This window comes from Lissotriton vulgaris, chromosome 7, assembly GCF_964263255.1.
Source record: "Lissotriton vulgaris chromosome 7, aLisVul1.2, whole genome shotgun sequence".
Lineage (NCBI taxonomy): Eukaryota > Metazoa > Chordata > Amphibia > Caudata > Salamandridae > Lissotriton > Lissotriton vulgaris.
In genome coordinates, this window is record NC_141695.1 from 12825685 (window position 1) to 12969863 (window position 144179).

The 144179-nt window shown below is 47.1% G+C and overlaps 1 protein-coding gene across 1 annotated transcript; it reads right to left on the reverse strand.

Annotated features, from left to right (window-relative positions):
- Positions 1-5298: 5298 nt before the first annotated feature.
- Positions 5299-115799, reverse strand: LOC147700512 (zinc-binding protein A33-like). Its single transcript, XM_086928433.1, has 5 exons — positions 115790-115799; positions 110733-110828; positions 27908-28039; positions 25065-25208; positions 5299-5774 (listed from the first exon to the last, which is right to left on the reverse strand). The coding sequence occupies exons 1-5, from the start codon at positions 115797-115799 to the stop codon at positions 5299-5301; spliced, it is 858 nt and encodes a 285-aa protein (XP_086784559.1).
- Between the last annotated feature and the right edge of the window lie 28380 nt (positions 115800-144179).

Here is a 144179-nt window from a genome sequence, read left to right on the forward strand (position 1 = left end):
AAGAAGGTGAGGTGCAGCAACACAGCGCTATGAAGGTGAGGCGCAGCAACAAAGCGCTAAGAAGGTGAGGCGCAGCAACACAGCGCTATGAAGGTGAGGTGCAGCAACACAGCGCTAAGAAGGTGAGGCGCAGCAAAACAGCGCTAAGAAGGTGAGGTACAGCGACACAGCGCTTAGAAGGTAAGGCGCAGCAATACAGCGCTGAGAAGGTGAGGCACAGCAAAACAGCGCTAAGAATTGAGGCGCAGCATCACAGCGCTATGAAGGTGAGGCGCTGCAACACAGCCCTATGAAGGTGAGGTGCTGCAACACAGCGCTATGAAGGAGAGGCTCTGCAACACAGCACTATGAAGGTGAGGTGCAGCAACACAGCGCTAAGAAGGCGAGGCGCAGCAACACAGCGCTAAGAAGGTGAGGCTCAGCAACACAGTGCTAAGAAGGTGAAGCGCAGCAACACAGCTATATGAAGGTGAGGTGCAGCAACACAGCGCTATGAAGGTGAGGCGCTGCAACACAGCGCTAAGAAAGTGAGGCACAGCAACACTGTGCTAAGAAGGTGAAGCGCAGCAGCACAGTGCTAAGAAGGTGAAGCGCAGCAACACAGCGATATGAAGGTGAGGTGCAGCAACACAGCGCTATGAAGGTGAGGCGCTGCAACACAGCGCTAAGAAAGTGAGGCACAGCAACACTGTGCTAAGAAGGTGAAGCGCAGCAGCACAGCTCTAAGAAGGTGAGGCGCTGCAACACAGCACTATGAAGGTGAGGTGCAGCAACAACGCTCTAAGAAGATAAGGGGCAGCAACACAGCTCTATGAAAGTAAGGCATAGCAACACAGTGCTAAGAAGGTGAGGCGCAGCAACATAGCGCTAAGAAGGTGAGGCGCAGCAACACAGTGCTAAGAAGGTGAGGTACAGTGACACAGCGCTTAGAAGGTGAGGGGCAGCAACACAGCACTAAGAAGGTGAGGCGCAGCAACACAGCGCTATGAAGGTGAGGCACTGCAACACAGCGCTAAGAAGGTGAGGCGCAACAACACATCGCTATGAAGGTGAGCAGCAGCAACACAGCGCTATGAAGGTGAGGTGCAGCAACACAGCGCAAAGAAGGGGAGGCGCAGCAACACAGCACTTAGAAGGTGAGGCACAGCAACACAGCGCTATGAAGGTGAGGCACTACAACACAGCGCTATAAAGGTGAGGCACAGCAACACAGCACTAAGAAGGCGAGGCGGAACAACACAGTGCTATGAAGGTGAGGAGCAGCAACACAGCGCTATGAAGGTGAGGCGCAGCAAAACAGCGCTAAGAAGGGGAGGCGCAGCAACACAGCGCTAAGAAGGTGAGGCACAGCAACACAGCGCTATGAAGGTGAGGCACAGCAACACAGTGCTAAGAAGGTGCGGCACAGCAACACAGCGCTATGAAGGTGAGGCGCAGCAACACAGCGCTATGAAGGTGAGGCGCTGCAACACAGCACTATGAAGGTGAGGCGCAGCAACACAGCGCTTAGAAGGTGAGGCACTGCAACACAGCGCTATGAAGGAGGTGAGGTGCAGCAACACAGCACTAAGAAGGTGAGGCGCAGCAACACAGCGCTAAGAAGGTGAGGCGCAAGAACACAGCGGTATGAAGGTGAGGCTCTATGAAGGAGGTGAGGCGCAGCAACACAGCGCTATCTAGAGGGGACATCACATTTATTTGTGTTCTGGCCTCTGCTGGGTTTCCCACAGCCCCACCCCCATTCACCCCCCCATGTCATCCCTTCACAACTCCTTGCAGAAAAGAAAGGGTTAAGTTTACAAGCCCCAGATCACGTGATGCAGCCAAGCTGAGCCCCAACCCATCCAGCATGCCACCCTGCCCAAGTAAACCCACTCGGCCGATCAACCCCCATCATTTATTTATTTATTTTATTTATAAAGTTTTATATAGCGCGGACTAGATCCCTAAGGATATCAGAGCGCTTTACAATTATAGAGAAAGGTAACAATCAGATCATGAATCAAACATGGGTCGTAAAATAATCATAAGATCAAATAGTTCAGACATAACAATGCAATTATAAGTCCAGAGTGGGCAAGGAGGGGCTATGTGATGTAGCGTGGTAATATAAGGGTAGTAAGTGAATAATCATATACAGGAATAATAGTCAATTCTCTAGTGAGCGCGGGACGGGCAAGACAAAGCCACATCACGATTAAAGGGGAGAAATCACAATAATCATGTACAGGAAAAAAATCACTACCAAATAATAATCATATACAAGAATGAATCAGACGATACAATGTCCGATGCATTTCGGGCGGAAGATAAAGTACAAGAAAGGTATATATAATGTCCCTCCTATTAAGGTAAGAACTTCTTCGTGAGGAGTTTTTTTGCTTCCAATTTGACAGCGGCCTTGGAAGAGATCCTCCGAATGTCGGGTGGAAGAGAGTTCCAGATTTTAGGAGCAGATCCAGAGAAAGCTCGGTGGCAAGTTCTTTTTTTGCTGAAGATCCATGGTTTCCGGAGGAGGGGATTGGCGCTCCTTGCGGCTCCACCTCCTCCAGATAGTCCTGGTTCTAGTGCGAGGTCGGTGGGGGTTGAAGTGGAGGCTTTGTGTGGAAGGCGGGCAATCTTCAGATGAATTCTAGCTTCGTACGGGGGACAATTTAGAGATTTTAAAACCGGAGAGATGTGTGCATTCCGCTTGGTGCTCCAAGCCAACCATCCCCCCTCCATGCCAAGAACAGCTCGGGGTCTCCCTGATGCTGCAGTAAGGGGGTGCAGCCTGGTATGGGGGGCTGGGGCTGCAGCTTCCACCTGGAGAATGCACGTGAGGTGGCAATGAAGAGACGACACAGAGAATCAATGCATAATTCAGCTTCATAGACTGATGCCCCGGGGACATCTCCCTCCTGCCTCTCTCAGGGACATCTCCCACGCCCCCCTCCCTCAGAGACATCTCCCTCTCTCCCTTCCTAGAGACATCTCCCATTCCCACCACCTCGGGGAGCTCTCCCTCTCCTCCCGTCCCTCAGAGACATCTCCCACTCCCCTTCCCTCAGAGACATCTCTCGCTCCCCCCTTCCTCAGAGAGATCTCCGGCTCCCCCTCCCTTGAGGAGATTTCTCACTCCCCCCTCCCTCAGAGACATCTCCTTTTCCCCCTACACAGAGACATCTCCTGCTCCCCCCTCCCTCAGAGACATCTCCTGCTCCTCCCTCCCTCAGAGACATCTCCCGCTCCTCCCTCCCTCAGAGACATCTCCCGCTCCCCCTCCCTCAGAGATATCTCCTGCTACCCCCTCCCTCAGAGATATCTCTGCTCCCCCTCCCTCAGAGATATCTCTGCTCCCCCTCCCTCAGAGACATCTCCTGCTCCCCCTCCCTTGAGGACATCTTTCGCTCCCCCCTCCCTCAGAGACATCTCCCGCTTCCCCCCTCAGAGACATCTCCCACTCCCCCTCCCTTGAGGAGATCTCTCGCTCCCCCTTCACAGACATCTCCCGCTCTGCTCCTTCAAAGACATCTCCCGCTCCCCCTCCCTCAGAGACAACTCCTGCTCCCCCCTCCCTCAGAGACATCTCAGCTCCCCCTCCCTCAGAGACATCTCCCACTCCCCCCTCAGAGACATCTTCCATTCCTCCTCCCTCAGAGACATCTCCTGCTCCTCCTCCCTCAGAGACATCTCCCGCTCCCCCTCCCTTGAGGACATCTCCCGCTCCCCCTCCCACTGTGACGTCTCCCGCTCCCCCTCCCTAGAGGACATCTCCCGCTCCCCCTCCCTCGGTGACGTCTCCCGCTCCCCTTCCGTCAGAGACATCTCCCGCTCCCCCTTCCCTCTGAGACATCTCCCGCTCCTCCTCCCTCAGACACATCTCCGGCTCCCCCTCCCTTGAGGAGATTTCTCGCTCCTCCCTCCCTCAGAGACATCTCCTGTTCCCCCTACCCAGAGACATCTCCCATTCCCACTCCCTCGGGGAGCTCTCCCTCTCCTCCCCTCCCTCAGAGACATCTCTGGCCCTTCCTCCCTTGAGGAGATCTCGCGCTACCCACTCCTCCAGAGACATCTACCATTCCCCCTCCCTCAGAGACATCTCCCATTCCCACGTCCTTGGGGACATCGCCTGCTCCTCCCTCCCTCAGAGACATCTCCCGCTCCTCCCTCCCTCAGAGACATCTCCCGCTCACCCTCCCTCAGACTCCCATTCCCCCTCCCTTGAGGAGATCTCTCGCTCTCCCTTCAGAGACATCTCCTGCTCCCCCTCCTTCAGAGACCTCTCCCGCTCCCCCTCCCTCAGAGATATCTCCTGCTACCCCCTCCCTCAGAGATATCTCTGCTCCCCCTCCCTCAGACACATCTCCTGCTTCCCCCTCAGAGTCATCTCCCTCTCCTCCTCCCTCAGAGACATCTCCCACTCCCCCTACCTTGAGGAGATCTCTTGCTTCCCCTTCACAGACATCTCCCGCTCCCCTTCCTTCAGAGACATCTCCCGCTCCCCCTCCCTCAGAGACATCTCCAGCTCCCCCCTCCCTCAGAGACATTTCCACTCCCCCTCCCTCAGAGACATCTCCCACTCCCCCCTCAGAGACATCTCCCGCTCCCCCCTCCCTCAGAGACATCTCCCGCTCCCCCCTCCCTCAGAGACATCTCCCGCTCCCCCTGCCTTGAGGACATCTCTCGCTCCCCCCTCCCTCAGAGACATCTCCCGCTCCCCCTGCCTTGAGGACATCTCCCGCTCCCCCCTCCCTCAGAGACATCTCCCGCTCCTCCTCCCTCAGAGACATCTCCTGCTCCCCCCTCCCTCTGAGACATCTCCCGCTCCTTCTCCGTCTGAGACATCTCCTGCTCCCCCTCCCTTGAGGACATCTCCCACTCCCCCTCCCTCGGTGACATCTCCCGCTCCCCCTCCCTTGTGGACATTTCCCGCTCCCCCTCCCTCGGTGACGTCGCCTGCTCCCCTTCCGTCAGAGACATCGCCCGCTCCCCTTCCGTCAGAGACATCTCCCGCTCCCCCTTCCCTCAGAGACATCTCCCGCTCCCCCCTCCCTCAGAGACATCTCCCTCTCCCCCCTCCCTCAGTGACATCTTCTGCTCCCCCCCAAGATGGAGTCTATCAGTGGATGAAAGGAAGTCTATCAGTGGATGAAATGAGGTCTATCAGTGGATGAAAGGAGGTGTGAAGCCCCCTGGGGGCGAGGGGGGTTAATAGATACAGGAAATCAGAGCGGGTTTGAAAGGGGTTGGGGGGCTCCTGTTTGCCCCTCTCTGCCCTGTTATTGACCTAGTGGGGGTCGGGGGGGGGGGGCTCTGTTACACCAGGTGGAGGCCTTCTACTAGCCTGGCCCAGAAGAAAGGGTGTACCCCCTCGGTGATGGTGCCATTCAAGGTGCAGAGGTGCTCCCAGGTGTCTGCGTTGTAAATGGAGAGCCGCCCACCCTCATAGTCCAGGTAGAGCCCCAGCTTCAGGGGTGGACGTGGGGGCACGAGGGGGGGAGACAAGGCAAAAGCCTCGTAGTGCTCTTTATCCATCTGCCTCACATCCATGGTCACGCCCCCATGGCACTCCAGTGTCTTCCTTCTCAGACCCCTCTCCGTGACCTCCAGTTGCCCATACCCCCCCTCCTCTTGCACTTCCCAGTAATGCCTCCCCGAGGTGAACCCCTTGGGCCTGCCAGTGAATCTCTTGGGATTGTCCGGCCGGGGCTGCGGTCTGTCTGATCGAGTCCACCCGTCCTCAGACAGGATCAGGTCTTCATGAGCCGTGTCTGGATCCAGAGTCACCAGCGCTGCAGAGAGAGGAGAGAGAGTTAATGACACACTGTGTGACCTCAGACAAATCACTGTCTCACCCAGAGACCCCAGCAATGCAGAGAGAGGAAAGAGTTAATGACACACTGTGTGACCTCAGACAAGTCACTGTCTCGCCCAGAGACCCCAGCACTACTGGGGAGAGAGTTAATGACAAACTGTGTGATCTCAGACAAGTCACTGTCCCACCCAGAGACCCCAGCACTGCAGAGAGAGGAGAGAGAGTTGATGACACACTGTGTGACCTCAGACAAGTCACTGTACCGCCCAGAGACCCCAGCACTGCAGAGAGAGGAGGGAGAGGTAATGACACACTGTGTGACCTCAGAGAAGTCACTGTCCCACCCAGAGACTCCAGCGCTGCAGAGAGAGGAGAGAGAGTTAATGACACACTGTGTGACCTCAGACAAGTCACTGTCCCACTCTCAGACCCCACCACTGCAGAGGATGGAGGAGAGAGTTAATGACACACTGTGTGATCTCAGAAAAGTCACTGTCTAGCCCAGGGACCCCAGCACTACTGGGGAGAGAGTTAATGACACACTGTGTGATCTCAGACAAGTCACTGTCCCACCCAGAGACCCCAGCGCTGCAGAGAGAGGAGAGAGAGTTAATGACACACTGTGTGACCTCAGACAAGTCACTGTCCAACCCAGAGACCCCAGCACTGCAGAGAGAGGAGAGAGTTAATGACACACTGTGTGACCTCAGACAAGTCACTGTCCCACCCAGAGACAACAGCACTGCAGAGAGAGGAGAGAGAGTTAATGACACACTGTGTGACCTCAGACAAGTCACTGTCCAACCCAGAGACCCCAGCACTGCAGAGAGAGGAGAGAGTTAATGACACACTGAATGACCTCAGACAAGTCACTGTCCCACCCGGAGACCCCAGCACTGCAGAGAGAGGAGAGAGAGTTAATGACACACTGTATGACCTCAGACAAGTCACTGTCCCACCAGAGACCCCAGTGCTGCGGAGATAGGAGAGAGAGTTAATGACATACTGTGTGACCCCAGACAAGCCACTGTCCCGCCCAGAGACCCCAGCACTGCAGAGAGAGGAGAGAGAGTTAATGACACACTGTGTGACCTCAGACAAGTCACTGTCCCGCACAGAGACCCCAGCACTGCAGAGAGAGGAGAGAGAGTTAATGACATACTGTGTGACCTCAGACACATCACTGTCCCACTCAGAGACCCCAGCACTGCAGAAAGAGGAGAGAGTTAATGACACACTGTGTGACCTCAGACAAGTCACTGTCCCACCCAGAGACTCCAGCACTGCAGAGAGAGGAGATGCTCCATCCATCACAGGTGCTGATGCTCCTTGCACCTGAGGTGCTGATGCTTCCTTCACCTGAGGTGCTGATGCTCCCTCCACCTAAGGTGCTGATGCTCCCTCCACCCCAGGTGCTGATGCTCCCTCCATCCCATGTGCTGATGCTCCCTCCACCCCAGGTGCTGATGCTCCCTTCACCCCAGATGCTGATGCTCAGTCTACCCCAGGTGCTTATGCTCCCTCCACCCCAGGTGCTGATGCTCCCTCCACCCCAGGTGCTGATGCTCCCTCCATCCCATGTGCTGATGCTCCTTCCACCCCTGGTGCTGATGCTTCCTCCACCCCAGGTGCTGATGCTCCCTCCATCCCATGTGCTGATGCTCCTTCCACCCCTGGTGCTGCTGCTTCCTCCACCTGATGTGCTGATGCTCCCTCCAACCCAGGTGCTGATGCTCCTTCCACCCCTGGTGCTGCTGCTTCCTCCACCTGATGTGCTGATGCTCCCTCCATCCCAGGTGCTGATGCTCCCTCCACCTGGGTGCGTATGCACCCTCCACCCCAGGTGCTGATGCTGCCTCCATCCCAGGTGCTGATGCTCCCTCCACCCCTGGTGCTGATGCTCCCTCCACCCCAGGTGCTGATGCTCCCTCCATCCCAGGTGCTGATGCTCCCTCCAGCCCGGTGCTGATGCTCCCTCCACCCAAGGTGCTGATGCTCCCTCCAGCCATGGTGCTGATGCTCCCTCCCCCCAGGTGCTGATATTCCCTCCACCTCTGGTGCTGATGCCCCCTCCATCCCAGTTGCTGATGCTCCCTCCACCTGGGTGCTGATGCACCCGCCACCCCAGGTGCGGATGCTCCCTCCATCCCAGGTGCTGATGTTCCCTCCACCCCTGGTGCTGATGCTCCCTCCACCCCAGGTGCTGATGCTTCCTCCATCCCAGGTGCTGATGCTCCCTCCATCCCGGTGCTGATGCTCCCTCCACCCAAGGTGCTGATGCTCCCTCCACCCAAGGTGCTGATGCTCCCTCCACCCCAGGTGCTGATGCTCCCTCCATCCCAGGTGCTGATGCTCCCTCCACCCCAGGTGCTGATGCTCCCTCCACCCCTGGTGCTGATGCTCCCTCCACCCCAGGTGCTGATGCTCCCTCCATCCCATGTGCTGATGCTCCCTCCATCCCGGTGCTGATGCTCCCACCACCCAAGGTGCTGATGCACCCTCCACCCATGGTGCTGATGCTCCCTCCACCCTAGGTGCTGATGCTCCCTCCACCCCAGGTGCTGATGCTCCCTCCACCTCTGGTGCTGATGCCCCCACCATCCCAGGTGCTGATGCTCCCTCCATCTGGGTGCTGATGCTCCCTCCACCCCAGGTGCTGATGCTCCCTCCATCCCATGTGCTGATGCTCCCTCCACCTGAGGTGCTGATGCTCCCTCCATCCCATGTGCTGATGCTCCCTCCACCTGAGGTGCTGATGCTCCCTCCACCTGAGGTGCTGATGCTCCCTCCACCCACGGTGCTGATGCTCCCTTCGGCATAAAGTCAAAATATTGAGTAAAAAATATAGAATTACATTAATATCGAATAAAAAATATAGAATCGACAGAATATTGAATGGACAGAACATAGACAACAAAAATATCGAATGTAATGGACAAAATATCGAATGGACAGAATATAGACAACAAAAATATCGAATTTGAGGTAAGTAAGTTAATATCGAATTACATAAATGATAGAAAATCAAAATATCGAAGTATTTAATATAGAAGTAAAATATATCAATTTTTTAATAACATCGAATTTATTAAAGTGTTTTTTTTGTTAGTATATGTGTGAAAAGTGTATATTTATTTTACAATTTATTTTAAGTAATGAATGTTATGGTATTTAATTTTTGCGTAATTTAATTCTGTAGCGGGTTGTGGGTTTATAGGGGAATAGGGTGGTAAGTAATTTAATTATACCTGATTAAATTTTTTAATTTATTTATTGGTATTTATCTTGAATTAATTGGTAATTAATTTTTAATTGGTAATTAGTCAAATTTTAATTGGTAATTAATTTTTATTATTTGATTAATTGATAATTATGTTAATTTTATTAATTTATTTTCTGTAGCGGGTTGTGGGTTTATAGGGGAATAGGGTGGGACGTAATTTAATTATAATTGATTAAATGCTTCAATTTATTTATGGGTATTTATCTTGAATTAATTGTTAATTAATTTTTAATTGGTAATTAATTAAATTATAATTTGTAATTCATTTTTATTCATTGATTAATTGATAATTATGATATTTTTATTAGCTTATTTACCTTAGCGGGTTGTGGGTTTATAGGGGAATAGGGTGTGAAGTAATTTAATTGTTATTAATTACATTTTTAAATGTATTTATTGGTATTATTGGGGCGGACTGTTAGAGAAAGGTGGGCAAGGCGGATGCGTCGAGAGCTACGTTTTTTTAAAAAGTAAGAAAGATTGTAATTATCCTAAAGAAGGATCGTAATCATTGTAAATCATTGTAAAGGAAGATCATAATTATTTTAAACCATCACTGCACAGACAGAAGCACATTTTTAAACCGTGAGCACTAACTCGACACTTCGAGGGAGGTGGGCGTTTGAGCGGTCCCGGCCTCCTTGATAAAAACGGATGTTACACAAGACGTGCAGCGGACGTGCGCAGCGGGCGCGCCGCCGGCGGCAAGCCCGTCTGCGCCGGACCGGGCCCAGGGCCCTGGCAAAATGAAAGTTTGGAAGGTCAGAGGAGGATAGCATACTCAAGGGATGACCTAATGAGACTGAACAAACCTATCTTGCAGAACTGTAAAAAGATTGTGAATATTGAGGGGAAGGTTCTAAAATGCCAACACTGCAACTTCAACCCCACTTACAAGAATCATCCTTACAATCCAATCAGAAAATGGACACTAATGCTACTAAATTGCCGGTCTATGTTGAAACATAAATATGAAATCCATGGCATCTTAAAAGAAGGAAATTCAGATACACTATTCCTTACAGAAACCTGGCTAAATGACAGTTCAGACCCTGACATCATAGATTCACTCCCGGAGGGTTATGAGATCCAAAGGCAAGATAGAGAACTTACAGGAGGGGGAATCGCTATAATTCATAAAGCCTCCCTGAAGTGCAGTATAACAGAATCAAAGATAAAGAACTGTGAATCACTGTTATTCAAACTCATTGCTGCCGATGATGTGACAATAGCAGGCGTTTTAATATACCGCCCACCAGGTCCAGCTACACAGTTTATAGAAAGCCTAGGTGAAAAGACGATGCAGCCAGCCCTACGCTATGAAAAGTTTCTTATACTTGGCGATCTAAACTTACATTTTGATAAGAAAGAAAACAAGGAAGTTCAAACATTATGTAGTGATCTAAGGGCAAAGAATCAACTTCAACAGGTGAAGAGCGCAACTCACCAAGGGGGCCACACCCTTGATCCCATTTTTACCAACCAAGAGGATTTAAAAGTAGAGACACCTCGGCCGATACCTTGGACAGACCACTATCTAATCCCTTTTTCAATAGCTGTGCCCAGAGTAAGGGCAGAGGGGTCCAGTATAAAAACGACACATAGAAAATGGTCAAGTTTTGACCCTAACACCTTTGCACAAGCACTGGGGGAAAACAAACCAGTTTTAGGAAAAGATATAAACATGGCCAATGATCAGTTTGAGGAATGGATAACAGATGCTATTGATAAGATAGCACCATGGAACACTAAGAATCCTAAGAGACATGGTATAATGAGAGCAAAGAAAGAGTGCAAGAAGCTAGAGCGAAAGTGGCGTGAAAACTTCTGTAACATGGCCAAAAAAGAGCTAAAAAAGAGCTAGAAAAGTATCATGCACTAATTAAGGAAACGAGGTGCGAATTCTTCACAGTAAAGATAGAAAGCGCGAGAAGCTCCTCAAAGGAAATGTTTTATACTAAAATCGCTGAAAAGCTATGAAAACCATAAGAAGGAGGAAACGTCCTCAGTGGAAAATTACAATAAAATTGCAGAATACTTTGAAGGAAAGGTAGCCAAAACATTCTGAAGTTTCCCAAGTGAAGCGCGAGAGGAGAATAATGTAGGACCCAGGAAGGAGTTTTCAGGAGAAAGACTCAAGGAATTTAAAATGGTTGAACTGAACGAACTTAGAGTAATTGCTAAAGAAATTAAATCAGGATCTCCGTTAGATCCAGCTCGTCCAGACAAATTACTGATGGGAACAGACATTATTATACCATTCATCTCGGATTTAATCACCACCTCCTTTTAGAATGGGGAATTCCCTAACAAATGGAAGCAAGCAATAGTACGTCCACTGAAAAAGAAACCATCTATAGACCCAGCAGTTCTAGAAAACCTAAGACCTATATCGCTGCTGCCGTATATCGCAAAAGATTGTGGAGAAACTAGTAAATAAACAGTTAACAGCCCATATACAAGAAAATGGCCATTTACACCAATCTCAATCCGGCTTCAGAGCTGCCCACTCCACAGAGTCAGCTTTGCTATTGGCTACGGACACAATGAGACAATGGGTGGATGAGGGGCAGACAGCTGCAATAATCCTACTGGACTTAAGTGTGGCTTTCGATACCATCTCACACAAGCTGCTTTTGCACAGACTAGAAGAGTGCGTTGTAGAAGACCGTGCTTTACGATGGCTGACCTCCTTTCTATCGTCACGAAGTTTCCAAGTACTACAACAATCGCAAACATCAAAAAGTGTGGCACTATCCCAGGGAGTCCCAGAGGGGTCAATCCTGAGCCCCACGCTTTTCAACCTATATGTGGCACCTTTGGCAGAACTGGTGGAAACCATCAGGTAAACATCGTATCATTTGCTGATGATATACAGCTGATTGTAACACTTTCCAGAAACAACAATCAGAAAGCGCTCAACTTCTCGAGATGCTTGGAGGATGTGGCTAAATGGATGTCCAATCATTGCCTGAAGCTGAATGGAACAAAAACAGAGGTGATGATAGTGGGGAAAACCCCTAACATATGGTCCTCTGCGTGGTGGCCTGAAGCACTGGGTCCCGTCCCCACACCAAAAACAGAGGTTAAAAATGTGGGTGTCTGGCTAGACACTAAACTATCCTTTGATGCCCAGATACGAAAGGTAGTGGGCAATTGCTTTGGTACACTAAAAACGTTGAGGAATATACTGGACCTACTTCCATCCAGCACTAGGAAAACCATAGTACACACCCTAGTAATCTCCCAATTAGATTATGGGAATGTATTATACCTGGGAGCGACAAAAAAGGGGCTAGCCAGGCTTCAGGTAGTACAGAATGCAGCAGCTCGGTTGGTACTGAGCCTCCCCAAAAGAGCATCTGCAAAAAAAGCTTTGAAGGACTTACACTGGCTACCGGTAGAAAAAAAGAGTACAATTTAAGACACTGTGCTACTGCCAAAATATCCTTGCGAAAAAAGGACCACAATACCTGCACCCTCTAATAGTACACTACATTCCCGGCCGCAAGCTGCGATCTGAAGGAAGGGCGCATGTAAAAATCCCCAGAATACGGACCACTAGAATGGGGTCAAGGTCCATTAGACACATGGCGGCAAAAAAATGGAATAAGCTCCCTGAAACTCTAAGAGTGGAACAATGTGAAACCACATTCAGGAAAAAGCTGAAAACTGTGCTCTTCTCCTCTGTACAATGATACAATCAGTGACAGGCTTACCACCCCCTGAAGTTCTGGTAGGTGCCGCACCAAGCTGCTAGCAATTAGTCCACTTAGCGTGGGGACACGCCGGGTGGCGTAACCATGAGCTTTAGAAACGAATAAATAAATAAATAAATACATTTATTTTTAATTATTTGTTAATTATTTTTCATTTGCTAATTAATTAATTGTCAATTGGTAATTAATTTGTATTAATAGGTAATGATTATTAATAAGTCATTTTTATTTTTATTTTTATTTGATTAATTATTATATTATATTAAATTTGTAATTTCTGTAATTAATTTTTAATTGTTATTAATATTTTTTTTTAAATTAATACTGTTGCACTCACTGGAGTGGGAATAGTAATTTTTTCCCCTACCCTATCCAACGCTTTCCCTACTGTTGCACTCTCTGGAGTTTAAATAGTGATTTTTACCCCTACGCTATCCAATGCTTTCCCTACTGTTGCACTCTCTGGAGTAGGAATAGTAATTTTCACCCCTACGCTATCCAACGCTTTCCCTTTTGTAGCACTCTTTGGAGTGGGAATAGTATTTTCTACCCCTACGCTATCCAACGCTTTCCCTACTGTTGCACTCACTGGAGTGGGAATAGTAACTTGTTACCCTCCCGCTATCCAACGCTTTCCCTACTGTTGCATTCTTTGGAGTGGGAATAGTAATTTTGACCCCTACGCTATCCAACGCTTTACCTACTGTTGCCCTCTCTGGTGTGGGAATAGTAATTTTTACTCTTTCCCCTATCCTACGGTAGCAATATTTTATATTTTTGATTAATATTACATATATATATATATATATATATATATATATATATATATATATATATATATATATATATATATGCATCTATAAATCAATTTGTATGTTTATTTTACTTACTTTAATTATTTATTAATTTTAAATTAATTTTAAGGTTATTTAAGTATTTTCAGTATGTTTAAGTTAATTATATTTCTTATTTAATTAATTTTTAATTACTTTAAAGCATTTTTAAAAATTCGATATTTTGACTGTATTTTTTACAACGAGATTTGTGATTCGATATTTTTGTACTCACCTGTTTGGAAAGAGGAAGTCAATATTTTTGTATTCTATATTTTTCACTCGATATTTAGGTAGTTCTATATTTTTGTCATTGATATTGTTTCAGTGATCCGCTCCCTTCATCAGAGGTGCTGGTGCTCCCTCCACCCCAGGAACAGATGCTCCCTCCACCCCAGATGCTGATGCTCCCTCCACTCCGGGTGCTGATGCTCCCTCCACCCCAGGTGCAGATGCTCCCTACACTCCGGGTGCTGATGCTCCCGCCACCCCAATGGCTGATGTTCCCTTGTCCCATGTTTTTTTAAAATGTTTTCCACTCTCCATGCCATCTACTGATGTGCCCTCCACGTAGGAGCCCGGTGACCCTTACTCTTGTGTTTATGCACCCCTCATTCCAGGGGTGGATGTACCCTCCAATCTCCAGTACTGATGTGCCTCTTGAAGCATTGGGTTAAACCCTAAACCTGGCTCTTAATCACTCTCCACTCCATCCACTGATGTGCCCTCCAGTAGAGGGGTGCCTCTTACTCTGTAGCTCATGTGCCCCCCCCAGTCATGTTATTGATGAGTCCTCTAGCCCCAAGGAGTTATGTCCCCTCCATCTCACATGCTGGTGTTCCCTTCTGTCCAGGTGCTGATGTTTCCAAGCCCAGGTGTTGCAGTGCCCCCTTTCTCACTGTCAATCTGCACCCCGCTGTGGGTGCAGATATGCCCCCTTGTTACAGGCAGTAATAGGTCCTCCACCCCAAGAGGGGTTGTGCACCACACATGCAAGCTGATGAGCCCTCCCCCAAGGTGCTGATATATATATATAGGTTTACACATTGTAAATACTCTCTAATACACTTTATTTCATAAATATAGTGAACTACAGTGTATTTAAAAAGGTTGACATATTTAATTATTTAAAAATAAACAACGCAGTACTGCAGTAGGAGCTAAAAATTACTGCTCAACTAAAAAAAATTACCAAAAAAGGGAAACATTTACGCTACTCCGTTATACACCACTCCACTCTATGCAGTTCCACCATATGATATTCTACTCTATGCCGCATCATTGTACAGCACTCCCCTCTATACCAATACACTCAATGCTAATACCCTCTACGCAACTCCACTCTAATCTGCTACACGTTGTACGATAATCCACTGTATGCCACTCCACTGTACGCCACTCCTCTGTACGCCACTCCACTGTCCGCCACTTCTCTATGGCACTCCAATGCATTCAACTCCACTCTAATCTGCTACACTTTGTACTATAATCCACTGTACGCCACTCCACTTTACGCCACTCCACTGGACGCAATTCCTCTGTATGCCACTCCACTGTACGCCACTCCTCTATGGCACTCCAATGCATGCAACTCCACTCTAATCTGCTACACTTTGTACTATAATCCACTGTACGCCACTCCACTGTACACCACTCCACTGTACGCCACTCCATTGTACGCAACTCCTCTGTATGCCACTCCACTGTACGCCTCTCCTCTAAGGCACTCCAATGCATGCAACTCCACTCTATGTTGCTAGATTATACGCTATCCCATTGGACGTCTTTCGACTGTATGTCACTCAATTGTATGGTATTCACTGTGTGCCACTCAAGTCTAGGCCACTCCACTGTACGCCACTCCTCTATGGCACTCCAATGCATGTAACTCCACTCCATTTCGCTAGATTATACTCTGTCTCATTGAACGTCCTTCGACTGTATGTCAATCAGTTGTATGGTAATCCACTCTACCATACTCCACTGTGTGCCACTCCAGTCTACGCCACTCCACTGTACCCCACTTCACTCTATGCTAATACATTCTATACTATTGCACTTTACTCCACTCTACAGTATGCCACAGTATTTTGGTCAAGGATACTCTGACCTGCAGATCAGAACCCCTCACCTCAGCCCTTGATCCCTATCAGGCTTTATATTTTTCTATGAACTTTACTCACACTGAGAGTTTCTCGAGGATTTTGTGTTATAGACCTCCCGGCCCCAGGGCCTCGTTTAGTGATGATTTTAGTAATCACCTTAAATCTTATCTTGAGCGCACACATTTTACGCTTCTTGACGATTTTAATTTCCATTTACAAAATGGTGCAAATAATGATACCCATACTTTGTTAGAATGTATGAAGGGTTATGGCTTCACTCAATTAGTGAACACCTCTACTCATGTTGCGGGCCACACCCTTGACGGGCTCTTTTCGAATGATGATCGAATCCTGGTCGGCGCGCCCTTTCCCCTCTCTTGGTCCGGCCATTTCGCAGTTCCTTTTGCTCTTAGGGCTATTTCCCTAGATAACACTCAGAGCACAGGGCTGAAAACGGTTGAAAAACGAAACCTTACCCGGATTACCAACAAGGCAGTCATGACTGCTTTGGGGGATTTCCATCAACCAGACCCTCACAATGCAGACACGGTGGCAGTAAATCTTTCTAATAAAATTACTGCTGTGATGGACTCTCTCGCCCCCATAAAATTGTGCTACTCGGCCAGAAAAACTCCTTCCGCTCCTTGGTTTCCCGACCGACTTCGAAATATGGGACAAGAGTGTAGAAGGAAAGAAAGATACAGGCGGAAGGACCTGGCACCCTCAGGCAGGGATTCCCATAAGCAATGTCTGAAGGCATACAAAGCAGCCATAATGGAGGAAAAGGAAAAATACTACTCAAAGATCACTGGGGATATTACTACTCCCAAGGAGCTCTTTAAAATCTTTAACTCCCTAGTGGCCCCGATAGTCTCGGATAAAGTTGAACCGTCACAGGAGCTCTGTGATCATTTATCCTCCTTTTTCTGCTCTAAAATCTCAGAAATTTATGATCAGCAGCAACTTCTTAATGCCAATCAGGTATTGGATGCCCTCGCCAAAGTTTGCCTGAAAAGCTCTTTCAACAGTGTGACCTCAGCAAGTTTTTGCACCTTTCCAACGTCATCACCCATATCGGTAAACCTCTTGCTTGAAGGTATTAAGTACAGGTCAACCTTGGATCCCTGTCCTCTCAAAGTTGTAAAAATAGCTAAAGAGGCCTTGACCCGGCATCTCACAATGATTTTGAACTTAGCCATATCATCGGGCCAATATCCTTTGACCTGGAAGGCTGCGGTGGTTAGGCCCATCCTCAAAAAACCCTCCCTAGATTCACTAAATCTAAAACACTTTCATACTATTTCCCTGCTGCCTCTCCCTGCACAGATTCTTGAATCCCATCTGAACTTTCATCTGAGTGCTTACCGGAGGGACTACAATATCCTGGATGGTTCCCAACATGGCTTCAGACGGGGCAAAGCACGGAGATGACTCTTACCATGGTGTTGGACAATATACGAGTTCAGGTGGATGCAGGGCATACCACCCTCCTCATTTTACTCAACCTCACTGCTGCGTTCGACACCCGGTCCCCTCTGAGACTGGTGGAGTGCCTCAGACAGATTGGGGTTGGCGGCCTGGCCCTGGACCTCCTCGCCTCTTTTCTTAGTCAGCGGTCTCAAACCGCTAGATTGGGCGACTTTTACTCTGAGTCCTGCCCCCTTGTCTGCGATGTGCCTCAGGGCTCGTCTCTGAGCCCCATCCTTTTTAATATCTATGTGGCCCCGTTGGCAAGGGTGGTGCAATCTTTTGGACTTGGGGTGCTGTCCTATGCGGATGACATGCAGATCATGGTCTATATCACCCAAAAGTCTAGGGAGGCTGCGCATAACTTTACGAACTGTATGACCGCTGTCTCCACATGGATGGTTCAAAATTACCTCAAACTTAACGGTGAGAAGACGGATGTCTTGATCTTCCGGGACAGATCTGACATCTGGTACAGTAAACGGTGGCCCATCTCCCTGGGTTCCTGTCCCACTCCTATCTCCCAGTGGAATAATCTTGGAGTGGTGCTTGATGACGGCCTTTCCATGTCTCGCCAGGTCTCCAAAACAGTTGCTACTTGTTTTGGACTTATCCAAGTGATAAGAAAGATCTCTCAGGTTTTGTCCACGGAAGCCCGAAAAAAAGGTCGTTGTTTCCCTAATTTTGGCCAGGTTGGACAATTGCAATGCTCTTTATCTGGGAATTGATAAGGGCCAGTTGCGCCGCATACAGTGGGTACAAAACGGCGCTGCTAGGCTGGTACTGGATCTTCCCAAGCGTTATTCGGCCTCTTCTGCTCTCAGTTCATTGCATTGGCTTCCAGTGGAACGTAGAGTCCTGTTTAAGACTCTTTACCTCACCCATAATGCATACTATGGACAGGGCCCTGTGGGCATAAAGAATATTTTCCACAGGTATGCCCCTGCTAGGAATCTCAGGTCAGCCAATAAAAATCTGCTCGAGGTTCCTAGATTTAAAAATACAAGATGGGGAGATTAGCTTTTTCACGTGCTGCGGCTAAGGTGTGGAACGCTCTCCCCGTTTCCCTTTCGGGTCAAAAAGTTCACTCAATCTTTCGCAAGACCCTTAAGACCTGGATGTTTCCTGTCAAACAAAACTGAGTCTTTTAAGAGCGCCTTGATGCCCTTGGGCTTAGTTCACGCTTTACAAATACTCTTTCATTCATTCATTCATTCACTGTACACCAGTACACGCTACACACTCCAGTCTACACTATTAGACTGTATGAAACTCAACTCTACACCACTCTACTGTACAGTATTCCACTCTACCACACTCCACTTTCCACCGACACAGTGGGCCCGATTCACAGAATGAACTTAAGACTAAATCCTAAACTTACTACTATTTGGTATTCACAGAATGCGCTTACTACTTTCGGGATTCACAGAGTGAACTTACTACTTTCGGGATTCACAGAATGAACTTACTACTTTCGGTATTCACAGAATAGATTTAAGACTACTAACTTTACGTCCGCACTCGGGCCGTAAATTCCGGCTCGGAGGCGGATTTTCCGGCCCAGAGGCGGAGTTTCTGGCTTGGGGGCAGAGCTTGCGGCCCGGAGGCGGAGCTTGCGGCCCGGAGACAGAGCATGCGGCCCAGAGGTGGAGATTTCCGCCATGGCTAAATCCCCACCTCTGAGCCAGATGTTCCGCCTCCAAGCCGCAAGCTCCGCCTCCGGGCCGCAAGCTCCACCTCTGGGCCGCAAGCTCTGCCCCCAAGCCGGAAGCTCCGCCTCCGAGACGGAATTCACGGCCCGAGTGCAGACTTAAAGTTAGTAGTCTAAGATCTATTCTGTAAATACCGAAAGTGTTAAGTTCATTCTGTGAATCCCGAAAGTAGTAAGTTCACTCTGGAATCCCGAAAGTAGTAAGTGCATTCTGTGAATGCCAAATAGTAGTAAGTTTAGAATTTAGTCTTAAATTCATTCTGTGAATCAGGCCCAGTCTTCTTATCTCCATTATACACCACTCCACTGTAAGCTACTTCTTTTTACGCTACTCCACTCTACTCCACACCACTGTATACCACAACACTGTATGCTATTCCACTGCATAACACTCCACTGTACCTTACTCCACTCTACACCACTCTAGTGTATGCCACTCCATTCAATGCCACTCCATTATACACTATTGCATTATACACCACTCCACTGTACCATACTCCACTCTACACCACTCTAGTGTATGCCACTCCATTGAATGCCACTCCATTATACACTATTGCGTTATACACCACTCCACTGTATGCTTTTCTACTCTACTCCACTCCACTCCATTCCGCTGTACGCCACCCCTGTCCACGCGCTCCACTGTATGCTTTTCTACTCTACTCCACTCCACTCCACTCCGCTGTATGCCACTTCACTGTATGCTATTCTACTCTACTCCACTCCACTTCGCTGTACGCCACCCCAGTCCACGCCACTGCACTGTACGCCACTTCACTGTATGCTGTTATACTCTACGCTATTCCACTGTACGACACTGAACACTACGCCACTCCACTCTACCCTATTACACTGTATGTAACTCCACTGTACACCACTCCACTGTATGGTTTTCCACTGGACCACACTGCACTATATGACACTCCAGTCTATGGCACTCCACAGTACACTATTCCACTGTACTTCACACCACTCTACACTGTACGCTATGACACTGTATGGTACTATATGGTACTCCACTCTATGCTACGCTATTTCACAAAACTCCACTGTACTCCACTCTGCACTATTACCCTGTACACTACTCCACTGCACACCACACCTCTCTAGCCCATTTCAGTGTGCGCAACACCACAATACACCACTCTACTGGGTGCAGAGTAGGAATATCGACAGAGAAATATCGTCAGACATAAATATCCCCGCAGAAATATCGAAATGAATAAATATCGATAACAAAACTATAGTTTGACCAGAATATCGACAGACAGGTAAGTAATATCGATAACAATAATATAGAAGTAAGAAATATCATTTACAAAAATATAGTTTACAAAAATATATATTTTTTAATAATGTTATGTATTTTAGTGTTTTTAATGAGAATTTTTTGTCATTTTAATATATGTTGTAGAATTGTAATAGTTATTAATGTATATTATGTAGAATTTTGTGTTATTAGTTCCGTAGTGGGTTGTGGGTTTATAGGGGAATAGGGTGGGAAGTAATTTAAATATATAAAATTAATTGATTAATTAATGTGTTAATTTACTAATTAATTGTTAAATAAATTCAATCAGTCAATTATTAATTAATGATGTAAATTAATGAATTATGTTAATTAATTATGTTAATTGTTTAATTAATTTTAGGTGTGTGTAGTGGAGTTTATATGTGTAAATGGTGTGAAGTAATTAAATTGTGATTGATTAATTATTAAATACTTTATAAATTAATTACCATTATTTAATTAGTAATTTTTAATGGTAAATGTGTAATTAATTTTAGGTTTGTGTTGTGGTGTTTATAAGTGTATATAGTGTGAAATCTGACAATTAAATAATTAATTAATAAAAAAAAGATTAGTTTTCATTAATTAATTAGTAAATATTAAATGTCATAGTGTAATTGATTTTAGGTGTGTGGTGGATATTATATTGTTAAATAATGTGTAAATATATTTTTTCTTATTATCTTTGTTAATAATAATATATAAACATGTATATATTAATTATGTTTATATTGGAAATAAAATTTAATAAAAAAAGTGATAGTTTGTTTTTTTATTGTTTTGGGTTCCAGCGCTTTCCCTACTGTTGTACCCTGTGGAGTGGGAATAGTAATTTTTACACCTACGCTATCCAACGCTTCCCCTACTGTTGCACTCACTGGAGTGGGAATAGTAATTTTTACCCCTACGCTATCCAACGCTTCCCCTACTGTTGCACTCACTGGAGTGGGAACAGTAATTTTTACCCCTATGCTATCCAGCGCTTTCCCTACTGTTGCACCCTTTGGAGTGGGAATAGTAATTTTTACCCCTACGCTATCCAGCGCTTTCCCGACTGTTGCACCCTTTGGAGTGGGAATAGTAATTTTTACCCCTACGCTATCCAATGCTTTCCCTACTGTTGCACCCTTTGGAGTGGGAATAGTAATTTTTACCCCTACGCTATCAAACGCTTTCCCTACTGTTGCACTCTCTGGAGTGGGAATAGTAATTTTTACCCCTACGCTATCCAGTGCTTTCCCTACTGTGCACTCACTGGAGTCGGAATAGTAATTTTTACCCCTACGCTATCCAACGCTTTCCCTACTGTTGCACCATCTGGAGTGGGAATAGTACTTTTTACCCCTACGCTATCCTGCGCTTTCCCTACTGTTGCACTCTTTGGAGTGGGAATAGTAATTTTTACCCCTTCGCTATCAAATGTTTTAACTACTAATGTTTTAATTTTGTTATTAAATATATCTATTATTATTTTTAAATACTTTTATGTGTTAATTAAATATAGAAAAATGTATTTTATTAAAAAATGTTTTAGATATGTTTTTATTTTATTTTTATATATTTATTAAAGGTTATAAATTAAATAAAGATAATAATAAAATGTATTTAAGAAAATATATGTATATGTACCCATTTATTCAGTTTATAATGATAAATTAAGTTTATTTGTTATAAATAGTTAAAATATCAATGTAATGTATTTTATTTTATTAATAATATCTATAATATTTAATTATTAAATGTAAGTTATAATATATATTAAAGTCGATATTTTTTACATCTATGTTTTTTACATCTATATTTTAGAGTCGAAATTATTGTACTTACCTGTTTAAGTATAGGGAGTCGATATTTATGTAATCAATATTTTTACATCTATATTTTTGTAAGCTATACTTTTGTAATCGATATTTAAACACCCTACCACTCTACTGTATGGTATTCTGCTCTACCCCATTCTACTGTACGCTCCTCCGGTCTACTCCACTACATGCCATTCCACTGTACGCTATTCGACTATATGCGATTCCAGAGTATACTACTCCACTCTACGCTACTCCACTAAATGCTATTCCACTATATACCACTACACTCTACAATACTCCATTGTACATTATTCCACTTTATACCACTACCCTGAAAGTTACTACACTCTACGCTACTCCAGTTTATGTAACTCCACTCTAAGCCACGCCATTCTGTGCTATTCTATTGTACGCCACTCCCCTGTATGCTACTACTACACTGTATGCCACTGTACTCAACCCAACTTCACTGAATGCCACTAGGCTGTACTCCATTCCTTGTATGCCACTCCACTGTACCGTACTACACTGTAAGCTATTCCACTCTATACCACTTCACTGTACTCCGCTCTACGCTATTCCACTCTATGCCGTTGTACTCTCTACACCCCTCAACTCTACACAATATGCAACTACACTCTACGCCAGTCGACTATATGGTATTCAACTTGACCGCACTCCACGCCTCTCCACTCTATTTCACTACACTGTATGCCACTCTACTGTGGCTACCCTAGTAAACGTTATTCCACTCTATGCCACTCCAGTGTACCCCACTAAACTGAAATGTATTGCACTGTTTGCTACAACAATGTACGACACTCCACAGTATTCTATTGCATTTTTTCCCACTAACCTGTGCGCTACTCCACTCTGAGCCATTTCAATGTACACCACTCTACTCTACAATACTCCATTCTATGCTATTCCATTGGACGCCACAAATACTCTATGTCACTCGACTGTATGCTATTTCACTGTACCCCACTCCAAACTGTGCCACTCTATTGTATGCCACTCCAATGTAGCGTACTGAACTGAATGCCATTTCACTGTATCCCACTCCTTTGTACTCCACTGTCTGCTATTCCAGTCTATGCCACTCCGCTCCACACTACTCAAATCTACTCCACTCTACCACACTTTATGACACTCAACAAAACTAAAGTCTATGCCCCTCCACTGTACCAAACAGTAATCCACTCTATAGCACTCCACTCCACAACACTTTACTCTACTCTATATCACTTTATGCTGCTAAACAACACTTTACTATACTCGACCAGACTCTACACAACTCTCTCTCTGTCACTCCCCCTCACTTTACTACACTCAAATCTACCACACTATTCTACAGTGTTCCACTGCTCCGCTCTACACCACTCCATTCTAGAAAGTTCTATGACAATCCACTCTGTAGCACTCCACTCTACAACACTTTACTCTATGTAAGTGGACATCACTCTAGTTTACTTTATGCTGCCAAACAACACTTTACTATACTCGACCACACTCTAGACAACTCTCTCTGTATCACTCCTCCTCACTTTACTCCACTCAAATCTACCACATACTTCTCCACACTATTCTACAGTATTCCACCGCTCCGCTCTACACCACTCCACTCTAGAAAGCTCTATGACAATCAATACGATCACACTTGATGCCATTCCCCTGTACTGAACTCCAGCACACTTTACTCATCTTCACTCTACAACACTCTAATTCACTCTGTGCCTCTTCACTATACTCCACTGTATGACACTTTCCAACAGAGTAACAAAAGACAGTTCACTCCACCGTATGCCATACCACCCCACTCTCTGAGACTTTACTACATGCTAAGCTACGACAGCCACTTTACTCCACTCCAAGCCACTCTACAACATAACACTACACTCTGACACTTTAATCCAGTCTATGCTACACAACTCCAATTGACTACACTTCACTATAATCTACGTACTCTACACCACTGTTCAACGCTCCTCTCTACATTGCTGAACTCTACCACACTCTCCTACACTCTTTTCATCTGTAATCTACAAAACTCTACTACACTGTATGCCAACCTTCGACACTGTTCTGCAATTCAACCACATAAAGTCCACTTTGCAACTCTATACTCAACTCTATCCAACAACACTCCACTGTACAACACTCTACGAGACTTTCCAACACTTTACGACACACTAGTCCACTGTACTGTATGACAAGCCACTAAAATGTATGACTGTACGCTACGCCACTGAACTGCTATATACGAGCCACTCAACTGTATGAAGCCCCCACTCCACTCTATCATACTTTAAGTCATTGTACTCTATCCCACTCTACTCTACCGTATTACACTTTACAATACTCCACTCTAAAACACTGCATTGTGTGACACAGTCCTTCTCTGTATGATACGACCCTTTACGTAACAACACTCCTCTCGATGAGATTGGACTCTATGATTTGAAACAAATTTTATTAAAAATGTTAAAAAGTAATTGAAATTTAAAGAAAAAAAACCAAACGTTAAAGCTTAGTTATAGTTAGGGAATCTTTATTTTTCCTATAAAAATTAATCAAATTGCACAATTAGAAATTACAAAGTTATAGTTATGCCGTTCAATTAAAAATAATCAAACTCTTTCAAAATATTGTAAGTAGCGCACCTCCAAACACACTCCTTCTAGCTCGCTTGCCAGACAACCCTAACTATAGTGTGATAGTACGGTGTATAGTTTACATAGTGACAGATAATTACCATATTACTTCTGAACCTAATTTTTTTTATCCTGTGTCCATCTAATGGATGTCAGTGTTTACAAAAAGGGCAAGCAATGGTAAACCTGAAGTATATGCAGAGTGTGTGTTCAGGGCTGTCCAAGAGCACAAGTGGTTTTCAATGTATGAAAGGCAGTGACCTGCAAAAAGTACATTCAAAACAAATAGCGTTCTATTCCAGTCTTGTATTTAACATGTAAATATCCAGAACAACATGTATATTTATTCGAAAACAAATGTGTGTGGAAAGTTAAAAGGTACATTTCTCTCACCTCTGTGGAGACACAGAGTCTCTCTCAGATGAGGCTGCAAATCTCTCCATGGAGAGGAATCTTCTGTTCCAGGCTCATTCCTCACCCTGGGGCAGCTCTGTCCAGGGAGACGTCCTTGTCTGTCATGGAGGTTGTCCTGGGAAACTGGTACAGAGGAGGGAGAGAAAGGTACCGCAGAGATGGAGGGAGGGAGAGAAAGAGAGAGAGACAGAGACAGAGACAGAGAGACAGTGAGAGGAGAGGATAGACAATTACAGAGAGATATAGGGAGGGAGAGGCAGGTACAGAGAGATGGAGATAGAGAGAGACAGGTACAGAGAGACAGAGAGAGGGGGAGGGAAAGACAGAGAGAGGGGGAGGGATAGACAGGTACAGAGAGACAGAGAGAGCGGGAGAGAGAGACAGAGAGAGGGAGGGAGAGAGAGAGAGAGAGACAGGGAGAGGAGGAGGGAGGAGGGATAGACAGGTACGGAGAGATGAAGGGAGGAAGGGAGAGAGAGACAGAGAGAGAGAGACAGAGAGAGGAGGAGGGAGGCAGAGACAGGCACAGAGAGATAGAGGAAGGGATAGACAGGTACAAAGAGATAGAGAAGGGAGGAGAGAGGTAGAGACAGGCACAGAGAGATGAGGAAGAGAGGGAGGGAGAGACAGATAAAGAGAAAAGAGAGTGGATAGAGGGAGAGACAGGTACAAAGAGAGGGAGGTTGCGGGGGAGAGACAGGTACAGAGAGAGCGAGAAGGAGACAGGTACAGAGAGATAGAGGGCGGAAGAGACGGGTTCAGAGAGATGGAGGAAGGGATGAGGGAGAGACAGGTGCAAAGAGGTAGAAGAGGGGAGGAGGGAGAGACAGGTACAGAGAGACAGATGACCGGGGGAGGGACAGACAGGTACAGAGAGATAGAGGGAGGGAGTAGGTAGAGTCAGGTACAGCGAGTTAGAAGAAGGGAGGAGGGAGAGGCAGGTACAGAGAGACAGATGACCGGGGGAGGGACAGACAGGTACAGACAGATAGGGGAGGGAGTAGGGAGAGTCAGGTACAGAGAGTTAGAAGAAGGGAGGAGGGAGAGACAGGTATAGAGAGTCAGACGTTTGGAGGAGGGACAGACAGGTATAGAGAGAGAGATGGAAGGAGGGAGGGAAGAGGGAGAGACAGGTACAGAGAGACAGATGACCATGGGAGGGACAGACAGGTACAGAGAGATAGAGGAAGGGAGTAGGGAGAGTCAGGTATAGAGAGTCAGAAGAAGGAAGGGGGAGGAGGGACAGACAGGAAAAGACAGAGAGAGGGAGGGAGGGAGGAGGGAGAGACAGGTACAGAGAGGAGCGGAGGAGGGAGAAACAGGTACAGAGAGACAGAGGACGGAAGGAGGGACAGACAGGTACAGAGAGACAGCTGACCGGGGGAGGGACAGATAGGTACAGAGAGATAGAGGAAGGGAGTAGAGAGAGTCAGGTACAGAGAGTTAGAAGAAGGAAGGAGGGAGGAGGGACAGACAGGAAAAGAGAGAGAGAGGGAGGGAGGGAGGAGGGGTAGACAGGTGCAGTGAGATAGAGGGAGGGAAAAGCAGTGAAAGAAAAAAGAAAGGTAGAGAAACAGTAATAGAGAAAGAGAGAAAGAGAGTGAAATGGATTAATGAATAAAGAAGAGGGATAGAGTGGGCAGAGACAGTGGAAGCGAGAGAGAATGAGTGTTAGAGAGGAAGAGAAAGAGATAACGAGAGGAGTTCAGATCAACTGATGAAGTGGTTCATGCAAAAAAGTGTTGAAATGTTTGTTGTGATCTGAGAGTGACTCCTCTTTGTGGGTCTGGCAGCAGAAAATTGAGGAATAAATATTGTCTGACAAAGATATTGTGGCGTAAGAATCACACATTAGAGTCAGAAAATCTACACTCGAAGAGATTCACCTTTTGTAAATGATATTTTAGACACTATATTAAAGTCAGACATTATTTTAGTCAATGGCACTGACACACAACCCTCTCTGTGTCTTTGCACAGCTGTAGATAGAAGAGCTGTCCACAGTAACACAAGAGCATCAGCAGTGCTGGAGGTACCACAGACCAGGGAGGAAGGACTGTGAGGGGTGTGAGCTTGAACAGACTAGTACATACAACATGAAATGTTAGGAACATATGTACATGTGAGGGTGTGAGGTGGAAGGGCGTGAGGCAGGGGCGTACCTACCAAGCGTGCAGCAGGTGCAGTGGCACCTGGGCCCAGGGCTTTAAGGGATGTGAGGGATGTGAGCTTGAAAAGTCTAGTACATACACCATGAAATGTTAGGAACATATGTACATGTGAGAGTGTGAGGTGGAAGGGTGTGAGGCAGGAACGTACCCACCAAGCGTGCAGCAGGTGCCGTGGCACCGGGCCCAGGGCTGTGAGGGGCCCCAGGACTGTGAGGGGCCCCAGGGCTGTGAGGGGCCCCAGGGCTGTGAGGGGCCCAGGGCTGTGAGGGGCCCCAGGGCTGTGAGGGGCCCCGGGATGTGAGGGGCCCCAGGGCTGTGCGGGGCACCAGGGCTGTGAGGGGCCCCAGGGCTGTGAGGGGCCCCAAGTCTGTGACCCTCTGCACTTCAATTGTAGCTGCTTCAGAGCTCTTGGCATCCTTGCTACACCACTGGTGTGAGGCAGATATGTACATCGAGCTGCCCTCGGTAATAGTAAGAAGCCTACATTTACCACTACTACCCCAGACTGCGTCATCCCTGCATCTACAGCCCCCGCCCTCACTTTCAGCATCTCCTGTCCCAGAGTGACGTCACTAACATGGCTGAACCCTAACACACATGAACATGGCATGCACCACAACATGCAGAAACAAGAGATGAAAGGGTGTTTACCTGGACGGAGGCACAGAGAGGTTTTCAGAATAGAGCGCAGAGGATTCTGGGAAGACCCTGGACACTCCCGAGCCTCGTCTCGCAGACCAGTAGAGCTCTGCACCCTGGGGCTGTAGAAGACTGCTCTCTCCACTGCAGGGGGGGGCAGGAGAGAGAGAGAGAGGAGAGAAAGAGGTAGAGGAGGGAGAGAGAGGGGGGGAGAGAGGGGGAAGGAGAGGGTGAGGGAGAGAGAGGGAGAGAGAGAGAGGGGAGAGGAGAGAGAGGACAGAGTGAGGGAGAGAGAGAGGAGGAGAGGGAGAGAGTAAGAGGGGGAGGGGAGAGAGGAGAGAGGAAAGAGAGGGGGAGAAGGAGAGAGAGAGGGAGAGAGAGAGGGAGAGAGAGAGGGGGAGAGGGAGAGGGAGAGAGGGAGGGGAAGAGGGAGAGAAAGAGGGAGAGGAAGAGAGAGGGAGAGGGAGGGGGAGGGGGAGGGGAGAGAGAAAGAGTCAATAAACACGAGAGATTAATTGAGTAAAAAAGGGGTTTATTTGTTTTCTGGTCCAAACTTCAGGGCCCCAACTCTCTTCACTGACAATAACCAAGAATTACCTCAGCCCTTTCCACCCTCGAGTAGTGCAGTGGTAACAGGCTTTAGATAAGTTTAGCTTCAATGAGCTGTTAATGGTGAGTGTCTTTCTTCCATCACAAGTTGCATAATTCTGCACTTCTGACAGCAGCCCCCTTCTGTGCCTTTACATCAGATGTAGAATGTTTGCTGGTGATGAGCGCAGGAAGTTAAGACCTGGTCGAAAAGATAAACTGGGTCTGGTTGAGAGTTTGAAGGAACCACATGTGGGGTGGTTCTCTCTCCTTCAAACCTCCGGTCCCCCCCTGATTCAGAGATGGGCGGACCGTGAGGTGTCCGTCACTGGAGCCCCAGCGGACTCGGTGATGGAAAGGGTCCTCTGACGGTAGGGGCCATGAGAGGAAGGGCATTACACACCCGCACTATTGAGAGTGGAGAGATGAATGTCCTTTTTCCCTCTCCATCACCACCTGGCGGTGTGGCATAGAGGAGAGAGGCAGGAATGACCCTCACATCTGAGGGAAAACTTCCAAGGAACGGGGGTCATTCGTTTTTGTTTTTTCAAGACAAACTCCCACATTGGGATAATAATATATTAAAAGTTTGGTAGATGGCCATCAAAATGAACGGCGCTGTCCAGCAAAGCTTTTGTAACTCAACAGCAACAGCTGTCGGCGGCTCCTTTGAGGTAAGACATGACCTTTGGCCAGATCTCATTCCTAAATCTGGCAGATGGCAGAGGAAATGTCCTCCGCCACCCGACTGTCATGATGCCCATAAAATGGACAGGAGTGAGTCCATTTCAAGCATAAAATGGGAAGGTAAAATACCTAGGGGCCAGATGTAGGAGAGCAAATACCGGTCGGTAACGGCCGATTTCGGCCGTTACCGACCGGTAGTTGGTGTTTGACATGTAGGGGCCATCATTTTACCGATTCGGTAAATCCACATGTAGGTGACACTCCTAAGAGTGCCGCAGGCCCTTAAGAGTCGGTATTTTACCACCCAATCCTATTGGGTGGTAAAATACCGAATTCAGGTGTGCATGCACATCTGTGCATGCACACCTGTGCCATGTGACACACAGACATGCCCTTAGGGCATGTATGTGTGCCACATGGCACACATGCCTGTATTTGGGGTGCTAGAGGGTGTCAAAGTGACACCCCCTGCACCCTTGCCGGATTTGGTATTTACCGATTCGGTAAATACCGAATCGGTATTGCCCATTGATTCCTATGGGCTTCAAGGCCCGTAGGAATCAATGGGCAATACCGATTCGGTATTTACAGAATCGGTAAATACCGAATGTTACCGATTCGGTAATTCCAAAACAAGAATTACCTACATCTCCCTCCTTCATATTTACCGATTCATAAATACCGAATCGGTAAAAGTCGGTAAATAGAAGTTACCTACATCTGGCCCTCAAACTGGTGTGATGGAAAGCAAGGGGGAAATATCCTGGAAAGGAAAATATGAAAAGGTCAATGTGTTTCCTACCAAGGCATATTTTTATGGGGATTTGTATGCTAAGCACAATTACACCTGCTGAACTGTCTTCTCGTAATCATAAATCAAAATATCCCATGGGTATCATATCAACCTAGTATACCTAACCTACTATAACTAGCAAACCAAACATATCTATCTACTGTATCTACCATATTTAAACTGCTAACCTAACCAGCTAGACCTCTCATACTTACCATACCTATCTAACCTACAAGGGCTAATCTACCACACCTACCCTACCACAACTAGCAGACCTACCATATCTATCTGCTGTATCTACCATACTTAACCTACTAACCTAACCTGCCATACCTCTCATACCTCTCATACCTATCTAACCTACCATAGCTAATCTGCCACACCTATCCTTCCTGCATGTCAGTTCAACCACACTTTACCAGCTGCACTTCTCTTTGTATACATAATTATGCTCATGTTAGGGTGTTACTTCTGTCAGCCATCTTTGATGCAAATAAAACCCTCTCATCTATGTAATTTCTAAAGGAAATGCTCTAGGTATTACAGTTTTGATTACATCAGGTGTGCCACACTTTTGTAATAAATATAGAATGTTAGCAATCTAGTTGTTCATTAGGATACTGTGAGAGGCAGAGGTCAGGGGCACGGACTCTGAACATTGAAGGCAGGCAGGAGGGTGCAGAGGCAACAAGCTGACCACACTGGGCAGGCAGGAAGGGCAGTGGCAGCACAACAGACTATGGAGGTCAGTGGAAAGGGGGCAGGGGCAACAAACTACCAATATAGGACTGGCAAGAGAGGCTGTGGCAATATAATAGACCAATGTGGGCAGAAGGAAGAGGCAGTGGTAGAAAACCATATACCTGCCAGCAGACCCGATTCATCCAGGAAACGCCCAATGTTTTTAAGCTCAAATGGGCTTTATTTGATCTGTCTCCTACCTGCAATCTCCTCTTCTTCAATGTAAGTCAAAGGGGAAAATCAATACCCCAGTTGTTTTCAAAATCTCCCTCTTACCAAGTTCAAAATGTTAGCAAGTATGGTACATTGGATCATGGAAGGCAGGAGGAATTGGGGTAGGGACATGGACTCGGATAACAGAGGACAGGAGGGACATGGAGAGGTGCACCAACCAGACCATACAGGCAGGCATCAGGGTTAGCTGAACTAACTATAAAGGGAAATCTCTATGGTTTTCTACAGGAGAAATGCCCAACTAACTATAGCGTCCCTGAAACCTATTTTTTTTTTACTGAATTTCTAAGGTGTTTTAAATGCTAATTTCTGACTATAACATACCAGTAGCATTTCCAAGATGGTGGAGAAAGGCCTCCGAAATATCTCTTAGCAATCCCACTGTGTGGGATTTACTGGAGGTAACAGGAGGAGTAGTTAGCCCCCAACATCAACCTTGGGCGCCAACTATCCCTTTCAATACCACCAATAAGTCCCACACAGCAGGATTGCGAAGTTCTTATATCAGTCCCCTCCCTACACCACTGTTCAAACGTGCCCCCTAGCATGTTGTAAGTAGAGGGATGAAGTCTACTTGAATCCTAAGGGTCCCTGGGGGTAAACTAGCCCACCAGGTACCTTCAGGAAGCGGCACACAGGTGCGTAGCAGAGAGGTGTTCTGAGGCCATGCCCCTTTTTACACCTCTCTGCAACGCAGCTCATGGGCGCTTACTAGAGGTACCTCGTGGGCTAGTTGGACCCAAGGGACCCTCAGGATTCAAGGGGACTTAATTTCCCAACTTTCAATGTGCCAGAGGGCCTGTTTGCACAGTGTGCAGGGAGGGGGCGGGGACTGATGTGACAAGGATGCAAACACACCCTGTGGCACGTTTTAAGTTGGGGGATTAAAGTCGGCTTGAATCCTGAGGGTCTCTGGGGCCAACTAGCCCCTCAGGACCTCCAGTAAGTGCCACAGAGCTGCATTGCATAGAGGTGGTCTGAGGCCATGTCTCTTCTCACACTTCTCTGTAACACAACTGTGTGGTGCTTACTGGAGGTACCTGATGGGCTTTTTGGCCCCGGGGAACCCTCAAAGTTCATGGGGACTTAATCCCCCAACTTAAAACACACCACAAGACATGTTTGCACACATGTCAAATTAGGTCCCACCCCCTCCCTTCACCACTGTGCAAACACGCCCTCTGGTGCTTTTTAAGTTGGGGGATTAAGTCCCCTTGAATCCTGAGGGTCCCTGGGTTCCAACTAGCCCACCAGGTACCTCCAGTAAGCGCCAACACAGCTATGTTTCAGAGAGGTGTAAAACGGGCCCTGGCCTTGGATCACCTCTCTGCAACACAGCCCTGTGGCGAGTACTGGAGGTACCTGGTGGGCTAGATAGCCCCAGGGACTGTCAGGATTCCAGGGGAACGAATTCCCCAGCTTGAAATGTGCCAGGGGATGCGTTTGCACAGTGGTGCAGGGAGGGGGCGGGGTCTCCGGTGATTTGCCGGTTCCTTTTGTTTGCTTTTTTTTTTTAAGTTGGGAGGGGGATGTGTGGCCCCCCTTCCATGGGCCACTTTTGCCCGTGGGGACCCCATCCCCCGGGGCCTGGCACTCTTGTTATTTTTTTTTATTATGAGGATGGGGACCGCATGGCCCCCTCCAACGGCCAATTTTGGCCCAGGGGCCTGGCCATCTGTTTTTGATTTTTCAGAGGGAGCTGCGTAGCTCCCCTTCTCAGGCCAATTATGGCGCAGAGGACCCAATTCCCCTGCCTGGGCTGTCCTGCCTTTTTTTAATTCTTTTTTTTTAAAGAGGAGGAGGGCCATATGGCCCCCCTCCCAGGTCACTCCTTGCCCCGGGGACCCCATCCCCCTGGCCTGGCCTCTTTGTTGGGGATCTTGGGGGGAGCCCCAATACCCACCCTGTCCCGCCGGCTTCCCACCTCTTGCGGGAGCCAGCATTGTTTTTCCACAAGGGGAGCTGCTGACATGCAGCTCCCCTTGTGGAAAAGCAATCTGCTTTGGATTTTGGAAGCGAGAGCAAGAAACCTGCACGGGTCCCATCCTGCCATAGCAAACAGCAGTATCCCAGGGGTGGGCACCCCGGGATACTGTAATAGCTGGCCCTGGGGGTGGTGGTACCCAGGGCCCTCAAGGGATCCAGTAGGGGGGTACGCGGCTCCCCTCCCTACCTGTGCAAAGCCCTTGGTGGTCCCCGGATCTTGGGAGTCCGTAATGGACCCCCGCATTTGCATATTTTGTGCCCTGAGGAGGTGGTGGTCCCTGGGGCAACTTGATGATATAGCCCAAATAACTATTAATAAAGCAGAAACATTGGCTTTCACGCCTGAAGCCGCAAAAGATATTTATGGACTGATACAGGAGACCAGAGCCTTCACACCACAGATTTCAACAGTAACACAATTACTACGCCAATTTGAATACATATCCAAAAAGGAGATTAACCAAAGGCTCCACGCCACAACATTGATTCATTATCACAAGCACCAAAGAATTCCTCGGGGACTACGAATAGCCCTTAAACCGATGCTATGTAATAAAAATAATAAAAAGTTCATCGAAAGTTGGTATCAAATTCTAAATAAATGCTCCCTAGATCTAATCTTATTAATAATTGAAGAATTATCAAAAGTCCTAAAAGAGCTAGAGGAGGAATTGGAAGGCATAAAAAGAGAACTGAACAAACAGGAAGATTTACAACAACTATTGGAAGATATCAATAAAAAACTTGAAAGATACACCAAAGAGGTTAATGATAGAAAGATTCGAAAATATCGACGTGACACGATCGATTATAAATTAGAAGAGGTGTACACGTGGGCAGAAATTTATAATCAGCGAAAATGGCAGCAACCACAAGCGCAACCAAAATCAAATGTGGGCTCATCCCAAGAAAGCGTAGTGTCAGAATCAGACATCGCAAAAACAAGAGAGCCAATATCAAAAACACCAATCCCATCTACTTCAAAACCAGCAGAATCACAAAAACCTCAAACTCAAGTTCAAAAACCGGCTTTTTTAGATGTAAGCCCAGCAGCAAACGAAACACCACAAGCCACAAAACAAGGAGAGGCAAAAGAAACGGAAGAGGAAAGAATAAAAAGAGTCACAAGGAGCCAAACGAAAGTGACTTAGTCATTAACATCTCTAAGATACAACTCAATGAAACTGAAACTAAAATCCTCAACAAAGGTACGTCATTTGTTCCTACCTACCAATCTAATTCAGCTGAAACAGAAATAGCTCTCTTCAAATTTTTCAGGAATTTAAAATTACGCTACTTCTTCAAAAACCATGAGAATACACCACTTCAAGAGCCTGACAGTCAAATCAAGGAATTTAAGCCAAAAAGTACATTTTGCGCTCCAATCACCCACAAAACCATTGAAGCCTTTGAACGATCAATACTAACTGATCTACAAAAAATCAAATTTGCCAAACCTAAGAGAACAAATCTATCACCTCGTGAATGGAACATCTTAAAAAACTTGAGTCAAAACGAAGAACTGACCTTCCAAAGAGCCGACAAAGGGGGAGCTCTAATAGTAATGGACACCAACTTTTACATCGAAAGCGTAAACACTCATGTGAAAGACATCAACACATACATGCCACTTGATACAGATCCGACTGATGAATACAAGAGCATATTGAAACTGATAACAGACAAAGCACTTGACATGAAAATAATCAGTAAAAAGACTCATCAATTTCTGGAGACAAAATACCCAAGAAGACCTAAACTGTACATGTTACCTAAAATCCACAAGGATAAGAAAAATCCACCATTCAGACCAATAGTCTCTGCTTGTGGCTCAATCTCCGAACCGTTAGGACCATATATCGACTGGTTTCTTCAACCAATTGTTCAAGAAGGTAACACATACATAAAAGACACGACCGATTTCCTGAAAATACTCAACGAAGTGATTCTTCTACCTGGAAAAGAATATTGGCTATGTACAATAGATGTGACCTCGCTCTATACCTCGATCCCCCACAACAAAGGAATGGAAGCCCTGGAATGGAGCCTACTCAAAAGAAATGAGATGGACGAAAGCCAAAAAATTTTCCTTTTGGAATTAATGCAATTCGCCCTATTCCACAGTTATTTTGAATGGCAACAGAGTTTTTACAACCAAAGTAACGGAACATCTATGGGCTTTGGGGGAGCCCCAGCATACGCATGTATCTTCATGTCTAAATTCGAGACAGACTTCATTCTCAACAATCCAGATTGGAGGAACAATCTAGTAGTATTTAGAAGATACATAGATGATATCTTTCTCCTATGGCAAGGCGACAAAATGGCACTTGAAAACAACATCAATACAATCAATACCAGATATGAAAGAATCAAATTCACACATAACATTCATCAGGAATCCATTGTTTTCTTGGATGTAAAAGTTAACATGAGTGACTTCAACTTCTTCACTCAAGTCCACATTAAGCCTACTGACAGGAATTCAAGCCTACATTTCCAAAGCTTTCATCCTATCACTCTGAAAAAACATCTACCTATATCACAACTAATCAGGTTGAAACGTATCACATCAGATTCACAACAGTTGGAAATCTCTATGAAAGATCAAATTAACAAATACCTTGAAAGAGGATATCCCACCACTGTTCTAGATGAATCTATGAAAAGAATCAAAGCTATCCCAAGAGAAAAACTCTTCATACCCAAGTCGAACACAACAGAACAAAAAACAGTATGTGTACTTAAATATTCTACAGAAGCTATGAAAATCAAAAAGATCATTAAAACCCACTGGAATCTAATTAAAATGGAACCAGACTTGAAAGATTTGTACAATGAAAACATCACATTTGCATTTCAAAGATCAAAAAATCTAAAAGAAATTTTAACAACCACATCTAACAAAATGAAAAAATCAAAATTCAAAGGAATGTGTAAATGCTTCAACTGCACCCATTGTAACAACGTTATAGTGGGCAACAAACTGAGACATCCTACTCAAGGCTATGAAATTGACTTAAAACACAACAGTACCTGTGATACTACAAATACCATCTATGCTATCAAATGCCCATGTGGCAAGATATATGTAGGCCAAACGGAAAGGAAAATTAAAGTACGGATAACAGAACACAAATCAAATATCCGACTACATAACCAGAAATCAACTATAGCTAATCACTGGTCTGAAGCAAATCACCAAATCTCTCAACTGAGATTCACGGTACTGGAGACCATACCACAACGCAGCGACATGGACCCCACAAAACAAAGACTAAGAGCCGAATTCTTTTGGATCAAGAAATTGAACAGTCTTCAGCCATCCGGGATGAATGACCGGATAGAATATTCATGTTTCCTATAAATGGCATCATTAAGGACCATTCTAACCCCCGCTCTGGAACTCTTGACATTTAATGACCTATGAGGCAGATGCCTCCCTGGCATTTACAATTGTGATTATATTTATATCACTGTTGATCTTTATTATCGTTTATACTATTATCTTCATGATTACAATGGAGTCTATAGTTATTATGTTTTGAACAGTAATAGGATTTCTTTTCACACTATCATGTTTAGCCACATCTCGAGTACTTTGCTTCTTATTTGTTTGTTTGCCTTTTTTTTTATTTCTATTCCCAATTTAGTCCTTTTTCTGTTTCCATCATGTTCTTCTGTAACTCCACGCCGGGACTATTTCCCATTACCCACGTAATTAATTCTATTTTTTTCGCTTCCACACCGTCTTCCGTTTAATATAATTTGGGATCTATTTTCACATGTCCGATACCTTCCCCCACATGTCCGATACCCAGCACTTAATATTGTTGAGAAGTCTTTCTTCGACTTCCATTGTCAAACATGATCACGTGATCGGAACTATGCTTGCCCTTTAAAACATGACCGCGAGTAACTCTCTTCTACCCGTCCGGTATCCATGAGACCGTTCCTGGTTTACCCGCCCGTTACGAGCGTGATCACCGAGATTCCTCTGACTCGCGTAAGTGCTCCTTAACCCCATGTGCACTATTTCAGCATTTTTGTAATTCCCGCCTTGTTTTTAAGTTTACCCTCGACTCGCGTAAGTGCTCCTTAAACCCATGTGCACTATTTCGGCATCCCGTGTACCTATTTTTGTAATTCCCGCCCTGTTGTTTAGTTTCTCTCAATCACTGCATTCTTCCCTCCTTTAACCATGTCCCGCCATATCATCGCACTCACTGTCTTTTTTAACTATGGACCGCCATATCACTGTCTTATTTAACCATGTTCTGTCTCATTTTTCGGTCATATCATTGTACTCACTACCTAATCAGCATAATATCAGGAATGTCATTGGAATATTCACTTTATTGTATGTATATGTATGAACTGTTTATTTTCACATTATCATGAAGGTTAAGGTCCTGTATTCGTCTTTTCACAGGCCCCTGACGAAGGGTCACATGACCTGACCCGAAATGCATTGGGCAGAGTTATAAAGGATATATTTTGATTATTCAAGGATATTGAATGCTAAATGTTCCACAATGAATTAAGAAAACTATCCAATTAATAAAAATCAAAATTAAGAAAAAATGGAGTCATGAACTTTTGTCAATAACCTATCAAAACAGGAGAAGAAACATTTAAAGTTTCAAGTTGAACTTCAGCGCACAGTTAGTGGAAGTTGATCAACCTCCGCATAATCCGGCCCCCTTCCATGGGCCACTTTTGCCCGTGGGGACCCCATCCCCCGGGGCCTGGCACTCTTGTTATTTTTTTTTATTATGAGGATGGGGACCGCATGGCCCCCTCCAACGGCCAATTTTGGCCCAGGGGCCTGGCCATCTGTTTTTGATTTTTCAGAGGGAGCTGCGTAGCTCCCCTTCTCAGGCCAATTATGGCGCAGAGGACCCAATTCCCCTGCCTGGGCTGTCCTGCCTTTTTTTAATTCTTTTTTTTTAAAGAGGAGGAGGGCCATATGGCCCCCCTCCCAGGTCACTCCTTGCCCCGGGGACCCCATCCCCCTGGCCTGGCCTCTTTGTTGGGGATCTTGGGGGGAGCCCCAATACCCACCCTGTCCCGCCGGCTTCCCACCTCTTGCGGGAGCCAGCATTGTTTTTCCACAAGGGGAGCTGCTGACATGCAGCTCCCCTTGTGGAAAAGCAATCTGCTTTGGATTTTGGAAGCGAGAGCAAGAAACCTGCACGGGTCCCATCCTGCCATAGCAAACAGCAGTATCCCAGGGGTGGGCACCCCGGGATACTGTAATAGCTGGCCCTGGGGGGTGGTGGTACCCAGGGCCCTCAAGGGATCCAGTAGGGGGGTACGCGGCTCCCCTCCCTACCTGTGCAAAGCCCTTGGTGGTCCCCGGATCTTGGGAGTCCGTAATGGACCCCCGCAGTTGCATATTTTGTGCCCTGAGGAGGTGGTGGTCCCTGGGGCGTGTGGGGGGGCTCGAGCCCTCCCACAGGTTATTTTAAATCCAAATAGAGCCCCGGGGAGGTGGCGGTCCCTGGGGCAGCATGGGGAGATTGGGACCTCCCACGAATATTTTTTAACAGCCCCCTGGAGTTGGCAGTTTTTGGGACTGTGGCTGCCCCTGCAGGCCCCCGCTGATGAATTTGCAGAGTCCCCTGGACCTGGCCCACCCAGGGTTTTTCTTAACAAAGAGCGGGAGTCTGCTTCGTTTTTAAAATAATTTGGGCGGGATTCGCGACCCCATCGCCATTTCTGCCAAAATTATTATTATTTTTTTTTATTTATGACATTTATTGAGCGCGCCGCTACCCCCAACGGGGGTGTCCCGGCGCTGAGGACTGCAAACGGGAGGAACCTAGAATTTAGCAACTGGAAAATAGAAATGTCTTCAGTTTGCCCCTAAATTGTGATTCGGTGTCAATGAGACGAAGACTGATAGGTAGGGTTCCAGAGTTTAGATACCACCACCGCAAATGCTCTACCACCCTTTCTTACTAGGCGGAATCTGGGAGGGAGCAGGAGACAGAGGTGGTTTGATCTGAGAGCACGTGACGATTGGACTATCTTCAGCCTGTGTCTGAGGTATCTGGGGCCTTTTCTATTGAGAGCCCTGAAGACAAGTACAAGGGCCTTAAATGTGATGCGCGCGGTGATAGGAAGCCAATGAAGCTTCCTTAAGTAAGGAGAGATGAAATGCTGGTACGGGGCCTTACAAATCAGCCTGGCTGCAGCGCTCTGCACGATCTGCAGTCTGTGGAGGAGGTAGGTTGGAAGTCCTACATACAAACTGTTAGCGTAGTCCAAGTGCGAGGTAACAAGGGCGTGCGTCACTGTCTTCAGTGACTCAGTGGGGAGAAAGGGGGAGATCTTTTTTATCATGTGGAGTTTGACAAAGCATGCCGAGGTAACTTTCAGGATCTGGGTTTTATAGGATAGTTCGTTGTCAAATTGGACACCGAGATTGCGTGCCACTTTAACCGGGGAAGGCGGAGGGTTCAATTCTGCAGGCCACCAGGTGACGGGTACCAAGGGGGTTGCTTGATCAAAGAACAACACCTCCGTTTCATCAGTGTTAAGTTTTAGCGTGTTCAGAGTAATCCAGGCTACAATATTGGATAGGCAGGTTTTAAACTTTTCTAATCCGAGGGGCGAGTGGTCTCTGAAGGAGAAAGGGAGCTGAGTATCGTCAGCGCAAGAGACCACTCTGACCCCAAATGTCTCTATTACCTTTGCCAGGGGCGCGAGATAAACATTAAAAAAAAGGAGGACTAAGGGCAGATACTTGTGGCACGCCACAGCCGAGTTGTTTTTTAACTTTAGACCAGAACGGTCGGAACCAGACTTGTTGTGTGCGGTCCATCAAGAAGGAGGTAATCCAGGCCAGCGGGGTATCACAGATCCCCATCTCTAGGAGCCTGCCCAACAGAATGGCGTGGGAGACCGTGTCGAAAGCTGCGGACAGGTCAAGGAGCACAAGCATGGCTACCTCTCCGAGACCTCCAGTAGTGCTGTCTCAGTGCTATACTCGGTCCTAAATCCGGATTGTGAGTCGTGTAGGAGTTCATTCGACTCTAAATAGTCGGAAAGTTGTTCTTGGACAATTTTTTCCAGGATTTTAGCTGGTTTGGGGAGCAATGATATAGGGCGATAGTTGCTGAACACAGCTGGATCACACTCAGGTTATTTCAAGAGGGGGATGAGAATGGCCTGTTTCCATGTCTCCGGGAACTGACCCGATGAGAGGGAGGAGTTCCATAATGTTGCCAGGGGTTGTACAATCGCTGGTGCTACTGCAGTGAACACCTGGGCGGGCATGGGATCTAGGGGCGAACCCGATTTACATAGCTGTATTTTATTCAACGCCACGTCCAAAGTGATAGGATTGTACGCACGCCGCCTCATGTCCTTAGCCGGAGAAGGAATTGAGGTTCCGTGACAATTATAAGTGGTGTTTTCGACTCGTTCGAATATGGACGAGTTTGGTATCTATGAACCGCAAATGACGAGTTTAGTGGGTGTACGCGTTTTCGCTACGCTAACCTGAACCGTTCATCTTATTCGTGGGTTTCTTCATCTGAACCCATGGGTTCCATTTTAGATACGGCATCCATTTTGTTTCTTGCCCTCAAGTAGCCAGCGAACGGACATTGTCCGCTTCGTGACCCTGGGATTCCCAAACTCTTGCGGAAGACACGTGTTCCCTTGAGGGTGTCTTTATGACGGGGGGATGACACTGCAGAGGCAGATGGCCTCGCTCGAGGCTCATCTTGCCGTGCTGGTCTATTGTTTCAGCCGTGCATTCATTAGGCACGTCTCCTTTGATCCTGCAATCGTGGTTCCGATATCACCCCCCTTACACTCTTTTCAATCTGTTGACTATCTTTGTCTTCCCTTACACCTGTTTCTGTCATCTACTTTAACTCGTTTACAGCCGGAATGGAATGTACTCATGGTGGAATAATGTACTTTTACAGTTGGGAACCGGCGATGCCACTGTAATTATGTTCCGGAATCCTGAATACATGAAAGCGACCCTTTTGACCTTTACTGTGGGAACTGAGTCGTAACCTTTTGTTTGCCATGTTGTTCTATGACGAAAAACTGTATAAAAGGAGCGATCCACAGATGCAATTTGAAGCAGTTTCCTAGAACCTACATTCGTTGTACTTCTTGTGACTTCTGTGTTCCCTGCAGTAAATAAACCTTGATCTTTGACGCCGAAGGAAGTGTCCCGTGTCTCTGTCATTTGTACGCCGGAACAGGTAACCCACGAAGGTTTCAGGTGTTGTCCCCTGGCACCGCTGGGCCTTAGAAAAGCCCAGTCCTTCAGTTGGCGCCCAACGTAGGGCGACATCAGCGGTACCGGTCCAAAGCCCGACGATCGTGGGGAACTTCGTGTGCAATCTCCGAGGGAAGGTGCACCCCGCTTCATCAATCCTGTTATCGAAACAAGTGGCCCGAAGACTTTTCCCGCGTAGATCCCCTGCCTCCTGACGGCTGCGACGGACTGATGCCCTGACTGTCGACCTGTTTTGGCGCCTGGCGTAGACCTTTGTACAGCGAGACGATTGACGGGCCTTCCTGGTGACGCCATTGTCCTTTCAGTTAAGTATTTGTGGGTCGCTCCCAGAGTTCTTGGTTGTTGTTGGTGCTTAGTTGTTGCATGGTTCCATTGCATTTGTGGTTCTTAGTACTTGGTTCTTAGTTGTTTTATTTGACGACTGCAATCGCCAAAGACCAAGGGTTTTGCATTTTTGTGAGGACATCGTAATCGATAACCCTTGAAGTTTGTGAAACTCGGTTAGTGTGCACGATGCCTGGCCGTAGTACTTGGTTTAGTTGCTTTAAAAGTTGTGGTGCGGATTTCCGATTGGAGGACTCATGTCCGATACCTCCAGTTGGAACTCCGGTCTATGAGTTATATAGTCGCCATGGTGTGGGTCCTATTGCATATAATGATTGCTGGGTCCGTTACACTAAAGATGACGGTGTCCTTAGTTGGCCACCTCATGGTAGTTTCGAAACAGCAATTATGGATAATCTAGAAGCGAAATTGTTCAAAAAGAAAGCAAGGCCGGCCATGTTTGATTCCTTTCGGTTATGGCGCAAAGAGTCCAAGCAGAAAGAAATCAAGCAGCTTAAACGTAATAAGAGGGAAGGTATCGTTACGACGATGAGAAATGCAGAGCAGTTTCAGCGAGATAAAGACGAGAAGGAAAAGGAAGTTTTTGATAGATTGCAACGCATGGCGGTGGATAAGTGCTATCCCGTTCTGCCATCGAGTACTGATAAGAAGGGAGAGGAAGCAGTGGAGGACCCTTTGTTATCCTACCTATTGAAGTCGCCACCTCCATATGCACAGGATACTACAGTGCCTGTGGTTCCTCCTGTTCCCCAACCCGTTGTTCCGGCAGCTGCTGGTCAGCCTGTCGCTGGTCCTGTTCTTGCGAATCCTCTTGTTCCTATTCCTTTACCTGCTCTTGTTCCGACTGCTCCACTGCTTATGTCTTCTCAACTTACTGTTCCCGCTACTTCTGCCCTTGTGGCTACCCCTACTGCTCCTGCTGCTCCTGTGTTTAGTCCTCATGTTGTTGCCCCTGTACTTTTCTCCTCTTCTCCGTCTGTTCGAAGACGCATTCCTAATGCTGTTGCTAATCTTTATTCTCCTTTTGGACCGATTCTTGGGTCCGATGTTTCTGATGTTCCCCAACGACGAAGTCAGCTTCCTGGTGGTAGGGAACGTGACACGTTAATTAGGATGGCGCGTAATTGGATTAGGTATCCCCTTAAAAATCCCTCGCGCATAATTTTTGAGACTTTCTCTCAATTCAATGAGCCTACACAGAGATTTGTGTTTGATGAAATGTGCAAATTTTTACGTCAAGCGATATCAAATGATGAAGTAAACGAAGTACCGATCGATGTAACTGAACTACAGCTTCAGTTTTCGAGTGGTATGATTGTGGGTAGCAATGTTCGACGTGCTCTAGAACATCTTTTATCCTTTCGTCCCACTGTAATACCTCGAGCATTGTTTAAAGATGAATCTGTGGAGTGGATGGCAACGCCTGGTCAGTATCCCATGCGAGAAGTTCCCCCAGTGTGGATGCCAGGTGATGCCAATGCCGTTCCTATTATCCCGCCACACTTCCAGAGAGTTTGGATACACCTCCCATGGAAGCGATCAGAAGTTTTGCAGGTTAAGCAATCTTTGCCTGACCCTCGCAAAAATCCTGCAGGATACTATAAAGAGTTGTCCCAATTAGTGGATGCTACGATCATGAATCTTGCCGACATCAACATGTTGTTCGGCAACGTAGTACCTCAACCGGTTTGGGCGAAAATACGTCACGAAGATCACGCAGCTGAGTTAGGCGGTGATTGGGCTGCGCTTACAGCGGCTGACGGATTGCAGGTTGGTGGGGCTAAGCCTGAGCAGTTAATCACGGCTTTGCCTCAAAGAATCATTACACTTATGAAGACACTTATGCCAGCAATGAAAGTTAATTGGGATAAACTGTCTGCGTGTAAGCAAAAGAAGGACGAGAGTGTCTCCGATTTCTTTACAAGATTTGAGGAGGCATTCATCGATCACAGTGGTCAAGATATGAGCACCGAGGGAGGTCAGAGGCTGTTCGTAGATAAATTTGTAGCAAATTTGTTGCCTGACCTTAGCAACAAATTGAAAAATTCTGAGATCTCGTGGGCTGTTTCTACCTCAGCTCAGATATTGGCCACGGCTCAGTATTACGAAAATAGGGAGAAGGAGGAAAATGATCGTGCGGATAAAAAGACGAAAGACCTCAAAACGAAAGTTCTGTTACAACAAGCGTATCCTCCACGCTCAAATCAGAATGACTCTCAGCAGCGGAATAGATCGCAATCACAATCTGCTAGGTCACAGTCGCGGAATGACTCTTCTACGCAGAGATCTATGCTAGGATATAACCAATGCGCATATTGTAGAGGTGAGGGTCATTTGAAGTTTGATTGTCCGGTTTTGCGCGACCAAAATAGTGGTGGTTCATCTAGAGGAGGTCGTAGTGGTCCTCAGCAGGCCTCGCGAGGTAGAGGTCGTGGTGCTACTCAGAATCAAAATGAATGTTCTGATAATTTGTCTGATTCTAATAATTGCTTTGATCAGCGTGGTTCATCGTCAGGTAGATCTGCACAGTATCATGTGGACGAATTTTATACCGAGCGTGATACTGATGACGGTAACTACTAGGACAGCCACAGACAAAGGGAGGGAGTAGTATCAGTTCCGGTTGATCAGAGAGGGCCTTACGTCGCAGTTGCCACATCGGGCGTAGTTGAGCCTTTTCTGTTGGACACTGGTGCAGCGAAAAGTTCCATCATGCATTCGAAACTCCCTGGCGTACCTTTGTCTGGCTTAACGAATGTTTCCGTTGGATTCTCTGGCGCCCCTGTTAGCAATCCGGTTTCTAGCCCTTTGCCCCTTACAATTGGGCCTTGTGAGCTGAAAGCTCCTTTGATTTTGACTACTGGTTGTGGTGAGAATCTTTTGGGCCTGGATTTGCTGAAACGGTTATATGCAACTCTGTATTGTTCTCCTGCGGGAGTGGAGCTTACTTTGGGTCAGAGAGTGATCTCTCCCATGTACTTGTCATCTAATAAGCTCCCACCAGAATTGAGTTCTCTTCCTGCATCTTTGTGGGCAATGGGTCCCAATGACGTGGGCCTGCTTGACATCTCTCCTTATGTTTTTACGAAGAAGCAGCAGCGGACCTTAAGGTGCTGCACCTAAACTCCAGTTCCAATAAATCAATGTTTTAAGTATATTTTTTTCTTTCTTTGTGCTGCCAACCCCGACACCAGCTGCTGTTTGGCATCGCTGTGCTCTCCAGATCAATTAGACAATTTTTTACTGTTCATGGGGGCGCACCAAAAGTAAAAGTCCAAGAAGAAGTAAATAGAAAAATGTTCTTTATTTGTCTTTATCCATTTAAAATACACGTCATCAATAAAATATGTCACGAGTTCAGCCAACGCGTTTCACTCCCTACCAAGGAGTTTCTTCAGGGCGCTGCAAATCTTTTATAGCATGTTGTGTTCCGGGGTTCTTTCTATAATCACGCTCGTTTTTTGGTGCCACTCATTTGTTCACTCTGGAATATTTCTTAAGATTATGCAGTATCTATCTTTCCTGCTCTTATCACGTTTTCGTGGGCTTGAGTACTTTAGTCCACAAATCGGTTCCGGTAATCCACTGTTTTAACCGGTCCCTGGCCGTATTCGTATATGGTAATTGCGATACTGTATTGATCGGTGTTCAGTTTCAGCGTCTCGGCATGGCTGGTTCCATCTCTCCTTATGTTGTTCAACTGAAATCGAATGTGCGATTGCCACGTATTCCCCAGTATCGTATCTCCCTTGATGGTGAAAGAGCGTTGTTAGCGATCATCTATGATTTGATCGAGAAAGATGTTATCGAGGAGACTCTGGGAAACGTGTGTAATAGTCCTGTGTTACCTATCTTGAAACGCACTGATCCATCCAAGCCTCCTGTTTATCGTTTTGTTATTGATTTACGGGAGGTGAACAAAATTGTGATCCCACAATTTCCTGTGGTGCCTGACATTACGGCTTTACTGACTCTGATTCCAGCCTCTGCTTCCTGGTTCTCAGTGATCGATCTGAAAAATGCTTTCTTTAGCATTCCGATTGCTGAGGAAAGCAGAGATCTATTCGGTTTCTCGTTAGGAGGTCGCAGCTTTAGGTTTAAACGCGCCCCTCAAGGCTACTGTGAGAGTCCATCGATATACAGCCAAGCCCTGAAAAGTCAACTCGACGCGTTTGCGTTACCAGCTGGTGCGTCTTTGATCCAATATGTGGATGACTTGCTGGTGGCTGCTGATACAAAAGAAATCTGCAAAATTGCCACGGTGTCGCTGTTACAGCATCTCTGTGACTTACATCACAAGGTATCGCCTTCTAAACTGCAATTTTTTTGTCAAGAAGTAACCTATCTAGGTCACTTATTGTCAAAGGAGGGAAGAAGGTTGACCCCAGAGAGAATTGCAGCGATCGCTCGAATGACTGTGCCAACAACTCAGAGAGATGTGCGTGCCTTTTTAGGTATCACGTCATACTGCAGGCAATGGATTCCGAATTTTTCCTTGTTAGCGAAACCATTGGTAGCCCTCACGTGCAAGGATGTTCCAACTCCTTTGCCATGGACTGAAGAGTGTCAGAAAAGTTTTTCTGAATTGTGTGATGCGTTGTGTTCGGCTCCTGTGTTAGGTACTCCTGACTACAGTAAGCCGTTTACACTATACGTTCACGAGAGAGAGGGTTGTGCGTTAAGTGTTTTGACGCAGCAATTTGGCGGTAAGCAGCGTCCATGTGCATATTTTTCCTCGACCTTGGACCCAGTAGCTAGAGCGTTGCCGAGTTGTCTAAGAGCGACAGCGGCGGCTGCGGTGTCCATTTGACAATCTGCAGGATTGGTCATGGATAATATGCTTACGGTGATGGTTCCGCATGCAGTTGACACTCTCTTAAATCGTACAAAAACTCAACACTTGACGAGCGCAAGGTTGTCCGGTTATGAGTTGACGCTTTTGGCAAGTCATATTCAAATAAAGCGCTGTAATGTCCTAAACCCGTTGACGTTGTTGCCAACTAATATGGAATCAGATGACGTACCACCACATGATTGTTATTTGCGAACTGAGGAAGAAACGAAGGGTTGTGTTGACCTAAAAAACACTCCATTGGCAGACCCCGATGGTACCTTGTATGTTGATGGTTCGTGTTTTAAGTTGCCGAATGGTGATGTGACGACTGCGTATGCTGTGGTAACATTGAGTACGGTTGTGGAAACTGCGAGGTTGAATCAGAATTCTGCGCAGGCGGCAGAGTTGATTGCGTTGACGAGAGCGTGTGTTTTGTCTAAGGGAAAGCGAGTAAATGTGTTTACCGATAGTCAATATGCCTTCGGCGTTGCACATAGCTTTGGTCGCTTGTGGCGAGAGAGAGGCTTTATGACATCGCATGGCACGAAAATCCAGCACGGACAGCTTGTGAATGATCTTTTGGATGCACTTACATTGCCTAAGCAGGTGGCGATTATTAAATGCAGCGCGCATCGAAAGTGACGGATGATGTATGTCGTGGTAATGCGTTTGCGGATGAGATTGCTAAGGAGACAGCCAGAAATCTTGCAACCCGAATGTATGTGATGAGTTCAGTAAGGTGGCCTGCAGAGACTGGTATGTGTGAGGACACTGTTGAGAGTGTGAAAGCGATTCAGAATGAGGCCACCGAAACTGAAAAGACCAAGTGGAAGGAGAGCACAGGAAAGTTAGATGTGAATGGATGTTGGATAGATTTGTCTGAAAGTCAGAGGTGGATGCTGCCGGATGCATATGTGCTGGCTGTTGTGACTATGGCACACGGCTTGTCACATATTAGCGTGAAAGATATATGTAAGTTGCTGTCCCCTGTATGGAAGAATGATGGTATCGCTAAGTGTGCTGAGAGAGTGGTTAAGAATTGCATGGTATGTACGATGTACAATCCCGGCAAAGGCCCCCCTACACCACCTGGTCATTTCGCTCCTCCTACATGTCCCTTTGAGGTTATCCAACTAGACTTCATCCATATGGAGAGATGTAATAACCTGAAGTACGTTTTAGTTGTGGTTTGCGCATTCTCCAGATGGATTGAAGCCTATCCTCTTAAAGATAATACAGCCCTGTCCACAGCGAAAGTCTTACTGAAGGAATACTTTCCTCGGTATGGAATGCCACGGATTGTATGGTCAGATAACGGAAGTGAGTTTGTGGGGAGTGTGATGAAGAGTGTGTGTAAGGGCCTTGGAATTACACAAAAATTCCACAGCGCCAATCATCCCCAGTCAGCGGGTTTAGTTGAAGGGTACAATGGTACTCTAAAATTGAAACTTGCAAAGATTCAGGCTACGATTGGTTTGTCATGGCCTGATGCCTTGCCCCTGGCTCTCTTGTCGACCAGGGCGACTGTACACTCTCGAGTAGGGCTTAGCCCATATGAGATTGTGTTCGGCCGTCCTGCAAACATTTGGGGGGTTTCTAGACCTAAGTCCTTCAACAGTCTTGAGTACCCAATGTTAATTGATTATCTTTATGATCTGACTGCTAAACTGAGGTTAATTCATCAACAGGTCTTTGAAGCATTGCCGGCACAGACAGAGGGTCCTGGACATCGGCTCCAACCAGGTGACTGCGTGGTCACCAGAAATTTTGGCCGCAAGCGGAATTTGGAGCCGAGATTTGTGGGACCCTATCAGGTTCTACTCGCCACGAGAACTGCAGTCCGTCTGGAGGGCCGCAAAAACTGGGTGCACGCCACCCACACAAAGAAGGTGCCAATACCTTTACCAGCGGACTCGTGGGTGAGGACCGGCATCGCCGCATCAGAAACAGAAACTCCGGTGAAATTTGTGCCGTTCAGTGATGCTCAGCCTGTAGGAGACACTTCAGTGCAATCAGATAGCTTTGTTGAACCTTCACCATTGGGAAACTCAAAACTTGAACTATTGTCTGATCGACAGGACTCTGTTCCGCAACCTGAACAATTATTTGAAGAGCAGACTCGTCCTGGAAGAAGCAGATATTTTCTTCGTTCTCATACCAAAGACTAATAAATATCTTTTTGCTTTTTCCCCTTTTTTGAAATTCACGTTACCCCCCTCATTATCATCTTGAAGATTTTTTTCAACAATTGTAGTCTCTATTTGAGTTCTTTTCCACGTGTGTTTTTCCACAGCTAGGAGATTTTGTATTATAATTGAATGTTTTGATTAAAGAACCTTACATCTGGGTTGACCGTAGGGCCGTGCGGGTACTTCCTTCTGTTTAGCAGGTTCCTGACACTAGGTCGGTACTTTTATCGATTCCTAGGAACTCCTGGGGATTGATAATCGCTACTCAGAACGAAGTGCGTCAAGAACGTTGCGGATGGTTTTTAGAGGATGGAATTCTCAAAGTTGTCAGAAGTGGAGAAGACTCTAGCGCAAAGATTAGTACTACACAGGGTTGTAAAGACTAAATGCTTTCTGTTTCAGGTGTTCCTGCTGTTTTTGACTGTTTCCATGCTATTGGTGGGAGGAGTGTATTATGGAATACAATCGTTATTGCCTTCTGCCTCACCTACTTCTTCTTCTAAACCAAAATTTATTCCCACTATTTCTCCACATTCCTTTCACCCTCTACCTCAACACGAACAGGTTAGACGTGCGGAATTCATGAACAATTCCTTTGTCCAGCTCCTACATCAGCATCAGTTGGTGATGAATACTACCAACTGTTGGGTGTGTGGTTTAATGCCACATACCATGGATAGGGGAATTCCGTACTTGGTCCTTCCTTATAGTTCCCAGGGGTCAGCTCGAGCATTCTAAACTATGTTTCGTAGCGCACTAGATTCCTACCCCCATCGAGAGCCGCGCACTGCAGATCATGGTCCTGGCCCGTACCACAAGCCTTTGGCAAGAGCGATTGCCGACTTAGATAGAGATATTTTTGACGCATCGCTTATCCCATAGGAAGAGGTGCGAGCATACAGAAATCTGAGTGAGGCTGAGTATAGCATGTCAGTGGGTGATCTGCAGCTTAAAAGCTCGTCTCCGATCTGGATCGTACCCCATCTTGGTAACTTCTGTTTGAAAGGACTTGGCCGAAGTCCGCGAGCTCAGCTTGGGAGGAGTGCCTGTACTGAAATGTACGTTTTACCTACGGCCTCTTCCCCTGTTCTTTTGACTGCCAAGGGTACGTACTTTGTGTGTTATGACCGCGCATATACATGGTTGCCTCGTGACTTCTCGGGCACCTGTTATATTGCAAATCTGTTGCCGCCGACCTTTACAGTTGGGTCGGATTATCACAAGACCAGAGTTGTGAGAGGCGTGATTAGCGAATAAGACACTGCCGGTCAAGAAGCAGGAGACTTCTTTAAGGGTTTCTTGCCGTTTTGGGGACCTATGATCAATAGTAGGAACCTGAGACAGTTGACTCGAGTGGTGGAATCAACTGCTAATATCACTGCAAGTGCCCTTGGTAATATAACAGCAGAGCTTCAGGCGGACAGGCTTATGACGTTGCAAAATCGTATGGTTTTAGACGTTGTTCTTGCAGATAGAGGTGGTGTATGTAAGGTGATCCATTCGAGTTGCTGCATTTTCATCCCTGATAACGCTCCAACTGTCTATCAAGCCATCTCGAAGTTGCATAAGATCTACGAGTCCATACACGTGGACGTAGGTGATTGGACGCTACTAGGATGGTTTTGGGGCCTGATGTCGACGTGGGGTTGGAAGATTCTGATGATCATTGGGGTTGTTGTAGCATTTCTGTTCACGTGTTGTCTTTGTGTGCAGTGTGGTCCTGCCTTATGTGGCCTCTGTGCTACGACGTGTAAAAGACGGCCATCTGTTACCAAGGAAGCACTGATGGATAGAATAATGTTGCAGCAGCATCTGAGTGACCTGATGAATATCGAGATTGATTCTGATATCGACTAGTGCTTGCCTACATGAGGGCAAAAGGAGCGTCTGAGGTTCTGTGACAATTATAAGTGGTGTTTTCGACTCATTCGAATATGGACGAGTTTGGTATCTATGAACCGCAAATGACGAGTTTAGTGGGTGTACGCGTTTTCGCTACGCTAACCTGAACCGTTCATCTTATTCGTGGGTTTCTTCATCTGAACCCACGGGTTCCATTTTAGATACGGCATCCATTTTGTTTCTTGCCCTCAAGTAGCCAGCGAACGGACATTGTCCGCTTCGTGACCCTGGGATTCCCAAACTCTTGCGGAAGACACGTGTTCCTTTGAGGGTGTCTTCATGACGGGGGGGATGACACTGCAGAGGCAGATGGCCTCGCTCGAGGCTCATCTTGCCGTGCTGGTCTATTGTTTCAGCCGTGCATTCATTAGGCACGTCTCCTTTGATCCTGCAATCATGGTTCCGATATCACCCCCCTTACACTCTTTTCAATCTATTGACTATCTTTGTCTTCCCTTACACCTGTTTCTGTCATCTACTTTAACTCGTTTACAGCCGGAATGGAATGTACTCATGGTGGGATAATGTACTTTTACAGTTGGGAACCGGCGATGCCACTGTAATTATGTTCCGGGATCCTGAATACATGAAAGCGACCCTTTTGACCTTTACTGTGGGAACTGAGTCGTAACCTTTTGTTTGCCATGTTGTTCTATGACGAAAAACTGTATAAAAGGAGCGATCCACAGATGCAATTTGAAGCAGTCTCCTAGAACCTACATTCGTTGTACTTCTTGTGACTTCTGTGTTCCATGCAGTAAATAAACCTTGATCTTTGACGCCGAAGGAAGTGTCCCGTGTCTCTGTCATTTGTACACCGGAAAAGGTAACCCACGAAGGTTTCAGGTGTTGTCCCCTGGCACCGCTGGGCCTTAGAAAAGCCCAGTCCTTCAGAATGGAGGGTGCAGACTCTGTGTCGGACTTATTCGCCGCATCAAATGAGGCAAATATGTCAGTGACTTTCTTGTGAAAGGAATCCGACAGTCCATCGCAGAGCTCTTGGCAGGGCTCTATCAGATGAGTGAGGGCCGCAGGGTTGGTGAAATCTTTAACAATCTGAAAGAGCACCTTTGCTGAGTTGTCTGCGGATTTAATTTTGCTAGCTTTGTTTAGTTTTATGAATTTTTTTTAGCACCACTCTATATGTTGTTTTGGCTGCTGGATCGTAGGTGCGGCGCCAGATGCGTTCTAATCTTTTACATTTACTTTTTTCTTCCCGTAACGACTGGGAGAACCAGGGTGCTGAAGGTTTAGTTCTGGCCGAAGAGAGAGTGGTTAAGGGAGCGATGCTGTCAATGGCCATGGTTAAGTATTGGTTCAGGTTCGCTACATCGATATTTATGTCTTTGGAAGGTTGCCATTTGACCTCGGCTAATGCCGGTTCAAGCGCTTCCCGCGTTACTTTGAACCATTTTCTTCCTACTTTCTCTGTCCTGCACATGGGGGCCGGGGTAGAGACAAATTTAAAGTTAAAAGGGATAATAAAATGGTCCGACCGTGTCAGAAGAAGGGGGGCGAGGGTAGAGAGGCCTGGTAGGTTCGTAAAAATGAGATCTAGGGTATGGCCAGCTGTATGGGTAGGGCCCAAAACTTTCTGGAAGAGATTAATGCCCGCCATAGTTTCTACTAGGGAACACGCTTTTGCACAGTTGTTGTCGTCTATGTGTAGGTTGAAGTCACCAAGATCAGTGAAGTGGGAGTGCTTTAAGGAGAGATCAGCCACGGTCGTAAGTAAATCCGTAATATGGGTAGGGGGGTATTGGGTGGATTATACATCAGCACCCCCGCACAGATAAGAAGATAGGCCTCGGAAATGCTGAAGTACATGGCTTCGATAGATCCAAGTTTAACTAATTTCCCTGAGGATATCTTACAGTGGGCTCTGAGAATTATAGCTATGCCTCCGCCTATTTTTGATCCAGGTCTGTTGAACCCGACAAATTGGTAGTCTGGAGGGTCTGCTAGAGAAATGTCAGGGTTAGAGGCATCTTTAGTCCATGTTTCCATAAGGAACATCATATCCCAGGCGTTAGAAGTCAGGGAGAGCCAGATGTCACTTGCATGTTTAGGCAGGGACCGGCAATTGAGTAGACATGCTTTAAGTTCGTATGGGGGTGTTGGGCAGCATCCATCTCTGATGTCCCAACGTGGACGTGGCGGAGGGGGAACGAGGGAAAAGGGGCAGTCAGTGCAAGTAAACCATTCCTGAAATAGTGCAGGGTTGCACCTGGTGTGATTGCCTTCTATTGTGGGTCTAAGTTCAAGTAGACTCTCTCTGGTCCACCTGCGGCACTCTATTGTATCGATTTGGGCCAGCGGCGCGCCCGCTGCGTGCGTGCTGACACATAGGTTTTATAGTGAGCGAAGCTCGTAATCAACTCCGCCCCCTGTGCTGCCGAGAACGCCCTGCGCGTTCTAGTGCCCGGTCTCCACGCCCTCCACACAAACAGCACACAGCTGCAGGGACCGAGGCGGGAGCCAAGTGAGGTACAATAGTTTGTATGTGCAAATTTAGGCAGTATTAACAGTTTTAAAATCGCTACTCATTTTAAAAATCGCTACTCAGTTTTAAAAGAAGTTCATAAAACGCTGCTAAATTCTAAAATGAAACACCAAGTGTTTTGTCCCAGTGGATGTTGGTGAGGTCAGGCAGCCGCCTACTCACCGCAATTCTCTGAGGGCAGTGTTGAATCCTTGGCTTTAATAGTGAGCGAAGCTCGTAATCAGCTCAGCCCCCTGTGCTGCCGGGAACGCCCTGCATTTTCTAGTGCCCTATCTCCATGCCCTCCACACAAACAGCACACAGCTGCGGGGACCGAGGCGGGAGCCAAGTGAGGTACAATAGTTTGTATGTGCAAATTTAGGCAGTATTAACAGTTTTAAAATCGCTACTCATTTTAAAAATCACTACTCAGTTTTAAAAGAAGTTCATGAAAACAAAATGCTTTTATTGGACCTGGAGGTCCTTGTGGGGCCCCCTGAGCAGGCGTAGGAGGTCACGGTTTTTCTACTCTGCCCCTTTTCTTGTTTTTTCACCTTTTTTATGTTTTTTTGTGACTCTGTTCTACTGAGTCACAAGATGGCTTCCAACACTTCCTGGTTTGGAATGTTGGAAGCCAATTAGAATGAAGCATTTGGACAGAAGGGTTCACGAACCCACCGTGGCCATAGTTATTGAAACATTCATTTTCAAATTTCTCAGTAACTACTGAACGGATTTACACCATTTAACAAGAAGCATTTGTAATGCAATTGGTCTCGCCTTTGTGTTGGAACCAGCAATCTGTTAGCTCCATCCTACTGTTGACAGTGCATTTCTGTATGACCTTTTATGTATGTAACCCTTCTGTTCTGTACTTGTACCGCCTTCTTTTGAGCCCCTGTGTGGATATAAAAGAACCATGTTCTTTCTGTTCAGGGTGCTACTTCATACACTACTGAAGGGTGTTGTGTGAATGTAGTTCCACCTCTTGAGGTTAATAAAGCGCTCTGTTTTATATTGCAGTTTCCGTACCAACTTCTTTCCCATTAGTTTGAGGACTTGTGCAGAGAAGGGCGAACTCCTAGCACTGGTAGGCCTGGCTGAGGCCGACCCCGACATTGGGCCCTTATATGTATTTTGCTATGCAGCACATTAGCCTGGGTGCTGAAACATCTACCTTTCTTTAACATGGAGTAAGCACAAAACTACGTGACACGTCAGGTATGGGAGCACTTGGAGAAAAATATTGCGTTTCAGTGGGAAATGTTATAGTCCAAAGCTTTGTTTTTAATCAGGGTCTTCGGTGGTCATATCACTAAAAAACAATATTTGAAAAAACTATTATTGTCTACAGGTGCTCGTGGAAGACAATTTCAATGGACTGGAATCTAGAGTATGCTAAAGTGATTCTGGTATTTTACTGACCTCTACTGGTCGTTTTCTATCAAGATAGTTAAATAGATGCAGTTGCCTGAAAAATAAAAAAATAAAGTCCCTCAGCAGAAAGCAATTCAGGTATTTTACTGACTTCTACTGGTTGTTTTCTGTCTATTAACCTCATGCGCGCTAGCGGAATTCCGCTCGCACGCTGAGATTTTCTAGAACGCATGTTACGTGGCGAGCTGGGCTCATCATCAGTGTGTGAGGAGGCTACGCCATGACGAGCCCAGCTCGTCATCAGCGTGGAAGGGGTTAAATAACATGCTTTTTGCCTGAAAAGTTAAGGACCTGACTTCAGGGCTGCCTAGGTTTGACCTAAAAAGAATTTTAAAACACTTTTTTTTATTCCTAGATCCTACTGCTCCTCTTCAGCTAGATCAGTCTCTCTTGCAGATACCTGCCAGGGTGCCTCAAATGCAGCAGCTGTGCACTGTATAACTGCAATTTGATTGCTTGGCTCATTGGCAAACTTGAGCAGGCCATGGAAAGTCACCCAAGAGTACTCTCCCTGGTGCTCAGTCACAACTAGAGGGAAGGAAAACCTCATTACATTTACAACCCAGACATTGCTACTCTCAGAGGCGGGCCCGAAAGCTGCAGGCTTTATAGGGGTCCCTTGAAGCAGTAATCAGGCAAAAGGATGATTATATTTAAATATGCTAGCACATCAAGCGGGCACTTTCCTAGGGTGCTGGGCGTGGCCAAATGCGCCTTATAGAAACAAGAGAACCTTAGCATTGTGGTTAACAAACAGTACCGCCGACTTAGGGACTGGGGAACCAGGTTTGAGTGTCAGTGTGGACTGTTAAATAAATGCTGATGGTAAAAAAAAAAAATGTAAACTCATAAGAAATATAATTGAACAATGGTTGAATATGTATAATTACAAGGTCGGTGCATAAACCATGCAGGAGCAAAAGAAAACAAGCGGGATGGAGAAGTGCACGCAACAGGCGCCCTCTGAATTCGCAGGACGAGATGCTAATGTAACAAATGCACTAAATCACATCCCATGAGATGGTTCTGTGATCCATGCTGAAGGCTTCCAAACCAATCAATACAGGCTACATTTTCAAACGTGGTGCTTCTCCGGGACGCCAATGCTCATCTATGCACTGTCCTGATGGGTAGCTGCACAGGTGGTCAAATGCTCCAAACCTAGAGCATTCTAAACAGGAAACATAAGAGATGCAATTGCAGTACCGCCAAGAATACTACAAGGGGTGTCTCTCAACAAACGCATTCAAAGCTCGCCACGTCACAATGAATGCTGACAGTAGATGCCTTCTACCGTGTATAGCCACAGTTCAGTTCAGTTCAACTTTATTCGGATACAAAAGTAGCCATAAAAGTAAAGAAAACACAAATTCATCCCAATAATTAATACAAAAGATTAAAATTCCATATAAATGTAACCAAAGTGCCTTGTGCAAAAATAACCATCATGTTAATATATACAGTTATTAAAACAATTCACAAATTATGACAAACGAGATCAGGGGTCCAACATAGATCTACGCGCCCTTATAGCAGTTTTTAAAAAAGTGCCAGTGCGGAAAATTAATTCAACGTCATCTAAATCTAGTATTGATCAGTACGCTGCCTCCAAAGTAATTGGCCTTCTCTTACTAAAATATGCATAGCCACAAACTGGATTATGGTTAACATTTGCAGAATACCCAACTGAATGGTCGTAAATGTTCTTCCTGAGGAGGATGAAAGCCTATATGACCCTCCACAACTGCACATTTCTGAAAGCTGTTTATACATCCATACTAATATTATAAAGAGAGAGCCCAAACCGTTGAGGCGGGTAATCTCAGTAACCACAGCACCAATCACAACACCCATTACAGCGTTGGAAAGGGCAGTTGCAGCAGAAGGACAAAGGCTATGCAGACGGTCACCATTTTCTTTTTTTTTGCGGAGTTTTATATAGCGCGAACTTAACCCGAACTGAATCAGGTATCAGAGCGCTTTACATAGCACCAGTTACGTTACATGAGGACACACATTAATTTTTGTTAGGCACGGGAATATTAAGTGATTTGCCAAGAATCACACGATGTTTGGCGTCATTGCCAAGACTCGAACCCAGATCCCCAGGTCCGAAGTCGAGCGCCTTAGCCATAAGGCCAACTCCTCTATACATTTAAAAGGTAAAAGAACCATGCCAGCAAAGTAGTCTCTTGTGGGCGTGTCTGCATTGTGCTGTGGGTGTGGGCTGGGGGCGTGACTAATGCTGGGGGCGAGTGGTACGGCCATCACATCATGGGCTGTGAGCGTGTGCTGGGGGCATGACAAACGCTGGGGGCGTGACAAACGCTGGGGGCGTTTGTCCGCCCTTCATGCCATGTGAGTCCCACATACAAGCGCCAATTACATTGCTGCGCAGCATCCAGGGGCACGCTGGGGGCGTGACATGCTGGGGACCTGAGAAACGCTGGGGGCGTGTGTCCGGCCTTCAGGCCATGTGAACGCAATTGCGCCGCATCAAGGGGCACGCTGGGAGCGTGATATGTTCCGCCCTTCATGCCATGTGGGTCGTACATTAATCAGAAGATCGTCTGCGGTGGCCGTGTGCTGGGGGCGTGACAAGCACGTTCACCTGGAGGCCTGGTAAGTAACGTTACTGCAGCCTCTCCGTCGCGCTGTTACTGAACTCTCTCATTCAACGAAATGACACGCGCCTGCTAACATCAACCAGGGCTCTAGCCGGGCTCAGGCGGAGGATCAGTGCACTAATTACACGCGCCTGATAACATCAACCAGGCCTGCATCTGGGCCTCAAGTGGGGGAACACGCAAATGAGCGTGTCTGCGGGGACAATTACTGCAGCCTCTCCTACTCGCTGTCACTCAACTCTCTCATTAAACGGATTTACCCGTGGCTGATAACTCTCTAATTCAACGACATTACACGTGCCTGCTAACATCAACCAGGGCTGCAGCTGGGCCTTCTCCGTCCCTATTCTAATAAAACAAAAAATGTTGTGTACCGCGAGATTTTAAAATAAATTACCCTTGCCAAATACATAAATTACACACATTCTATTTCATACCCAGACAACGTCGGGACGGGCTGCTAGTAAAATATAAAGCAGTAGGTTCAACCCAATAATAATACATACAAGAAGAGGGACAACGAGCACTACACAATGAAGAGACACCAAAGCCTGCACACAAGATGAAACAATAAGACATGAAAAAATACACACTTGCATGCTTGCAAGAATAAAGGTACCACATTATGCACAAATGAAGAAAGACACCAACCCTGCATGAACAGCAGGAGGCACCAATGTAGTAAAATGTGTTTATGTATGATAGAATTTTCCAAAATAATTTCTAATGGATAAAAGTGTCAATAATATTATGGCAAAAACCATTGCCAAAAATGTGAACTGCCAAAGGACTTTAACTTTGATGTAAAAAATGTGTGATCTAATAAACTGTTGATGCCATGTCTATTGTGCCTTTAAAGCAGCACAGACAAATCACCACTGGGTCTGGGCTCCCAACGGCACAGCTTGCCACAAGCTTATAATAAACAAAAAGAGGTGCTCGTGCCGCTACTACGTTAACCTGGAGTACTTTCTCAAAACATCCGAATGAAACGCTATGTTTTGTATTTTTATTTTCAATTATTTTATTAACTTCAATGTTTTATTAAATTCTTTTCTATTTAGTATTTCAATTTTTTAAAATTTGTATTTGTTTGGACCTTATGTACACAACAAAAGCTAATCAAAACATTCCTATTTACAATAACAATAATACATTTCCAAAAATCATCATTCAAGCTTTCAATCATACATCTCTCATACCATTACAAACAACAAAAAATATGAAATTTAAATGAGTGCTGGAATAAAAATATTCACAACAAAGCCATAAACAATTGTTATTTTCAAGAAAAACCTATTTTGTTCCAATTTCTGTAACTTTCTCTATTTGGGCTTTTAAACAGCATTGCTGCTATTTTCATAAGTAAAGTGATAGAAGACAACTACCATAAAGTTCTCAGAACTGAATGAGGATGCCTCTACAGATACAAAGGAAGACTACATGGGCATGTACTATTGTGGACTTAACCAGCGAGATGTACTTGAGTTTCAGGGCAGAACAAGCAAGCAACATATGTAAGCAAATATGAGTGAAAAGATCTTTGTTGTTGCGCAGCTCAATTGTACTCGTTTTATTGACCTTGAAAGGACGAAAGGCTGAGTGAACGCACAGGGATTCCTCGAAAGGATAAAAGGCTGAGTGAACCCACAGGGATTCCTCGAAAAGATGAAAGGCTGAGTGAACCCACAGGGATTCCTCGAAAAGATGAAAGGCTGAGTGAACCCACAGGGATTCCTCGAAAAGATGAAAGGCTGAGTGAACCCACAGGGATTCCTCGAAAAGATGAAAGGCTGAGTGAACCCACAGGGATTCCTCGAAAACATGAAAGGCTGAGTGAACCCACAGGGATTCCTCGAAAAGATGAAAGGCTGAGTGAACCCACAGGGATTCCTCGAAAGGATGAAAGGCTGAGTGAACCCACAGGGATTCCTCGAAAGGATGAAAGGCTGAGTGAACCCACAGGGATTCCTCGAAAAGATGAAAGGCTGAGTAAACAAACAGGGATTCCTCGAAAGGATGAAAGGCTGAGTAAACCCACAGGGATTCCTCGAAAGGATGAAAGGCTGAGTGAACCCACAGGGATTCCTCGAAAGGATAAAAGGCAGAGTAAACCCACAGTAATTCCTCAAAAAGATGAAAGGCTGAGTGAACCCACAGGGATTCCTCAAAAAGATGAAAGGCTGAGTAAACAAACAGGGATTCCTCGAAAGGATGAAAGGCTGAGTAAACCCACAGGGATTCCTCAAAAGGATGAAAGGCTGAGTAAACCCACAGGGATTCCTCGAAAGGATGAAAGGCTGAGTAAACCCACAGGGATGCCTCGAAAGGATAAAAGGCTGAGTGAACCCACAGGGATTCCTGGAAAGGATGAAAGGCTGAGTGAACCCACAGGGATTCCTCGATAGGATGAAAGGCTGAGTGAACCCACAGGGATTCCTCGAAAGGATAAAAGGCTGAGTGAACCCACAGGGATTCCTCGAAAGGATGAAAGGCTGAGTGAACCCACAGGGATTCCTCGAAAGGATGAAAGGCTGAGTGAACCCACAGGGATTCCTCGAAAGGATGAAAGGCTGAGTGAACCCACAGGGATTCCTCGAAAAGATGAAAGGCTGAGTGAACCCACAGGGATTCCTCGAAAGGATGAAAGGCTGAGTGAACCCACAGGGATTCCTCGAAAAGATGAAAGGCTGAGTGAACCCACAGGGATTCATCAAAAAGATGAAAGGCTGAGTGAACCCACAGGGATTCCTTGAAAGGACGAAAGGCTGAGTAAACCCACAGGGATTCTTCAAAAGGATGAAAGGCTGAGTGAACACACAGGGATTCCTCAAAAGAATGAAAGGCTGAGTAAACCCACAGGGATTCCTCAAAAAGATGAAAGGCTGAGTAAACCCACAGGGATTCCTCGAAAGGATGAAAGGCTGAGTGAACCCACAGGGATTCCTAGAAAGGATGAAAGGCTGAGTAAACCCACAGGGATTCCTCGAAAGGATGAAAGGCTGAGTAAACCCACAGGAATTCCTCAAAAGGATGAAAGGCTGAGTAAACCCACAGGGATTCTTCGAAAAGATGAAAGGCTGAGTAAACCCACAGGGATTCCTCGAAAGGATGAAAGGTTGAGTAAATCCACAGGGATTCCTCAAAAAGATGAAAGGCTGAGTAAACCCACAGGGATTCCTCGAAAGGATGAAAGGCTAAGTGAACCCACAGGGATTCCTCGAAAGGATGAAAGGCTGAGTGAACCCACAGGGATTCCTCGAAGGGACGAAAGGCCAACTGAACCCACAGGGATTCCTCAGAAGGATGAAAGGCGGGGGCGTGGCCAAGATGGCAGGCTGAACGGACGTGGTTTCCCTCGGCTCCCCGGCCAAAGACCCAAAACAGCCTTAAAAATAGCGGTGGTGACCCCCTGACTCGTGCGATTTTACTTCCCTGAGGCGTGGGCAAGTGGTCAATAGCGGAGAGACCGTCCTCCTGGCCCAGACGTGCGGGAGCGGACGGAGCGGCCCTCGATCCGGCCCAGGCCAGGCGATAGACACAGGCGAGGCGGACTCCAGAGACTGAGCAGCACTGCGGGGAACGACGGAGCTGCCGGCGATGGGCCCGGGCAGGTTGGAAGCGAGCCCCACGAGAAGCGGGCGGGCTCCGGCATCGTCCTGCGCCGCGCAGTCCCCCTGAGGCGGCGAGGGCGGCAAGAAGCAGCGGCAATCCGACACCCGGCCGGCAGGCCGTTCCAATCGAGGCCCCGGCTTTGGGCCTACGCGGACTGCGGCGGGGCCACGCAGGAGCACGCAGCAACGGCGCTTGGCCTGAAGGCCCCCCGACAGGTGCGTTTGAGCCCCGGCGGTGAGGCGCTTTGACCCAGAGGAAAGGGCGGTCATCTGCACGGAACCCGGGGCCCACACCATGGCAGGGCCGGGACTGGGCCGCGGCCGGAGGTGCATCCACACGCCTCGGGGAGAGGCGCGGCGCTGGTGGCCGGTGACGGCTGACCCGGAGCCGGAAAGCGGCAGCGAGGAGCCAGGTGGTGGGCGGCCAGCCCCCCGGCATGAGCACTGAGCCAGTGGACCAGGCCCGTATGGTGGAAACTCGGTGAGGTGGCCGAGTGGGAGACGCCGCAATCGAGGCCCCGGCTTTGGACCTGGGCGGCCGGCTGCGAGGCCGAAGAGGCATGGGTGGGCATCTGCACCCCACCGGACCGCCGCAGGCAGGTGAGAGGGCGGCCAGGAGTCCATCAAGCGAGAAACGGGCCTGAAAGCAGGAGGCCCCGACACTGGGCGCGACTGCGGAAGGGCCCAGAGCTACGAGTCTGTGAGTGGCCTGGAGCCCGGGCCCACGACGGCGGCAGGCCAGACGGGACGAAGTGATTAAGGCATCTCCAGGAGCACGGGACACAAAGGCCCACTGCCTGCGCGCCACCCAGTTGCCCAAGCAAATTTGGCGGAGTAAGCCTGTGCCCTATCGCTATTACAGAGGATTCAGTGCTACTGGGGGAGTGTGCCGGTGAGGAGTATCAAGGGGCCCCAGGGAAGCCCGAGCTGAGGTGAGGAGTGGGGCGCATACCTCGGGGGGCAAGGTGATCGAGCCCCCGGCGGGAGGAGAGAGGGGCACTAGTCAGAGCCGGGCCTGGACGGCGGAGACAGGTGGGGACAGGTGAAAGCAGGCGCTGCGGGCCGGAGCCGGAGAGGAAGGGGCCCCAGGGGTGGCCCAAAGTCAACAGTGGTACTGCCGGTGGACGTGAGTTCCTCACTGGCAGACGGGAACAGGCGACCTCCTGGGCCCAGGAGAGGAACGGGCCCTGAACTTGGGAGCAGCATGGCCAACTCGAACTGTGGAGCTAACCGCACCATCACAGACATGCTCCACAAGCCTACATCCAAGGGAGGGAAGGGTCAGACACCCCCCTCTACCCTGGCCAACCCTGATGTGCAAAACAAGGAGGAGCACGAAGCGCCCATCACCCGCACCTTCTTAGAATCTCTGTTCAACACCCTCAGGGACGATTTTCAGGCTCTCAAACAGGACATCGGAGGGGAACAACGGGAACTCCGTCGAGAGAAGTGGTGCAGGATACCACTGTTGCTCCATGAATAGCATAATGGGGGTTGATCACCACACTTTGCTTTAATAATGGGGGAGGTGGGGGGCTGAAGGGGAGCCACCACTGCTACGTTTACCACTGAGACACTTCTGCGGACCTGAACTGCCAATCAGGACCGAGACTATGGTTTGTTCTTTTGGGTTTCAAGTTGGGGTATTGATGGGGGGAAGAAGAGGGGTGGGAGGAGGGGGGAGTGCTGGGTGGGAGTTGATGGGATTTCCAGTTGGGGTTCGGGTGGGACAGTCTTTTGGAGGGGGGGAAGGGGGAAAGGGGGGGGAGAGGCCTCCTTGTCCACAGTCGCTGAGATGCATCGCTGTTTTTTTTTCCTTTTCACGCCTCCAGCCTGCTCTAAACATGCGCCTGCCCCTGTTCCACGCTTAGGATGACACGTCCGCTGACTGTACTTTTCCTACATGTTAGAGGGCTTACCAGCCCCAACAAGCGCAGGGCGATCCTCTCCTTCCTAGAACACTCACAGGCCAACATATGCCTTTTGCAGGAGATGCATCTGCTGTCCAAGGACCACCATAGGTTCGGTCCCGCTCCTTCCCGGAGCAGCTTTTTTCGTCCGCTTCCAAGAAGGTAGCCGGGGTGTCAATTCTGGTGGCAAGGTCCTTCAGGGGACGGGTGTTGCAGAAGGAGGCGGAAGTGAAGGGTAGGCTACTGGTCCATCGCTTCCTCGTGGCGGGGCAGACACTAATGATAGGCTCCATGTACGCACCCAATGAAGGACAAGAGAAGTACTTACATTCCGCATTAGAGGCTGCCACAGCCAATACGCATCAGCACCTACTGCTAGGGGGGGACCTGAACCTGGTGTTTCATAACATCGCTGATCGCTCCAACCAGAGGTTCGGCCAGGTGGGGGCATTGTCAGCGGAGGGGCATGCACACCTTGCAGACCTGGGATTAGTCGACCTGTGGAGACACTACCATCCCCATGCCACAGCCTACACTCACTACTCGGCAGCCCATAAGTCTTATGCGCGACTAGATTACCTTCTGTGTTCTGCCCAACTAGCGGCGCGCGCACAAGATATTGAGATCCACCCGGCCTCGCTATCCGATCACTCTCTGATAGAAGCATCCTTTCTGGTACCAGACACACCTAGCCCACAAACGGCACTGGCGCTTGCGAGATGGCTTGCTGCAGAACCCCTCCTCAGTGGAGAAGATCAAGGCGGCCATCAGCCAATTCCTCACACACAACGCTAACGACGACACTACCAAAGCTACCCAATGGGCGACGCTTAAAGCTGTCCTCCGCGGCGAGTTTATCTCACTAGCCGCGGCCAACAATAGGGAACGCGCGCAGAAGAGGGCTGAACTCACACAGCGCGTAACGGAGCTGGAGCAACTGCACCAACGTACTGGGGCTGCCAGGGCTTGGTGCCAGCTCTGCATGGAGCGGAAGATGTTGGCTGCACTAGATCAGGACGTGGCGGAGTTCGCCGCTATACGCCTGAAACATGCCCACTACGCCGGTGGTGACCGATGCGGAAAACTGTTGGCTTGCAAACTGCGGGAACAACAGCAGCAGCGGCACATCCATACCATCCAATCTACTCAAGGGGACACGCTCACCGATGACGCTGCCATCGCGGCAGCATTCGGGGCCTTCTATGCTGACCTGTATGAAGCGGACAGGCTGCACCTACAGCGCGGCAGCGACTACCTGGAAGGGGCAACCCTTCCATCGCTGAGCGAGGCGCAATCACAGTTCCTCGATAGGCCCATAGGCCTGGAGGAAGTCATTTCAGCGATCTCCTGTCTCAAGCTAGGGAAATCCCCGGGCCCAGAGGGCTACTCAGCGGCTTTTTGTAAGAAATTCTGCCAGCAGGTGGCCCCTTTGCTGCAGGATCTCTTCAACACCTTCGATCAGGCCGGGGCTATCCCTCCGGAACTACTGGAGGCGGCAATTTTGGTGATACCCAAAGTAGGCAGGGACCCCACTCGCTGCGGCTCCTACAGGCCGATAGCCCTATTAAACGTAGACCTTAAGCTGTATACAGGTATCATTGCAAGCCGGTTGGCGCCCTATATGCAGCAGCTGGTCGAACCCGACCAGGCCGGCTTCATCCCTCAGTGGCAAACGAGCGATAACACCAGACGCGTCCTCCACCTCATCGAAGCAGGATCTCACACGAGACCAGGCTGTATGCTTCTCACCATAGACGATGAGAAGGCGTTCGACCGGGTGCACTGGCTCTATCTAGAACAGACGCTCCAGCATTTTCCGATAGGCAGAGGGACCAGGCAAGGCTGCCCGCTCTCTCCCCTCCTGTTTGCGCTCTACATGGAGCCACTATCACAACGGGTCAGACAACACCACCGCATCAGAGGCATCCCCTTTGGGGGAGACACACACAAGATCAGCTTATATGCGGACGACGTCCTGCTCTCCCTCATGGACCCAATGCAATCCCTGCGGGCGCTCCTCATCGAGTTGCACTCCTTCGGGTTTTAAAATCAATGTGGAAAAATCAGTGGCATTGAATGTGTCCTTGCCCCCTGACGTGCTGACGGATGCCAAGGCCAAATTTGACCTGCAGCGGTCCAGCTCCACGGTTCCGTATCTGGGGGTCTTACTGGCACCGACGGTGCGAGGCACGGCGGAAGCCAACTACTCCAGGCTAAGCGCACAACTCAGTGAGACACTGAGGAAATGGAATCGTCTCACACTTTCCTGGCTAGGACGTCTAACTGCAATCAAGATGACCCTCATACCACAGGTCCTCTACATCTTCCAGACCCGTTCCCCTGCGCCCACCGACGGGATGGCTCCAGAAGACACAGGCGGATCTGGCGCATTATGTATGGAACAGGCGTCGTCCCCGCTTTAGGCAGCGGATCGCAACTCTCCCCCCGGCTCATGGAGGGGTGGGCCTGCCCGAACTCACCCTGTACTTTCAAGCAGCGCAGCTGCGCACTCTGGTGGAATGGTACCAACTTGAATCCAGCAAGCATTGGCTCTTTCAGGACCAAGCAGTGGCTGGCCGACCCCTCCAGGGTGTGCCCTTCTTACCACGGCGTTACAGGCCGTCTAACCTCTATGCATCATACATTATGAGTACGGTGATGACAGTGTGGGACCACGTGGCTGTCCGGAGAGAACTCACCTCATTTCCCTCCCCACAAACGCCAATATTCGGGAATCCCGACTTTACACCGGGTCTTGACCCACAGCTCTTTAAAACATGGAGGACTACTCCCTGTAGGGAGGCGGGCCATATGTTCAACCTCAAAGGCATCCTCTCCTTTCAGAGGGTGAAGGAGGAGTATGGGATACAAGAGGCTGATCGACTTCCCTATTTGCAGGTCCGGCACTGGGTCCTACACCCCTCCGTTAGGCCAGGAGCGCAGCGTGTCCTCATGCCGAAATGGCTCCTCACACGCACATCCGAGAAGAAATGACTCTCAGATTTATACCAACACTTGCTCCTCTCCAACATATACACCTATAACTCAGGGAAGGCTAGGTGGGAGGAGGACCTGGGGAGGCAACTCACGCGCAAAGAATGGGAAGGGATATACCACAGGGCCAGGCACTCGGCCTATCACACCTGCCTCACGGAGACCCTGACTAAAGTAGCCACATATTGGTACCATACCCCAGCGCGAATCCATCGCTGAGATCCCCAAGCAAGCGATCGCTGTTGGAGGGGGTGCAGGGAGCGGGGAACACTTGAGCACCTGCTATGGAGCTGCGAGCGGCTGCGACAATACTGGTCCATCATCCTAGATCTCATAGACGCGCACTTAGACACCTAGCTCCCTAGATTCCCTGCCTATATACTCCTTGGCTTACCAAATGCGCTGATGTACCCCCTGAAATCCATGAGAGGGAGGTTGATTGCCATCGCACTAGGGGCCGCTGTGCAGAAAATTGTGGCCCGCTGGAGAGACCCGCAGCCCCCCATACAACTTGGCTGGCTACACAGACTTTGGACAATCCTAGGGATGGAGAAACTATCCCTGACAGCAGCGGGGAGAGGTGAGGAGTTCACAGACCTCTGGCGGCCGTTCTTGACTTTGCTCACCGGGAAGTTCAGGGAGCTGAGTTGCCCCCGCTACCTGAGATTGCTGCATCTCGCAGACACTCCACTCACTGAGCCCAAGGCCAAGGCTCGCAAGAGGAGAGTCCAGATATAAAATTGTTTGAAGACTGCCCCTTTATTGCTGCAGGACTGGCTGGGGGTTTTGCTTGGTTTACTCAGCGAACAAGGAGGGGGGTGGCGGGTAGGAAAAGGGGGGGGTTAGTTTGGGGTTTGGTTTTATTGCACACATGACTACAGCATTCGACTAGTTCTTTTGCCTTTAGACGCGGCCGGCCCAACTGGGTTGTAGGCGGCTTGCTGTGTTTAACGCATCTTGTATGGCACTTGCGCCTGCTATGGAGTCACTTTGGCATTGTTATTGTGTGGCCGGTGCCTTCACAAGCATGGGTCGGTATTTCTGCGATGAATAAAAAGATTTAATACTAAAAGGATGAAAGGCTGAGTCAACCCACAGGGATTCCTCGAAAGAATGAGAGGCTGAGTAAACCCACAGGGATTCCTCAGAAGGATGAAAGCCTGAGTAAACCCACAGGGATTCCTCAAAAGGATGAAAGGCTGCGTAAACCCACAGGGATTCCCACAAAAGGATGAAAGGCTGAGTGAACACACAGGGAATCCCGCAAAAGGATGAAAGGCTGAGTAAACCCACAGGGAATCCCACAAAAGGATGAAAGGCTGAGTAAACCCACAGGGATTCCCGCAAAAGGATGAAAGGCTGAGTAAACCCACAGGGATTCCTTGAAAGGACAAAAGGCTGAGTAAACCCACAGGGATTCTTCGAAAGGTCGAAAGGCTGAGTGAACCCACAGGGATTCCTTGAAAGGATGAAAGGCTGAGTAAACCCACAGGGATTCCTCGAAAGGATGAATGGGTAAGTGAATTCTCAGGGATTCCCACAAAAGGACGAAATGTTGAGTGAACCCACAGGGATTCCTTGAAAGGACGAAAGGCTGAGTAAACCCACAGGGATTCTTCAAAAGGACGAAAGGCTGAGTGAACCCACAGGGATTCCTTGAAAGGACGAAAGGCTGAGTAAACCCACAGGGATTCTTCAAAAGGATGAAAGGCTGAGTGAACACACAGGGATTCCTTAAAAGAATGAAAGGCTGAGTAAACCCACAGGGATTGCTCAGAAGGATGAAAGGCTGAGTAAACCCACAGGGATTCTTCAAAAGGATGAAAGGCTGAGGAAACCCACAAGGATTCCCACAAAAGGATGAAAGGCTGAGTGAACACACAGGGATTCCCGCAAAAGGATGAAAGGCTGAGTAAACCCACAGGGATTCCCGCAAAAGGATGAAAGGCTGAGTAAACCCACAGGGATTCCTTGAAAGGACAAAAGGCTGAGTAAACCCACAGGGATTCTTCGAAAGGACGAAAGGCTGAGTGAACCCACAGGGATTCCTTGAAAGGATGAAAGACTGAGTAAACCCACAGGGATTCCTCGAAAGGATGAATGGGTAAGTGAACCCTCAGGGATTCCCGCAAAAGGATGAACGGCTGAGTGAACCCACAGGGATTCCTTGAAAGGACGAAAGGCTGAGTAAACCCACAGGGATTCTTCGAAAGGACGAAAGGCTGAGTGAACCCACAGGGATTCCTTGAAAGGATGAAAGGCTGAGTAAACCCACAGGGATTCCTCGAAAGGATGAATGGGTAAGTGAACCCTCAGGGATTCCCGCAAAAGGATGAACGGCTGAGTGAACCCACAGGGACTCCTTGAAAGGACGAAAGGCTGAGTAAACCCACAGGGATTCTTCGAAAGGACGAAAGGCTGAGTGAACCCACAGGGATTCCTTGAAAGGATGAAAGGCTGAGTAAACCCACAGGGATTCCTCGAAAGGATGAATGGGTAAGTGAACCCACAGGGATTTGAACTTTTGACAATGAGGTCAAACACTGACTGTTGAAGTCCACCGAGTCACCAGACATGGCTCCTGAGTAGCATGGCCTACATTTTTTGCTTTGTGAACACTATCACCACCACTACCTCCTAATGCTGTAGTTTCTGCCGTATTGTGCGGGAGAATGGGACACAGTATTGAAATAACCAGTTTGGATAGCACCCAGGCACGTATCCTTTGAGGAGGGAATGGAATAGAAAATTCTTCTCTAGGTGCTCATTGTGCGGATATGGAGGGTTCCCCCACTGCCATCATCTCTGCTTTTCCATTTTGATCAATTTGCCTCATCCAAGCTTCTTTTGTTAATATCCAGTGGATATTTCTACAAACCGTAAATACCTTTATTTCTTTCCCAGCAACAAAAGGGATGCGTCTGCTTAACGCAGTCAGTCCACGTCTCAAATACAAGACAGAACAATGCTTTTTGACATAGTATGTGAAGATGCGCCTTGCTCACGTGTAACTGACGCATCCAAAACAAAGATTAGATGTATCACTACCCCATTTAAGATAGCCAGTGCAATAATTGTAAGCAAATTGTCAAAACTGTACAGAGAACAGAAATTACAATGCACGTACACAAAAAATATTACAAGACATAATGCAACACAGAATTAACACTATCACTAGGATCTGGATTACCACTGTATGTCAGTGAGCCATGACCCTTGGATAACATACAGAAGCCCAGATATAGAGGGCTAGCACGTATGATGTGCCACTGTATTTCTCTTGGAGTACACTGGTACCTGTACAATATATAACACTAACTGCACAGTCCCCTTTATTATTTTCAAATAATAGACTTTTAAACCAGGCTTCCTCTTGCTGCGCTCCTTATCCCTTGAGTCATGTTACAATTAGGAATTAATATTTAAAAAACCTTAGAAATTCACTGAAAAACACAATAGATTTTAGGGGTGTTATAGTTAGCTGCACATTTCACTCGTACAAAACCTTTGAAATTCCCCAGTTATAGTTGGTTGTACTTATTATAACTTGCGTGCCCGCAATCCACTGCTGATGATGTCACATATTACATAATTCACGACATGGTCAGTGACATCACTGATGACATCACTGATGACATCTCAATGACATCACTGATGACATCATCCAGTGAATGTGGTTTGGTTCAATGTCATGAGTGATGTCACTGACCATGTCATGAGTGATGTAATATGTGATGTCATCAGCAATGCATTACACGCGCAAGTTATAGTGAGTCCAACTAACTATAACGGGGGAATTTCAATGGTTTTATGTCAGTAAAATTTCCAGGTAACTATAACTGGTGTGAAACCTATGGTTTTTTCAGTGAATTTAATAGGTTTTTTAAATGCTAATTCCTAACTATAACTGGTGTGAAACCTATGGTTTTTTCAGTGAATTTCATAGGTTTTTTAAATGCTAATTCCTAACTATATAAAGGGCCTCAAACCTATGTAACTGTGCATAAGAGCCAGTGAATGTGTGAGTGGCTGTATGGATCATTGTGAACTTGTATCAGGGATTGTATAAGAGAGTAAATATATGTTAGTATATGTTTGAATAAGTAAGGTGTGTATAACTGTATAGTTGAGGAAATGGAGGTGAGTGATTCTTTGCATGACTGACTAGGTGTTTGAGTAACTCCATGGATGAGTGACAGTGTGTGAGTGTCTGTATACACTGAGTGTATCTAAGGTTATATTAGAGTCTGAAGAGGTTCATCGTATTAGCACAAGAATGATATCATCAGTGATGTGACCAATGATGTCAAATGAGATGTCATCAGTGATGTCATTTGAGATGTCATCAGTGATGTCATCAGTGATGTCATTTGAGATGTCATCAGTGATGTCATCAGTAATGTCACTGACCATGTCATGAATGATGTAATATGTGACATCATCAGCAGTGGATTGCGGGTGCGCAAAATATATAGTTAGTGCAACTAACTATATATGGGAATTTCAGTGGTTTTGTATGATTAAAATATTCACCTAACTATATATGGTCTCAAACCTATGGTTTTTTCAGTGAATTTCAATGGTTTTTTAATAGCAAATATCAATAGCTGTAAAATAGATACTTCATTAAAATGAATAATGTATTTTATATTTATTTAATACAATTTTTTTATGTTAAAATGTATATTTTTTTTTTAATTTTTGCCCCGGTGCGCTCCCGTTATGCGCGCCGGGCAGTGCACCGGTAAGCGCAACTCTGTTTAGCGCCCCGGTGCGCGTAACGGTGAGCGCCCCGTCAGCGCAATTGCTGCGAATGAAAACAACATTGTGACGCGCCGCGTAAGCGTGACGTATCGCGTAACAGCATGATGCGTTCTTTCGGCACGCTGCATAAACGCACCCGGAAGCGCTCCGTGGCGCGACCCGGAGCGCGAAACGTGAGCGCGCCGGAGCACGGAACGTAAGCGCGTCGGGACATGTGACCTGAAAATAACACTTTTCATTGGTTCTCAACTTTTTTTTTCTCCAAATGATGAAAGCCCCCTCCTTTTTGCCTCATTCTTACTTTCTTCTTTGAGAGAGCAAGAGCTATTTCTGAGCAGAGAAATGGCTTCAGTAGTAGCTGCAGCCGGTGCACCCCCCACCACCCAGAATGGAAGGTCCACCACCCCAGATCCTTCCAGGAGTTGAAGAAGAGGAGGAAGAAGATGATGAGGAGGAACAGCCTAGGAGATTCCTGTGGGAAGAACCTAGGGAAAGGCATGTGAAAGTGCATTTTATATGGGAGTTCTTCTCCATCCCTGCTGGGCAAAAAAAAGTGAATGCCCCACATGTCACCTGTTTGATTTGCAACAAAGTCCTCTCCAGGGGCAACCCAAAGAAAAAGTATTCCTTTGGGAAATATACAATGATCCGCCACATGGAGAGGTGGCATCCTAACAATGTGGCACAGGCTGAGGTACGGGACATGCTTCAGAAGAACAGAGATCCTCAGGCCAGCACCTCCACAGGTGAAATTTCGGTTGCAGCACCAGAAGGGCGCGAAATGATGCCAAACATACAAATTAAATTTGGTGGATTAAAGATGATCTGCATTTATTGTGGAAAGACCATCTGCTATGGGCAACTAAGTATTTCCCTCATTAATGATGCTGTAGACAACCACCACTGCAGCAGGAAAAGAAAGCAGTAGCTTTTTTTTTTATTTTTTGCTCCTGTTGAGCCACTGTTAATTCCCAGTTTTTTGTTTCTTCCCTAAAAAATATAAAATAGTTCATCAAAACCAAAAAAAAACTAAAAATGTTCAGAAAAATAAAACAAATATAAAACAACAAAAATAAAAAAAGTTCTTTTCAGAACTACCTTCCAATAATAAAAATTTGCTATCATTTTTTAAACTCTTACATACTTTTTTTCACTTTTGTGCGCTTCCCGGTGCGCGCACCGGTAAGCGCACCGTCCGCTTACCTATATAGGCCTCCTAAGACCCCCTCAGGAAACCAAGGGGGTCAGGGAGTGTCTACCATGCCCCCTTATACCCATTCCCAACGTTGTTACTTTATCAAATACACTTTTTTATATTTCTACTTCCAGTCTGATACCATACACTGCCCAAAGATAAAATCACTGTTAAAAAATCCAAACTACCTGTCTAAACTTAAACCCAACAGTGCCCTATCTCTAATGATATATTTTTTTTTAATGCAAATTACAGCACGAAAATGGAAGGAGAGCAAAACATTCCCTTCAAAATTGTTCTGGAGAGCAACAATGAAAAAGTTATTGAACCCAATGATAACTTAGAATTCATGGATGAATCACGGGACTATTAACTACTTCAATGTGTACAATCAGTAGATTTCCTGATTCAAAATGAGGACATTTCCGACAATCAAATATTAGAAGTTCTGTTAAATTTAGAAAAAGAATCTGAAAAATGAATTTATATTTAATAATTCTAAAATTGTTTCAGACATTATTCATTTTTATATGTAATTCTTAAACTAGTACCAAATTGATTATAATGTAAAGTCAGACTTATAGTATACTGTTCAACTTTTTTGTGTTACATAGTAAGTTTGCTCATAGTTACTTCCTTTCTCCCACTATATTATCTCCAATGTGTATTTAACATCTCTTTAGCATCTCCTGCCTCCATGTTGTTTCTGCTTTCCTGACACACTATGGTATGAATTCCATATTCCACAATAACTTCGGTAACAACATGCAAGATATCTACAAAGGAGACGGTGTATATTAAATTTTAGACGCTGCATTGGTACCTACATGTTGGTACTTAAATAAATTTCAAAAAAACAACAAAAAGAGCAATTAATAAACATACAATTTTAGAAAAGTCTCTCATTCTTTTTTCCCCATGGTACGCACCCCGGTACGCTCCCCGCCCTTTTATTGCCCCCACATCAAACCTAGGGGGTCATGGGGGGTCTACTCTGCCCCTTTATGGTCATTTCCCCCTTTGTTTTTGCCACCTCTTGTGTCTCGATCCTACCGAGACACAAGATGGCGGCCGCTCCGGACTGTTTCGAATGATTACAGACACTCGTGAGCCAATCAGCTTTACGCACGCAAGTCGCGTGTCACGCCCGGTGCGCTACCCGGTGGGCGTACCGGGTCACACTTACAGATATATATATTTTTTTGAACCTTAATTACTCGAAATCCACTGGAGCACATATCTTGAGACATAGCGAAGGCACATCGGGCTACCAGTCCCTACAATTTTGCCAAGTTTGGTGTAAATCCATTCAGCCGTACGAGCTAAAAGTGAGGTCGACCGCCCTATGGAAATTAACATGGGGAAAACGCGTTTTGGGACCCCCCTTTTATCTAAGCCCTCACTTGACAAATCCCCCCCAAACTTTCAGGGAAGGACCGGGGCGCCGCGAGACCATTTTGAGGACATTTTCAGACAGATTGGTCAACCGGCGCAAACATTATTCCAAATAGAATTTTGAGATTTAACATTGGAAAAAATCCTAACTATAACTACCTACTGGCGACCGCCCTGAAGAATGAGTGGATGTATATGTGTCTGAATGGAGGATTTAGTAGCAGTGTGATTGACTGTCTAAGTGATGAATTTAAAGTGTCTCACTAAATATATGGGATATTGATTAAACTGTGTGAATACATGTATCACTCTATCTCTTGTTGTATAACTACTACATAAGTTGGTTACTAGCTATGTGAAAGTCTCCATTAGTTATTAATTAGTTAATTGAGTATTTGTATGGGATAGTGAATGGATGTGTGTGTGGTTGGTTGGGAGGTGTGTGACTGTCCAAAGATATGTAAATTGTTGATTTAGTAGGTATATGAGGTTAAGACTGTATGTTGAAACAGTTGTTTGGGTGAGTAAATCTCTTTATGGGTGTGGTGATGAGTAAATATATTTCTCAATGATACATGTCCAACAAACTAGAAATACAAAAGACTGTGTATGTGACAGTTGTTGTATATAAATAAGTATACATAAGACTCAGTGATTGTATGAGTGACGTATGGATAACTGTATTCTTATAATAATGATTTTATAACACACTAAGTATGAGATACTATATATATATGAATAAATAAAGTTGTGTTTGGGTAAGTGTGTAGCTTAGTAAATAAAAGTATGATCAATTGTTTGCATAAGTGAGTAGGATCACTGCATAAGTGAATAGGATGTGTGCTGGTGTGTAATGTTGATGTAGGTGTATAAGTATATTTCATAATGTTCTATTGATCTTTTTAGCATGCATGAGTGAATCTATAGGTGAGTGTTTAGATGTGTGCATAGATGTAGGAATCACTGAGTGGGTTTTCAGAAACTTGTATTAGTGTGTCAATGGTTTTCAAATATGGTACTCCATATTTTATAATGAGTGTTGAAAAGTTATACTAGTGTCTGATAAGATGTATCAGATTGTCACGTGGATGAAGTCATCAGTGATGTCATCAGTGATGTCATTTGAGATGTCATCAGTGAGGTCACTGACAATGTCATGAATAATGTAATATGTGACATCATCAGCAGTGGATTGCGTCAGCGCGAGTTATAGTTAGTACAACTAACTATAACAGGGGGATTTCAATGGTTTTGTGCAAGTGAAATGTCCAACCAACTATAACACCCCTAAAACCTACTGTTTTTTCAGTGAATTTCTAAGGTTTTTTAAATGCTAATTCCTAACTATAACATGTCTGAAACCTATGGTTTCTTCAGTGAATTTCAAAGGTTTTGTAAATGACAATTTTTAAATGTATTAATTCTTATATTTGTTTTTTTGATACTGATTTACTAAATTATTTTAAACTATTTATTTTTAGATATTTTATTACAAAATATACTTTCTCAGAATGAATTACTTTAGTTTAAATGCTTTGCAAATAGGTAATAGAGTTTTAAGTACAGTAGTTACAGTTGTTGCAATAAGCAACACAATTTCAAACACAGTGCAACATTGAGCTGAATGGGAAGTTCTAGTTAAATGCAACTAGTTACTTTATGGATTACTTTTCTAACCACAGGACGGGATCCTAGATTCAGTTCTGGCACATCTCCTATAAACAATTGACTAAAAGAGTTTTGGTTACAGTAATGATTTTTAAGGAATATTATTGTATTTTAAAAGTTGACACTTTCACATAGAATCACCAATGTTATCCTATGGGAGGAAATTCACTTAGCAGGTAAGTATTGTTATCATTACTTTTTCTTACTCAGTGGTGGATCCTAGATCCAGCACTGGCGCATCTCCTGTAAACAGTTGAAAGAATGCATTTAAGTCATACAGGCGATTTTTAAGGAATATTTTTAGTTTGTGAAAATCAACACTTTGAAACTTTTTTGGTGAAAACCACACAATGGATTCCTATGGAAGGAAATACAAGTTACTGGTACGTATGGTTAGAATTACTTTTCAGGGTCAGTGATGGGCTAAAAGATGCAGCACTGGGTTCTCTCCTGATAACAGGTGATAACAGGTGGATAAATCAGAATTGGTTGTTCGGATGATTGTAGGTGAATATTTAAAATTTGCAAAACTCCACACTTCCTAGTGAAACCAGTCAATATTAGCCCCAAGAAGGAAATTCAAGTTACTGGTAAGTATGGATAGAATTACTTTTCAGGATCAGTACTGGGCTCAAAGATGCTTCACTGAGGTCTATCTTGATAACAGGTGAGTAAATCGGAATTCGTAGTACATCCAGTAAGCGCCACAGAGCTGCATAGCAGAAAGATGTAAAAAGGGACACGGCCTGCAACACCTCTCTGCAACGCGGTGCAGTGACGCTTCCTGGAAGCACCCGGTGGGCTACTTGGCCCCCATGGACCCTCAGGTTTGAAGTGGAATGTTTTCCCCAACTTAAAATGCACCACAAGGCGTGTTTGCAGACATCACGTCAGGCACCTCCCCTCCCTTCACCACTGTGTAAACGTGCCCTGTCACCGTTCTAAGTTGAGAGATTAAGTCCCCTTAAATCCTACGGGTCCCTAGGTCAAACTAGCCCACTAGGTGTTAAAAGTAAAATGACAATCATGAACATTGCCTGCGCCATCTTGTTTAGCAGGAGCATCTATGTGCGCGTAAGCTGCAGCCATTTTAGACATCACGGCCATTTTGTTTCACCCTGTCCTTGATAGCATCCTTCAAACGCCCTGACCAAACCTGAATAGTGTGCTGGGGGGGCTGTAAAACCTTGTCATCACAACAAAACCCCGGTGCAGCTTGCCGCCCCAAACGTGTTCGTCCTTTCATCTCTGTGTACAGACAAGTCTTTTGATAATCTCCCCCTCACCGCACCTGGCTACTCAATCCGGTCCCAGGCACTAAACTGACCCTTGCGGACATAGTTTATTGCTCTCCTGATAACAGGTGATAACAGGTGGATAAATCAGAATTGGTTGTTCGGATGATTGTAGGTGAATATTTAAAATTTGCAAAACTCCACACTTCCTAGTGAAACCAGTCAATATTAGCCAACGGAAGGAAATTCAAGTTACTGGTAAGTATGGTTAGAATTACTTTTCAGGATCAGTACTGGGCTCAAAGATGCTTCACTGAGGTCTCTCCTGATAACAGGTGAGTAAATCGGAATTCGTAGTACATCCAGTAAGCGCCACAGAGCTGCATAGCAGATAGATGTAAAAAGGGACACGGCCTGCACCACCTCTCTGCAACGCAGCGCAGTGACGCTTCCTGGAAGCACCCGGTGGGCTACTTGTCCCCCCATGGACCCTCAGGTTTGAAGTGGAATGTTTTCCCCAACTTAAAATGCACCACAGGGCGGGTTTGCAGACATCACGTCAGGCCCCTTCCCTCCCTTCACCACTGTGTAAACGTGCCCTGTCACCGTTCTAAGTTGAGAGATTAAGTCCCCTTAAATCCTACGGGTCCCTAGGTCAAACTAGCCCACTAGGTGTTAAAAGTAAAACGACAATCATGAACATTGCCTGCGCCATCTTGTTTAGCGGAAGTGTTGCGTTCTAATCTAGGACCCTGATCGATACTGTGACCTTATGCCCCTATTCGGCTATAAATCCATTTATTCCCTATATTGGCATAACCGTCAGTAGAAAACAACGGAACTGATGCCGCAGCAGATGCGACTCAGCAGGGTCCCGACGGGACTACTGAACCAGGTGCTGTAATCATCCCGGCACATTTAAGAAAATCTATAACTTAAAACTTATAAGAAACGGACTGACACCACAAGGTGGTACAGTAATTTTCGTGATAGAGGCACACGAATGTCGGCAGACAGAGGTATTCTATTCATGGATAAACTTTCCAGCGGCAAATGCTAGAACAAAAGAGTTTCACTATTACAAAATAGAGAAACCTCCGGATGAGTACGCTCCTTTCGAGGAGACTGAAATCCCACTAAAATTCCAAGTGCACCTGCTCTGGTTTAATGGCGCCCTAAAACATAATGATCATATTACCAGGCTCGGTCCACTAGGTAGACCAGGAGCAACGTGGCCGGTTCTAGCCAGCTACACACCACACCCGGACATTGCAAAAATGTCAAAAGAAGAGCTGTTAGTACAGCTAAAAACACTAATTAAAATACATAGGCAATTAGTCCAATATGTAATGCGGACTGCAACAGTCCAACCAACTGTTAATGTACCACAGCTGACCACTCATCAGGGGACACTAATAAAATCACACCACAGAACATACAGTCATGTCTTGGTAAAACACCCGTAAAACGGGAACAAATTCCTTTCTGGTTAGCACAGAAAATCACTCAAATAGAGGCAGTATTTCCGGATACTACCCCCATTGAGAAACACAGAATCTTGACAATCTGCCTTCCTATGGGAATCGCACCACACGTGGAAGACTGTGACACTTGGGGTACAGTCTTTGCTTCCATTTACACAAAAACACATGGTGTTCCGTCTATGACAGTAATACCAGATGTACTAAGACAGATTCAGAATGAATACGGTCCAGAACCTGCTTTAACTCTTGGTATGAAATTATTGAAAGACTTCAAGCAGGTCTCGGCTATATTATTAGCCAACATAAAGGGAGAAGCAGCACCTGTGGCGATCCACCAGAAGTTGAAGGAAACAGATAAAACAGATCAGCCAATTGAGCTTGCCAAAATCAGAGAGAAATGCTATGAACAATTAGGTAGAGACAGCTTGGGTGGAAAACCAGTAAAGCCCCAACTGCTCGAAAATCCTGAAAAATTATTTATTAAAAATAATTCAAACACTCCTAAAAAGAGCTGGGATGGAAATAAACAATCCACTCCCAAGGAAAAAGTTTTCCAGTCCAGAGGAAGGTCTCTTCGACGGAGGAAAAGAACTCCGACTCGAGAACACCAGTCTCCCCAGAGGGAGCCCTCTGAGAAAAGATACAAGCTTAGAAATAGGGATAATTTGAAAAAACCTGATAGATATCAAAGTATTGATACACGTCCCTCTCGATCTTTTTCGCAGAAATCGGAAAGAAGAGGACGGTCAGACCCAGGAGAGCACACCAAGTCCAAAGACAAGGAACCTGCTCAGAGTAAAAAATCTCAATTTCCAAAAAAGAAGGTAGCCAGTATTAGAGTAATCAACCATGCCGAGAATACTGAGGACACAGTTGAAAAACGGGGAGTGGGCACAGACAATGTTAGACAGTGCAGCAGAAATCAGTATAGCCCGCAAGATCTTGCTGAGTCATCTGGAGACAGTGGACACAAATGAATTCATTCAGGTTGAAACTGCCGACACCAGACTTAGCGAGCCCCATAAAATATACGAAATAACATTGCGTATAGAGGGTGATAAGACTAGGAAAATAAAGGGTCTATTTTGGGATAAACTCTCAAAAGGCTATGATATTCTGTTAGCTGAAAAAGATTGGCCCCCAGAGTTTGTCAGGGAGTGCCCTCGTGGCGAAGAAATGATTATGCCTGCCTTCTCGAATCACATTCCGATTCACAAAAAATATACTTATGCACGGAAATGGGCAGTAGCCCAGGCACCGGCATTATATAAAAATCATGTAGGATGGGATGAGGACTCACCTCCTCACAAAATCCAATTAAAAAGTGAACCAACTGCCCAACGGCAGTATCCCATTAAGCAAGAAGCTAAAAAACAAGTCAGGGAGATCTTAGATCAACTTGAGTACCAGGGGGTGATTGAAACATGCACCTCTCAAATGAACAATCCTTTGTTTCCTGTCTCCAAGCCAGACAATTCATATCGTCTAGTTTTGGACTACAGACACCTTAATGCATGTTGCAAAACTTTTGCAGTACAAAACTCGCATAGTGCTGCACTAATGAATAACATAGTTAGGAAAAAATATAAAACCACATTAGACATATCTAATGGTTTCTTTTGTCAAAACATTTCACCAGAAAGCAGGTATTTGACCGCTTTCTCCATAATGGGGTCTCAGAAAATTTCTGTCGACTCCCACAGGGGTTCAAGAACAGCCCAGGACTATTCTCAGCTAGAGTAACAGAGTTACTACAAATATATGATGATGAGGCATTATCTTACGTAGATGATATCTATCTCACAGACGACAACTTGGATACTCACTTGAAAAGAGTGAACACCATTATACTTGGGTTCGCAGCAGAGGGTTACAAATTCAACTTTAAAAAGTCTCGAATTGCCCATCTGACAGTACTATTCTTAGGATACAAATTATCAAGTGAAGGAAAAAGCCGAGCGGACAACTTCTTAGAGAAGTGCGCTGTACTCCAAGCTCCAAAAACGCTGAAGAATTTACAATCCATACTAGGTTTTCAGAATTTCGGAAGAACATACATTTTAAATGACGCAGAGAGGGTTAAACCTCTCTACGAACTAATAAAACCTGATTTTAAACAAATCAATTGGACTCAAAAACACACAGAAATTTAGAGATCACTGCAAACAGACATGTTAGCAAAAACAAAATGAGACACACGTGACAATACACGCGATCTTGTAATCCGAGTCATCCCAGGAAGATGCGGATTCACGTACCTAACCTTTAATGAGGGAGAAAAGGTACCAATTTCAATTAAATCTCACTTGTACACACAAGTAGAAAAAACATTCAGTCACACAGAAAGAACTGTGAAAGCAGTGCAAATTGCATCAGCAAATGAACGAGAATTAGCACATGGTAAAAGGATTAATATCCTCACAGCGGAATCCGCCTTCGAGGCGCTATTCAGCCCAGTAAACCTGCCTACAGTGTCACTGGATCCGAAATGGATACAGTGTATAGATTCTCTAGGAGCGGAAGATGTGAAATACTATTTCGCCCCACAATTCGAAGAACTGAATGATTTAGAATATGAAGAAGAATATCCTCTACCAATCGAACTTCTGCCTCTCCCACAATACGCTTGTATAATCTATACAGATAGATTTGTACAGCATTTCAACGTAGAGAGCAAATCCTACGATGCAGCCTGTGCGATTGTTAAAGGTCATTGGCTGTGCGGTAAATTCAGACCGAAAGTAACAAAAACTGAATCAGTAAGAAACTGTTTGGCTCAGAGAGCTGAAATCAGATCTTTAAAGATGGCGCTTGAAAATGCAGAACGTGAATTCCCGACACTAATCGTGTGTGGTTCTCATTTTTGCGTCAACTCTTACAATAATAAATTGCAGAGCTGGATTGAAAATGATTACAAAGATGACACAGGTGCCACAATAAAGCATAAATTGCTCTGGAGACAGGTAGCTCTTTTACAGAAAGAACTACAAAAGACTCACGTGATACACTCACAGAGTCTTCAACGTGATGGCGTTCACGTTGCAGGGAATTCATTGGCTAACACAGCCACAGCGGAAGCAACTAAACCAGCTTCCGTAGCCACAAAAAAGCGTGCAGAAAAATACATAGACGGGGAAACCATGCTGGCAGTAAAAACGACCGTAAAAGGCGACTGTGCAGCAATGCCCGTGAACTATCCACTCAATTTTGCATACGTAATCGATGCAAACTCCGTTCCTTTTCCTCGAATCCCTGGAGTGGGGATAGGGTAATTCCAAACAGGGACCGGAGGGGCTTCCTATTACAGGAAGCACACATGGGGTTGGGTCTGAGACACCAAACAATCAGGGACTCTCTGAGAGAATTAGAATCAGAGTACTGGTGGTCGGAAATGAGTGAAGGCATTCATGAGTTTGCAAAAAACTGTAAAGACTGCAATAGAGATTTCAGTGGAGAACCGGCCAGTGTAGTGTCAGAAGCCCTAATAGAAAGCATCAGGCAATCTATCCGCGCTATCAAAAAAGAGAAACGCGTCCCATTGTACATCATTAAGGCTAAACACACTTAAAAAATGTGGCCTCCAGCGCACGGCTGACGCCAGAACGGTTATAAGAAAGATCTGCGAGTCTTTATCGGCACATACGCAATTACCACGTTCTATTCTGACCAGGGTCCTGCTTTCAGCTCTCGAGCTTATAAGGAGGCCATGGCCAGCATGGGAATTGGGTTGCGGTATTCTTGTCCGTCGCACCCCGAAGGGAATAGTGTGGTAGAAAGAAAAAAACGGGACATAAAGCGATCTATAACAGCGAAGGTATTAGGTTCAGGCACTGGGTGGGTCAAACATTTAATAAGTGTCCAAACCAGTCTTAACAATTTGCCAAGAAATTCTCTAAAAGGTTTCAGCCCATACGAACTATTGTTCCGAATTAGAATGAGAATTCAGGACTTAGATAGTCAAGTATCAGTGGTACAAGATAATAAAACAGACTTTGACATCAAAGATCATTTGGCTGTTTTACAGGAACTGAATGAAACAAGAAAATCCTTAAGCAACATAAAGTTAAAGCAACAGCCAGATACCACTGACGAGGCACCACAAGCAACAGCCCCAGCAAGGCCTGTCTGGATTCCAAATATTGGGGATCTAGTCAGAGAAAAAATTGCGGTGAAGAAGGAATTTGGGCCTTCTTACAGAAAAGCAGTACCTGTCTTGGCAGTCACCGGAACAAGATCAGTTGTACTACCGCCCCTTGCTGGTAAAAAGGAGAACAGAGTTGTATCAATCGACCTGGTAAAACCACAAGCATGTGGCCTATAATCAACAGTAGGCCCAGTGGACTCCCAAGAAACAACAGAATACCCAAACTTGCAACAATCCAAGAGGTTCAAACTGAAAGACTAATCACATTCGATCAGCCTGCAGTGCACAGAGAAGGACCATGCAATAATGCCATGGAACTCGTGCCTCTTGAGACACAGATTGAAACAGTTCGTCAAGAAACACCAGTCTACAATAATGTGGCATCAGAAAGGGCTACCGAAAGACAGATTGAAAGAACAATCCCAACAATTGACAGAACTGCCTCTAGTTATTTCATCGACTTCGACAACTTTTCCGAGGATCAAAGTAACCCCGAAGTGATGCCAGAAACAAAAAAGACTTCAAAAGAAAAAGCAACTGAACTCTTTCATCAACTAAAGGAAATCTACCTTATTTCCCCTTGGTTAGAGTTCTGGTTCTGTCTAGGTGTATTTTTCCTCCTGCTTTGGCTTATCATGGTACTTTGTTTGGGAAAATTCATTGAGGGAAAATATAGTACAATGGACACAGCAAGTCAGAACATCAACTTAGTCCTCAAACCAGACAGATCATCCCACGTGAAGAAAAGAGAACCGTCAACAGTAAATGTCACAGCCATTCCGATACCTGGTGGGGTAGTGTGGGAGAAAACTGACTATGAGATCTATGGTCCGGTCGAGATCCTGAAGTATCCTCATCAACTAAAGGTTTCCTTAAGTGACTTTGTAAAACCTAGTACATTCTCTGATGATTGGGACTTTAACAGTATTAATGAAATGATGTCTGATTTAGTAATGTCAGCTAGATTCACAGAACATGATTATTTACAAGGTTTGTCTAGTTATGAACAGTTGTTCTGTTTTACACATTATGGCGATCATTATTTGCATAAATCTGCACAGCCTAGAAATGTTTTTAAGTATAATCAATGGGAACATTGTTCTACACCACCTAAAAGCAGTTCTAAAACATTCTTTGAGAAATTCAAGTACTTCTCAGGGTTTAACACCAGTGATGCAGAAACGTTTTATTATAAACTGTTAGATAAAACAGGAATGAAAACAATGCTGACAAACACTAAATTAATATATTCAGAAGCATTTTATGAAAAAATGATGACATTTGGTTTTGATTATTGGAAAAATAACATTGAAACAAAAACCATTTGGGGTACGAAAGATTGGCAGGTACAAGGCCTTGAAGCACTATTCAGAACCTGCATGATACCAGAACAAATGATGTTTCAAAATGACACAATTCACCAAACATCCTGTCTTGGCCTAGCTAAGATCAAAGACCTAAACAAACCGTCTATTCCGAAGCCAATACCTGAGAATGCAACAACAGATATTGAGATAGACGTAACTAAAATTTTACATTTTAACAGAACACATCCTGATTGGAAAAAGTGGTAAATCTGGCCTACAGACACAAATAGCTGTCAAGATAGATTCCTGAACAAAACACAGGGGTTAGAAATGACCAGACAAGACCCTAGATACTCCCAGAGACAACATCCAGGGATAGTAACAACATACAGTGTAGGGAAACTCTGCCTCGAATGGCTAGGATCATCCACACTGGCTGAATTTAAGCAACACTTGTCTTTACTAAAAGATGGTGCTGATTTGCGCGATTTCATTCTTGGACCACGCAAACAGCGTCAAAAGCGTTTCATAGCGGCCAGCATCTATGCTGCGTACAACGAGGCTTGGAAAGTCACACAAATTGAAACAGCAGAAAAATACAAGAAATTGATCGTATTAATTTGGAAAAATCACTTTCTGTAGTGGACAATGGGTTAATGACTCTGACCTCCAGAATATATTCGTTGGACAATATTGTATCTTCTGCCTTTGACATAATAGACAGAGACTTGCTAATGTTACAGCATGGCCAGTCACAATTACGTTCAATTGTACAATTAGGCTGGACGCTGCAAAATCTTTGTTCAGGCTATGTGCCTTGGCGTTTAATCAACACAACGTCATTGTTTTCCATTTTTAACCTTACTGATAAACAAATCAGCTTGGCACAGAAAGGAGCAGACTATACAATCCTGAGCATCGAAAAACTTGAGAGATTACCATTGACAATGTCAGAAAGTCCTGTCATTGAATGGATAATACACGGAATTATCACTATTCCGATAACAACTTTCCGATTTAAAAAGTGCCTTGAATACATACCTACTGGCCAGTATGAACGATTGGGTAAAGGATATGTTAAGTCAGCATGGAAATTACCATACACACATTCATGCTATAGTGACAGCGACAAAAATGTATTTCTTAGTGGTGAAAACTGTAAACGTTCACTAAGCGGTATACTTTTGTGCCAGGGTATTAATTTACACGGAGCCTGTGAAGGTAATTCTAACAACCTTTCATGCCACCAGCTTGCCACACCTGCAACGCAGAGAGAGCCCTTCTTTATGCATCTCGCGAATGGGAGTTACATTCTAAGAACGGATCACAGATGTTGTGGCCTTGTTCCAGGGAAAAGTTATCTCGTAAGCTTAACTTCCATGGTCAAATGCTGTATGCAAGCATTGTTCCCGAGCGGGCCTGGAGACATAGAGACTCCCATCTGGCCTCGTCTGAATTTCTCTTCTATACGAATTGATACTTTAAGCAAAATGAAGTCTGTGCTTTTGCAGACAACAGTACCCATAACGTCATCAAAAGAGACGTATGATCTCCTGGTTGCAAGGACAGCTACGGAGGTTCATGACCTTTTATCAACAAATTGCCCCGTGTATTTCGTAGAAATGTTGAGCCAACTCCTTAACATGTCTAGTGCCACAGGCATCCCAGGCATATTTAAGACAATTTTTACGGGACTGCTAACACCATTTCAAGCAATTCTGGGAATCGTTCCAAATTTTGTCCACTCTGTTTTTGGCGGCATACCCCTATTTTTGGGACTTGTAGCAGGGATTTTATTTTTGACCCTCCTGCTTTGTTATGGCAAGCCGCAGCTCAGACATGACTCCTATGGGAATGGAAGAAACAATCCTAGCAATTCGCTACCGGGACAGAATAACTAGAGTCCTTGGATTGGCCAGGCTGAGAGATCTAAACATGACCTGGTTCCTTTCATTCAGACCGATATGGCAAAATTGCATCTTACCTGTACTACGATGTATGCTATGCGGAGATGAGTGCGTGTTGGACATCTGTCTTTCACTTCCATCAGCAGTACCAATGGATATCAATACTTTGCTAAGTCCGATAACGGCTCACGCATTGTGTTGTCCCCAGCGGCTACCAATCCTGATGACGGCATTCGTTGAGACTCCTGTGCTACGACTAGGTGGTAACAGTGGAGCGAGTGACAAAAGCAACATCACCCAGGTACGACCTTCTGTGAGCATTGCTGATCCCGACTTTGATGACAGCAATCATTCTCACACCTGCCAAGTTACAGCACTATCGAATTTGGTCGAACTGTCACCTAATTTTGTAGACCAATTCTTTGAGAGCCTGTCTGATATGATGTTCTCACCCGAACAGAAACAATAACTTTAGAGAAGCATTCCGACACACAGCGTTCCCATGAACTCTGAATTCAGCCTTCAGTTTTGAACAACAAAAACTGCTAAAAGCGTTGGTACTCTATTTTTCCCGTTCAAGCATTAATTCTTTTGAATTGAACACTTTTTAATATTCACCTTCTTTTTGGCACGAAAAATTCTTTGCTTAAAGTAAAACTATTCATAGAGAACAGAAGCTTCAACTTCTATTTCTTTTTTTTTCTTTTTATTTTTTTTATTGTGTTTATCATGAAAAAAGCACATTACAGAGTTCGAACAGCCATTCGCCTACAACCCTTCTCGGGCCGGCAGTGGGCTGCCTCGCCATATCCATGACACATAGGTATAACACGCGGAAAGGCATATAGATCAAGTCCAAGTCATAGCAGCAGTCCGGCCGAAGCAGGTCTCCCTCCGTAGGCCAATACGATCTGTGTTGCTATGTGCACTGTGTGTATATGGACGAATCTGTACATTTTTAACATTTTCTCCCAACCAGTTCCCCGCCCCATGAACCCCCCCCACCCTATAACTGGTCCCTTGTTTGTGCTCTTCGTGTTTGTTAGCGTGCGTCCCGTTGATGTGTTGCGGCTTGTGCAGCATGCTACTCTCCATCATTCCAGAGGGTGACTCCCATGTTCTCATACATCTAGGGATGGGGTGGCTGCTACTGCCCAATGACGTTCTATTGTGTAGGGGAGAGCCCTGTCAGATTCATCCAGGCCCCATGTGCGGGTCACTCTCTTGATCCTCCCCCTCCCCCTCTACTGATACATCCTCGTCTATTCTGGAGGCTAGGTAGGTCTGATACAACCCCCAGAAGTTCTTGGGTCGACTTCGGGGCGGAAGGAGCTCACTGTATGATTCCGCCTGAGTGTTACAGTACGTCATGTCGCTGGCCCACCGCTTCAGTGTAGTTAGTGGGCCCCTCATCCAGCATAGAGCTACTACTCGTTTTGCAAGGAGCATGCCCATGCTCACCAGCTTTCTCACTGAGACGGGTATCATCCTCGTGTAGCCCATTAGAGCGAGGGCCGGGTCCAACACCAAGTCCAACTCCACGATAGTGCTAATTTCTGCAAATACGCAGGCCCAGAACCTCTGAACTCCCGGGCACCACCAGGCTAAATGCAGGAAGTCCGCAACTTGGGCGTGACATCTCTCACAGCGTGGCGTGTCACGGAGGCCGTACCTGTGCAGTCGTTCCGGCGTATGGTATACCCGTTGCAAAAATTTAAAGTGGACCAAGCGGTGCCTCCCGTTCAGGGAAACGTGCCTGGAGGCCGCACAGCAGTACTCCCACATGCTGTCGTCAATTTGGGTGTCTAGGTCAGTCTGCCAGGTTAAGCGCGCCCTCGTGTAGAGCAGTGCCGTGTGCTCATGTCCTATCTTATAAAGCCTAGAAATCAGCTTCTTCGGAGTCTCAGTGTCTATGACGTATACTAGTTCCGGGACTTCAGGAGGTTCTTCCATGTCGGGGCCTAGCTGATCTAGCAGGGCACTTCGTACCCTATGGTACTGGAAGCGCTGAAGTAAGGAGGTACGCTCCCTCCCATGTGAGAGCTGTTCCCACGTCTTCACCTTCCCTTGCACGAATAGGTCCCCCAAGGTGCGTGCGCCCAGTTCGTTGAGGACCTTGTGTACACCAGGTTCTGTCAATGTTGGGAGCCAAAGCGCCCACTGTATCGGCATGTTGGGTGCGTACATCAACACCTTGTTCTGCCTCTGCAATATGGAATGACAGGCGTGGTTAGTGGACAGGAGAGAGTTCAGCATGCCTACTCTGCGGTCCTTAGGGCCACAGACGGTCGCTGGGAGCGGGGTGGGGTCTGCGAACAGCCGTTCCAGGATCACATGCAGGATGTCCTGATTGCCATGAATCCAAGTGTGGAGATAGGAGGCTTGCGCTATCCTGTAATATCGTTCCAGGTCTGGTGCAGCCAGTCCCCCCTGCTCGTATGGCAATTGTAGTACCTTCCATTGCACTCTAGGTTGCTTTCCAGCCCATGCCAGTCTCACTAGTAGTTTGTTTATGGTCGCGAAGAAAGCTTTTGAGAGGACCATCGGGAGATTATTGAAGGGAAACAGAAACCTCGGGAGAATAACCATTTTCATCATAGCTATTCTATCCATCAGTGACAGCGGGAGCTTAATCCAGAGCTCCACGTCGTCTACTAGTTTGCTATAGGCAACCCCGTAGTTTTCCCTCAGCATGATGTCAGGATCCGTGTGGAGCCTGATGCCCAAATACCTTACCGGTTCTGTGGACCATTGGAGCGGGTAGTCCATCTCGAAAGGTTCGGTGATTGGGGTCAGCGGGAAGGCTACTGATTTTGACCAGTTGACCTTCAGTCCCGAGAGTGCTCCATACCTCACAACTTCCCTCAAGACCGATGAAAGATTATTGGCCGGGTCCCTGACGTATAACAGGGTGTCATCCGCATACGTGGATATACCAATCTTGTAGGTGGGGTAGTTGATGGCTTCATAAGAGTGGTATTCCCGAATCGCACATGCCAGTGGCTCCGCCACCAATGCGTAGAGTAGCAGGGAGAGGGGACACTCCTGCCTCGTGCCTCTGCTGATGGCGATCGGCTCCGAGACTGCGTCCCCCAGCCTAACTCTCGCTGTGGGCTTGTGGTAAAGCGCGCCCAGGAGTTGGAGGAATAGCTCCCCCAGCCCTAGCTTCTTCAGTACTTTGCGCATGAAAGGCCACTCCACGGAGTCAAAGGCCTTCTCCATGTCTAGGAAGACCGCGATGGCTTTGGTGTCATGCTTAGTGTGCTGCATGGCTCCCATGACCGTGCGGATGTTGTAAGTGAGGTTCCTAGCTGGGATAAACCCTGCTTGCTCCGGGGCTACCAACTCAGGCGCCACGAGTGCTAGCCTGGTCGCCAGGACCTTCGCATAAAGCTTAGCGTCTACATTTAGAAGGGACAGTGGGCGGTATGAACCTGGAAGATCATGGGGCTTGCCTGGCTTCAATATCGTGACGATGAGTGCCTCTCTCATAGAGGGCGGCATAACGCCGTACTCACATATCTCATCAAAGAGGGTGGAGAGGTAAGGTAACAGCTTGTCAGTCCATCAATCCCGGGCGCACTTTCCGATCTCATGCCGTCTAGCGCGTCTGATATTTCCTCACGGAGTATAGGGGACATCAGGAATTCCCTCTGCCAGTTCTCGAGGAATGGCATCTTGATATAGCTTAGGTAGTTGTCAATTTGGTCCTTCACCCCAGAGATCTTGTTGGCGTATAGTTCCTCGTAGAATCTCCTAAACTCCGCTAGTATGTCGTCCTCCGTTGTTAACATCGCCCCCCCTGGAGTTTGCATTTCTGTGACTACCTGCCTACGTCTGGTGCCCTTCATTATCCTGGCTAGTAGTGCTCCTGGGAGGTCTCCCTCTCCATACGTGCGCGCTGTCGCATATTTTCCTAGATGTCTGACCTCCCTGTCTGCCTCCTCATGGAACTCTTTCAGTAGATCCTGCAAGGTCCCATCCCCAGGCGGGGTCGGGTCAAGTAGCTGGTGGCGTTCGCAGTCTGCTATCTGCCCCTCAAGATACTTCAGCCTGTTTCTAATTGCTTTCAGGACACTGGAGTGTTTCGCCATGACTACCCCCTGACGTACACTTTAAATGCCTCCCAAATTGTCCCAAAGCTGTCCACTGAGCCTAAGTTAGTAGCGAAGAAGTTATCTATTTCCTCCCCCAGGTCAGCTCTAAACGCCTCATCCAGCAAGGAGTAAGGCGGGAAACGCCACGTGAACGGGGGAATCCTCTGCTTGGGAGTATTCAGTACCAGCAATACCGGGGAGTGGTCCGACAGGGTACGGGGAAACACCCTGCAGTCCCTGATCGTGGAGAGTAGTGTGTGTGTGGACAGCCAGTAATCTATCCTGGTATGGATGTTGTGATACGCAGAGTAGTGTGTGTATCCCCCCCTAGCGCTGTGTCTTTCTCTCCAAACATCTACCAGTCCCAGTCGCATCATTTCTGCCTGCATTTGTTGCGCGGCCGCCGCCGGGCGCCGGGGGGGGCCCGCCGATCTATCTAGCTCTGAGCTAAAAGTGAAGTTGAAGTCTCCCCCCCAAAGCATTCTATCTGCGGGCCACTCAGCACAATGTCCCGCCACTGCCACGTAGAAGTCAGGGGAGTCATAGTTCGGGCCATAGACGTTCATGACCAGTATGTTGTGGCCCATGCCTACGCACCTGCTCAACACAAACCTCCCTTCCGGGTCCGCTTTCAGCAGTGTAAGGGATAACTTGGATTTCGGGTTGACCCATGTAAGAACCCCCCTTGCGTGTGTGGTGAAGCCTGCGTAATTGGAGTTTCCCTGAAGCCCCCTATGCGTGAGCATCTTGCTGGTGTCGGGCAAGTGAGTCTCCTGCAGTAGCGCCAGGTCTATGTGGTGTCTTAGTAGGTATTGTAGCACCTTGCAGAGTTTACGATAGTCATTTAACCCCCTCACATTCCAATTAATAGCCTTGAGGGTCTCTGTATCACTCAGTAAATCTTCGTGTGTTGCATCAGCCATTGTCCGTGAAAGAATACGTCAGTGTCAATGCATTTACGAGAGCCACCACCCTCCGTACGTAGCAGCCGCCCACCCTCCCTGCGGAACATAACATTTCAGAGCACATGTTGGACCCCCCCCGAACATCCCTGAACCCAGATCTCCCAACTCTCCCCACCTCCCACAGTCAACCAAACCCAACCTGGTGTGACCAAGTTCCCTGCATCCCTCCCCCCCCACCCATCATCAACCCCATTCAACACTTCCCCAAACAGGCTCAATACGAGCCGCAAGCACTGTAAGCACTAGGGCAGAGGTAGCCTACTCAGTCTCTTTATCGTCCACCGTTCGTTCGGGACTCCCGTGCAATGTCCATAAGCTGCCCCTTCGCCCGCACCCCCATATGCTAGTGCGGCAGTGAGTAGTAAGTACAGTGTTCTACCAGCATTTTTGGGCCCTCCCCCCCCCCCTACCCCAACCTATTTGTTCCTTCCATGTGCCGGGCCCCCTCGAGACCACCCCAGCTTAGTATAACTGTAGCATAGGCAGCACAGCCCCCCATCGGAACCATTTCAAACTGTGCAGATCTCACCCACAATCTCGGATACAGCAGTCCGTCAGCCTCAGTGATTTGCTCCGAGTGGGCACTTCCTGGTCCGCCAGGTGGGGAGTGTCATATTGACCGGAGTAGCTGAGCCTCCGGAGTGTGTCTCTGCACCCCCCCTCTCATCAGTCCTGCTCCTCCAGGTCCTCTTCGCCAGTACGCTCCTCTGCGCGCGCTGTCGGGCTTCCTCGGTTCTCCTTGATCCACTGCTTCAACGATTTTTGCAGTTCTTTGGGATCGGTGAAAAAGTGCGAGTGTCCTTGCCTGTTGATGCGCAGCCGCGCCGGGTATAACATGGCGTAGTCCAACCCCAGGTCTCTAAGTTGTTGTTTGTAGGGGACGAATCGCCGCCTCTCCTCCTGTACTTTGGAGGTGAAATCAGGGTATAATGATATGTTCATTCCCTCGTACTGTAGTTTCCCCTTCTCTCGAGCAGCACGGAGGGCAGCGTCCCTGTCCCTGTAGTTGATCAGTTTCGCTATAATCGGCCTAGGGTTCGCGCCTGGAGGAGGCCTTGGTCCCAGGGTGCGGTGGGCTCGTTCCACTATAAACATGGGGGAAAAGGTGTCGTCCCCCAATAAAGCCTTAAGGAGTTTTTCGACGAAGAGTTCCATTTTACCCGTTTGGGTCGACTCCGCCACTCCCGTGACGCGGATGTTAGAACGCCTGGAGCGCGCTTCCAAGTCCTCCGACTTCTCCTGTATCACCTGAAGCAGCCTCCCAAATTGTTTGCGGTCGGCGTCCCATTCTGTTTGCGCCTCCTCCGCCTCCGTCAATCTGCGCTCCGCCATATCCAGCCGCTCCGCATGCTTGTCCACTCTTTCCGTCATCCGGTCCATCCGATACGCCAGCGCGTCAATCTTGGTGCCAATGGCCGACATGCCCTCCTGCAGGCCTTTCTCCATTGTATTAAGCATCCCTTTTATTTCCGCACACAGTGAGGCACTCGGGTCAGCAGTAGCTCCCGGAGACTGGGCGGCCGGAGGTTCTGGCCCCTTCTGTCTCCGTTGGTCAAAAGTGAGTTTCGTCTGTGTCCTGTCCCCCTTGCCCATCGTTCCGGTGGCTGGGGAGGCTGGGGACCACGAGTTTTAGAGTTCGATAGTTCCCCAATTGTTCAATGTGGGACCCCTCTCCGTCCGCAGGCCGGTACTGGGGGTCCGTTGACCTGGCCGCTTAGTTCGTATGGCCTGGCGGGCTCGGTGGGGCCTACAGGCCCAGATGGCCGTCCGCCGATATTTCCTTCACCAGTTTTGCCAGCTCTAGGACGCCCCCGGACCTCTTCGGTGTGTCGCTCTTGTGGTGGGGGCCCTCCGTCCTGAAGCAGCATTTCTCTCCCCAAATCTTGCTCCGCACCTCCGAGTTACCAGGGAGTCCTATTAGGCAGAGGGCAGAGGCGCTTGTACCTGTGCGGGGTTCCGCCGGCGCCACGTGGGCTCCACTGGCTACCGCGTTGCGATGTCGCCTCTTTCTCGTTCCCTCTGCCTGCCCCGACGTGCCCAATGTCTTTTCCAGGGGCCCTCAGATGTGGTTGCAGCGTGTGGGGGAGCTGTGGGGGCCGTCGACAACAGGACCCGTTCAGCTCCGGGACGTCCGCTCCGGGCGGCCGCACGTCGGGTGACGCCACTCGGCTGTGCGGTTCAGGAAAGGCCGGGGATCTCGGCGTGGTCCGGCTCTCTCCAACCGGTCGTGCAGTGGAGGTTTCCCGTGCTCGCACCTCTCCCAAATTTCCGTCGGAGGTCTGTCAGGGGTAGGGGAGTCAGCCCCCGCCGGAATTGCTCGGTGTTCGCCGCTAGAAAAGGATCTTTTCCAGATATTTGGCGGCGCTAGCTCGGAGCTCCGCTCTTACGCTTCCGCCATAGACGCCGGCTAGCTCCGCCCCCGCCTTCAACTTCTATTTCTAAATACATCTAGAGACATAATAACTTTACACCAGCCTCTAGCACATTTTACTGAAATGCATTTATATGTGATGAAATTATCTTGCCCTTCTTCTGTTTCAGAGATATTTCATGTGTAATTCTTTTTGCATAATCGTTCATTGATTTCATATGCTATAATTTTTGAATGATTTCTCTGCTTCAAAAACGTACAGTACCTAAATTTTCACGTATTACAAATACGCCTATTTCAAATGCATGTATGTATTTTGGGGTGGGCAATGTTACACATGCATCTTATTGCTCTAGTTTTAGTAATTTGATGGACATGAATTTGTGGAGTGGGTGTTGCGTTCTAATCTAGGACCCTGATCGATACTGTGACCTTATGCCCCTATTCGACTATAAATCCATTTATTCCCTATATTGGCATAACCGTTCAAGTGCAATATTCAGAAACTCGTCTCTGGCCTCACACGAACAGAGCCACATTTCAGAATCGCTTTCTCTGCCACTTCCTTTGCAACCAATTAGTGCAATGACATAGCAGAAGTTACTATCCGAGATTCCTAGATTAACACTCCGAGTTCTTCAACAAGATAAAAACTCAGCAACCTGGAAATCCCCGCTTGCTGTGTTTTGATTAGTAATAGAACTCTAATGAGCACTGATAAACGATCACTTCCTAGTGACATCTTTATTGACGTCTTATGTCCAAAAACTTACGTCAAAAAAGGCACCTTTCAGGTATAAATATTACCAACGTTGCCTTAAGCAAACGCTGAAGCTATCAATGCCATCGCTGATGTTGCTGCTGAAGAAGCTGTCATGCTGAAGACACCATAGCTGCTATCGCCACTGCTATCGCTGCTAACTAGCAAACAATGGTGTGGTGAACTTAGAAGCTGAACAGCCGTCCCCTGCAAGAGCCCAGCAGATGCAAGCTGCCCACGGACGCTGCCCCTCCTCCTCCTCCTCGACGCGCTGAGAAGAGACGCTGTCTTTCTCCTGCAGAGAAATCCAGCTCCGGCGTTTCTAGTCTACCCTTGCGGGTGACTGGGATATCGACCCCCTGAAGGAGATACCAGACCTCCATCATTCTATTCCAGAGGTTATGGTGTTGACTAAACCCTTAGAGAGAATTCTTGAAGCAAACCTTGGCAAAACCAACTTAACTTAAAGCTACTTACTTACTCCCCTCCCAAGTATTAGGCTTAGGTCAGGTACACTGGGGTAGGCGTAGTTAGAAGCACCAGTTGAGTATTTTAGCCTAATGTATATATGAATGTATATATGTTTTATTCCTTTTAAACCATTGTATGGCTAAGAAACCATATTAATGCTTTTACAGTATTATTTCGCAAAACCTATCTTACTGTACGTACTTTTTATAACAACAAGTCTTGCAATTGTGGCAATTCACTTCTCTTGTACGAGAAGAAAGACTGTTCTATAAATGTTACCCTTTATTGAAAACGCCCGTCTCTCTATTCTCTACATATTGTGAAAGTAAACTGCACAACCACTGACTGAGTAAAATAACGGTCTATTGTTTCACACAACCCTAGAGATTGACTCTTGATCTGAGGAGCAAAGTTGTCATGTTGCACGGTTGTTGGAAAACTGAATCCCTTCTTGGCTGTGCCAGGGAAGCTGATCACTTCCTATTCAGTCAAGAAAGTTTCCAGTGACCTCTGAGCTAGTTGGTAACAACCCCAATTAAGTTTAGCATGGTCAGTAGAGGCCTGGAAGATCCGCACTTCTACGTCGATACTACTGTTTATGTTATTCCAATGCGCAGGGCCTATTGGGAAAATAGGAACTACATTACAGGAGAATCTATGTGCGCGTAAGCTGCAGCCATTTTAGACATCAGGGCCATTTTGTACTCTGATGGGCACCTTCGTTTCACCCTGTCCTTGATAGCATCCTTCAAACGCCCTGACCAAACCTGAATAGTGTGCTGGGGGGGCTGTAAAACCTTGTCATCACAACAAAACCCTGGTGCAGCTTGAATGAATGAATGAATGAAATTATTTGTAGAGCGCACGATGGCCAAAACGGCTTCCTGGCGCTGAGAGCTCTAAAGAACAGAACAGACAGGGCCAGGAGGTTTAGCGGGGGTAGGCCAGGGCAAACAGAAAAGTTTTGAGCGCTTTACGGAAGTGTGAAAAAATAGGGATAGAACGCATAGAGAGAGAAAGGGAGTTCCAGAACCGGGGTGAAAGAACAGAAAATCTAGTTCCACCAGTGCGAGATTTGTGGAAACGGGGGACAGTGAGGAGGGCAGAAGAAGATGAACGGAGAGTGCGGGCAGGGGTGTGAAGGGTGCCGCCCCAAACGTGTTCGTCCTTTCATCTCTGTGTACAGACAAGTCTTTTGATAATTTCCCCCTCACCGCACCTGGCTACTCAATCCGGTCCCAGGCACTAAACTGACCCTTGCGGACATAGTTTATTGCTCTCCTGATAACAGGTGGATAAATCAGAATTGGTTGTTCGGATGATTGTAGGTGAATATTTAAAATTTGCAAAACTCCACACTTCCTAGTGAAACCAGTCAATATTAGCCTACGGAAGGAAATTCAAGTTACTGGTAAGTATGGTTAGAATTACTTTTCAGGATCAGTACTGGGCTCAAAGATGCTTCACTGAGGTCTCTCCTGATAACAGGTGAGTAAATCGGAATTCGTAGTATATCAAGTAAGCGCCACAGAGCTGCATAGCAGAAAGATGTAAAAAGGAGCACGGCCTGCATCACCTCTCTGCAACGCAGTGCAGTGACACTTCCTGGAAGCACCCGGTGGGCTACTTGGCCCCCATGGACCCTCAGGTTTGAAGTGGAATGTTTTCCCCAACTTAAAATGCACCACAGGGCGTGTTTGCAGACATCACGTCAGGCCCCTCCCCTCCCTTCACCACTGTGTAAACGTGCCCTGTCACCGTTCTAAGTTGAGAGATTAAGTCCCCTTAAATCCTACGGGTCCCTAGGTCAAACTAGCCCACTAGGTGTTAAAAGTAAAACGACAATCAAGAACATTGCCTGCGCCATCTTGTTTAGCGGGTGCATCTATGTGCGCATAAGCTGCAGCAATTTTAGACATCACAGCCATTTTGTACTCTGATGGGCACCTTCGTTTCACCCTGTCCTTGATAGCATCCTTCAAAAGCCCTGACCAAACCTGAATAGTGTGCAGGGGGGGCTGTAAAACCTTGCCATCACAACAAAACCCCGGTGCAGCTTGCCGCCCCAAACGTGTTCGTCCTTTCATCTCTGTTTACAGACAAGTCTTTTGATAATCTCCCCCGCACCTGGCTACTCAATCCGGTCCCAGGCACTAAACTGACCCTTGCGGACATAGTTTATTGCCTGCAAACAGCAAGACTTGTTTTGCTAACAATGGGACCTGTTTTAAGCAACAGAACGGACCCTTAGATCTGGCCGATCTCAGGTATTTCAAATCCTGACGGATTGTCCAGCTGTGACATAACGATTTTCTGTTAGATCTGGGTGGGGAATAATGACTGTTGGGTTTGTCTGGGAACCTGCCCGGAGAGGGGATTCCAAGGATGTATAACCATACTAATAAACTGATGCAATGTGTCTAAACCTGTATAAAAGACCGAGCCACGGAGATGCAGTTAGAGCATCTCCCTGAGACATTCCGGTGCCGGAGTCGACGTGTTCTCCTCTGGAGAAATACATCTTTTTCTTGCCCTCCAGTTTCCAGTGCCAGCCTCGTTATTTTGATAGCGAATCGTAAAGTGAATTAAAGGTATCCCTGCACCGGGCATCATTGGGGGTCTTAGGACACTCGCTGCTTTTCACAATTGGCGCCCAACGTAGGGCCCATCAGCGACACGTGGGTCCTGTAGAGAGGTTCTAATGACGTAGTGAACAACTAAACAATTGGCGTGCACCTGCCTGAAAAAGACCCTTGTCTGGCTGCTGATCAACTGAACTTCACTAGTTCTGATCGGACCTCTCACGAGTGGCCTGCGGTCCTGACTGGGAACTCACAGGAGTGCCGCATTGATATTAGAGAGAGAGGACAATCAGGCGCTGGAAGGGGAAGACGAAGAATGGTCTATACGGTCAGGGTAAGGTCCTCAAAAAGGACTTTAATTGATTGATTGATTGTTTGAAATTGTTTGATCGAATACTAGTATTCCTCTTTGAAGTTATTTTAGATATTCCCTGCTTGCAAACAACAGAGAATAGGAATATTCTCTCTCTTTGCAGACAGCGAAGGACAGGTAGTGCAGACTTTTGTCTAAACTTATTTGAGATATTCATTTTCACCGATAAATACATCATGCCTGTTTTGTCTAGATTGTTTTGTAATTGTTTTTGACCGGACCATTTGTTAGAGGTCAGTCAGCCGGCACCACCGGAAGGCACCCCTAACAAGGACTTGTACGTAAAATATGGATTAGCCACCATAGCTTATAGCAAACTATGGCATTAACGCACTAGGAAGGACAGGGTAAATCAGTGGCCACTGACGGGATCTTTCGACCCAGCTAAAATGGAAGCGCTAGAAATAGCTCTCCACAAGAAGAAAACTATGCCAGCCATGCTTGACAGTTTTGGTTTGTAGCAGAAAGAAGCAACCCGACGAAAGAAAAGAGTCGAAGCTAGACTAGATAAAGAAATGCGAAAATCAGCTAAAAAGGTAGAAGAAGAAATAAAAGAAAGAGAAGCCGATCAAAAGGAACAGGAATCAAAAATATCAGGTCAATACTCTGTTAGAACACCCTCAACTCTTTTCCCCGTGTTACCGCCGAAGCAAAGAATAGACAATGATTTATTATTAGGTCCCCCGATCATATACATGCCACATCCTTATGCCCCTACTCATCCTGTAGTGCAGCGCCAGAAAACGCAAAGTGTAGCCGGAGATAGCAACATTGCCTCGGTCTCCACCGCCTCCGCACCAACCGAGACTCTTGCACCAAATGCCTCATGAAAAGACACAATAGTAGAGGTAGGATCAAAGGAAAAAGATTGCCTAGGGTCCTGCGACTAAGTAAAAATGAACGAGCAGGCATTGATAAAATAGTTAAAACCCTCATGGATAGGAAAGAGACAGAAGAATACATAACTGACATATGCAACTCCTATGCCGAAAACCACAAACGACACTTTATTGTACGTCTCTGTTACCACACTCTTACTGCTTATGGAGAGAAGTACCAGGAATTAGGGCCCGAGCGACTAATGGCTCTTTATAGGAAAGTAGACACAGGAGATGAAAATGACTGCAATGTGGCAGATCTCTTCTCGTCCACACTAGAAGTATTCCGTCATTTCATAGAACAAGGATGGGTAAATAAGGATAATACATCTACAATAGCAGGACCCCTGATTGAAAAACCAGATACCATGATGTTGATAATGCAAGCTGCCCCTTATTGGGTTCCTCCTAGAGGACAAGATACTAATGACGATATAAACCATCAAGACTCTAAAGGAAGGGTGGTCTACAATAGGGTATATCAGCCATGGGACAGACAAGAAATTTTGACGCTCTGTAAATCTTTACCGGATTTACGAAAGAATCCCACCGCCTTTAACACCGAGCTAGGTACCGCTGTGGGATAAGCCATAATGAATTGGCCGACATAGACTTGTTCTTTGGGTTATGTTTGCCAGCAGATGTGTGGAAACAGATTAGGAAAATAGACCACACAGAACTGCTTGGGCATACCTGGGAACAACTCGGAATGCTAGATAAACAGCGGAACCCTGGTCAGAAACCAGTAAAAGCTATATTAGACCTCCCCGACAAAATAGTGCAGAAAGTGAAAACTCTGATTCGGGAGAAAAAGATAGACTGACCCTTAGTAACCGTGTCCTGCCAGAAACCACAAGAAGATGTCTCGGAGTATTTCTCCCAATTCGAAACAGTGTTCTCCGATTATAGTGGACAAGACATGTCCACCGCAACCGGACACCACTTATTCGTGCAGAATTACTTTAAAGGACTGCTATCAGAAGTATCGCAGAAATTACAAACTAGCGAAAGTAGTTGGGCAGCATCTAAACCGGCGGCCATCCTCCAAATGGCCCAGTACTATGAGCATAAAAAAAAAATGAAAATTATAGGGCTACAGAAAAGAAAAAGAAGGGCTTGAAGGAAAGGGTAATGATAGCACAACTCCAGGGGGCGAATACAGGAAGGGAGCAATATAAGGGAGGATACCAGCAGAATGCCCATAGTGTACAGCCACCTAGAAACAATTCAGCAACTTCATATGCAGGACGTAAAGACCTAGGACAGGATCAATGCGCATTTTGTAAAGAGTATGGACACTGGAAATCCCAATGCCCGGTTCTGTTAGAAATTGGTAGGGGCAAAGGGACGAGGGAAATAGTGAGTGGACAGAGAGGAAGGGGACCTGGGAGAGGGTACACGAGTGAAGCTAGCGAGGAAAGGCCAGGAAGAGTGAACGCATTTGATCATCCCAGACAGAATCAGTACCAACAGACAGATTACCACAACACATACGACTTCGCATAGGACAGCCAAGGGCAAGGGAGGGATCCAGTTGAGCTCTATGTTGATCAGCAAGGCCCTTATGTTACCGCAAAGGTCCTGGGCACAAAGTCCCCATTTTTGGTGGACACGGGAGCAACACGTAGTGCACTATCCAAATGACTGATTCCAAAGGCACCTTGTATGGCTCACATGTGACCTTAATAGGATTTAATGGTACGCCCTCCACCAACCCTTTGTCCAGACCAATCCCTTTTAACCTTGACAACAATATCATCGAAATGACATTCCTTCTCTCCTCCAACACGCCAGACGCCATTATGGGTCTTGACCTTTTGAAACACTTCCATGCGACTATCAGATGTTCACCGGAAAGGGTGCGTGTCATCCTATATGACAATCACCAAACCAGAGAGAGAACCCTTCCCAGCACATGTATCCCATCTTTGAGACTGACGCATCCCTACTGGACACTTTGCCATCACATTTATGGGCTAAGGCTGATCAGACATAGGATGAATGATGATTGACCCAGCACATTTGACAATACAACAAGAAGCATCCCTACCGAAAGTACCGCATATCAAGATATCGCCAGAGGGTGAGAAGGCACTGACAGAGATCATACACTCATTTGTAGAGGCAGGGGTGGCAGAAGAAGTAGTGAGCAATGTTTGTAACAATCCCATACTACTGATTGTAAAGAGACAGGGAGAGGGAGACGGAAAAGCCTACTGCTTCATCATTGACCTGAGGTAGATAAACAAAATCGTGGTATCACAGTACCCAGTAGTTTCGGACATCACCACCATTCTGACTTTAATTCCATCCACTGCTACCACCTTTACCGTAATCGATCTCAAAAATGCATTCTTCTCCATACCTATTCACAAGGACAGTCGCTATGTTTTCGGATTGACCCTAACATCTCACTCATATAGATTTTGTAGAGCACCCCAGGGGTACACAGAGAGCCCGAGCATCTATAGGCAGGCGCTTAAAAGACAATTGGACGCCATACAATTGACAGATGGGGTGGTGCTACTACAATATGTAGACAATCTCCTTTTAGCAGCAGACATCACCCCAATAGCCATCACAGCCCTTATCAAACTACTCCATTTCCTTGCTGAGCATGGTCACAAAGTTTCCAGAAAGGAATTGCAGATCTGTAAATCACAAGTGACCTATTTAGGTCACCTTTTATCAAAGGAGGGGAGGAAACTTACACCCGACAGGATCCAGACAATTCTAGACACTCCTGTTGCCAAGATGCAGAAACAAGTCCGCTCTTTGATAGGCCTCACCACATTTTGTCAACAATGGATGCCGAACTTTAGCCTCATTGTCAACCCCTTCTCTCCCTCCTAGCTAAAGACATCCCCTCGCCCCTCCCCTGGACCCCTGAATGCCAGTCAGCCTTCAAAGAATTACGAAATGCCCTCTGTTCAGTACCTGTTATAAGAACAACAGACTACTCCAAACCATTCTTCCTCTACAAACATGAAAGGGAGGAATGTGCATTGTCCGTCCTACCACAGTCAATTGGTCACAAACAACGCCCTTGTGCATATTTCTCTGCCACCCTGACCCAGTAGCTAGAGCGTTGCCAGCAAGCTTGCGCGGTGTGGCAGCAGCAGCAGTATCCATATGCCAGAGCGAAAGAATAGTGCTCTCCAATCCAATCACTGTGTTAGTACCTCATGCAGTCGACACACCACTAAACCACACCAAAACCCAACACTTGACTAGCGCCCGACTGACAGAATATGAGTTGACCCTGCTAGCGCCACACATCACGATGAAGCGATGCACCACCCTCAATCCAGCCACACTGATACCCTACCCAAACATGATCCTAGTGTGACTCCACTACATGACTGTGTGACACTCACCGATGAACAAACAAAAAGTAGAGTAGACCTTAGAGACACTGCCTTTTCAGAGCCTAATAGGGAACTATGGGTGGATGGTTCATGCATCAAACTTCCCGACAGCACCACGTCAGCTGCATACGCTGCCACCCCAGCCAAAACCATTCTAGAAACAGCCTGTATTGCCAAATGTTCCACCCAGGCAGCAGAGCTCATTGACCTCACACGAGCATGTATTTTAGCAGCTGGCACAACAGTTAACATATACAGCGACAGCCAATACGCCTTTGGGGTGGTTCACCATTTTGGGCTTCGATGGAGCGAAAGAGGGGTCCTGACTTCACATGGTACACCCATCCTGCATGGAGATCTAGTCTCCGCCTTGACAGAAGCAGTCCTCCTCCCCAAACAGCTAGCAGTGATTAAATGCCAAGCACATAGGAAAGTGACAGATCTCATTAGACAGGGAAATGTACTAGCCGACGTTACTGCCCGAGCCACGGCAGAAGACAGAACCACAACACAAATGTATGTGACCAGGTCACAAGCTGAAGAATGGACTGACGCTAGGACCACTGTAAAGGATATACAGACGACAGGCACAAAAGATGAACTGACCGAGTGGGAAAGGGTGGGACTAAAAGACGAGGAAGGATGTTGGAGAACTAAAGAGGGGAATAAATGGCTTTTACCCAATGCCTATCTGACCCCCATATTGACCATGGCACATTTACCCGCACACATAGACTCCACCCCCATGATTGAACTGATCACCAGAGTATGGCATAAAGGCAATATAACAGAATCTGCAAAACGCCTAGTGCAACAATGCATAGTCTGCCTGCAACACAACCCAGGGAAAGGGACAGTAGTACCACGGGGAAGGTTTGGAGTCCCCATCCACCCCTTTGAAGTTTTCCAAATGGATTACATCCAACTAGAGAGATGCCATGGTCTAAATTATGTTGTGGTGGTCGTGTGAGCTTTTAGCAAATGGGTGGAGGCATACCCCACCCGCGACAATTCCGCCTTAGTCATCGCAAAAATATTGCTGAAAGAGTTCTTCCCCCGATACGGCCTTTTTATGATTTTATGAAGCGACAACGGCCCCCACTTCATAGCCGAAGTGATACAGAACATACTGAGAGGGTTGGGGGTAAAACCAAAGTTCCATGCCGTCTTCCACCCCCAATCAGCGGGCCTGGTAGAGAGACACAACGCAACACTCAAACTAAAACTAGCCAAAATAGTTGCCACGACTGGGTTGAAATGGCCCGACGCCCTCCCATTGGCATTGCTATCAATGCGCTCCACCCCAACCAAGCACCAACTGACCCCATATGAGTTGGTCTTCGGCAGGCCTATGAGCATTTGGGCTGCCCCAACACCAACCTCCATTAACAATGTCCCGACATATTATTGTCAGATTATGTGTATAAGTTGACAAAAGAGCTAGCAATTATCCACCAACAGATGCATCAAGCAGTGCTAGACGTTTCCAGGGGCCCGGGACATGTTTATGTTTGTTTATGTTTATTGCATTTGTAAAGCGCAGCTGTTACCAAAAGAGGTGTCCTGGCGCTTATATAAGGCCTGGAGAATTGATACTGATAAAGAACTTCCAGAGGACGAAGAGTCTGGAACCTAGGTGGACGGGCCCCTGGCAAGTCTTGATCACCACCCGCACTGCCCTTCAAGTGGAAGGAAAATGGAATTGCACGTGCATCACTGCAAGAAAATCCCTCCTACACTGGTGACCAGTGAAGAAGTAGAAGTGCAAGAAGAAGTACTAACGAAAGACCTACCAGCTCTGAGTTGCTACCCACAAAAAGAGACATTTGAACTGACAGAGTTTCCCGACCCCACGGTGCCATACAAGAAAGGGTAAAACCTGAGATCGCCAAAAGGAGGGTGCCCCGATGACCAGGCCACTAACTGAGTCAAACTACTAACTGTAGATCGGTAGCACAATCTACAAACGCTACTAGGAAAATCGCTAGACAAAAGTATGTGGTCCTGCCAGTCATTGAGCCCCTTGAAGATGATGGAAGAAACCGTACACCTGAAGAACAACCGCATAGACCCCAAAACTGCCAAATTGCACAGCACAAAGACAATAACACTTGTAGCAGCATCTCTCACCTGTCTCTTGCTAATGGTCACAGTCTTGATCATTGAAGAGAGTGCTCCTGTATACAGAACAATGTCACCCACCATGCAACCAACCACCAAGAAAGAACACTATCTGGTATCACTATCACCACATCTCCGAGAACTACTCAAAGAATTCTGGAATAACTATTTCGTACAGCTACTGTACCGGCACAATCTTGCCGCAAATGCCACCAACTGTTGAGTCTGTGGGCTGCTACCGCATGCCACTGAACATTCCATTCCTTTCAACCCTTCACCCTTTTCTGTTCATGGATCTTGCCTTGCCTGGATGATGCTCCTACAAGAGAGCTATAAAGACAATGCCACTTCCGATGGGACAATCACAGAGTTCTGGTTGAATAAAACAGAAAGAACAACAGCTACCTTTTGCACTCACACCTCCAATGCAACCTTTCAAATGAACATCCCCCCCAAAGAACAAGTGGAAATACAAGTGTTCAACTATCCGGCCACATCCACATTTTCCTACCTAAAGAAACCATATGCTGCAACACTGATTGTGGCCCTATCTGTGGTGAATGTCTCCGGCCTTATATGCATTGAAGGCCACGGGACTAAGAATGTGGGTCATAGCACTTGTCACATCATAAGGATTCTGAACACTGCTAACCCCCCTGCATTTGTTGCATCACCCAAAATGTACTTTTTTCTGTGGATCCAAAGCCTACACCTGGCTCCCAAAAGGCTGGGGTGGGCACGTGCTACATTGCCTTTGTTCTACCATCAACCTGCACAGCCCCTGCAGAGCATCATCGAGAAAAGCATACGAAAGACACTGACCAAGCAGACTCTGCCACATCACAGTTCTTCGGCACAGCAAAAGGGCTCGTCCCGCTATGGGGTCCAATGGAAAACAGCAGAGCTATCAGACATCTGTCTCAAGTAGTAGAAACAGCCCTGAAGGTCACAGCTGGCATCCGTACCAACAACACTGCTGAGCTCCAAGCGGTCCGCCTGGTGGCCTAACAAAATCGCATGGTACTGGACGTGGTACTGGTGGACCGTGGAGGAGCATGCCTCATTATCGGTGCCAGTTGCTGCCTTTACATCCCTGATAATTCACCTTCTGTCTACGAAGCGATCGAACATCTCCACAGACTGTCTTCGGAAATTCATAAAGGATCAGAGACTTGGACACTTGGAAGTTGGTTTGGGGGCATTTTGAAGGAATGGGGTTGTAAAATAACAATGATCCTCTTATTTCCAATATTGACAATATGTGGTTGTTGTTTGGGTATACACTGTATACCACCTTTGTGTTCTCTTTGCCTAAACACTTTGCGCCCTAAAACTATGGTCACTCAACTCACAAAAATGGGAGTGATGTACGATCAAGAGATACAGGACATTTTGGACATCAAAATAGACTGACCAGCTGGTTAAGTTATGTTCAAAGGGGCCACTGTTAAAAGTAAAACGACAATCAAGAACATTGACTGCACCATCTTGTTTAGCGGGAGCTTCTATGTGCGCACAAGCTGCAGCCATTTTAGACATCACGGCCATTTTGTACTCTGCTGGTCACCTTCATTTCACCCTGTCCTTGCTAGCATCCTTCCAACGCCCTGACCAAACCTGAATAGTGTGCTGGGAGGGCTGTAAAACCTTGTCATCACGACAAACCTTCGGTGCCACTTGCTGCCCCAAAAAGTCTTTTGATAATCTCCCCCTCACCGCATCTCGCCACTCAATCCGGTACCAGGCACTAAACTGACCCTTGCGGACATAGTTTATTGCCTGCAAACAGCAAGACTTGTTTTGCTAACAATGGGACCTGTTTTAATCAACAGAACAGACCCTTAGATCTGGCCGATCTCATGTGTTTCAGATCCTGACGGAATGTCCAGCTGTGAGATAACGATTGTCTGTTAGATCTGGGTGGGGTATAATTACTGTTGGGTTTGTGTGGGAACCTGCCCTGGGCGGGATTCCAAGGCTGCATAACCATACTAATAAACTGATGCAATGTGTCTAAACCTGTATAAAAGACCGAGCCACGGAGATGCAGTTAGAGCACCTCCCTGAGACATCCCGGTGCCTGAGTCGACGTCTTCTCCTCTGGAGTAATAAACCTTTTTCTTGTTTTCCAGTTTCCATCCGCCTACCTCGTTATTTTGACAGCAAATCGTAAAGTGAATCAAAGGTGACCCTGCGCCGGGCCGCATTGGGGGTCTTAGGAGACTCGCGCCACAAAGCTGTGTAGCAGAAAGATGTGAAAAGGGACATGGCCTGCACCACCTCTCTGCAACGCAGCGCAGTGACGCTTCCTGGAAGCACCTGGTGGGCTATTTGGCCCCCATGGACCCTAAGGTTTGAAGTGGAATTTTTCCTCCAATTTAAAACGCGCCACAGGGCGTGTTTGCAGACATCACATCAGGACCCTCCTCTCCCTTCACCACTGTGTAAACGCGCCCTGTCAGTGTTCTAAGTTGAGACATTAAGTCCCCTTCAATCCTAAGGGTCCCTAGGGTCAGATTGGCCCACTAGGTACCTCCAGTAAGCACCACAGAGCTGTGTTGCAAAGAGGCGTAAAAAGGGGTGTAGACTCTGAACACCTATCTGCAATGCAGCTCCCTGGTGGATACTGGACATACCTGTTAGGCTATTCGGCCCTCAGGGATCCTCAGTATTGAAAGATAATTAATTCCCCAACTTAAAATGTGCCACATGGCGCGTTTGCACAGTGGTGAATGAAGGAGGCGTGGCCTAAGGTGATATGTCTGCAAGCACACCCTGTGGCCCGTTTTAAGTTAGAGAATTAATTCCTCCTCAATCCTGTTGGTCCCTGGGCGCCAACTAGCCCACCAGGTCCGTCCGGTATGGGCCAGGAGGCTGCGTTGCAGAGAGGGGTCCAGAGGCCATGCCCTTTTTACAACACTCTGCAACTCAGCTCAGGTACCTGGTGGGCTAGTTGGCCCCCAGGGACCCTCAGTATTGACGCGTGTCCCCCCTCCCATGGCCAATTCCAGGCCCTGGGACCCCCGGGGCAAATGACCATATTTGCCGCAGGAGCCCGTGTTTCTTTTTTTTTTTACATAGCTAGGATGCGCAGATCCTATGCTTTACTGTCATTTTTTCAGGAACTACTGAACAGATTTACACCAAATAAGCAAAAGGCATGAGTCTGAACTAAGGACTTCCTCTTTGCCAAATGTGGCGTAATTCCGTTCAGCAGTTCGGGCTGTAGCTCCAGCTAAAGGTCCTATGGGAAATTGCATGGGGAAAACGTGTTTTGGGACCCCCTTTTTCCTCTGCCCTCGCTTGATGAATCATCGTGAAACTTTCAGGATAGGAGCAGACTGGAGCTGGCCAAAAGTTTGGAAAATTTCACACAGATTCGTAAACCGGTGCCAAAGTTTTTGGGAATAGAATGTTGCGGATTTCCTATGGATAATAGGTCCTAACTATAACTACCTACTGGCAAACGCCAGTAGGTAATATACATATCTGCAAAAAAGAAGGAGAGAACTCTGGGTAGTTCCCAAGTTTAGGAGGAAGGCAGCGCCTGTATAGAGCACCCTCAACACCAGCTAAACTCTATATATATGTATATGTATTTATGTATGTATGTATGTATGCATGTTGCATCTGTATTGTGTGAACCTAGCCGAAAAGGAAGCAAAGTGTTGTACAGGGTCAGTGGCATGTATAATGTCAATGATAAGAGAACTAAAGGACCCCATACAACCCTGGGAAGGGTCAGGCTTGCTTGGCGTACAACAAAAGTATTGTCTTGTTTCATGAGTAACAGATCATAACCTTTGGTTGTTTAGCCCTTATTTCAGTCTGTCAGAGCCAGCGCAGGTATTCACAGTACTTGTACATTTCATCAGTGACCGCTCTTCACTAAGTCCCTTTCTGACACATCATCACTACTGGCCACAGGGCCCCCTTCAGGAGCTTTCCACAGCTCCAAACACCCTGAACACTTAATCATAATCATCACCCTCAACATCATCACCAACAATGACTGTGGCATCTCCTTAATGAGCCTCCAACAGCTCTCAACACTTCAAAAACGTAATCATCATCACCACCTTCATCATTGTCACCACGAATGACCGTGGTGTCTACTTCATGAGTGTTAGAAATGGGATCCCTGGCTGGCCAGGGCTTGCACCAAAGTCAGTCAGAGACCACCACTCCCAAGTCAGGGCAAGGGAGTTACACACCAAGATAACCCCTGCTCACCCTCTAGGTAACGTGGCGCGAGCAGCAAAGCTAAACTTGGAGGCGATGTGAGTTAAGCATTTGCGCACACACCCCAGCAACAACACCCAAGCCCCACCACAAAGGAAACTCCACACAAGGTTATATATAAAAAATAGCCTTTGTATTACACCAAAACACATTAGATAAAAGCACACACTTTACAATGTGCCAACAGGCACGGGCAGAATTTACAGGGGATATGTACAAGAAAGGGCCACATGGACCGCTGTCAGGAATCAGCACTTTTAGAACTTAGCACTAGGTAGAATTAGCACTCAGAACATAGAATCAAAATCACTGTAGCATAAAATAGAACATAAAGCACACAACCAGTAACTACTGGTAACCAGGACCTCCCTAGCACCACCTGTACTAGGAAGAACAACCACCTAAGTATCACAATACCTGTAGGGGTGTAAACACATAACACATGATGCATAAAAACATTCAGAGGTGTAGGAAATAACAATTGCGCAGAAATCACCTTAGCAAGTAAATCACAAGTTGCGCAAAACTCACATTAGTCACCACCTGTGACTGTCCCTAGGCCAACTGGCCTTGTTGGGGCTAGGACGCCCTGTGTCCCAATGTCAGGGGCCTAAACGTGGCAGCTGCCCACAAAGTGCTGGGCAGCTGTAGCAAGGAGGATGGGGGGGGGGCAACTTGGGAGCCTCGCAGGCTCTGGACAAATACTTGTCCCCTTTTTGGAGCCTCGCTTGGCTCTGAGTAAAGAAATGGCTCCACGAGCCTCTCTGGGCTCTCAAAACACACCTAGAACAATGGTGCCCCCGGGGAGCCTTCGCCGCTCGAACACAATACCCCCTGGACGTTGGAGTCCCCCCTCTGGGGACTCGGGATCGCAAACGGCCCACTGGGGCCTCGGGGCTTCAGCAATATTGCCCCCTTGAGCCTTTCAGGCTCGAGCACCAAATGTGGCCGTTGTTGGAGTTCCTCTCTGGGGAACTCGGAATATGCAAATGCCCCCAGGAGCCTCGTGGCTCCAAACAATATAGCCCGGGTGGAGCCTCTCGGGGCTCAAGCGACAATGCAATGCCCCCGGAGGCCGCGCTACTGAGAGGGGGGGGGGCGGACACCGGCAATGTGTCCCGATGCCCCCTCTCCTCTTTGAAAGCACCCGCACTCACCGGGTTCTGGCAGGGGATCGTCTCTGATGCTCCGGCTGCTCCTCAGGTGCCACGGGCAGGGCTCCCCTCCTCCGGGGCCTCGCCGGCGGCCGCGTCTCTGCTGCTTTACCCCGGGGTTCTCCCTTCACATGGGAGCCCCGGCAGGAAGCTTCCGGCTTTTTCTTTCTCTATATTCAGGTCCCGGGCCGGCAGCCAATCAGAGCGCGCCCCGGCGAACAATGTCACGGGGTGTCCCGCAGTCCCGCCCCCAGCCTGCTTGACTTCCTGGTCGCGGCCGGGCGGCAACAGGGACAATTTCGCCGGGCAATGCCGGGTGGGCACCGGCGGTAAAGATAAACAAAGCACTCCAAGCGCTATAATCAGAAATGAAGCGCTCCTGAGTGCCATTGCCCAAATAAAGCGCTAACAGGCGCTTGTGGGGACAAAATATAGCGCTCCCATCGATAGGATAAAATAAAGCGCTCTCAAGCGCTAGAGGCCCAAATAAAGCTCTCCCAAGCGCTAGAAGTTAAATAAAGGTCCAGCAGAGTCCTTAGGTAGGCAGGGGGCAAGGCTGGGCCCAGAGCCAGCTCACTGGGCCTCCTGGCAGGGAGGCAGTCCAAGTGGCAGTCTTCCTGCCCAGCAACAGCAGCAGCCCCCTCAGGATCCTGGAAGAGAACAACTTCTAAGGGGACACAGCCCCTTCTTATACTAGTAAATCCTTAGTCTGTAGGTGCAGGGTGGGGGAGAAACCAGTCGCAGCTGGTTTTGGAGCACCCTTGATGTGCTCAACCACCCTTTTCATTCACTGACAGGGCTAGGGTCATTAGACGCACCACAGGGGGCGGAGCCAGCATTGTGTGGGGAAAGCCCGGCCCATTCAGGAACCAGGTGCAGCCCTCCCCAGCCATCAGCATGCTAATCTCACACTCACCACCGGGCAGACCCATCCAGACTTCCTGGAGCCAGGCACACCAGCCAGCTCCAGCCAATCACACGCCAGGCATATTTTACACTAATATGCCCACTCATAGAAGTGGCACTTCCGCACAAGACACAGTCATGCCACATACATCATTGCGAAGCATTCAATCACACGAGTTCGCCCATACCAAACTCGAGCATGCACACCTCACGCATCAGGAACTACCAGGGACACAGACATTCCCCATGCATTCCTATGGGAGGGCAGGCCAACCTTACTCCACGCACTCAGAGTGCGCACGCACTCAGAGTGCGCACGCACTTTCCATAGGGAGACAGTGAAAGTGCGCAGAACCCAAAAATCACCATCACCAGGTCACCATTAAAAGCAAAAAGTTTAGGGGTGAACCTCCCAGAAGGGCCAAGTCCAACAATGAGCTATCAACAGCTCTCAACACTCTTAATAATCATCATCACCATCATCAGCAGCATCCTCCCCACAAACATTGACTGTGGCTTCTCCTTCAGAAGGCTTCAACAGCTCTCCACACTCTCAACACGTCGAACACTTAATCATCATCATTACCATCATCATCCATCCTTGAAAATGACACCCCCTTTAGGAGCCTTCAACAGCTCTCAGCTCTCACAACACTTAATAATCATCATCACCATCATCAGCAGCATCATCCTCACCAACAATGACTGTGGCTTCTTCTTCATGAGCCTCCAATAGCTCTCAACACTTCAAACACTTAATTATCATCATCACCTTCATCATTGTCACCACAAATGACTTTGGTGTCTACTTCATGAGCTATCAACAGCACTCAACACTCTTAATAATCATCGTCACCATCATCATCTTTACCATTGTCATAACTATTATTACCACCATCATCACCAATAATGACTGTGGCACCTTCTTCATGAGCCTCCAACAGCTCTCAACCCTTCAAACACTTAATTATCATCATCACCTTCATCATTGTCACCACAAATGACCGTGGTGTCTACTTCAAGAGCTATCAACAGCTCTAAGTAATCTTAATAGTCATCATCACCATCATCAGCAGCATAATCTTCACCAACAATGACTGTGGCTTCTCCTTCATGAGCCTCCAACAGCTCTCCACACGCTCAACACATCGAACACTTAATCATCATCATCACCATCATCTATCCTTGACCATGGCACCCTCTTTAGGAGCCTTCAACAGCTCTCAGCTCTCTGAACACTGAAAATCACCATCATCATCATCCTCTTCGACATCATCATAACCATCATCACCTTCACATTATCATCATCACCAACAATTACTTAATACTAATAACCATAATCACCATCATTATCTTCGTCACCATTGTCACACCCATTATCATCATCATCATCCTCTTCACCATCCTTGTTGCCATCATCATCATCATCATCATCATCATCACTAACCATGGCAACCCCTTCAGGAGCCTTCTGGAACTGTCAACACTCACAACATTTAACACTCCTCATTACAATCATCATCATCATCCTCACCATCATCATCATTATCATCATTATTCATCATTGACTGGGTCGCCATCTTCAGGAGCCTTCCGCAACTCTCAGTGATCATACCACTTTATTATCATCATCTTCACCACCATCACCATCACCATCACATTCTTCATCATCCAGGAGAATGTACATATTAAGCAATGTTGAAGACAAACCTTTGAATCAGACATTACTGCTGAGGCTGACAGCCACCTCCAAACTGTAATTCTGTGGCTAAAATGGGGGATCTTATAGTATCTGAAAGTCAACTCCACACTTCTTACCCAGACGGTAGAGCACGATGTTTATGAATACGTTGACTGCAACCAACACTCCCAGGATTATCGCCTGCCTCATTAAACGAGGGATCTCCTGGCCACCTAGAGAGGAAATCACAAAATCCTGCATTAACTTTACATGTGGGAGTGGATCACCTGCCTGTAGCTGGAGTACCATATCATCAAAGAACTTGTAATAGCCTCAGTGAGTGTGTGTTTAATGAATAGCAGTGTGTTTCGTGACTGGTCACTGATTTTAAGTGTGTGCCAACCTGGTCGATAAGTGTGTGCCATGACTGGTCACTGAGTCTCGATGTGTGCCAAGATTTGTCACTGAGTCTCATTGTAAATCCATATTTGTAAAGCGCAAACTACTCACCCTTACTTATTTTTATTTTGGTTTTTATTTTACAGAGCTTTGTATAGCTCAAACTTGACCTGAATCGGGTATCAGAGCCTTTACATAGCCCCAGTTGCATTACATGAGGACACATTCATTTTTGTTAGGCACGGGGAGATTACGTGTTTTTCCCAAGATCACAGGATGTTCAGCGTCATTACCGAGACCCAAACCCAGTTCCCCAGATTCGAAGTCGACCGCCATAGCTATTAAGCCAAAGGGCTGGGGGCCGTGGTAGATATTTAGTGAGCTATTTCCCAGAGTCACCTGGTGCTGAGCTGGTTAATTGGAAAGAGAGAGTATGATCCAGGAATCCCTAAGTCTGGATATGAATCCCAAATTACGTATTTGTTTGGAGGAAAGTTGGCTCAAGGCTCTGGACCTTTCCATCCTCTAACGACCAAAGTTAAGCAAAGATTGTGAGCGTTTGATCCTCCTTACTAATATTTTCATTCAATCCCATCAAAGGGCTGATTTTCCTCATTTGTTAAAGATACTACAGTGCCAATTGGTTATACCACGGATTTAACCTGAGACTCCTGACCTGACGTTTACGGCTTTTCACAATCTCAAATATGATTATTGATTATGCATACATCACCACATGACTATGAATGTATATAATACTTTGCTGCCTGGTAAAACAGAAAAAAGACTGCAAATTAGCCTTGAGAAAGCCCTTGCTCGACTTGCCAAACACGGCGAAACAAGTGTCGGTTGTTCTGCCCTTTGTTGAACCAATTGCATAATGGATAAATGAAAAATGAGCAAAAAGTGGATGAAACATTGTGTTGACATCAATAAAAGGAACTCCGCTCATACAAACCAACTGGCACTGTAGTATCTTTAACAAATGAGGAAAATCAGCCCTTTGATGGGATTGAATGAAAATATTAGTAAGGAGGATCAAACACTCACAATCTTTGCTTAACATGGTGCTGAGCTGAAGTGCAGCTTGAGCCAGGGATCGAACCGTGAACCCTGTGCTCCAAAGTCAGCTGCCCTGGCCGCTCCACCACACCTCTCCACTCTCCAGTGTGTGCCAAAACTGGTCACTGAGTCTCAGTGTGTGACAAGACTGGTCCCTGAGTCTCAGTGTGTGACAAGACTGGTCACTGAGTCTCAGTGTTTCACAAGGCTGGTCACTGAGTCTCTGTGTGTGATTAGACTGGTCAATGAGTCTCAGTGTGTGCCAACACTGGTCACTGAGTTCCAATGTGTGACAAGACTGGTCACCGAGTCTCAGTGTTTCACAAGACTGGTCAATGACTCTCAGTGTGTGCCAAGACTGGTCACTGAGTCTCAGTGTGTGCCAAGACTGGTCACTGAGTCCCAGTGTGTGACAAGACTGGTCACCGAGTCTCAGTGTTTCACATGACTGGTCAATGAGTCTCAGTGTGTGCCAGGACTGGTTGCTGAGTCTCAGTGTGAGCCAAGACTGGTCACTGAGTCTCAGTGTTTCACAAGACTGGTCAATGAGTCTCAGTGTGTGCCAGGACTGGTTGCTGAGTCTCAGTGTGTGCAAAGACGGAATGTGCTTCTTAGTACCTGCCAAGATTGCCCAGCAGCCAACATTGAACAACAAACCTTACTGAACACCCACAAAGATCAGTGTGGATTGATGCCAGCTAACAATCTGTGAGGAAAAATGGGTAACCCTTAGTGTTTGCAGGTCTGGAGGTAAGTCTAAGTTTGAATCAACACAGGTCAGTGTCTCAGTGTTTCTGAGGAGACTGACTGGTGACTCTCAGTGTGTGCAATGTCTTGACCGAAACAAACTGCATGAACCAATTAAGCATTGTTAGTGCTGACCATAGCCTCTGGATATGTGTCAGTGCTGACCATACCCTCTGGGTTTGTGTCAGTGCTGACCATAGCCTCTGGGTGTGTGTCAGTGCTGACCACAGCCTCTCAGCATGTATCAGTGCTGACCATAGCCTCTTGGTGTGTGTCAGTACTGACCATAGACTTTCAGTGCGTGTCAATGCTGACCATTGCCTGTCGGTGTGTGTGTCAGTACTGACTATAGCCTCTGGGTGTGTGTCAGTGTTGACCATAACCTCTCAGTGTGTGTCAGTGCTGACCATAACCTCTCGGTGTGTGTCAGTACTGACCACAGCCTCGCAGTGTGTGTCAATGCTGACCATAACCTCTCAGTATGTGTCAATACTGACCATAGCCTCTCAGTGTGTGTCAGCGCTGACTATAGCCTCTCAGTATGTGTCAGTGCTGACCATAGCCTCTCAGTGTGTGTCAGCGCTGACTATAGCCTCTCAGTATGTGTCACTGCTGACCATAGCCTCTCAGTGTGTGTCAGCGCTGACCGTAGCCTCTCGGTGTGTGTCAATGCTGACCATAGCCTTTTGTTGTGTGTCATTGCTGACCATAGCCTCTCAGTGTGTGTCATTGCTGACCATCGCCTCTCAGTCTGTGTCAGTGCTGACCGTAGCCTCTGGGTGTGTGTCAGTGCTGTCCATAGCCTCTCGTTCTGTGTCACTGCTGACCGTAGCCTCTCGGTGTGTGTCAGTGCTGACCATAGCCTCTCGGTGTGTGTCAGTGCTGTCCATAGCCTCTCGTTCTGTGTCACTGCTGACCGTAGCCTCTGGGTGTGTGTCAGTGCTGACCATAGCCTCTCAGTGTGTGTCAGTGCTGACCATAGCATCTCAGTTTGTGTCAGCTCTGACCATAGCATCTCAGTTTGTGTCAGCTCTGACCATAGCCTCTCAGTCTGTGTCAGTGCTGACCGTAGCCTCTCGGTGTGTGTCAATGCTGGCCATAGCCTCTCAGTGTGTGTCAATGCTGACCAAAGCCTCTCGTTCTGTGTCACTTTTGACCGTAGCCTCTGGGTGTGTTTCGATGTTGACCATAGCCTTTTTTTGTGTATCACTGCTGTCCATAGCCTCTCGGTGTGTGTTAATGCTGACCATAGCCTCTCGGTGTGTGTCATTGCTGACCATCGCCTCTCAGGATATGTCAGTGCAGACCATTGCCTCTCAGTGAGTGCAAAAGCTGACCATTGATTGTCAGTGAGTGCCAAGAATGAGCTGCTGTCTCATTGTGTGTCAAGACTAGTCACTGATTGTCAGTGGATGCATTTTAGAAAATCAATTATCAGCAGTAAGTAAGTAACTTTTATTGTTTAGGTTAATTAAAACCATTACAAAAAATACATTAAAACAATCTCTACAAGAAGAATTAAAAGAGAAAATGTAAAAGCAAGACATTTTTGTTGAAAAGTAACATTACTAAAATCAATAAACGTGAGTGGCATATTGTTCATAGCAGCTGGTCACAGCCCGAAATTTCCTCTTTATTCGACTGCCTGGCATGGTAGTTTCTGTTCTGCTAGTATCAGAAATTTCACCAGCTTCTCATTTAGCAGTGGAAGACCAGCATCAAAACAAGCAATGACTGCTTGTCTGCGTGAGCAGATACTTAGTTCGTTAAAGGCTGTTTTTAACAGAGCTGCTCTCTCCTCGTTCAGCCTCGAGCAAGTGCATAGTAAATGTTCTAAGTCTTTGACTCCTATTCCGCACAGTAGGCATCTAGTCCCATAGTTCGTTCTCAGCCATGGTGGTAGATATGGAATGGCAGGTAGGATCCCTAACCTATGTTTTAAAAAGGCTTCTTTTGTTTTCCAGCCATATCCGAGACCAAAATATGCTTGGAGCCCCGGTGATTTGTATGTGCACAGAGTCATCCAGGCATGACGCCTGTGAGAAAAGGTGGCTTTATCCTCCACATGAGAGTGTCTATTTAAGCTCTTGTTCACTGCGTGCCTAAATTACGCATGCGATAGAGGAATCTCCCATAGCTCTTTTAGACCTATGATACTCAGAGACTCCTCTAAGTATTTTTTCGCCAGTGTTCCAGAGGAGTTGGTCAGGATTTGCCAGAGCTGTAGATTCAAGGAGTTTTCCGGTGAATTCTTTATTTTGTGCCAGCACTTTATATATGACCCTCTACGTGCAATCATTTGGCTCGTCAGACCAAATTCTAAACAAATCTCAGCTTGTGAGGTATAGGATGGCCGATGGAAGAGAAGTCTGTAGGCCTTTGATATAGTTATATCTAGAAGTTTTGCATCAGTACCTCTTAGTGCCTCACTGCCATACGTGATTGATGACTCTATTTTAATTTTCGCCACTCGAAGCAGTGGCAATAGAGTCTCACCACTCAAGTTGGACTTTAGCTATTTCAGTGTCATGGTTATTAGCATCCCTTTCCGCTTGATGGCTTCTAATTGGTTTTGGTAGCAGCCACCTTTATCAACTATGATCCCAAGGTATTTATATTCTAAGCAGTTAGAAATTACTTGTGTGCCAAGGGGCCAAGTGTGCAACGTTTTGTTCCTAGTTATGGACAACACTTTTTTGTTGATGTTGACTTCTAATAGATTGTCGTTGGCGTACCCATGGAGCGTGTTAATCAGATTTTGAAGGCCCACTTTTGTGTGACTGACCAGGACCACGTCATCAGCATAAGATATGCTGGACAATGCTTTTCCCCCTAACCGGGGGGCGGGGGAATTGCAAGGCTCTAGTGCGGGTGGCAGGTCAGCTGTAAATAGATTGAAGAGGGTAGGAGCTAGCACACACCCCAGCTTTAGGCCTTTTGTAGTTGGAATATGCCTAGAGAGGTGCGAGCCATTTCCAAGCTTTACCTGGACCCATGCGTTCGTGTGCAATTCAATCAGGAGACTTAGTAATGACGAGGGAATACCCCAGGAGGCCAATTTTTGCCAAAGGATTCCTCTGTTGACATTATTGAAGGCCGCCTTAAAGTCTACAAAGCAGAGATGGAGAGCCTGTTTGGTCTCTCTTGCCTTATCGATGAGTAATGAAATGGCCACCAGAGTTGTTGTTGTTCCGGTGTCTCTGCAGAATCCTGTTTGGCTAGATGGTATTAGGCTATTGTTTGTGGCCCATTCTCGCACGCAGCTGGGTCAATAAAAGGCCCGCAAAATATTTAGCCTCAATGTCTTGGAGTGCAATCAGTTATCGAAATATTGACCTGCACAGAATGTCGACTACCAACATAGAAGGTAAAAATACACAGGGAAGTATATATTTACCACTCCAACCCCACATCTACTTACTTACAATATTTTCCTGGATAATATTGTGGGGTTGATATATGTGCAGATTAATATTACAAAAACTATATATTTTGATTCCAAGCCAATATCAGTCAGTGCCATGACAAGTCAGTGACTCTCAGTGTGTACAAAGGCAGGCCATTTACTCCCTGTGTGTGTCACAGTAACTCAGTAACCATCAGTGGGTGCCGGCTCTGAACTGTGACTCACTCTGTGTGCCAAAGCTGGGACCGTGCCACTGTCAGATGGTGGCAAGAGAGGTTAATAATAGTCAGGCCTAGATTTACTAACACTTTGCACCATCATAAAGTGACACAAAGTGGTGCAAAGTGATACATTGGTATTTACTTTCCATTGGGAAAGGTGTTTTGTGTCAGAAAGATACCCTTTTCCCAAAACGAAAAAACACTTTGCTCTGTTCTGTGTCACTTTGCACCAAGGGTGCGTTCTTGGGATGTTATGTGGATGGATCGGCACAAACCCTCATACATTTTTACAAAAAATCCAACTTGCTGAGATAGCCAGACGAGGATTTGCGTGTAAAGCTAACAACGCCTTGAAACAGTTGTTAAGTAGAGAAAAAAATTTTCCCCAAAAACACCTATGGATTGCATGTGTGTGGTGGGCTCAGCACACGTCCTAATGAGTGGGATCCTTCTGAGTTTTTTTCAGGGTAGGACTTCAAACTGGAAGGGTCTGCTTCCACTACAAATCATATGGATTGCATTTATGTGGCGGGGCTCAGCACGCAACCTAATGATTGGGATCCTTCTGAGTTTAAGTATGGGACTCACACTGGAAGCGTCTGCTTCCAGTACAAATCCTATGGATTGCATGTGTGTGTCGGTGCTCAGCACACGTACTAATGACTTGGATCCTTCTGAGTTTGTTTCAGTGTAGGACTTCAAACTGGAAGCGTCTGCTACCAGTACAAATCCTATGGATTGCATGTGCGTGGTGGGGCTCAGCACACTAATGACTTGGATCCTTCTGAGTTTGTTTCAGTATAGGACTTCAAACTGGAAGGGTCTGCTTCCACTACAAATCCTATGGATTGCATTTATGTCGCGGGGCTCAGCACGCGTCCTAATGATTGGGATCCTTCTGAGTTTAAGTATGGGACTTCACACTGAAAGAGTCTGCTTCCAGTACAAATACTCTATACAGCACAAACACACCTCTGCACCATAGTGCAAATCTGTGCACCATGCAAGGCAGCATAATTAGAGCGCCAGAGCAGGATACGACAGCAGCAGCAGATCAGTCGTAGCAGATACAGCTCTGCACTCTTTTTTCCTTCTCCCCTGTGCAACATAGCATTACATTTGACTGCTGAGTTGCTTCTGATGCAGTTAGGTGTGAGCCCATCAGTTGCCCTGAAAAAACTGCGTACAGACTATAATTAATTTACTCCGGACAGACTGCATAAGACACACTACTAGATAAGAGGGGGTCTTCAGCTCTCTGTCCAGACTGTATAACACTAACCATTGCCTTCAGGTGACATTTAATCCCCTGTGTCCTGGGAAAATGCATCAGAGTTACCTGTAGAAGGGGTCGGATTCCTTCTCTGATTCCTTCTCTGATTCCATCTCTGAGCCCTCCTCGATGCCATCGGAGCCCTCACTGATGCTTGGGATACTCAGAGGAGCAGGATGCAGTGAGCCGTACTTGGGTACTTGGGTATGAGTGCATCTCTTGAGCCACTAGGAAGGGATCTATATAACAGATACAGAGGCAGGAAACTCCACTTAGAAAGTGCTGATGATAGTATTCTGTAATCTGTGTGTGGGGAAGATGAATGATGGGGCTGCAGATCCACGTGTCACTGTGCACCATATGTGTGTATGTATGTGTGTGCTTGTGTGTGTCTTTTGCTGGGTTTTTGTGTCTTCTCGGTCACTTGTGTTCTTTATTCGAGGTTGGTTGTGTAATGAGTGGTTGGATTCCTATGAGAGTCCAGCCCATGGTCTTCTTGGTTCATGTACTCTTGTCTCTTTCTGTCTCTTGTGATCACCATTTCTCTTGGCTCCCTCCAGGAGACATTTATTGTACCGTTGCTTAAGTTGTGTGTATTGAGAAAGAAAGCATCTTCTAAGGACATTTGTTTCAAATGAAGACTCTGCTAAAACATAAATCAGTGATTGCGAAGCATGAATGGCCCATTTTGCTTTATTTGATGCTCGTTTTATGACTCTTGCTTGCTGGTATTGCAAGAATCGGGCAATTATTGATCGGGTGAGTTTGCAGTGGATACATTTTGCTGCTGGAGTCGGTGTGCTCTCTGGAACTCTTGCAGTTCATTGAAAACAGTTCTCAAGAGTTTGGGCATTGCGTTCGGCAGATAGTTATTATGATCATCTCCCTCCGGTATATGATAAACCCTGACATTGTTCCAGCAGGACCTATCTTCCAGGTCATCAATCTTGCATCTAATTTCCCTTATATTTGGCCCCCTTTCAATCAATCAATCAATCAAGGCATTTATAGAGCACGCTACTTACCCAGAGGGTCTCAAGGCGCTTGGGGGAGGGGGTGGGGTGCCGCTACTGCTCGAACAGCCAGGTCTTGAGCTTCTTCCTGAAGAAGAGGTGGTCTTGGGTCAGGCGGAGGTCGGTAGGGAGGGTGTTCCAGGTCTTGGCGGCCAGGTAGGAGAAGGACCTTCCTCCTGTTGTCACTCTTCGGATGCGGGGGACGGCGGCGAGGGCGTGGTTGGTCGATCGGAGGTGGCGTTTGGGAGCGTAGAAGTTGAGGCGGTTGTTGAGGTAGCTCGGGCCTTGGTCGTGTAGGGCTTTGTGTGCGTGGGTGAGGAGACGGAAGGTGATTGTCTTGTTGACGGGTAGCCAGTGCAGGTCTCTCAGGTGTCCGGAGATGTGGCTGCGTGGGGGGATGTCGAGAATGAGTCTGGCTGAGGCGTTCTGGATCCACTGGAGTCTCTTCTGGAGCTTGGCGGTGGTTCCGGCGTAGAGGGTGTTGCCGTAGTCTAGTCGGCTGGTGACGAGGGCCTGGGTGACCGTCTTCCTGGTCTCGGTGGGGATCCACCGGAAGATCTTCCGTAGCATGCGCAGGATGTTGAAACAGGACGCGGAGATGGCGTTGACTTGTCTGGTCATGGAGAGGGAGGAGTCCAGGATGAAGCCCAGGTTGCGTGCGTGGTCTGTCGGTTTGGGTGCGGTGCCCAGGGCGGCGGACCACCAGGAGTCATCCCAGGCGGAGGGCGAGGAGCCCAGGATGAGGACTTCTGTCTTGTCTGAGTTCAGTTTCAGGCGGCTGGTCGTCATTCACTCGGCTACGTCTTTCATCCCTTCGTGGAGGTTGGTTCTGGCGGCGGCGGGGTCGTTGGTCAGGGAGAGGATCAGCTGGGTGTCGTCGGCGTAGGAGATGATGTTGAGGTTGTGCTGGCGTGCGATGGCCGCAAGGGGGCTCATGTAGACGTTGAAGAGGGTGGGGCTGAGCGAGGAGCCCTCAGGAACGCCGCAGATGACTTCCGTGGCTGCAGATCTGAACGGTGGTAGGCGGACTCTCTATGTCCTTCCAGCGAAGAAGGAGATGATCCACTCCAGTGCCTTCTCCTGGATTCCGATGTTGCTGAGGTGCTGCACTTGGGTGCGGTGGCAAACAGTGTCGAACGCCGCGAGAGGTCTAGGAGGATGAGGGCCGCTGTTTCACCGTTGTCCAGCAGGGCTCGGATGTCATCGATGGCAGCGATGAGGGCGGTCTCGGTGCTGTGGTTGGCTCGGAAGCCAGACTGTGAGGGGTCGAGGGATCCATTCGTCTCCAGGAAGGCGGCCAGCTGCTTGTTGACGGTCTTCTCGATGACTTTGGCTGGGAACGGGAGGAGCGAGATGGGTCGGTAATTCTTGAGTTCGGTGGGGTCCGCTGTTGGTTTCTTCAGTAGAGCGCTGAGTTCGGCGTGCTTCCAGCTCTCAGGGAAGGTGGCGGTGTCGAAGGAGGTGTTGATGATGTCCCGCAGGTGGGGTGCGATGACAGCGTCGGCCTTGTTGAAGACGTGGTGGGGGCAGGGGTCGGTCGGAGATCCGGGGTGGATAGAGTTCATCGTGCAGATGGTGTCTTCTGTGTTGATCTGGGTCCAGGCACTGAGGGTGGTGGTGGGGGGCGTTGGTGTGGTCATGGGGAGCGTTGTTTGTGGGCTGAAGCTGTTGTGTATGTCAGCGATCTTGTTGTGGAAGTAGGAGGCGAGGGAGTTGCAGAGGTCTTGCGACGGGGTGATGTCGTTGTTTCCGGCGTTGGGGTTGGAGAGCTCTTGCACGATGTTGAAGAGTTCCTTGCATTTGTGTGCGTTGTTGTCCAGCCGGTCCTTGAATGCTGTTTTCTTGGTGGCGTGGATCAGTTGATGGTGCTTCCGGGTGGCGAGCTTGAGGGTGGTCATGTTGTCCGGTGTTGGCTCCCTTCTCCAGGCTTTCTCGAGGGCTGGGCAGTTCTTCTTGGAGCTCTTGAGTTCGTCGGTGAACCATGGGGCCTTCTTGCTGCCGGGTCTGCTAGGCGGGGTCCTCAGTGGGGCGAGGTCGTCTGCGCAGTTGCTGATCCACTTCGTGAGGTTGTCGCGGCTTGGCTGGGGTTCGCTGAGCTGGCGGGAGGGTGCTGGCTCAGGGAAGCGGTAAGCTGGTCTGCTGTGATCTTGTTCCAGTTTCTTCGAGCAACATGTTGCTGGTGGTGGTTGATCGTGGATCTTCTGAAGGTGAAGTGGACGCAGCTGTGGTCCGTCTAGTGGAGTCCGGTGGCGTGGCTGAAGATGATGTCCTTGCTGTATGAGAAGACAGCGTCGAGTGTGTGTCCGGCGAGGTGGGTGGGGGTGGTCACTAGCTGCTTGAGTCTGAGATTGGCGAGGTTGTCAAGCAGGGTGGTGGTGTTGCGGTCGTTGTTGTTTTCCAGGTGGAAGTCGATGTCCCCCAAGAGGATGTAGTCAGCGGAGGGGAGGGCGTGCGGGCAGATGAAGTCGGCGATGTCTTCGCTGAATTGTGTGCGTGGTCCCGGGGGTCGGTAGATGAGGGTGCCTCTGAGGGTGGTTTTGGGGTCTGTGTGGATCTGGAAGTGCAGGTGTTCGGCGGTTTTCAGGGTGTCGTCAGTGTTGGTCATGATGCGGATGGTGTCCCTGTAGATGATGGCGATGCCTCCTCCAGTCTGGTTGCTGCAGTCTCTTCGGGTGATCTTGTAGCCCTCTGGGATGGCGATGGCGATGTCGGGCATTGAGGAGTCGTTCATCCAGGTTTCCGTGAGGAAGGCGATGTCAGGAGCCGTGGTGTCGAGGAGGTTCCAGAGTTCGATGGCGTGTCTGTGGACGGAGCGGGTGTTGAGTAGGATGCACTTGAGGTGGTTGCTGCTGGTGTTCGGCTTGGCGGGTGCTGGTGCGGGGCTGGTCCGGTTGCAGGAGAACTTGCAGGCGTGACAGCTGAAGGGTCCGTGGGTTCGTCTCGGGGTGGCTCGGTAGCATCCCGGGATTCGGCCGGTGTTGAGTGCGTTGAGGGTGGCTGCGTCATACGTCCGGCGGGCGGGCTGGGGTCTGCGGGGGCCAGGGGTCCTGACACTGGGTGCGGTCCAGGCGCGGACGGGCGCAGACGGGCTTACCTTTGGCGCGCCTTCGGCGCACAATCGGCGCGCCCGCTGCGCATTACCGCTGCACGTGCGCACGGTCGCCATTTATGGCGAAGTGCAGGGGGGGAGGGGCAGCTGGGAGGCGGAAGCGGGGAGGAAGGGGGCGTGGCTACACTCCCCGGCGGCGGGAATCGGCAGCGGGGAGCGGGTGCAGGGGTCGGCAGCACAATGGGGTGGAAACCAGGGGCAGCACTGGGACAAAATAAACAAAAGTAACAGGGCACAGTAAAAACAATACAGCAGGAACAGGCAGACAGAGGTACACAACGCGGAGGAAACAGCAGGCGGGGGGCGTGGCCTGAGGGCGAACCCGAGGGCGGGAAGGCTCTACGAGGCAGGCAGAATCGGCAGGCAGGGGCACACGCAGCAGCTGGTGGCCGTGCGGCGCGGGGGTGTCCTACAAGTAGGTCACACTCACCTGTGCCGCATGGTCGCCATTTATGGCCAAGTGCAGGGAGGGAGGGGCAGCTGGGAGGCGGGAGCGGGGAGGAAGGGGGCGTGGCTACACTCCCCGGCGGCGGGAATCGTTAGCGGGGAGCGGGTGCAGGGGTCGGCAGCACAATGGGGGGGAAACCAGGGGCAGCACGGGGACAAAATAAACAAAAGTAACAGGGCACAGTAAAAACAATACAGCAGGAACAGGCAGACAGAGGTACACAACGCGGAGGAAACAGCAGGCGGGGGGCGTGGCCTGAGGGCGGACCCGAGGGCGGGAAGGCTCTACGAGGCAGGCAGAATCGGCAGGCGGGGGCACACGCAGCAGCTGGTGGCCGTGCGGCATGGGGTTGTCCTACAAGTAGGCCACACTCACCTGTGCCGCACGGTCGCCATTTATGGCCAAGTGCAGGGAGGGAGGGGCAGCTGGGAGGCGGGAGCGGGGAGGAAGGGGGCGTGGCTACACTCCCCGGCAGCGGGAATCGGCAGCGGGGAGCGGGTGCAGGGGTCGGCAGCACAATAGGGGGGAAACCAGGGGCAGAACGGGGACAAAATAAACAAAAGTAACAGGGCACAGTAAAAACAATACAGCAGGAACAGGCAGACAGAGGTACACAACGCGGAGGAAACAGCAGGCGGGGGGCGTGGCCTGAGGGTGGACCCGAGGGTGGGAAGGCTCTACGAGGCAGGCAGAATCGGCAGGCGGGGGCACACGCAGCAGCTGGTGGCCGTGCGGCGCGGGGGTTTCCTACAAGTAGGTCACACTCACCTGTGCCGCACGGTCGCCATTTATGGCCAAGTGCAGGGAGGGAGGGGCAGCTGGGAGGCGGGAGCAGGGAGGAAGGGGGCGTGGCTACACTCCCCGGCGGCGGGAATCGGCAGCGGGGAGCGGGTGCAGGGGTCGGCAGCACAATGGGGGGGAAACCAGGGGCAGCACGGGGACAAAATAAACAAAAGTAACAGGGCACAGTAAAAACAATACAGCAGGAACTGGCAGACAGAGGTACACAACGCGGAGGAAACAGCAGGCGGGGGGCGTGGCCTGAGGGCGAACCCGAGGGCGGGAAGGCTCTACGAGGCAGGCAGAATCGGCAGGCAGAGGCACACGCAGCAGCTGGTGGCCGTGCGGCGCGGGGGTGTCCTACAAGTAGGTCACACTCACCTGTGCCGCATGGTCGCCATTTATGGCCAAGTGCAGGGAGGGAGGGGCAGCTGGGAGGCGGGAGCGGGGAGGAAGGGGGCGTGGCTACACTCCCCGGCGGCGGGAATCGTTAGCGGGGAGCGGGTGCAGGGGTCGGCAGCACAATGGGGGGGAAACCAGGGGCAGCACGGGGACAAAATAAACAAAAGTAACAGGGCACAGTAAAAACAATACAGCAGGAACAGGCAGACAGAGGTACACAACGCGGAGGAAACAGCAGGCGGGGGGCGTGGCCTGAGGGCGGACCCGAGGGCGGGAAGGCTCTACGAGGCAGGCAGAATCGGCAGGCGGGGGCACACGCAGCAGCTGGTGGCCGTGCGGCGCGGGGTTGTCCTACAAGTAGGCCACACTCACCTGTGCCGCACGGTCGCCATTTATGGCCAAGTGCAGGGAGGGAGGGGCAGCTGGGAGGCGGGAGCGGGGAGGAAGGGGGCGTGGCTACACTCCCCGGCAGCGGGAATCGGCAGCGGGAGCAGGTGCAGGGGTCGGCAGCACAATAGGGGGGAAACCAGGGGCAGAACGGGGGCAAAATAAACAAAAGTAACAGGGCACAGTAAAAACAATACAGCAGGAACAGGCAGACAGAGGTACACAACGCGGAGGAAACAGCAGGCGGGGGGCGTGGCCTGAGGGTGGACCCGAGGGTGGGAAGGCTCTACGAGGCAGGCAGAATCGGCAGGCGGGGGCACACGCAGCAGCTGGTGGCCGTGCGGCGCGGGGGTTTCCTACAAGTAGGTCACACTGACCTGTGCCGCACGGTCGCCATTTATGGCCAAGTGCAGGGAGGGAGGGGCAGCTGGGAGGCGGGAGCAGGGAGGAAGGGGGCGTGGCTACACTCCCTGGCGGCGGGAATCGGCAGCGGGGAGCGGGTGCAGGGGTCGGCAGCACAATGGGGGGGAAACCAGGGGCAGCACGGGGACAAAATAAACAAAAGTAACAGGGCACAGTAAAAACAATACAGCAGGAACTGGCAGACAGAGGTACACAACGCGGAGGAAACAGCAGGCGGGGGGCGTGGCCTGAGGGCGGACCCGAGGGCGGGAAGGCTCTATGAGGCAGGCAGAATCGGCAGGCGGGGGCACACGCAGCAGCTGGTGGCCGTGCGGCGCGGGGTTGTCCTACAAGTAGGCCACACTCACCTGTGCCGCACGGTCGCCATTTATGGCCAAGTGCAGGGAGGGATGGGCAGCTGGGAGGCGGGAGCGGGAGGAAGGGGGCGTGGCTACACTCCCCGGCGGCGGGAATCGGCAGCGGGGAGCGGGTGCAGGGGTCGGCAGCACAACGGGGGGGAAACCAGGGGCAGCACGGGGACAAAATAAACAAAAGTAACAGGGCACAGTAAAAACAATACAGCAGGAACAGGCAGACAGAGGTACACAACGCAGAGGAAACAGCAGGCGGGGGCGTGGCCTGAGGGCGGACCCTTTCATGAAGACCAGCCAGTTTTCCACATCTGTTAATCTACTTTCTGTGTTGTCAGGACGGTGGTAAAAGGAGGTCAGCTCTGTCTCCATTTATTTTACCTCGCCTGATACTTCTGCAAGTTTAGTGTCGAGGATGAGACCAGAGGTGGTGGCAATTGCTTCTGTTGTAGAAAACTAATTGCTTTCACTCTCATGGTCAGGAGTCCTTGAGATTGCCACTTCGAAAAGTAACTGCTCACTGTATTAGAAGTAAACACGTGTGTGCTAGACTCTATTTGTATACAGATCACCTATATGTAGTATAATGCTGTTCTGTGGTATGGGTTCTGTTAAAATCTGTTCTTGTTGTTACTGATCTCTGCCAATTTCTGATTAACATAATCCATGCAGTGTGCGAGTGGCACGTCATTCAGAGTTCATGCAGTGTGCAAGTGACGCACCATTCAGAGTCCATGCAGTGTGAGAGTGTCACGTCATTCAGAGTCCATTCAGTGTGTGAATAACGCATAATCCAGAGTCCATGCAGTGTGTGAGAGATGCGTCATTCAGAGTCCATGCACTTCCAGGCCTAGTTATAATTTGGTCTATTCGATATCAGGTTGGGGTGAGGAGATAAATACAGAGTTGCCTGGAGGGGTAGTGAATATATGAAAAAAGTTAGTTATTAGACGCTATAAAAGGCAGATTGCCAATTTTATGACACCTTCCTCAGGGTGATCACTCAACGTCACAGTAGCATGCTTCCGTTCTGATCAGTTGTTCATTGTTAGTGCTCACCTCAAGGTTTTTGGTGAGTTGTGAATATGCCCCGTGTAAGTCTTGAAAATGACTTCAGAACTGCTGTTCAAGGCCCTCTACTATCACATCAGGATGGTGGTAACTCCCTGCTTCATGTCCTCCCGGCCCCCACGCTGGAACCCTTAAGGGCAACCTACACGCTGCAGCAGGTCTCATCCAGGACCTGAGCAAATATGATCACATTTATTTTATTTATTTATTTTAAGAGTTTTATATAGCGCTGGCTAGACCCGAAGGTATCAGAGCGCTTTACATGAGGTTCCACAAAATTACAAGATTACATCAGTTCCAATTTGCTAGACAAACAATAACAAGAACATAGAAGATGAGATAATGGAAGTGTAGAGGGGAAGGGGGTAAGGGTAAAGGGGTAGGAGGGAGATATGGCAGAAAGACGAAGGAAAGTCTGCCCAAAGTCCGGCTGGGTAGGTGACGGTCGAGGGGGAAGTCCCAAAACCCATCTCCTCTATACTGATCAGGTAGCTCCACCAGGCATTGGCCAAATAGCTAGGTCTCAATGGGAAAAACATTTAAAGAACATGGAGGGCAAAATAAATGGAGCGTAGAGGGGAAGGGGCAGGGAAGGTGAGAGAGGGAGGATAGGGAAAGAGACAACAAGGAGAGACGAAACGAAGTCTGTCTAAAGGCCGACTCGGTAGGTGACAACCAAGGAGGGAGTCCATGGCCCATCTCCCCTATAGCTAGACAAAATAGTTCAGTCTCAATACATTGTGACAGGAGAGAAGGAGAGAAATAACTAGAGGGAGGATGTGGGAAGAGATGACAGGAGAGACGAAAGGAAGTCTGGCTAAAGACCGACTGGGTAGGTGACGTCCAAGGAGGGAATCCCCGACCTTTCTCCCCTATAGATAAACCAGCTAGATCCATCAGGCATCAGACAAAATAGCTAGATCTCAAATGACGAGGCAAAATTCACAGATAAACAGGGTGGGGACTAAGGGCCAGGACAGGTGAGGGCAGAGGTCAGTAGCAGGAAAGTGGAGAGGAGTGGAGCGGGGAGGGGTCGGGGTAGGTAGTTCGGTAAACGTTCCCATGGATCTGCTTCGCAATCATTCAAAAAGCAGGTCCGTTCCTTCTCAGGCGCCATCTTGAGGTTAAAATGCCGGGTGAGATTTTCGCCAGTATCCTTGTGTTGCTACGACCGGTTGGAACGGCAGCCTTAGCGTCAGACGCTCCCGACCATCCGATGTCCAGAGATGGTTGAAACAGTTGTTTAGGTGGGGAATTAAGCGCCTCACTCAGTTGATGAAAGCGGGGCTCCAGCGGAACAGAGGTTCTAAGCAGCCAAGTTGGATCCTGGCTCCTCCACCTCTCCCCTGAGGTGACACCCCTGAATGCCGCACTGAAACAGGGTCCTGATATTTATGGTATGGCGTCCTTCAGTTAAATATACTGGCAGAGGAAGGAAACAAGCAAAACCTTACTGAGCGTTCTGGTGTGCGAGGCACCCAAATGGTGGTATTTCGTATCACAGGCGGTGTGGCAGGAGAGACTAGTGGCAATGGTGTTCCTGGCGCTATTAGAAACGTCTGTTGTTGTGTCAATCTTGTAGTTGGATGGTGGCCTGGAGACAGGAGTCTTGGCCCTAATTTGCTTCTATGGGTATTTAGATTATTAGTTTTGGTATATATAACCATATATATAGGTGCATGAAAAACGTTGCCCCATCCAAGATGGCCGCCATGAAGCTACAATCTAGGGAGTAGTCCTATACTTCTTTCCATGTCCCAATCTTCTCTGTTGCGCGGTCCTCTGTCTGTTTCTATTCTCACCTCGCAGAGATGCTTTGATTTGTAGTCTCTTGTCTCTTTCCCAACTTAAGTGATGAGGGGGTAGTCCTATCTCTGTTTAAGTTTTTTGGACAATTTGCAGAAAAGGCCCTGGTGAGGTTTAAGAATAAGCCTAAAATGGTGACATTTCACTGCCCATCTGCTGAACCATTGGGACAATTTTTAACTTTTACAATTTTAATGTATTCTAAATGTTGCTTTTATGGATTTGCTGAAATCCGAATAAAGCTTTTTGAATTGAATTGAATTGACCATTATGCACAAAAAATAAATGTGTTTAAAATGTCAGGTTTCTCAGCCCTGGAGCTTCCTAGTGGAGGAAACAATGAGAGAGTATGAGCGCTTCGCACACATGTGCCCCTGCTACATTGAAGACCAACTGGCGAACTGCGCTTCCCTTTCGATCCCTGGGCATATTCACAAATAGGACATGGTCAGAATGCCCTCCGTATAACAAGTTACATGCCCCAGGGGTAACACAGGGTAAAATACACTGCTGTATAAGAGGGGCTACATTGTCCAATTATTAGTTGTGGTACGTCGTGCTTACAATGTATCTCACCCCACAAATACTTCGGTCTCACCCCTATTCTAATGGAACTCCATTGGCGCCCGTTGCTGGCCCGCATCATGTTCAGAACCAGCTGCATCATTTACAGAGCCATCACGACCAGCAGCATCTTCAAAACCAGCTGCATCATTTACAGAGCCATCACGACCAGCAGCATCTTCAAAACCAGCTGCATCATTTACAGAGCCATCACGACCAGCACCCTCGCTTATCTATCAGACACACTCGCCACATCTGCTGGTCCTCAGTCCACCCACTGCCAAGACACTGCCTAACTGCAGACTAAGAAGTGTTAGAAAGATAATAAAATAAAGCATCCAGCCCTTTTACCGCCCTGCCCCTGGATTTGGAACAATATCCCTCTACCCATCAGGACCGCTCTAGCGCAGCTCCAATTTAGAAGAGTTGAAGACGCACGTCTTTAAAGAACACTAGAACACAATGCAGTAACCACCCACAGCCCAGCTTCCTCTCCTATCAATCACTGACTTACTCCTGACTTACTCCTGCTTTTGACCCTGAACAGTGCTCTGCTGCCTTCTGGCTAGTTTTACCCTATAAATGCCACATACCTACATACATACATTATACACATATATGTGTGTAAATGTAAATGTAGTAGTGCTTATATAGCGCACGTATCACCCCCGAAGGGGTATCAAGGCGCTGTACACATACCGCTGTGGAACCCTTCCTGGCCTTTCCCTGTGAGATGCCCCCTCCAGGGCACCCCCAAGGTGAAGCCAGGCATCCAAGCGCTGTTGGGGCTGTTGTGGAGATTAAGCAAGCTATTGCCCAGAGTCACAGAGTGGGACCCATGATTAGACTAGGCATCGAGGTGAGAATTATCAGGTCCGGGGAGATTGAGTCCAAGACCCGCCGAGGCGGGAATTGAGGTGGGAATTGAACCCTGGTCCGGGCCAGACCTCTGCATTAGGGTCTGCCGCTCTAACCATTGAGCCACACTTCTCCACTGTACATACATTAATCACCTACTTATTCAAATTCAGTTCTGGGGTGCGTCTTCGGGGATAGGTGTCCCCTTCACAGGATGCCGGGTTCTTGTTTGTGGCCTCTCGGTGTGATTCCTGCACTGGTACCGTGTACTGGTTCTGGTGGGAGGGTCACTGGTTGGTGGTTCTTGCACCGGGCAGCCACATAGGCTTGTTATTAGACTTCCTGCGGGGACATGTGATGGAGGGCCGGTCAGGTGCAGTGTCCAGGCTCTCTTCATGTCAGAGGCTCCTACTCCTCCGGTTGTCCTCGTGTGTCCTTTCGAGCCCCGGACCTTTTATTTACACACACACTGTCTGTGGAAGCAGAGCCTGGACCCTGTGCTGATGCCGCCTTGTGACCACGACGGTCAGACCAGCAGGGGTTTCCTCTGGACCCTGCGCTGCTGCTGACTACGGTCAGACCAGCAGTGGTTTCCCCTGGACCCTGTGCTGGTGCTGCTGACCACGGTCAGACCAGCCGTGGTTTCCTCTGGACCCTGTGCTGGTGCTGACTACGGTCAGACCAGCCGTGGTTTCCCCTGGACCCCGTGCTGGTGCTGACTACGGTCAGACCAGCCGTGGTTTCCCCTGGACCCTGTGCTGGTGCTGACTACGGTCAGACCAGCAGTGGTTTCCTCTGGACCTTGTGCTGGTGCTGCTGACTACGGTCAGACCAGCAGTGGTTTCCTCTGGAGCAGCACGATGTAGACTCCACCCATACACGTCATGAAAGCGCAACATTTGCGTGCATCTGACAATATAAGCTCTGTGTGACTTAACTTCATTAAGGTGAAGTGAAGCATTTAAACGCGTGACTGAAATGTATTCACTGTAGAAACTAGAGATTCAAAGACGTGTGCAAACTAATGTTTAGCTTAAGCATGAAGATGTGTAGTTCCCATTCACATTTACTCTCGTGTTTCCTGTTCTATTGCATTTATTTTGAAAGTACATTGCATATGTTGACATGAGTCCATTTATCCACGTTTTGCATTTATCCTGAAGTCAAACCTGCATAAATAATCATTTTGTTTGTCCTCATTCGCCATCAGATATACACAGAGCCATTTGAATTTCTCCGCTGCCCCCTCTTGATGGGCACCAGCTCCAGAGCTCTGTATCTAGATGGGAGCACTGTACACAGAACCTCTCTTTCCCATATTCGGTCAGTTCTGAGCTTCTCCCTGGGTAACTTCTGATTTGCAGATATTTAAATGTTGACAGTTCATTATCTGCAATGCTCTCTGGTACAAGTTGAGCCCAGCAAGATATTCCAGCTGTTTTCAAGGGAGTTACTAAAGAGTCTTTGGTCCATTTAGGAGAACCTGGAGCATCCTAAATAGGGGCCAATGCACTATAGTAACTCATTGTTAGTGTTTTTATAATGTTGAACCAAGTAGAGGCTAAAATTCTTTAGGCATACCCTTTTGAAAAATCTTGGATCGCCAAATTTATATATAAAGCCTTGGTCTCCTCCCTTCAGATCTGACAGCATTTCTTTGAACGTTCTCCCAATGTCCGAGCTGTCTGGTTCACTCAGGAGCTTTTTTCCGGCCTCATTAAAAATATCCATGCATTAGAGACCAAGGGCTAGATGTAGGTATCCCAATACAAGTTGGTGGTAAATATCGAAAACCTTAAAAAAAAGCAATTTTGTGCATTTTTTAATTGTGCTCGAGAAGTAATATGTTGTGTGATACCGCTGTGTTATGTTTTTGTTGTTTTTATTATGATAAGAGGTAAATTGTACTTTTATCAGTCTAACAAACCAAATGAAGTTTGTTTTGACTGACTTTTAACTGTGCCATGTGACAGACATACATGCCCTTGGGGCATGTATGTGTGCCACATGTGCACACATGCACGATTCAGGGGTCCAACAGGGTGTCAATGTTACACCCTGCCACCCTTGAATGTGTTCCCCCTTTTACCGATTCGGTATTTACCGATTCGGCAATTCCCATTCATTCCTCTGGGCCTCCAGGCCCATAGGAACGAATGGGAATTACCGAATCGGTAAATACCGAATCAGTATTTACCGAATTTTACAGATTCGGTAAAATTTACCGAATCAATACTTATATAAATGTAAATCCGTATTTGCAAAGCTCGAACTACTCACCCTTACGGGTCTCAAGGCGCTGGGGGCCGTCGTGGAAATTAGGTGAGCTATTGCCCAGAGTCACATGGTGCTGAGCTGAGCTGCCGCCAGAGCCGAGGATCGAACAGTGATCCCTGTGCTCCGAAGTCAGCTGCCCTGGCTGCTGCACCACACCTCTCCACCATTTACAGATTCTGAAATACCGAATCAGTAAAATTCTGTACTTTAGAATGGGTAAATTTGGATTACCTACATCGGGCCCCATGTCTGGCAAACACAACCCTCCCTTGTTTTTCTTCCTCTGTAGTTTTTTCCACAAAATCTGTGTACTTTAAGAGGCCCATATGAAGCGGTTTATTTTTGCCTGGAGTTTTTTCAGTCCCTCTTCTTTGAAGGCTCGGGGGATATTTTGAAATAGGGAGATAAGTTTCAGTAAAACCATTATTTTTAACTGACTCTACCAATTATTGTTAGTGGTAGGTATGCCGAGCTTGTTAGAGAATTGCATATCTCTTTGCTGATTTTATGGAGATTTGTATCTATTATTCTCTCAATAGTCTGTGTGATCATGATGCCCAGATACCTAATTTCTTTTTTCAATAAATGGTATGTGTATACACATTCCAAGCCATGCACTCCATTTTGAACGCATTTATCTCATTGCCAGATACCTGACCAAACTGTGACGCCAATTTGTATATTACTGGGATCTCCATATTTAAGTCCGACGTGTAAACCATCAAATCATCGGCATATAAATTGAAATTGAAATTTTAAGGAATTTGTAGAGCGCACGATGACCAAGCGGTTTCTTGGCGCTAAGGGCGGAGGTAAGAGGAGGATTACTCACTCAGCGAAGGCTTGTGAAAACAACCAGATTTTCAACAGTTTACGGAACTCCACGTAATAAACCGTAGTTCTAATAGTAAGCGGTAAGAAGTTCCAAAAAGCAGGGGCCAGGTAGGAAAAACACCGGCCACTGTGTTTCTTCCTTTTGAAGTGGGGGACATGCAATAGATTTTTAGTGGAGGAACGAAGATCTCGGGTGGGAATGTAAGGCTTCAGTTTGGTAGACACAAATAAAGGGGCAGAACCAGATAATGCCTTAAAGATCAGGCAGCCAAGCTTAAACAGTGAACGTTCAGTGAGGGGTAGCCAGTGAAGGGATTCAAGAAGGGGAGTGATTTGATGGGATTTAGCAAGTTTAAAGACTAGCCTTGCGGCTTGATTTTGAATAAGTTGAAGACGGCGAAGCTCGTAAGCGGGTATTCTGACATACAGAGCATTCGCTTAATCCAAACGCGAGATCACCCTAGCTAACAAAATTGATCTGAGCGCTTCAGTGGGAAAAAAAACGGGAAATCTTGCGTATAATGCGCAAATTAAGAAACCATAAGGACACCACAGCACTGACTTGATGATGCATAGAGAGGTCACTGCTGACTTTGATGCCTAAGCTTTTGACAGTGTGAGAGGGAGAAGGGGGAAACCAAGGGAAGAGGGCCTGAAGGTAGAAGACCAGGGACTAAGGACACCACCGGTAAGGACCAGCTCGGTCTTATCTGGATTGAGCTTGAGATGGTTCATGCTCATCCAGTCGCTGATAAAAGTCATGATAGATTGAAAGTTGAGAATGGAAGAAGGGGAAGAAGAGATATTAAAGATAAGTTGGAGATCCTCATCGTAATTAAATACGGTGACGTCCAGTTTGTGAAGGGCCAAGATAAGAGGAAGAATATTGAGATTGAAAAGAAGGGGAGAAAGAGAGGAGCCCTGTGGGACACCGCAAGTGACGGGACAGGCTGTGGCTGAAAACATGTAAGAGGGGTAAAAACAAAAGAATAACTGTTTATACCGACAGCCAGTACTGTTACGGGGTTGTTCATGACTTTGGCCAATTATGGTTACAAAGAGAATTCATGACTTCCTCAGGTACCCCTATCAGGAATGGAAAGGTGGTACAAGACTTACTGGAAGCTATTCAATTGCCCAAAGAATTGGCTGTGGTCAAGTGTGCGGCTCACAGATCCGGAAATGATGATGTGACAGCCGGAAACAGATACGCTGACCAAATCGCCCAGTTTTGTGCCCGACACCAAATGTCCCTCCAAATTGGGTTATGGGGTGGTGGAAACAGCTGCCAACTGATGTTGTTTGAAAATGTGTCAACGTGGGAAGAATTGAGAGACTTGCAACAGGCAACAGACAGGGAAGAAAAAGGCAGATGGAGGGCGAATGAATGCAAATTGAGGAATGATGGTGTGGTGGTAAACTCAACTGGGGTGCCTGTGCTGCCTGACAGCCTGATAGATCCCATGGTGTAAATGTATGTATTGGCATTTATATAGCGCACTACTTACCCATAGGGTCCCAAGGCACTTCGACCGCTGCGAAACCCTTCCTGGCTTCCCTGAGAGATGGTCCCTTAATGGGTATCTCCAGGGTGAGACCAGGCATCCCCGGCGGTCTGGTGGGGCCGTTAGTGAAGATGAGGCAAGCTAATGCCCAGAGTTGCCGAGTGTGATCGCTGATCAGAGTGGGCACCGAGGCGAGAGAATTATCGAGTCCGCTGACCCTGGTCCAGAAACCTGCCGCGCCGGGAATCGAACCCTGGTCCCGGGCAGTCCTCTGCTCTCGGGTGTGCCGCCTCTACCCAGTGAGCCACACTACTTCACATGGTCAGGATGATACATGAACCCACACATATGGGAAGGGACGCAATGTGTCGTGTGTTTGACAAGGTGTTCTATAATTCAAAGTTCAGGAACCAAGCGGAAAGGCTTTGCCAGAGGTGCCTAGTGTGTCAGTAATTCAATGCAGGAAATAGGACTGTAGTGGAACAGAGTACCATTGGAAAGGCAGTGGGTCCCTTTGTCAGGATGCAGGCGGACTTTATAACAATGCCCCGATGCAAAGGATATAGATATGTCCTGGTCATAGTTTGCCTGTTTTCCAGGTGGGTGGAGGCCTACCCAGCAAAGAAAAATGATGCCCTAACAGTAGCCAAACTATTGCTCAGGGAGTTGATACCTAGGTATGGAATTCCTGAGACGATTGAAACAGACCAAGGTGGGCATTTTGCCAACGATGTCTTGGACGAACTCTGTACAGCATTTAAGATGGAGCAAAGGCTGCACTGTGCATATCATCCAGAGGCTTCGGGGGTAGTTGAACAGATAAATGGCACACTAAAGTCCAGACTGGCAAAAATGTGTGATTCCACAAAAATGAACTGGATAGAAGCTTTGCCCCTTGTGCTGATGAGTTTGAGAAGTATTCCGAACTGGAAAACAGGCCTGAGCCCCCATGAAGTGCTAATGGGGAGAGTGATGCGACAGGCATTGGTACCTGGACACAAACTGCTAAGTATTTCTGATGATTTGGTACTAGAATACTGCAAGCAGCTGGGTGACCAAGTGCGTTCTATCTCTCACCAGATTGGAGAGACAGCTGACGACTGGCCAAAGACTCCAGCACATAAACTGCAACCAGGAGATTGGGTGGTGTTAAAGAAACACACCCGGAAGAGTTGCCTTGGACCAAAGTGGGGAAAGCCAAGACAAGTGATCCTTGTCACTACGACTGCTGTAAAGTGTGCTGGTGTGCCGAAGTGGATTCATGCCAGCCACACGAAGCGGGTAACTGGAGAAAACGCGACTGACGCTGAAGGCAGCCCAGCTGAGGAGACTCCCGAAGAGGGTCCGGATCTCGCTGACATCGAACTGCCGAGCACAAGTCGAGACGTTGATTGGTTCCCTGCCGACGACCAGGTTCTTGATCCAATACGAACCAGAAAATATTCCTACCTAGACAGTGAGTGGGATAGTCCAGGTGAGACAGAACTAGAGGACGAAGGTCAGGTCAGCGAGACTCACATCACACCTGATCAGGAAGTAGGCCAAGTAGGGACAGATCAAGACATCGACACTCCTCCTGAAACTCCGGAGTCTGGAAAGGGACAGATAGTGGTCAAAGTTGAAGTTCATGCGTAAGAAAATGAAGGGAACGAAGTGCATGAACCAGAGCAGATAGAGATAGATGAACGTGTTCAGGAGACAGAATCCAGATCGCCTGAAAGCAAAGAACACATACAAAGCCAACCTGAACAAGGCCAGCTTAGGGACCAGGCAGAAGAAATAGATGAAAGACCTGGGACTAGTCAGACAGGAAGGGAAATAGACACTGTCAAACCCAAAGAACAGAAACGAAGTGAAATAAAAAGAGGGCACGAGGAAGGCCAAGTTTCCTTGACCACTGAAAGCCACAGAGGCAAGGGTGAACCTCGATACATCAAAAGACTGAGACTCCGAATAAAGACAGTTGAAGAAAAACTAAAAGACCGAAAAAGGGCTGAAAGTGAAAGGAAAGCAGCCCGAGGCAAGTCTCTGAGGAAGAGCGACAGAGTAAAGAAGCAGAACAGGCTGTATCGGAGCCCTGAATGGACATATTTGGTGTTGGAAGAAATTGATGAGCCCAACCACAGTGGCAAAAGTGACGAAGAGTCCAGCGCTGGTCAGAGTTCTGACGAAGACCCTCCTTGAGACAAAAACTGAGTGAACCCTTGGTGTAAGAAAATAAAGAGGGGTTGCAAAAGCCACCTGTAAGCTATAATGTCTGATTCAACCGTAACTGGAAGATCCAGATTTGGGTGTTGCAAAACTTGCTGTAAAATATGCTTATGTAGTGTAGCTATGTTGATAGTGATGTGGATCGGACTAACAGTCTTTATACCTTTTATGATAAGTAAAGATCCTAACTTGTCCCCTACTGAACCTGAAACGTTAGACACAGACCTTGTACAGACTGCAGAAACACCACGAAGCTTAGAACGACATGACAATACAGTTAGTCTGAGACACACACAACCAAAATTAGAAGCATCAGATGAGGGTGGACTACATTTTCACAAGATGAGAAACCGGACGCATTTAAATGTTTTCGCAAACCTTTTAGTGCACTATGTAGAGGCTATGGAAATAGAAGATTGTTATGTCTGCATGAAGCTACCCACTTCTGTAGCTGAAGGTGTGACATATCACCATTTACCCCTAACCTATGGAATTTCCTGCAGTATATTAGCTAGCTTGTTTTATAGAAGCACTTTACAGTACTACTATTCAAATGCTGACGTAGTCTTTTCTGAACTTCCTATTAGGGGACACCTGAACCTTGTACATATTAGGAGCGAGGTAACCCGTTATATGGGAGAATATTTCCTGACTATAGGTGACATAGACTTAAATGAAGCAAGACAAGCTAATCTGACCTGTTCCTTGCAAGAGCAGGAAAAGATGTTTATAAAAATGGCAGACAGAAGGAGGGAAAAGTTTCAGAAAAAGGCAAATGACGAAAAAGATAGAGTCCCTAGGTGGGCAGAACATATGGATAACACCTCACAAGGCGAAGCTAATCCTGCTTTGTTGCTGGATTTTGAACAGAAAGGAAAACTTTGCCTCCATAGAGAAAGGACAGAATATTATAACAATGTATTCATCGGTTCCAGCGAGTGTGAACATAATTACAAGGTAATTGGAGGTTGGGGTTTCAAAAATGGGTCAGAACCTGTGTTTCCCGGAATTTATTATATATGTTGGAACAAGGCTTATTTCAAATTGCCGGATCACTGGTATGGAAGCTGCTACTTTGGTATTGTTTTCCCGAAAATATACCATGTGAATAATGCTGCTGGAAGCAATGAAGAGACTAATGGCTTAGCACGTAGAAAATGTGAAAGCGTAGGCGAAATTATAGGTGATATTTTTAGTGCACTGATACCTGGAATGGGGGTAGTTCTAAACACTCACAGAATCTGCAGATTGTCTACAGTAGTGGATCGGTTATCAACTGACACTGCTGCTGGATTCCTGCTGGTTAATACTGAGATGGTTGCGATCAGATCAATGGTTTTGCAGAACCGCCTTGCTCTTGACACCTTATTGGCAAAAGAGGACGGAGTCTGTAGAATGCTGAAGGCCCAACATTGTTGCACCTACATACCTGACAAAAGTATCGAACTTAAAAGATATGTAAGGAACATAACTAATTTGGAAAAAGAACTCAAACCATTGGAGGTTGACAGTGCCTGGACGAGACTGACTGGAGGTCTCTCCTCTATAGGTAGTTGGTTTACTAACTTAGGTAAAAATCTTCTGTGGAAAATACTGATGCCAATAGCTGGAATAGGGGTGATTGCACTGATCATATTCATCTGCTGTAAATGTCAAAAATGCAAAAAGTACACTGTAAATAAGAAAGGAGGGAAGAGGAATATTGATGAGTTAGAATTAGAAGAATTGAGGAATCAAATCTACAAAAAGGCAAAGAATCACCACTCTCATAGAGAAGCCGAAAGAAAACTCAACAATAAGTTCGTTGAAATCGAAATGCATGATATGGAAGAATGAAAGTTGGCATCTGTTTCCTTTATAGTGATGATAGTAAATATCATCAAAGAGGGAATTGATGGAGCAAGGATTCGCACGTAAAGCGACTTGCTCCGATTCAAGAACCTCGCCTAACTTGTAATCATGTTAATTCAATCTGTCCGTCATTTATTTAGCATTTTCCCCAACACGCGGATGTCCCCAGGAGGCTTGCCTGTGTGTCTTTCTCATCCTAACAATGCTTGCACTATGGAAATGGCTGCTTCGCAGAAATCCAGTCTGCGCATGCGTCGGTCATACCCATGTGATGTGACGCACTCGCATTTTGGAGGGATTGTATTGCTCATGCGCATTATTGCAAACATGGCCGCTTGTCTCTCACCACGCTCTCTGCTTGCCACCGCTGCTTCTGCCTATCTGTCTTTTCGCACTAAACCCTAATGCTATAGATATTACAATGTAAGGGGTGCAGTGAAGCTTTTAATGGTGTACAGTGTAATCATTTTTTTCGTATGATTCTAATTTGTTCTCGCTTACTTTTCATGTACTGCGTATCAATGGGCCTGGGAACGGGGAGCCGCTCCATATTGAAGCTCTTCTAAACCCTGTCACGTGACATGGGAGAAACCCCACTGCGCAGAAGCTGAAACAAGCCAGCTGGCTCCTGAAGCTCGATGCGCCTGAGAACCCATCTCGAAGATGCTGAAGTTTTCCTTGACTGTGCAACAATGTATCTGTAAAATGCTCTCTCTCATTGTCTTCTATATTCCTATGCCTGGGAACGTGAACCCAAGGGGCGGGTATGCAAAATTGAATAATAATGATGGGTTATTTGAACTTAAAAAAGAATAATAATGATGGGAACACTGAATTCTAGGAGGTGACAATGACAAAGTCACCTCTCCTGACCAATCGTAACGTGGGAATTTGTCACTTGCAACATTTGTGGGTGGTCTAGGGGTCCCAAAACTGTATATCTAGCCTAGTATAGCTTAGAGAAATTGTCCGACTTGTCTGAGTAGCAGACCTGTCACTGACCCTACGAACTCTATAGGTGCTCAATCTGAAGTGCTGCGGAGCACTCTGTCCATACTTTCCACAAGCTCCTAGGGGTGGAAATAATCCTAAGTGCTGGCGAAGCACTTTGCTGGGGAAATTCGAAAACCCAATCGGGGTTACTGGCGGATTACTTGCAGAGAGGGGTAACGCAGGCGTTGCATCCGAAGCTGTAGGTGTTGGTCGTACCTTGGTGAGCCCAGTCCAGACCCAAATCCTGAGGGGTATCCTGTCCTGACCGTCCGTGAGCTGTACCTGCTCGCATACTGGTATTCCAATCCTTGAGGGTCCTTGTCCCCGTCTTTCCAAACTGACCCGTGGCCAGGGTTAGTCCTCATTCCTATCTAGGTAATTATTAAACTGTGGGTTTACGTCTCTCTATCTCTCTTTCTTCTCTTCTTAATAAAGCACTTTTGCCTGTGATATTGCCCTATCACCAATTTGAAAGCAACTTATATGCAATTATTTATTAGAAATGTTCCACTTCTCTCCCTACCTGTAGGACATTATTAAATTGTCATATTATATTAGTATGTTCCATTTTTCCCCTTCCCTTAGCATGATTGCAGTGAATTTAGTAAGAATAGCATAAGTAGCCTAGTTTAAGTACACATTTAGGTCCTGTTCATGTCCCATGCCCTAGTTTAAACGTGTGGTGAATAGCACATTACCCTGTAGTGTTCTCAATTACTCTAATGGTATTTGCCCCAATCCATAGTTACATTGTGACATTAGTTTTTAATAATTGATGTGTTGATTTGGCTTTGCCTCATTATCTTGGCATTTTCATTCTGAAATCTCTTGATAAATCTTTTAAACTCATCAGGTGTCTGTGGTCATTTTACAGTATAATGAGTGGATAAATGTACTAGGAGTATAAGAGTTTACTCCTTTTAGGAATCTTGTCGCCTATTCCCTGCTAGCTCCTGATCCGTCAGGAGTAATGTGCCTGTGGTAAGTCAGGTACATGAACAGCAAGTGGTGTAAAAGTCACCCCCAGAATTACTCATAGTAGCGTGTTAAGGATTTCACCCGGTTCACGCAAAAACACTGTCATTTATATGCACGTCAGGGCCCAGTGCGTGGAAAAATTGGTAAACTCAGTGACCCGGGTGACCTGCGCGCTCTATCAGAACCGCCTGATAACGGTTCTCCAGAAATGAGGGAATCCAGGCCAAGGCAGATCCACATAGGCCAGCACTTTTTAACAGGGTCGACCAAAATAGCATGGTCGACAGTGTCAAATGTGGCCGAGAGATCCAAGGCCTGGAAGGAATTCACGTCGGAGCCACATTTAAGTTCATCGAGAACTGTAAGAATGACGGACTCAGTTCAATGCGCAGGACGAAAGCCTGCTTGATGTGAATCCCAAAAAATAGAGGTCTTAACAAACTGCTTTAGGCAGGATGTAACGTGGCTCTCTAGAAGCTTCCCCAAAAAGGGGAGTAAAGAAATAGGACGAAAACTAGTAGGGAGGGAGGAGTCGGCCCCTGTCTTCTTCAGAATGGGTATAACTTTGGAAGATTTGAAAAGGTCAGGGACCACCCCCAATATGAGAGAATTGTTTAACAAAGAAAGTGGGGGATCAGGACTAGCAGAGAAGACCTCCTTTAGTAGGTAAGTTGGACAACTATCAGTAGGGGAACCCGATTTAACTTTAGAAAGCAAATTAGAAATATTTTCCCTGGAGATGAGAGGGAACTGGTCCAGAGTTGGATGTTGGGCTGAAGAACAGGGCAGACAAATTTGGGAGAGGGAAGGGGATATTAGCTTTGATAGTAATGATTTTCTCAATGAAATACTCATTGAGGGAATTACAAAGAACTTGTGAAGGTAAGGGTTTAGAGGTAGCCCTTGGACAATGGAAAAATGTCCTTAGATGTATTAGAGGAGAGGAGAATGTTGGATGTGAAGTAGTCTGATTTAGCAGAAAGAATAGATTTTTTGTAATCATTAAGTAAGGTGCGATAAATATATTTTAAAGTGGGGCAGTAACCAAGCCTCCATTGGCGTTCCGCTCGCCTTAGAGCCAGTTTTTTTAATTTTAACTCAGGTGAAAACCATCTGTTTGCATCATGAAGGCATTGAGTTTTCAGTAGCTTGAGGGGCGCCAGCTGGTCACAGACAGAAGAAATCCAGTGGTTTACTGCCGTGGCCTGGACATGGAGAGAAAACCCAGCAAAATCAGTACGAGAGGACAGAAGAGACAAACAAAGAAGGGACTTTTCCACACGTCCCCAATTACGAACCCAGGTGTTGAGAGGGAGCTAGGATTTGCCCATCTCCTTAAGGTCAAAAGTAAAGGAGATGATATGGTGGTCGGACCAAAGGCAGGGGCTAATAGTTGGAATATAAATATCTACGTTGGCCGGCCAAACCTGGTCTAAGATATGACCATGGATATAGGTAGGGGAGAGTATATGCTGATCAAAATTCAAATTACAAAGGAGATCAGTAAATCCTTGGAGTGAGAATCCTCCCGGGGTCAAAAGGCCAAAATTTGAAGTCACCTAGCACTAGGAGGCGAGAGTTGTTAACAACTAAGGTGGCCAGCAATTCCCCAATTGCCTGAGTGAAGAGGGGCATATTCACCATAGCCACCTTTTTATCCCAGCTCTTATACGTAAGGGGAGATATTCTGGCATGACATCTTATCTCACCAACTAGGGATTAATGTACAAGTTAAACAACAAAGGTGATAACGGGCACACCTACCTTGTCCCACTCTGAATTTTAACAGGAGCAGACTTGTTCCCGATCGCTAGAACTCTAGCTATGGGGATTTGGTAAATCATGCTTACTGTCCTGCAAATCATTTCTCGCAAATTAGTCAGTCTCAGTATCTGCATTAGATAGGGCCAATTGACTTGGAGAAACGTTTTTGTGGCGTCCAGAGTATTAATAGCCAATGGTACTTTATGAAGCGTTCCTAGGTCTATTGCCCCAATCAAGTAGTAAGTGGGGTCTCAAATTCCTCACCCTTGAACAAAGACTTTTTAATCCCTATGTAACAAACCCCCTATCACTCATTTAAACCTCTCTGCCAAAATCTTGTCAATGATTTTATAGTCAAGATTAGGCAGAGAGATAGGTCTGTATGAATCGCAGCAGCTAGTTGATTTTGATAGTTTAAGGATCAAGGTCACTGTGGCTTCAGTCCACAATTGCAACATATTCCCTTCCTCTTCAAAGATATGGGAAAATAACTTCTCCATTATGGGGATAGGGACCTCCATCAAACATCTATAAGTTCCGCAGGTAGCCCGTCCGGTCCTGCAGCCTTACCAGATTTTCCTGCAGCTATTGCTTTCTTAACCTCACTTCTCATTATTGGACTGTTTAGGTTGTGAGATTCTTCCTCACTGATTTTTTTTGGGACATCTTGGTCCAGCCAGGCCTTTATTTCTTCTTCCCGGACCGTTTGATCTTCTCGATACACCTTTTCGAAATGCTTTTGAAAAGCATCTTCAATCTCTACAGGACTCTTAAGTATGTTCCCTGAGGCCTCACATCTTATTTCTTTTTTGTTTCCCCTTGCTAGGTCCTGTTTGTCCTCCAGGATAGAAGCTTTCCACAGCCCTCTCCATACTCAAAGTGAGCAAGCTTGCCATTTCTTTTTTAACCTTGAATCAATCACCGAATGATCCAATATGTGTTCCTCCAGGTGTTTTACATCCTTCATCCAGTTTTTCAGGTCAAGACTGATTAGGAAGAGATCCAGTCTGGACTTGCGACCGTACTTCTTATTATGGAAGGTATACCCTCTTCTATTTCCCATTTTGTCTCTCCATACATCAAGCCATCCTAGCTGTCTCATAGCATTCTTAATCATTGATCTCATCTAGCAGTTCTGAGTTGCTCTGTTTTTTATTGAGCGATCCATAACAGGGTCTAAAACCATGTTAAAGTCTCCTGCCAGAATTAAAGGGCCTGGAAAATGTAATAATTCAGAAAGCAGACCTCTAAAGGGGGCGGGGTCGTCTATATTAGGACCATAATATCCTGCCACTGTACATTTATAAGATTGACAATTTATCTTAGCTCTGGCCCATCTCCCCATCGTATCTACTTTTCTGCATTCTAAAATGATAGCAGGATTTATTTTAAATACTATAGCCACACCCTTCATTCCTAATTATTGCGTGCTACAAACTACATCCTGGACCCAGCTTCGAGTCTTACACAAGTTCCTTATCTCAATATCCGTTAGATGTGTCTCCTGGAGTATAAGAACTTATTCTGGGGCATCTTTCAGATATTGAAATGTCTTTTCCATCCTGTATTTTGATCTCAGACCGGTTAAGTTCCATGACAGGTCCCTCAGAAGTGCATTTTGGTCCGCTATTGACTGTGCCATGTCGCTAATCCAAAAGCGAAAGTTTTGCAGAGCCTACTCAGGTGAATCGAGCAGATTTGTTTTTGCTTTTCTCCCACTGCTCCTCACCCTGTGCTCCCCCCTCCCCGTCTCCCCTTTACCTTACATAACCCTCGCCCGGAGAACCCCCTTTTTTCCGTATTATGGCCCCCCCCTGGATTCAGGAAAAACTCACATTTTATACTAGCTTGAAGAGATGTTCAAGACTAGTTTAGGGCTAGTTTTGTGCTCTTATATATCCAACATTATTATTTCGAACTCGCGGGATCTAAGAAAAGTAATACAATAAGTAATACAATAAGAAAATTTCACTTAGTTTTCTCCACCCCCCGAAAGAGCTTTAGGAAGTTATCTGCTTCCTCTACTCGCCTGAACACTTGCATTTTATTGTTATGCATTACTTTTAGTGTAGCTAGATATTTAAGTTGAGTGGTTGCACCCTGTTTCCTAAAGGGATCCAATTGCTTCCCCAGCTCCAACGTTTTGGTTGCTGTGATGGATGACACATCAAACTGTATTTCAAAGGTTAGTCCTTCTACACATAATGAGCTCAGTTTGAGAGCTTTATTCAAAATGTCATTCTTCAGGTTATAAGATTTTCCTGGTTCTGATTTTATTCGGGCTCAGTCTAAACGGGTCCCTATGCACCCTTTGAATATCCACCATAAGAGCTTGCTCTGAAGTATCAATTTGGGTTGCTTGCTTAATCAGTTTGACCACAAATTCTTTGAGATTGTTTCCTTCATCCCCCTCGGGGATCAGAGCAGTCCTATATTGTTTCTCCCTTGGGAGTTTTCAAGGGAATCTTACTTATCCTGAAAGCCCATTTCCCTTTCTTTAATCCTTCTTATATCTGTTGTGGTTTCCTCTGATTTCGAGACTAACTCCGCTGCAGTGGATTCCAATGCTGTTGTTTTAGCAGCTAATGAGTCTAGTTTGTCTTCCATTTTTTCACATGACAGCTTAATGTCAGCTTGCTTTCTTTCTGACACCACAAACCTGTTTCCGACTTCCATTGTCAACTTTTGCAGCAAGTCTGAAACTGACCGAGAAATAGTCTGTTCAGCAGGGTTTGCAGTGTCAGCAATGTCCACCCTCTGACCTGCCGCTTGCTCACTATTAATACCACCCTAATGATTGTCTCAAAAAAGCCCATCTCCCCCTGGTTCAACGAGGTACTCATGATTATAGC

Excerpts from the sequence above, each read along its gene's own strand:
- LOC147700512 (XM_086928433.1), bottom strand. Across the intron at positions 28,040-110,732 it reads CATCGTGCTCTACCGTCTGG|TGGAGAGAGCAGTCTTCTAC; the intron begins GTAAGAAGTGTG and ends CCCCCCCTGCAG. Across the intron at positions 5,775-25,064 it reads GACTCTGTGTCTCCACAGAG|CGCTGGTGACTCTGGATCCA; the intron begins GTGAGAGAAATG and ends CTCTCTCTGCAG.